The 144,179-nt window shown below is 35.9% G+C and overlaps 12 protein-coding genes, 1 non-coding gene and 1 pseudogene across 18 annotated transcripts in view; 9 read left to right on the forward strand and 5 right to left on the reverse strand.

Moving 5' to 3' along the window:
• LOC113048997 (transient receptor potential cation channel subfamily V member 4-like) overlaps window positions 1-4,246 on the reverse strand; it is a 20,659-nt gene extending 16,413 nt beyond the window's left edge. Inside the window, exons 1-2 of one of the 2 annotated variants that reach the window (XM_026211000.1) lie at window positions 3,855-4,246; window positions 732-831 (exon numbers count right to left, since the gene is read on the reverse strand). In XM_026211000.1, the coding sequence (XP_026066785.1) occupies window positions 732-740 (9 nt within the window). In that variant the 5' untranslated portion in view covers window positions 741-831; window positions 3,855-4,246. The remainder of the gene's footprint in view (window positions 1-731; window positions 832-3,854) is intronic. The other variant, XM_026210999.1, reaches the window with a different exon arrangement.
• Window positions 4,247-7,832: 3,586 nt separating this feature from the next.
• LOC113048998 (glycolipid transfer protein) lies at window positions 7,833-12,882 on the reverse strand. The gene is made up of 5 exons (XM_026211001.1): window positions 12,652-12,882; window positions 10,111-10,169; window positions 9,885-10,018; window positions 8,936-9,086; window positions 7,833-8,813 (listed from the first exon to the last, which is right to left on the reverse strand). The coding sequence occupies exons 1-5, from the start codon at window positions 12,752-12,754 to the stop codon at window positions 8,631-8,633; spliced, it is 630 nt and encodes a 209-aa protein (XP_026066786.1). The 5' UTR covers window positions 12,755-12,882; the 3' UTR covers window positions 7,833-8,630.
• Window positions 12,883-17,790: 4,908 nt separating this feature from the next.
• Window positions 17,791-41,436, reverse strand: LOC113048999 (ARF GTPase-activating protein GIT2-like; annotated as a pseudogene).
• Window positions 41,437-41,819: 383 nt separating this feature from the next.
• Window positions 41,820-51,469, forward strand: LOC113049000 (ankyrin repeat domain-containing protein 13A-like). 2 transcript variants are annotated; one of them, XM_026211003.1, is made up of 15 exons: window positions 41,820-42,434; window positions 43,168-43,303; window positions 43,674-43,798; window positions 44,537-44,582; window positions 44,673-44,816; window positions 45,024-45,213; window positions 45,748-45,814; window positions 45,988-46,069; window positions 46,456-46,517; window positions 47,386-47,516; window positions 47,615-47,772; window positions 48,475-48,615; window positions 48,772-48,947; window positions 49,035-49,096; window positions 49,604-51,469. In XM_026211003.1, the coding sequence occupies exons 1-15, from the start codon at window positions 42,291-42,293 to the stop codon at window positions 49,797-49,799; spliced, it is 1,860 nt and encodes a 619-aa protein (XP_026066788.1). In that variant the 5' UTR covers window positions 41,820-42,290; the 3' UTR covers window positions 49,800-51,469. The 2 variants fall into 2 exon arrangements, with proteins under 2 accessions (XP_026066788.1, XP_026066789.1); XM_026211004.1 differs by having other exon boundaries at window positions 41,824-42,434; window positions 49,035-49,084.
• A 7,503-nt stretch (window positions 51,470-58,972) lies between these two features.
• LOC113050001 (sodium-dependent serotonin transporter-like) lies at window positions 58,973-68,356 on the reverse strand. The gene is made up of 13 exons (XM_026212725.1): window positions 67,958-68,356; window positions 66,569-66,703; window positions 66,142-66,361; window positions 65,305-65,443; window positions 65,099-65,233; window positions 64,265-64,368; window positions 62,883-63,010; window positions 62,679-62,791; window positions 61,921-62,052; window positions 61,231-61,330; window positions 60,832-60,932; window positions 60,019-60,186; window positions 58,973-59,189 (listed from the first exon to the last, which is right to left on the reverse strand). The coding sequence occupies exons 1-13, from the start codon at window positions 68,175-68,177 to the stop codon at window positions 59,109-59,111; spliced, it is 1,776 nt and encodes a 591-aa protein (XP_026068510.1). The 5' UTR covers window positions 68,178-68,356; the 3' UTR covers window positions 58,973-59,108.
• Window positions 68,357-84,396: 16,040 nt separating this feature from the next.
• On the forward strand, window positions 84,397-118,281 carry LOC113049001 (small G protein signaling modulator 1-like). 3 transcript variants are annotated; one of them, XM_026211005.1, is made up of 27 exons: window positions 84,397-84,474; window positions 84,590-84,633; window positions 95,594-95,669; window positions 102,903-103,065; window positions 103,346-103,498; window positions 103,618-103,685; window positions 104,711-104,856; window positions 106,095-106,232; window positions 106,447-106,571; window positions 107,269-107,336; window positions 108,622-108,785; window positions 109,427-109,556; window positions 109,778-109,942; window positions 110,434-110,560; window positions 110,939-111,003; window positions 111,127-111,272; window positions 111,677-111,805; window positions 112,208-112,390; window positions 112,526-112,597; window positions 112,704-113,046; window positions 113,134-114,161; window positions 114,253-114,377; window positions 115,334-115,416; window positions 115,533-115,642; window positions 116,089-116,185; window positions 116,505-116,672; window positions 116,900-118,281. In XM_026211005.1, the coding sequence occupies exons 1-27, from the start codon at window positions 84,456-84,458 to the stop codon at window positions 116,986-116,988; spliced, it is 4,224 nt and encodes a 1,407-aa protein (XP_026066790.1). In that variant the 5' UTR covers window positions 84,397-84,455; the 3' UTR covers window positions 116,989-118,281. The 3 variants fall into 3 exon arrangements, with proteins under 3 accessions (XP_026066790.1, XP_026066791.1, XP_026066792.1); XM_026211006.1 differs by lacking the exon at window positions 109,778-109,942 and having other exon boundaries at window positions 112,704-114,161; XM_026211007.1 differs by lacking the exon at window positions 109,778-109,942 and having other exon boundaries at window positions 112,767-114,161.
• A 2,217-nt stretch (window positions 118,282-120,498) lies between these two features.
• trnak-uuu (transfer RNA lysine (anticodon UUU)) lies at window positions 120,499-120,571 on the reverse strand. The gene has a single exon. It is a non-coding gene; the product is annotated as a tRNA-Lys (tRNA).
• A 44-nt stretch (window positions 120,572-120,615) lies between these two features.
• On the forward strand, window positions 120,616-122,635 carry LOC113049002 (glutamyl-tRNA(Gln) amidotransferase subunit C, mitochondrial-like). Its single transcript, XM_026211008.1, has 5 exons — window positions 120,616-120,965; window positions 121,117-121,167; window positions 121,699-121,868; window positions 122,129-122,232; window positions 122,523-122,635. Exons 1-5 carry the CDS (start codon window positions 120,795-120,797, stop codon window positions 122,582-122,584), a joined length of 558 nt encoding a protein of 185 aa, XP_026066793.1. The 5' UTR covers window positions 120,616-120,794; the 3' UTR covers window positions 122,585-122,635.
• A 132-nt stretch (window positions 122,636-122,767) lies between these two features.
• Window positions 122,768-124,974, forward strand: LOC113049003 (polyubiquitin-like). Its single transcript, XM_026211009.1, has 2 exons — window positions 122,768-123,429; window positions 123,537-124,974. The coding sequence occupies exons 1-2, from the start codon at window positions 123,418-123,420 to the stop codon at window positions 123,996-123,998; spliced, it is 474 nt and encodes a 157-aa protein (XP_026066794.1). The 5' UTR covers window positions 122,768-123,417; the 3' UTR covers window positions 123,999-124,974.
• A 555-nt stretch (window positions 124,975-125,529) lies between these two features.
• LOC113049006 (polyubiquitin 12) lies at window positions 125,530-126,693 on the forward strand. The gene is made up of 2 exons (XM_026211011.1): window positions 125,530-125,653; window positions 125,765-126,693. The coding sequence occupies exon 2, from the start codon at window positions 125,768-125,770 to the stop codon at window positions 126,236-126,238; it is 471 nt and encodes a 156-aa protein (XP_026066796.1). The 5' UTR covers window positions 125,530-125,653; window positions 125,765-125,767; the 3' UTR covers window positions 126,239-126,693.
• A 1,834-nt stretch (window positions 126,694-128,527) lies between these two features.
• On the forward strand, window positions 128,528-133,425 carry LOC113049012 (polyubiquitin 12-like). 2 transcript variants are annotated; one of them, XR_003276561.1, is made up of 3 exons: window positions 128,528-128,628; window positions 128,744-129,412; window positions 133,410-133,425. XR_003276561.1 is itself a non-coding variant. In XM_026211019.1 (2 exons), the coding sequence occupies exon 2, from the start codon at window positions 128,747-128,749 to the stop codon at window positions 129,215-129,217; it is 471 nt and encodes a 156-aa protein (XP_026066804.1). In that variant the 5' UTR covers window positions 128,528-128,628; window positions 128,744-128,746; the 3' UTR covers window positions 129,218-129,703. The 2 variants fall into 2 exon arrangements, 1 of the variants encoding a protein (XP_026066804.1); XM_026211019.1 differs by lacking the exon at window positions 133,410-133,425 and having other exon boundaries at window positions 128,744-129,703.
• LOC113049009 (polyubiquitin 12-like) lies at window positions 132,522-139,730 on the forward strand. Its single transcript, XM_026211016.1, has 3 exons — window positions 132,522-132,623; window positions 132,739-133,234; window positions 139,291-139,730. The coding sequence occupies exon 2, from the start codon at window positions 132,742-132,744 to the stop codon at window positions 133,210-133,212; it is 471 nt and encodes a 156-aa protein (XP_026066801.1). The 5' UTR covers window positions 132,522-132,623; window positions 132,739-132,741; the 3' UTR covers window positions 133,213-133,234; window positions 139,291-139,730.
• On the forward strand, window positions 138,557-139,726 carry LOC113049005 (polyubiquitin 12-like). The gene is made up of 2 exons (XM_026211010.1): window positions 138,557-138,679; window positions 138,795-139,726. Exon 2 carries the CDS (start codon window positions 138,798-138,800, stop codon window positions 139,266-139,268), a length of 471 nt encoding a protein of 156 aa, XP_026066795.1. The 5' UTR covers window positions 138,557-138,679; window positions 138,795-138,797; the 3' UTR covers window positions 139,269-139,726.
• A 2,842-nt stretch (window positions 139,731-142,572) lies between the features above and the next one.
• Window positions 142,573-143,534, forward strand: LOC113049013 (polyubiquitin 12-like). The gene is made up of 2 exons (XM_026211020.1): window positions 142,573-142,700; window positions 142,810-143,534. The coding sequence occupies exon 2, from the start codon at window positions 142,813-142,815 to the stop codon at window positions 143,281-143,283; it is 471 nt and encodes a 156-aa protein (XP_026066805.1). The 5' UTR covers window positions 142,573-142,700; window positions 142,810-142,812; the 3' UTR covers window positions 143,284-143,534.
• The last annotated feature ends 645 nt before the right edge of the window (window positions 143,535-144,179 follow it).

Here is a 144,179-nt window from a genome sequence, read left to right on the forward strand (position 1 = left end):
AACCTTCAACAAATCCACTTCAGCATGAACAAACTAAACGTGAACTAAAGACTGAAAATTCTGCAGGAGAGATGCATTCCAATAAAAAACATTCCTGGAATCTGCACTTGACTGTGAAATCAAGGGAACAAAATGAAGATGCATACCAGAAATAAGGCTCCTGAAGTCATTTTTATCCTGCTGGTACTACTAAACAACCTTATGAACCTGGTTTATTTTTTATTTTTTACTTTCTCTCTTCTAATAGCATTTAATAAGTTAAATAGGGTGTGCTTTTGTCAGGTATCTCTCCCATGTAGCTTCTTTCTCCAGCAGAGTCAAGGATACCTGCTTGTGTCCTGACTTTCATTAGCAGTACTATATTACTGTACTTTGTTGCGGTTTGCTAGTTTACCACTACACATATCTGCTTCCTTTCAGTGTAACCTGATGGAATCATTTTAATAAAATGTTCTATTTTATTAATACATTTTGTGTATGACCACCTTTAAATTGCAGTCAAGTCCGAGTTGGACAACTTTCTTACGTTGTATGTATACATAAAAGTTGGCATTGCCAATGAGGACTCTTTCCAAACATCTGCTGTAACTTTGAGCTGTTAATCAAAAGCAGTTCTTACCTTCTGAAAGCCTTAAAAAATTTTGCGAGACATTCTGCACTGCAATGATGGCTTGAGGACAATTTGAAATCAGGCTTGGACATAATTAAGTAGAAACACATAGGCTACTTACTTCAGTCATTTCTTTGTATGCTATGTGCACTTCCTCTAAGCCAAATTACTCCTCTGGGGAGCTGGAAAGTGTCAGGAGGTCTGCAGGGACACAAACAGTCCTGGAGGGAAAAAAAACAATACCAGTGTTTAAAGAAGACAACTGTCAAACTGTAACGCAGCAAGAAACATGTTTTAAGATCCATGTCTGCTGACCCATGTTCCCACAGCTTCTGAAACCATGGTAAGCACATTGTGAAACCCTGTCAGCCAACATGACATGCAGCTCTCAGAGCTCATTTGTGTACTGTGGGTTTGTCTATCCTAGTTCAAGGTTTTCTGCCCCACCCTCTTATATTCTTGAATTTCAGTTTTAATTTGTTACATGTGTTCTGAAGTGATTTTGAAAGCCTGGTACTGTTGCTGTGAACCTGCATTGTAAATTGGATTGGGTTTGTTTTAAATTATGTGTGTGATTTGCAATCCTAATCCATTAACTGAAAAAACATATGTAAACATATGCAATGTAATTCGACACCATATGATAAGTACCACTACAGACAGGTGAACAAATATTACGTGTGTGAATGCAAGGCCAGGAAAAATAAATAAATAAATAAGAATCATAAATCATGCAAAAGGATTTAAATTTATTAAAACACAAATTTAGCTAATTTTCCCCTCAACGGATACTTTGGTGCCCATGCATTTAAAGTTTTGCATTTAAACCCCTCTATTCCCCCTATATATCCCCTCCATACATCCCACTCCAGTCCCTTTGTCCATGTCACAATCCATCGTGGGATTCATTTCAGTCCTAAATTGATTCTCTCATTTGCCAGAACAGACATGACTCGCACTCCCTCTGTCCTATTCTCTTCACAGTTTGAGGGGAACTTCCTCCATTGCATCCAAGTACAGTTAAGTCTGAATTCCTGAGACACTGGATGATGACAACATAAAAAAAAAAACCTATTGCTGATGTAACATTTAATTACAGTACTGCTAAAAACACTGCATTCAAGTAAGCATTTGTATAATTTTGTTTAGAAACAGAGTTTCTTACTTTTGTGGAATACAAAAGAAGACATTTTACAGAATGTTCACACTGCTCTTTCCAAAACAACCACAGTCTACAGTGGCAAAGGATGGACACAACCACTCTAAATGACAAAAAAAGCACCAGGGTCAATCCATTTCAAGATGTCCAATGGAAGTTGCTCAATCTTATGTTTTTATGTCTAAAGGACAAGAATGTTTGAAATAAAAATGGATAAATAGTATTATATTTATAGGTATGGACTATCTTTTGTTGTGAGACTTAATACAGTTTTTTGTTGTTGTTGGTTTTTTTTAGGTAAAAAAAAAATCCCTGGATGCTATATTTTTTGTATGAACACAGCAGCGTGAATATCTACTTTTGTGTTCCACATATGATAGAAAGTCCATGTTTTGCAATGACATGAGGTTTAGGGTTAGGTGATGATTAAAATCAACCCATAATTTGGCAATATGTGTCAGTGCCATCTTCCAGGTTTCGGTATTTCAGTGATAATAATCACTGGTCCTGTTCAGACATGTCTGAGTCGCTCCACAACTCCTCTGAGAGAAAGTTTAAGAGTAATCTGCAACAATGTTGACTTATTGTAGAATTAAATGCTATTACAAGACAAATTCTCCAATTTTAGGCTGGAATAAATAGGGTTGCAAAAAGGTGGACAATTTCTGGAAACTTACATAACCTTTCCGGAATTTTTGGAAACTTTTTAACATTTTTCCTCCCCTTTGCAACCCTAGAATACACTACAAGACTTTTGCCCAAATTTCGTCACTGATTTACACAAGATGACATTAGTTGTCTCAAGTCAGAGCCAGTCTGTAATTTTTGACCAGTTGGGAGTTGGCAGATTTCAAAGGAAACTGTGTAGTGTGTAATGGGCACATAATCAGATTTTTTTTTTTTTCAGCTTCATACTTTATTCCATTCAATCAGAGGATATCAAACATGTTCGATATTTTGAGCACTTTTTAGAACACATATTATCATTCATCAAGCATCTCCAAAGTGCATGCTTCTCTGTGAGTTTTTTTTTTTTTTTTCGGTTAATTTTTACTTATAAAATAAATAAACCAACTTTACAATTTTTGGACCACTTGAGATGTTACGACCCACCTTGAAACATAGCATATTTCGATGTATGGACTGTCTTTCTGTGTTCAGAAAGATGAGTGATCCTAAGTTGTTTAATGTGTGAGTGTTTCTCTGTAACCACAAAATAGCCATGTATATGATGCCTATATTGCAGGCATTTCAAAAGTAATGCACTGCATTCCAGTCTTAAGACTACAGTTCAGTATGAAAAGTTTTCATCTGCTCCTCGTGTTTGCTTAAGCAGATGATGGAAAATCTAGCACAAGCCCCCACAGTGACTGCCCCTGTCCCGGCAGGCGCTATCCAAATACTGGCTACAGCAGTACCTCTGCCTTGTCCCGACCCCAATACAGTCCATTATTTATCACCACAGAGAGTGAAAGCAGAGCAGTAGACGTTTGGATAAGCTGTGATAACATGGAAGTGCAATGGATTAAGTCATCTTATTGTGTTTTAGGAATTGGAGGGTGCAATGGTAGTGCATCAAAATGCCTATCTACATAGAATAGCATTAGATAACAGCTGGAAATGACAGACTGCATCTCCATGCTCCCAGAGGGAGATCTATGCTTTCTTTTCCATGTCACAAGGATAAGGTCTCCAAAGAGCCAAACAGCTGGGATCTAACTAAAAATGAGGCTGTGGGAAACATTTCAAAAATTTCAGTCAAAGAGCATTGAGTGCTGGTTCTTTTGACAGTTCAACCACAGTTCTGAGCTCATGAAAAACGACAGTAAAACTTGTAACTTTAAGAAGTCAAAAGACAAAAAGCTTGATTAACATCTGTGCATGTCAAACAGGTTCTGCTGATACAGATAACAATATGACTAGGAAATAATCAGGTATAGCGGCAAGAGGAAGTTGTTACTTTTTACATTCTAAATGATTCTAAACTGTTCTAAAACTGTTTCATGATGATTTTAAATCTCCCAACATTCTCACAACACAGTTCTACAACTCTATCACACGTCATGGATTTCAAAAGTTGCTCACCTGTAAAAACAAATGAGCTAGACGTTTCTTCTTAGACGCAGAATGAGTAGTTATTCCGTTTATGAGGTCAGATTCGTCCCTTTATTCTTCAGGTAGGATCCGTGTAGCTTTGGAAACGGATTCATCTTTCCCCCTCGGTGTTTAATATCGACACTGAGACAGAAGGACTGCAGAAGTAGCGTTTTGATTTCCCACCGCCTACTGAATGGAAACCTGTAGAAATGAGCGTTAACTCAGCACAGGGGTGTGGAACTCCTTCAGAGTCATAGACGTAAGAGACTAATGTTATTTTACGTCTCACGCGCAAGCAAACACAATCTTCACAGTCTAACTTATGAACTCGTGCCAATTTACTTGGAAAGTCTTGTAGACATTCACCGTCTATTTCATAAACTACTGATATGCTAGCTGTAATATTAGCAGAAAGTAACTTTCTTTCTTTCTTTTAAAGCCTTTAGAAAATAAAACATAGTATACCGTTATATTATAATATATAATATTGTTCATATTATATTGTATTCACTGTTTCATGCTGTGAAAAATGAGGTGTATCATAACAAGTATGACCGGTTTGGCTAATTTGCATGGCTTGGTCTTTTGTTGTCGAGCGTTTACACGTAAACTGTTGAGAACTGCGCCCTCTTGAGTTCTTTTGAAGAGAAATTGGTCAGCTCATATTTGTTTTCAATATTAGTGACTTTATAAAGACAATATAACTTATTAAACACTATTATTAAAATAAATAATTTACAGTATATTTTTACTTCCCGCTTCTTTGAATTCAGTTCAGATTAATGTGTTAATTGTTACTAAAAGTAGTGTTAATACAGTACATGTATTGATACTTTAAACATCTTTAAAAAATGTTGATTAACACTTCAGATAACCTCAAAATGCATGTGCAACTTTAATGCAAAAACTACATTTCCACAGACTTTTATTAATTTATAAGTAGCTCTTATTTGTTATGTTCATGTGTTTTTGAATTCAGAGATGGATTTCAAGCACACAGTTATATGATGGCTTAATATGCATTTACATATAGAGGAAAAGTATGGTTATACTTGAGGAATAAAAATATAAACGTCTTTTTAGCACAGCCAAAAAAACTACTTACACAAGGTTTTGATTTTAATAATATTTTAAAGAGACTACACATATATGAGTATATCCATAATGTTACCAGCAGACTGCAGACACAGCACCCAAATGCTTTCCTCCTTATCTCTGGTGATTTTAATCATGCCTCCCTGTCCTCTATTCTGCCCACTTTTAAGCAGTATATCACTTGTCATACCAGGGACAATAAAACACTGGACTTATTGTATACAAACACTAAGGATGTATACACTTCTGCTCCTCTTCCCCCCCTGGGAAGATCTGATCACAACCTGGTGCACCTCATGCCTGTGTATAAACCTCTGGCATGCAGGCAGACAGCTGTGACCCACACAGTGAGAAAACGGTCAGAGGAGGCGGAGGAAGCCTTGAGGGACTGTTTAGAAAAGACCATATGGGATGTCCTGATAAATGATCACGGGGAGGATATCAATAGTTTGACAAACTGCATCACAGACTATATTAACTTTTCTGTGGAAAACACTGTACCCAACCAAACCATACGGTGTTTTTCTAATAACAAGCCATGGATTACTCCGGATATAAAAGTGCTCCTGAGGGAGAAGAAGAGGGTTTTTAGGTCGGGAAATAAAGAGGAGCTAAAAATTGTGCAGAGGGAAGTGAGGAAGAAGATCAGGGATGGTAAATGCAGCTACAAGAGGAAAATGGAGGACCAGCTGCAAAATAACGATGTAAGAGATGTCTGGAGGAGCCTGAATACCATCTCTGGGTATAAAGTCACCACACCTCAACCTGAGGTGGACCATCAGTGGCTGAATGACCTGAATATCTTTTTTAACAGATTCTACAAGGCATCTGCGCCTCCCATTTTACAGACACCCCTTACGAGCACACTACCATCGCTGACACTTGATTCAGAGCCCTTTTATATCTCTAGTACACCTACTTCTCCATATCTCATCCCCCCGATTACAACTATTCTAAGCCCTGAGCATCCAACTACTAAACTGTCTCTTACCGTTACCGTTAACCAGGTTAGAGGAGAGCTGAGGAGACTGAAGATGAGGAAGGCAGCAGGACCAGATGGAATCAGTCCAAGGCTCCTTCGGTCCTGTGCTGACCAGCTGTGTGAGACTCTTCAGTACATGTTCAACCTGAGCTTGAGGCTAGGCCAAGTACCACAGCTGTGGAAAACATCATGTCTGTTTCCTGTGCCTAAGACGCCACACCCCAAGGACATGAACAGCTACAGACCGGTGGCTCTGACGGCTCATCTGATGAAAACATTTGAAAGACTTGTTCTAGGATATCTTCGTCCCCTGGTGAACTCGTCAATGGATCCGCTCCAGTTTGCCTACCGGCCTGGTGTTGGGGTGGATGATGCTCTTATCTACCTTCTCCACAGATCACTCTCTCATCTGGAAAAAGCTGAAAGCTCTTTGAGGATCATGTTTTATGATTTCTCCAGTGCCTTTAACACCATCCAACCTGCACTGCTGAGAGACAAGCTGGAGGATGCTGGAGTAGACCTTCACCTCTCAACCTGGATCCTGGACTACCTTATCAGCAGACCACAGTTCGTGAGGATTAAGGACTGTCAGTCTGATACAGTGGTCTGCAACACAGGGGTACCACAAGGAACAGTATTGGCACCATTGCTTTTCACCCTCTACACTGCAGACTTCACCTCCAACACCTCAGACTGCTACCTCCAGAAGTTCTCTGATGACTCTGCTGTCGTTGGTCTTATCTCTGATGGGGATGACAGAGTGTACAGACAACTGAATCAGGACTTTGTGGACTGGTGCAATATAAACCACCTCCTTATCAATGCAGCAAAGACTAAGGAGCTAGTGGTGGACTTTCGCAGGAGAAAGCATGTTTCCATGGTACCTGTGAGTATTCAGGGGGTGGATATTGAGATTGTGGACTCCAATAGGTATCTTGGGTTCCAGGTAAACAATAAATTGGACTGTACAGACACTGTTAGTGCCCTTTATAAGAAGGGCCAGAAGAGACTGTTCCTGCTCAAGAGACTTAGGTCTTTTGGAGTACAGGGTTCACTTCTAAGGACCTTTTATGACTCAGTGGTGGCGTCAGCCATCTTTTTTGGTGTGGTATGCTGGAGTAGAAGCATTACAGTGGCAGACAGGAAGAGGCTAAACAGGCTGATTAGAAGGGCTGGTTCTGTCCTGGGTTGCTCACTTGAGCCAGTGGAGGTGGTGGGAGAAAGGAGGGTGAGAGCTAAGCACTCATCCATGCTGAAGAATTCGTCCCACCCACTTCATGGGACACTAACATCATTGAGCAGCTCCTTCAGTGACAGACTGATACACCCACGCTGTGCGAAGGAGAGATTAAGGAGATCTTTTCTTCCTGCGGCCGTGAGACTTTATAGTCAGCACGGTTAAGTACTAAACAGAAACCACAACTCAGAGACGGAAAGAATGCCATCTATGCATATTCACTTGCACTGTTTTTATATTTGGTACATTTTTTTTACATTTTGTATTGTATTATTTATTGAATGTGACTCATTATTTATTGATTATTTCATGCTATCCACTTTCTGCTGTAAATGTTGAAATTTCTCACCTGTGAGACAAAGGTTGATCTAATCTAATAACTATGATCATTGTAAGACACATTGAGCTAAAAAAAAAAAAAAATACAGTGGAACAGCAAAACATTACTGCTTCATTTTTTAGATATTTAATCTTTAAGACAAAATCATTGAGTTTTATTGGTCAAGTCCAGATCTTCAGAATGCACAGTATGTTGTGCTCTGAAATGCATTAGTGTTGATGTATAGTGGATAATCTGGGGCACAACTGAGATGTGGTTCATAAGAAAAAGCATAAAACCAAGCACAAGGCAGCTGGAATAAAGAACAAATCATTTCCATAAATTAACATTTATTTATGAAAAGCAGTTTGTTTGAATGAAATTAACCTTTGGGAATGACAAATTAAAACCTACAAATCAACAATACTCATCAATTACATTACATACCATACACAAAACATCAGACCAATTACGGCTCTGAAGATTCAGTCATCCATATAATAAGAGTCTTAAGAAGCCTTGTAGAAATAAATTAATTAAAAGACAAATGTTTTAAATGTCTATGACATTTTACTATTCACCGTTTCATCCACTCAATACAGTGGCTCAGTTGTCACTTCTGAGGAAGCGGTTTCTTTATATTTGTCACATTCAAGTATTTTTTCTCATAAAATACAGTAGAATCCAAAAGTAAAAACTTACAGCAGTACAGTCAATGTCAGATATCTGGTTAGAGACTTTTGTTTTGGTATAATTAAAAAAGTTAAATGAAAACCCTCATTTTCAGTATACAGCACATACAGAACCATTCCATACACATCCTTAAAGTGCATGTATCAAACAGAAATGAAACAGAAACTGCCTTTTTCAAGAACACTACTTTTCTAAAGAAAAGCCAAAGCATTCAAATGGTCAACACGAGCAGAACAAACAAGAACAGACATCCCTCCTTCCAAAACCAACAAAGTCTTCAGCAGCTTGGACCCTAATTGTCCCCCAAGAGGAAACACAACAGTATACTGCAGGAGATGCAGGATCCAGTAAGAGAGAAGACCGATCCGATGAGGCAACAGTGATCCAGTGGGACAGCAGTAGATGAGATCTGAAGTCTGCTCGTGTGTGAATGTGAGATCACACAGTGTAGTCCAGCTCTGCATTCTTCTTGGTGTACATTTCATAGATGGCATCAATAGTAGCTGTGAAGTTTACCAGGAACTGCCGCACTTTGTCCAAGCATTCTTCCTCCTTGACCTCTCGCCCTTTAGAAAGAGCTTTGAGAAAATCAGATCTGTATGGAGCGGCATACAGTGCTGCCTGAAAAGAAATGAAGACAGGGCAACCTCATCAGGTTTTTCCAAGCTTCTGCAGTCATCAGAAATGTTTACATTTCATTCATTTTACTTTCAGATTTTAACTTCTGAATATAAGACACTTACTTTAAAGATCTTCTGGACAAACCAGCCATGATACTTCTTCAATGCCATTTCATACGCTTTGGTGACGTTGACTCTGATGAGGTTAGGGTTGTTTTCATCTTTATCCCCATCCACTAGACTCTGGAGAAGAACCTGGATAAAGCGTAGACCCCTAACAGAAAACACAAGGAAAAGAGGTTTCAGTAAAAGGGTTGCAGAATGAAACGCAACAGGAACAAAATGTTGTCAAGTTCCAAAAACGTCATAAATCTTAAATTTAGTTTGTTACTAAACGGCAAGTAAATGATAACCAGATTTACTGTTCCTTAAAGGAACAGTTCATCCAAAAGGAAAAAAGTGCTGAAAATGCACTCATCCTCAGGCCATCAAAGATGTAGGTGAGTTTGTCTCTTCATCAGAACAAATCTAGAGAAATTGAGCACTACATGACTTGCTCACCAGTGGATGCTCTGCAGTGAATGGGTGCCGTCAGAACAAGAGTCCAAACAGCTGATAAAAACATCACAATAATCAACAAGTAATCCTCATGCTTTGGATAGAGCAATGGTTTAAAGTCTAAAAGATAGATTTGTTTATTAGAAACACACAGCATTTCACTTCACAAGATATTAACTGATGGACTGAAGTCATGTGAGTTACTTGTGGATATTTTTAGCACCTGTTTGGACTCTTATTCTGATGGCACCCATTCACTGCAGTGGTCTGAGCAACAGATGCAATGCTAAATCTCTCTGTCAACGAAACAAACTCATCTCCATCTTGGATGGCCTGAGGGTGAGCACATTTTCAGCAAACTTGAATTTTTACTTTAACTTATTTCTTTAACAAAGACAGTTACAGGAAGTCTCAAAGTCCATGTTTTCGTTATGTAGCTTTACATTTTAAAAGCAGCTGTTTTTTTACTTTCACTTCTCTAACATGAAAAAAAGAATTTCAGGCCCAGCCTTGCCTTTTCAGCCACATGAGGGCAAGTGTTGCTCCTACTTTTGGCCACTCGGTTCCATGCATCTCCTTTTCTGCTTCCAAAATGTGCTGCAGAGTTTTAAACCTGGTAGGATTGCTGTCATACACGGCCTTGATTTTCTGTGAAGAAGCAGAGAGGTGGGTGGAGTTATGATTGTAAATGTTATACTGTTCAGTGCTTTCCAACTGTGTATGTCACGTGGTGAACTTACAGTGATGTTACCCGCGATATCAGCTTTGATTGGGGAAAAAACAGCAGAGCCGAGGCAATCTAAGAGTGAAAAAAAATACATGCAAATATTTTAACACTTATGCAATTTGCACGTATTTGAAAGGTTGCCTGGCAATCTACTATTCACATAAAAAGTAGATTATGCTATACACATGTGAGAATGCATCATTCTTTCACACAGCTGTGAGGTAATCCTCTTTTTACATACCAAGATATTTGCAGGAATGTAGCAGACACACGGTAAAAGTACTACCACTTCTGATCCCTTAGAACTTAGAGTGAACTCTGACATTACCGCCTTAAAAAAAGAGCTATGAATAATTAAGTTTGCTTAGAGAGCATGACAGATTTCTGAAAGCACCCATGCGGTTCATTAAAGTTTCAGTACCACCCATTATCACGCTGTGAGACTTCATTGTATTGCACATCTGATAATGAAATAAACACCTGTGCAAATGGAAACACACTGAATCACTGATGTTTCCATCTCTGCAACCAGTATATCCTGTATATGCTCTGTCAGTTTTTGTATTAGAGTTGGTTTGTTTATGATTTACTAAATGTTGTTTGCATGCACACACTGTCTGAAAATGTGGTCCTCTGTCCATTTGTTTGGTTACTCATGAACCGTGCAAACAGAGCAATTGCACCAAAGTTTGTTTGCCCCATTCAATCAAAAAGCCTGAATGAGAAAAGCCTTAGAAAGTGATATACAGTACGGGTTCCTCAAGTGAGAGTAGAATTTCCCAACATAAAAGTGATATGTTCAGCAGTGTAGAGTTCAAGCCAGCACAGCCCACTGGAAAGATCTGGGTCATCAGCATTTTGTACTATTAGCAAAAGGAGCATCTCTGGTTACAGATGACTCTAAACATGCACAAAGTCTGCTTACACTCCAGTTTTTTCACTGTGAATGAATGCCCTATAATTAGAAAACACACACACATTCACCCACATGTCTAACAATGACAGCCCACCCTCCTGTTCTTTCTGGTGTTGGTACTCCACACAGGGCTTTTTGTGTTAAAGTGTGAATGCTAAACAAGAGCTGGGAAGCTTTATTGTCTTTCTGTGGGAGTTAGCGACATCTACAACAACCAGTGTCCCCAGTCACCTTATGACATCACACAATCATAAATACATCTCCAATCACAACCTGTCATACAAAGTTATCTGTATCATTCATGTCATTCAGTTTAACTATGGGTTCACCTGCAGATTCTTATTGAACAAACAACAGGGTTCAAAAGTCACAAGTCTGAGATCACGAGTGAAAATGCTTTTTTTCAAATGATTGTTATTTCGAATTAAATGTTGTTTTTTTACATTAGATAATACTAAAATTTAATTAACATAATTTGAATAATTTATAAAAAATAAAAAAAATACTAAATATCCCCAAAAATTCTAAAATTGTTTTAAATAATATATCATGAGTGGTAACCACAAGATTGCCTTTTTTTTCATCAAGGTACATTTAATCAGTGACCTAAAATAAACCAGAATTGAAAATATTTCATATCCATTTTAGATTTAACATTTATTGAAAATCCTAAAATAGGTTTATTATTATTATTAGATTTTAAATCTTGTGTTTTTTATGTGTTTCAAACTTGTTGACCACCACTTTAGTTCTGTATTGTTACTGTAAGGTTTATTTTGTTCTTCCTTCATCACATCCAATTTGTTTTACAACCACAGCAAGAAAACCTTTTAGTGGCGGCTGGCAAAAATACAAGAGTACATCAAGAGCTAATGTGAACACCTCAGGCTTGGCGTTCCAAGTGGCAGATTCATTTTAAATGCATTTTTCATATTAATACCAAACGAGGTTTCGAACAAAGATGTTCTGATGGTCCATTCCACCAATGAATAGAGCAGGGCAACTTGACACCATGCTAATCAATTTCCTCAACTTCCAAAATCGAGGGCAATAGAATAAATTATGCATGCAATAGGTTTGAGGCCTTCTTTGTGAAAAGAAATTTGAGCCCAAAAAAAAGATTAGTCCTCAAAAGCAAACAATGGCTTCTGCTTGACAGCAAGGCTTTGTCAGTCTTTACTAACAACTTCTGGAGAACACTGAAGATCTTGATCAAGAGTGTAAAATCCAGAGACCCAGAAAATCTGTTAACATCAGACTACTGATTTCTGTAACAACATGTTTGTAATAACGTAATTGAATCAGTTTAAAACTCTTCTTCTATAAACATGCATTGCACTGTTACTTTGTTTCACTTTGTTTACGAATTCAGTCATTTTGAAAATGACAATCTGAAGTGATCTATGAGGAAGGGAATCCAAACTAATAAACACTATATATTTTTTATCATTTCCATATTGAAATAGATAATAAAATAACTTTTTTACGACTTGATAAAGTTACACTGAACACTAAAAACGTTCAAACTTTAAAATATTGTCTTGAGGATCATTTGAAAGGCCGGGCGTTTCATGACAGCAGCTCGGAGTTCAGGCTCAAATCTGGGCTCAAACTATGAGAGATGACGGAAGAACCTACCGAAGAAAGGAGGAAGGTGAGACACCGCCTCGAGAAACGCCCGGGTTTCCACTTGTTTGTCGGCTGGAAGTTGCCGGAACTGGTGCTCCATTAGGAGAGCCATGATTGCCGAAAGTGGGCGAAAGTAATTTTTTTCCCTACAACATAAGACGAGGACAACACAGCAGTAATGAAAACAGAACCCGGAACTGACGCCGGACAGACAGACAGCGTTTACTATTCACTTTTCCTTCTAGCTGTCACATGCTCCGCCCCTTTATGCAAATATATGCATACTCATGAGGAAGAGCCAATCATATTGCACGGTCGGGGCCAAAGCCTTTGATATATAATTTTCTGTGCCCACGCTTCACAATGTAGTTCAAATGTAACTGCACAATAAATTATGAAGAAATTATATAAGTAATTTCTCTTACAGAAAAAAAAGGAAAATATTTTTTTCACCTCCACCATTAATTCAGATGAATAAAAATTAAATTTTAAAGTTAAATAAATTATGTTGTTAAATTGAATAATTATAATTTAATAATTAAGTGAATCTAAAACTACTTTGTCCAGTACCTCTGCCTATTCTGTTATTACAAGTGGTCAAATTGTGAATAAATAAATAAATAAATAAATTAAAATAAAATAAATTAAGGGGGATGGTGAGGCAGGGGATCCTATGATTACAAATTGTTTAAAAAAAAAATATCTTATTTTTAAACATTTTTATTTTACAAAAAAAAATGCTTTATTAAATGAGCTATGGTTAAAAATTAAAAATATTTGTAAACTAAGTTAAAAATATAATAAAATAAACAAGGGAATCTAAAATTACACTGATCATATTATCATGTTATAGGCCTCTGCTCATGACTCTGCTCCACTGAGTTGGATTTTCCCAGGCTTATTTCATTTCTGTGTTTTTCTCAGAAGCAGAAGTTGTGCTGACAGTGACCAGGAGATTACATCAAATATATATATATTTCTGTATTCCCGTTTCCTCAAACAGCAAAAGAGAAACTCCACTAAGTGTTTTCACGAATTTCAAAAAAGAGGAAAAAATTGTGAGAGATTGATAATGGCCTTCGTAAGGTGAGAAGGATGAACGAATTTACCATCACTTCCTTAGCTTAACTTTTTTTTTGTCATCTGATGCAAAGGCTCCATGCAATGAATGGTGTTATAAATGTAGCCTACGTTACCTTTTATAAAAAAAAATTTAAAACTCTGTGGGATTTATGATGCAGATGACCACTGAAACGCATCATCACAGTCTGTAACAGGAGTCCATTTATAATTGTGGTCTGTAAAAATGCTGATTATTAGTAAAGTAAAATGTTGAACAACAAGTTCTCTTTAGATTTTACTTCTCTTATTGAGGTTCATCTTTAGGCAGATTAAAATATCAGTTTGGCTGACCATTTAACACACGACTGATCCATCGTGAAATCATCTAAAAGTGTTTCTCTTCAAAGAAAGTTAAGAATAAAAAGTAATGTGAACATGTTGCTTATTTTCACAATTGCTTCTCTTGAAGGGAATAAAATAATTTTTGATACTCTTTGAAACTTCAACACTATAAAATGTCAAGTGGAGATATTTTGATATTATGGAGATGTAGATGTATAATATGGATGCAAACATATAGTGTCAATCAACTAAGATTAAATCAGCTAGCAGAGTTAAAATTGTTTGTAAGACTGTAGGCCAAAGTGTATTTTATCCAATGCTGATTTGGGTTTTGACAGATATTTACGCTACTTTCTAATTTTGTAAAGCAATCACTCTGGCGTTGTTATTCTGTAAAGAGCATGAAAAAGAGTGAGCATACCTGCATTCCCTTTTTACATTAATAAAAAGTTTTTTTCGTCAAGAAAAGTCTTACATTTAGGCCTGTTCTTGCTTTAAGATTAACTGGTTTATAAAGTAATTATTTGATTTACCAAATTTTGTTCCAAGTACGCTGTCGTTAACAACTTTCCTCTTAACTACACTTTTGTTTTATATTAATTATTTGAATCAGCAGAGCACCTGAAGTTAAACACCTCAGTGTGCTAAATTGACAGCCTTGAATGTACATTTTCAAATGTAGTTAGCAAGCAAATCCTAATTTAATTATCAGGTCTTTAGCATAAAAATAGCAATAAATGTTTTTTGAACAGCAAATCTGAATATTATAATGATTCCTGAAGGATCACGTGACTGGAGTAAGGATGCGAAAAACACAGGCATAAAATTGTAAAATATATTCAAATAGAAAAAAGTTATTTTAAATAAAAATATTTCAAAACGTTACTGTTTTTGCTGTATTTTGGATCAAATAAATTCAAATCAAAACATGCTTGGTGCACAGAAGAGACTTCTTTAAAAAAAAACATAAAAAATCTTAACAGTAGTGAATATGTATATAAATATATAGTTATACTCATATCTCATATATAGAGCTAGTTTAAAGTTTAAAGACAAAATTCTAAAGATGGCTGTGTTTCTCAAATGCATAAGTTCTATGTCAGCTGGCTATTGCATTAAAATTGATGCTGAAGACAATAGATCTATAACAAAGTTACAAACTTTGTTTCATGGCGTTTTAATATGTCAGCATTTCACCGGGAGCGAATAAAGGAGGAGAAACTGCAGGAACACAGGGAGTGACTGAGGATAAGGCTCCAGGAAGAGAGAGACCAGCTGGAGGCCGAGCTCAGAAATGTTCATCCAGACAGAGCCACACTGACCAGACAGCTGCTGGAAAACACAGATGCTCTTCAGTCTGCCAGAGAAGAGAGGAGGAAAAATTTTGAGTATGAAATCCTGTCTTAAAATTACGTTATGGTGCACAGTTGAAAAGTTCTGATTTACTTTTTTTTTTTTTTTTTTAGCTTGCACAGGAGCTGCTGAGGGAAAAGTGGAACTACGGAAGGTCAGTCATAAATCAGTAAAAGAATCTCAAGCAGAAAACTTGACATGCATGTTAATTATTAGTATTATTAAGTGGCTGTATGTAAGTTTTGGGATCAGAAATGCTGTCAATAGTGCTGGAGATTTTTTTTTTTAATCAAGAACCAGACATGACTGTAAGTTAACAGCGCATGTGATGTTTCTTCCATGACTGATCTGGAACTCTGAGCTCGGGATTTGGTTCCGAACACGTGCAAGCTTTGTTTAATCTGACATCTGAGTGTCTCAAATGTTTGTGCACACAGGTGTTATTATCAGTGTTCAAAAGAATCTTGATAAATTGAAAGTTCAAAAGAACAGCGTTTATTTGAAATATTAATCTTCTGACACTTGTGTAATAATCATGTAATTAATACGGTGTACATTTTTAAGAAATGTGGTTAAATAGCTGACAGTTTGGAGCACGTTTGGATGCTTTAATTCTATATTATATATATATATATATATATATATATATATATATATATATATATATATATATATATATATATATATACAGGTCTGTACAGAAAAATACTTGGGTTAAAAATTATGGCTTTTAGATGTCTGCAATTGATGTTTTCGTCCAACAGGTGGAGCAGAGGCGCAGGGAACAGTGGGAGGAGCAGAGATGACAAGAGCAAGCAGAACTACAAGAGAGGGAGGAGCTTAGACATCAGGAGGAGGAGCTTCATTTTGAGACAGAGAGACTGATTCGACACAGGGCTACAGCAGAGAGTGAGTGAAGATTCAAAGACATGGCGTTTCTATGAAATTAGATTTTAAGTGCTTTGTAATATAATAACTGATCTAATTTTTCATCGTGGCAGATTTACAGCAGGCCTCGGTCAGCATGGACATGAGAGCGATTCACAGGAAGAGTCTTTGTGCCACATCCCCTTTTCAGTTTTTCATTCAGAATCGGGGATATCTATGTCCACATTGATCCCAGCCACTTTGTGTTTAAATGAGAACCAGGTTCCCCGTCAGAGATGCTTTGTATATATGTTAATGATTTACATTATGGCTATGCTAGATGATTGTATAGTTAAGTTCTCGATCTTGAATTTCCATTGCACTAGTGCTGAGGTTTGCATATAGGTCTGGTTTTATATGACTGATTTATATGGATGAATTTCAATGCTGACGCCTTTTTTAATATAATTTTTTTTTTATTAAACTGGACAGCAATGTTTGCAAGCAGTAATATATAGAAGGCTCAGTGTTTAAAAATTAAAATAAACACATGCGTGACATACTGCTAGTAGTCAGTGAACAATAAACTGGGTAGGTATAGTGATATTACCAAAATCATATATCACGATATAGTCATTTTATTTCACGGTGACAATATATATCAAAATATAGTTATTTTTGCTTTAAATAAGGTCTTAAAGATTTCAAAAATTGTTATACTGTACCATAGAAGTATTATAAATCTTGTCACCAGTGTCAGTATTACCACAAAAAAACAAAAAACAACAACAACTCAAGCTCAATGAAGACAAGTAAGTAGTCAGGAATAAAATAAGAAACTTGACAACCAATAGGACAAAAAAAAAAAAATACAGAGGAACAAATAAATAAGAAATGCTATTGTATAAGGTAATCAAATGAATACAAATGCTGCATTTTTTTTCACTGTGTAAAATAAATATACATTTCTTCTTATTAAAGTTACAGATGTTATTTAGTCAAGAGTCAATGAGAGATTTTCTCTCTTTTGTTGATTAACATGAATGACAGACAGCAGGAATATTAGACTGCTGTTACTTTAAGAGCTGCCGGATCCAATATGCCGCATGTGTTTTCTTTCTCAGCTGTTTGTCTCCACTTAAAACCTAAATTACTGTATTTGCACGGATACTTAAAAAGATGGGCTTTTTGATTGCATTTGAATGGCTTAAAAACATGTTTTTAAACCATAATGCTTAAAAATGCACACTAACAGAAGTTTTCGTGACCATGCCGCAAAACAACATCACGTGAGTGAATAACCAAGATGGAGACTAAAGGCCAAAATCTCTACCGGTTGACAAACTTCTACTGGTCTACCCACCCCTAGTTAATGCATTTTGGCACACAACATGTTTTAAAAACACGAACATAAAAAGAACAAGAAGAAGAAGAAATAATTTGGGATGAGGTTTCAGGTCTTTTATTTTTCACGTTATTCATATGGCTCAGTTTCTGATATTAACAAAAACACTGGAGCAACAATTGAAGCTCAAAATTATAAATTAAGTTTATTTAAAAAATAAACACATCTTCTTCTTAACAACAGGCAGCAATAACATTAATTAGTGGAAGGCCTGTTCATCTAAAACAACTACAAACACTCAAAACTTTAACACTGAGCTACCACTGCACAAACGGTTTGGTAAGACTAACCGGATCAGGCTAGACTAAAAATATTTAGAAAGGAAATAAAAAAGATCTGCAAAGTTAAGAGCTGCCCAAAACACTTAATTGAATTTACAATATGAGGAACTATCTAAAAAAAAACACACACACATCTAAACCATCACACAGTATCAGTATCTGCTGGTGGAGACTGTTCATCTGCAGCGTATAGAAAAAAATAAAAAAATAAATAAAATGATGATTAAATATCATACTTTGACCTCCAAATAACTGATGAAATATGAGGTTAAGTGTAATTAACTGATAATTTCCTCTTTTTTTTTTTAATGCACACTAGAGGTCGACCGATGTGTTTTTCAGGGCTGATGCCGATATCAATTATTAAAGATCAAGTAGACAGATAATTTTGAACCAATATGTCTGGTGTAAAAATGAAAATGAATGTCAATATTAAGAATAATAAGGGCTCTGACAAACACTCTTTAAATGCTTTTAAATTATTTTATCGGCAAATCAGTTGACCGATATGACCGATAACCATAAAATTGCTTAATATCAACAGCGATAATTGGTTGACCTCTAATGCACACTATAAATCTGAATTATAGCCACCTGATGTATTCAACCGAGATAAAGACATCTAACTTGGGCATGAAAAGAAATATATATTGTTTAATGTATACTTAATTGAACATCTTTATAATTACAAGTTTATTATATCTGTACCTAAACTACGCAGACCTCATTAACTGAATGTTTTGTACAATAGATTTTTTACATTATATAATTTAACTGAGACTTTTTTGATTTTAACATCATTCAAAAACAACACAACCAAAAAACTAAAACAAAAAAACGAAATGTTTGCATATGAAGAGGTAAAAGCAGTTTTCAGAATAGTGCAAAAAGTCAGGCATTTACTGAATATTTAGTACATGATTGGCTGCTCTATTGCAGATTCATTTCTGCTCAAATCCTTCTCAATCCACAACATCTCAACTGCCATCTAGTCAAATACACTTTCACAGGTCCACACATAATTACACAACCCTTGAGAGCACTTCAGGCTTTATCTCATGGCTTCAAGCCAAACAACACTGATAACAGACACCTTAAATTAAAAATAAAAACATGCAAATATATCTTAGATTTTAAAAATTACAAGAAAAACTCATGTGACATACAGTCCCTCATAATTACTGATAAAATAATACCAGGGTTGCATTACAGGTAAAAATGGGTGGAAGCATGATCAGTTGTTGTTCTCTTTGGTGGTTATGGTCACAAGTTGTTTGGCAGCTTTGGCGATGTCATAGGCGCACTGGATGACCTGCTGGGTGACCAGCTGCACGTCGGCTGCAGGGCTGCTCTCCAGAAGAGACGCTTTCTTACACTCGCTCTGCAGCCGGTTTGCACTGGACGTTAACAATCGCAAAGAGCTCCTCACCGTCTCAGAGCGTGGTCTCTGGCGAAATACAGAAACAAATATAAACAAAATACTATTTTATAGTTAAGTATAATCACACTTATTGTTCACACTTCAGTATAAAAGTGTGGAGAGAAAGTGCACACCTTGGGGAATAGGGCAGCCATTTCATTCACAGCCACATATATTCTTTCTGCGCAGGGTATAAAGCTATTGAAGGAGAACATGAGAGATACCGTATTAAAAAGACATCAGAGTTTGAAGAGTGGAAAAAGTTAAGATAAACAGAGCAATCAGAGGGTAAAGCTTAAAAGAACTGTTCAATTTTATTTTATTTTCACACAATTTTTGAGCTGATGAATGATAAAACCACTGATAGCCAATCAGAAGTGCTTTAAGAAACTTGAGCATTTAAAGTAGCAGATAAGAAAAAAAACACACCACAAACTAATATAGTAATCGCTCTTGGTGTGAATGGGCCTTATATGTGGACATTTACACTATCATGGAAAATAAAACATTTCCTTAATATTACCGTATACATATAGTTTTGTGTCTTTGCGTCGAATTGTAGAGATTTTATTCCACTCAGACGTATCACAGTTCACAGAAAACTTACAGATATATTAAGAAAATGTGTCTTTCCTTGATTGATTTACAAGTGTTCTAGTAAATGCTGTAAGTGTTACGATTTTTTCATCGCAAAAATCCACACACAGAAAAACATGCAGATCTGTTTGAAACGTTAGTTGTGCAGCAGACATGATGCATCGCCATATATTTTTAATAGGGTAAAATATCTTTCAACAAATTGAGAAATACCTTTAAAATAACTCATTTTATTTTGCAATGAAATACAAACCAGTGCAAAACAGAAGGGCCAAAAGTTAGATGGATGTCAGTAAAAAGCGTTTTCCTAAAAGAAAAACCAAGTGCACCAATGTGAGTTCCTGCAAATAAAGGTGAGCTTTAGAAGACAACGCAAACTGACACAAGCCTTCAGCATAGTAGTAATCATGCCTATTCCATTCATGTTCAGATGAGTGGGTTATGAGGTTATGAAGAGAGAGGTAGAGGTAGACACTGTGCCTGTGAGGCAGGGACAGAGGCCAGAGTACCAGGAGGCAGGGTTGTTGGGGTTGGCTGGGTGGGGAGCTCTTAGGCCGAGGGACTGCGTGGGAGACGGGGGCTTGTCTGCCCAAGGCACCAGTGTGCTGAAACAACCCAGACTGTGTCTAAGTCTGCGGACACTCTCCCTCTGCTCACATGGTGCACTGGTGGGGAAACACACAGATCGGGACCCAAACAGAGCGTGGGCCCCGACAGGACAGACCCCAATGATGAACACGGACAATTGAGAGTAGACAGAAAATGGAGAAGCTGATTCAACGGATGGGAAAGAAGAGATTTGCATAAAAAGACACTTTCCATGAATACGGTACAAAAAGCCTCACTTGAGTCCTCAGAAACAAGTTTGGGGTCAGTAAGACATTTAAAAAAAAAAAATAACTTTGTTTAGCAAGAACAGTGAATTTATAGTGCATACATGTCGAATTTAACATTTACATTACATTTAGTTCCAAAGAAGCAATCCAACCAACAAAAGAACAACAATACAGCAGTGCTGCGATAAGTCTTAGCTACCATTTAATATATATTTTTTATAATAACTTAAAAGAAAACAAGTAGATAGAATAGAATACAAATAGAGAACGCTAGTGTCAGAGGGTACATTTTTTTAATAATAATAAAAAAAAATTCAGATATAAAATGAAGTGACAATGGTAGCGTTAGATATATGTAGATATAGATTATATGCATGTATTATGTTAGATTTCATCTGAAATATCAAAAAATTCCCACACCTAAAAACATTGATTGGACTCTAATGATTTAAAGACATAGTCCACCAAAATATTGTAAATTGTTTCATCACCTTCATGTCATTCCAAACTCTGTGTGACTATTTCTTTAACAGAACATTTTAAAAAAGAAGAAATTTTCAAAAATGTTGGTGACCAAACAGTTTCGGTTCATCGTAACTTTTGTCCCATTGACTTATAACTGTTTGGTCACCAACAATTTTCTAAATATTTTCTCATGTTCTGTAGAATAAGAAAGTCATAAAGGTCGAGGGTGAGTAAAAGAAGAATGTGAATGTTTTGGTGGACTATCCCTTAATTTGTAACCTACTCATGAAATGTGCCAACAATTTGCATGTGAAATAGTTAAATATGTGGCAGAAGTGAACAAAAGGAAGAAAGCAATGAAATGACATCAGATTTTTGCTGCTATATATGATGATGGATAAACGCTGACACTGACGTCCTCTCACCTCTCATGCTTGTTCTCCTGAGCAGCCCTCAGCAGTTCCTGGATGTTCTTGGTGATCTGCTCAGTTTTACAGATGACGTCTTCAGTGCTGGGCAGACTGGGGTCAGGCTCGCTCTCGTGATCGTCCAGCTCAGGTATAGAGCCGCTCTCTCCCATCCAGCCGATGCTGCGCAGACGACATCTTCGGCCAAAGCTACCAGGAGGAAGGAGGCATGCATCATGCTTGATGTCTTAAGAGCATCATCAGTGTGTTTCCTCACTTTACTTGGCTAAAAGCAGATGACTGGCAGTTCTTATTTACAGAGGGAAACAAGGCCGGTTTTGTTTGCCAGCAGGATTTGAGACACAAGTTATTTCAGGTTATAAAAGGGAAACTGGACACATACCCAGAGTCATCCAGATCAGATTCGCTAACCGTGTTATCATAGTCACCATCAGACACACTGCTCTGCTTGTCAAATCTGGAGGCCTAAAGAGAGAGGAAAGGATCCAGTAAAAGAACAGGTGGCACGCAATGAAATCAGCGATGATCGATATGTCTGCTAGTTCATATTAAACTAATTATCAAATTCAAAAATCTGCATTATTGGAATGGTCAGTCAAGTCTAAGCAAGCTCTTAGCATTTATTAGATATTTCAGGCAATATACCAAACCAAAACATTTAAAATAGTGTGCACTGTTCCTTCAATATACTTTTAAAGTCCAGTGGATAGGTCATCTTTTTTTAAACTATGACCAGTTGATGCAAAAACAAAAGAACAACTTTAAACTGAAAGTAGGTCATGGCTCTGATCAGTGTTTTGCTTCACAGTGCAGTAAAGCGTTTGCAGTGAAGATATTTGACAGTCTCACTGAAGCATGATTCACTGTGCTCAAGGATAATGAGGTAATGGGGTCAGATGCCAGCAGCGCTCAGAGTATTGTATCAATTTGTTATCAGGGCAGCACGGTCATGATGCTTGGAGAACCGCCATATGATGTGGAATAATCTAATTACCGTTCCACTGAACACACTCAACTGTGCATCATCTGTGCATCAGCTCGAAACACATCTCCTTGTAGGGATGTAAAAATGCACCAATGCTTTGTGATGTAATGATCTAACAATAAAAATAAATAAACAATAATAATAATTTATAATAGATTATATTCTCAGCTCTAAAAATCCAGATTCTCAACCGTCTTCAGGTGAGGATATACACATTTGTTTAGCGGGAATTTAAAATTGAAATGTTATAAGATTTCAATTTTAAATGAACGCTGATCTTTTGAAATTCCTATTGATCAAAGAATCCTGAAAAATCAAATGCATCGGTGTCCACAGAAATATTGAGTGCAAATTCTTCCAACAATAATAATAATAATAATAATAATAAGACAACATTATTATTATTAATAGTAATATTGTGAAATATAATTACAATTTAAAATAACTGTTTTCTCTTAGAATATAATTCCATAATTCATTTTACTCCTGTGATGGCAAATGCAAATGCAAATGCTTCCAACAATAATAATTGGGGATGCACGATAATATCGGCACAACATCGGTATCGGCCGATAAAAGCTTAAAATGACCATTATCGGTATCGGCCGATATGAATATTTCTGCCGATGAGCCAAACCGATATTCTCCAAGTGAAATAATTGACCTGTTTTTCAGATGTGAATGTCTGTCTACATTTGTAAAATAATAAATTTATGGTAGAATCAGTACAGAAGAGATACATGGATTTCTCTTCAGTAAAATTAAAGTTTAAATTTATCAGTATATATTTGTATATATATCGGTATCGGCCAAAATTATTTAGAAAATATCGGCATATCGAATATCGGCCAAAATCCAATATCGTGCATCCCTAATAATAATAAGACTTATTATTATTATTATTATATTTCTTGAGCAGCAAATCAGAATATTATAATTAATTCTGAAGGAGGACGTGACAATAATGATGCTGAAAATCCAGCTTAGCATCACAGAAAAAAAAGGCAAATTAAAATAAAAAATACTTATTTTTTATGGTAATATTTCACAATATTACAGCATTTGTGATCAAATAAATGGCCTTAGTGAGCATAATATATATATATATATATATATATATATATATATATATATATATATATATAAATAAATATAATGACAGTTAAATGGTATAGTGTATTTAAAAACAATGTGAAAAGTGCTAAACACCCATAAACAGGACTCAAAATGCTCAAACACACAACACAAACACCAATTTAAAAATGACCGCAATTTGCACGCACACACACACACACACACACACACACACACACGTGTAAACAAGCTAAGCCAGCTAATTTACGTATTAATATTTCACAGTTGCATATTCTTCCCAGAGCATGCAGCTTTACAAGACATCCTGAACAGATGTGTGAGCAGCAGCAGTAGCAGCTGAGCAGTGCACCCTGGGAATGAAGACACAAGCCATGAAATGCATGTGCTATCTATGAGAATGATGGTGATGATGAAGACAGGAATACGTATCAGTTGAAAACAGCAGCCCCTGGAGGGTTGATGGAGGGACTGTTCATGCATGGTGATGCGTGGAGCACAACAGGTGTAAGAGGAGAAGTGATGGATGGGAGTAGAGGAGGAGGAGGAGGTGAAGGAGGGTGGAGAGGAGGAGAAGGGTTCCTGCTGCTTCGCTCTGGTCCCTTGAGGAACGTACTTAAGCCTTTGTGTACTCTCATCCAGCAAATGGGATGGAGAGGATGAGGAGGGGAGGAAGGGGAGGGAAGACAAGGCGGCCACAAACACACCCTTTCTCATCTAAAAAAGGGATGCAAATAAAACTTAAGAATGAAAGACGCAAAAATAACTCAAAATATTTTAAACACTTGGCCATAATGGAGAGCCTGGGCTGGAGAACAAGGTGACTTGTAAGATGGCGTGATGTTGTTAACAGTAACAATCTAACAAAATAACAGTCAGTGAAGAGTAATAATTTAGTAACAGGTTAAATTACTTACCATTAATGTAGAAACATAAACTTACAATGATCTGAGTTAATATTAATTCATATAAACATAAGTTTAAAAGTTTGGAGTTAGCAAGATTTTTTTTACGTTTTTGAAAAAGATGTCTTATGTTCACCAAGGCTGCATTTGCTGCTCAATAAAAATATACGTGTCCCTGGAGAACAAAAGCAGTCTTAACTCGCTGGGGTATATTTGTAGCAATAGACAAAAAAAAAACATTGTGTGTGTCAAAATGATACATTTTTCTTTTATGTCAAAAATCATTAGGATATTACGTAAAGATCCTTATCCATGAATATATTTTATAAATTCCCTACCGTAAATATATCCAAACTGCATTTTTGATTAGTATTATGCATATGCTAAGAATTAATTTGGACAAGGTGATTTTCTCAATATTTAGATTTTTTTTGCATCCTCAGATTCCAGATTTTCAAAGTTGTATCTCAGCAAAATATTGTCAAATCGTAAAATAAAAAATACATCAATGGAAACGGTATTTATTCAGCTTTCAGATGATGCATAACTTTACATTTAGAAAAATTGACAATTAAGACTGGTTTTGTGGTCAAGGGTCACATATTATTATTATCAATGTTAAAATCAGTGGTTATGCTTAATATTTTTGTGGAAACTATAATACATCTGTTTTCAATATTCAATAAATAACAGAAAGTTAAAAAGAACAGCATTTATTTGAAAGATAAATTTTTTGTAACACAAAAAAATGAATGCATCATCTAATTTGTTTAAATGCACTCTTTATAAAGGTATCAATATTATTAACAATTATTAATATTAATAATCACTATTAAGCATTAATTTCTTTAAAAAAAAAGAAACTAATATTAGATATGAATTATGAACAATCATAAAGCAATAGTTTTGTAGAGCCCAGCACAAATCCAGAGTTAAATAATAATGACTGATGAATAAAGTTTGAATAGATGCAACATTTACATGCAGTGAGAAAAAAATCAGTGTCATTCAAATTCAGTAAAAGCGATGCAGAGCCATAGGGTTAAACCATTTTTAATATCAACATTCAAAAGGTCAGTCAAAAAATTAAGGAAGTGAAATAGGAACTTGCACTGTACAAAGACAATAGAAAATAAAATACTGGGCATTTTACATCAAGAACATATTGAATTTTGAGAGCTAGAGTGACATGCACAAAATATATTTTTATGGTTTAAAACAAAAACACAACAACAATGTTTTTTCCACTGTGGAAAGGTTGTCTCCCTAAATACATTTTTAATACTTAAAAATAGGTTTAAAATTAGGTACACTGACTAAAGCATATTCAATTACTCACTTTTTCTCTGGTACAACATTATCGGTCACACTGTAATAAAATTGCTCAGTACACCTTTTTCCTTAGAGCTTGAAATGAAAAATAAAAATCTATGTACAAACCAATTCACATAAAGCAATGAGACTGTGTGACTTATGCACTTAAAGTTGGCCATAAAGACATGTTTTGTAACTCCCAAATGACTCATGAAACTAAAACAGGAAGCAGAAAATATGGTGAAATAGCTGCAATGCGAGTTAACAGGATGCAAAGTGAAGTAATATGTTGTGTAAAAGTGTATTTTGGAAACTCTCATAAAGCACAGAGAATTGGAAACGCATGCTGCAACATTTAAAAAGCAAGGTGAAGAAAAAGAAGGAGAGGAGGCGAGAGGCAGGTTTTTACTTACATAGGTTGGGAAGGGTTGCAGGGTGGGGAAGGTCTCCTCAGGATAAGGGGTCTCTCCCTTGGGGAGAAAGGGCTTCAGAGCAGAGCCGGTTTCACACATAGACATGGGGCGGCTCGTCTGTGCAGAGAGACGGCGTTTCAGGGCAGAGGAGGAGGAAGAGGAGGAAGAGGAGGAGGGGCTGGAGGGATTGGGGTGGTCAGGGCCGCCGGGGGCCTGATAGGGCTGATGAGTGGAGACCTGGCGTCTGAGAGAGCTGTTCTCACTTTGCAGAGACTGCAGCTGAAGAGAAACACGAGTAAGCCAGAGAAACGCAGAGAAAAGCAGAAACTGTAGCAAAGCTTAGCTTACAGGAAATAAATGATGTTCAGTTCGAAAATCCTCACCATGAGTGTTGCCTGCTTCAGGCCTACAGAATTTTATACTAGCCACTAAAAAAAAATGCCTTTTCCATTTAAAAAAGTAATTCACTAATAATTGTGTGGATTACTGTAGAACTTTTCATGAAAAAGGTTCTCCTAATGCATATACGAGTTGTTATTCAAAGAAACCTCACAGCTCCATTGCATATGAAATATATTTAAATGAAATTTTCATCTTAACACTAATGCAAGGCCAACCCAGAGTATGTGCATTTTTGTGTATGTGTGGTTTCAGTTGTTACATACATTTTCTCGTAAATTTAGAATAAATTTTAGTACAAACCATTTTTGCGAATCATGATTAGTTACGGAAATATTTGTATTGAGATTTTATGCACACGTTTATTATTATTATTTATTTTTTTTGGTACTCATAGCTTCTAATACTTAGTTTGATGGAATAGCTTTCAAATCTGGCCTATGAGAAATCAATATAATTAATGCACGTGCTGTCAAACTATTAATCACGATTAATTGCATCCAAAATAAAAGGTTTTGTTTACACAGAATGTGTGTGTGTACGGTGTATATTTATGTTTATTTATAAATACACACATGCATGTATATATTTAAGATAAATATGTTGTGTTTATATATTCAATATATTTATATATAATATAAATTTTATGAACATAAATATATACGTGTAAATACATGTAAGGGTTTTTAAAATATATGATGTATGTGTGTGTGTATTTATATATACATAATATATATATACACACAGTACACACACACATATATTATGTAAACTAAAACTTTTATTTTGGATGCAATTATCGCAATTAATAGTTTGACAGCACTAATTAGCATAATATCAAAGGATTTCTGCTGTATGAAACTGCAGGTGTAATAAAAATCAATTTACAAATTAAAATAAATGTTCAATTATAAATAACACAAAATAAAGTTGTACATATATATTAATACCAGATTAAAATGTTCTATGAAACAATACATTCATTTAGATCTAACTTTTGTAATTAAGAACAATTATGACGAAAGATCATTCTAATCTTATGGGGAACATTGAGAAAACCATTAAATGGAGTTGCTCAATAAAACAAAACTTCTCAACATCAAAAAAAAAAGTCCAGTTTAGCATGCAGGAGCAGGCAGATGCAATGTCTAGACATGCACACAGAACAAGCGCAAGTTAGACGTGACTACGAATCTACAGGGAGAGAGAAAGAGATTCAGAGAGAAGCCAAAGAGCTCAAGCAGACACGCTGGCAAGGATCAGAAAGGAAATGCAGAGCTAACAAAAGAGCCTGAAGATGTCACTCATGATAATATGATTCTGGCCATATCTGTTTTCACCCAGTCAGATGTGCAACGAATGTAAAGCCACACAGTTTTATCCCACAGATGTCACAAAGGTCTAAATTTTCAAATCACAAAATAGTATCCATCTTTTTTTGTGGGGAACACATATAATCCAAAACCACTTTCACCTCATTTTCAATATATTTTATGCAAAAAGTTAAAAAACACAACGAAACTAGTAACATGTTCTTTTATGAGAGGACTGAACAGTCAAAATCATCCATAACCAATTCTTTGAAGTACACTAATCACCACTTTTAACTAGAATTAAATGAGGAATTCTTTAAATGCAGGGCCATTTAGGGACTGCCCTCATTTTAAAATATCACTAAACAGTTACAGTGGATTTATGCATTTCTACTGTATATTAAACACTTGTGAGCAAATTCACTCCCAACTAAATTATAATTGATCATCCTAGATTTGTCAATGTGAAATAGTAGGAAATGATGACAGTAAAGGCTCCAAAATCAATTAATAATCAATTTACATTAAATCAATAATTTTACCTCTGATTTGTATACTGGAAACCCATGCATAATGCACATACATATATAACACAGTTAAATTAAAATGAGTCATGCTGTTGCAAGAGCCAACTTCTAAATAAGGTTTGTGGTTAGGGAGGTTAGCATGCCAACTAATCATCGAATGGCAAACCGTCAGTATGTTTCGGTTTCACGTCTCTAATACTGTACGTCTTTTCCAGTAGTTTAGAGGTAAAGGTCATGCTGGTTATCTGAACACTTGCAGTGGTTACTACAGTTTTATTTTGACATCAGCATTCCAGAGGATTTTAAGAATCGTTATCCTTGTCAATTTTGCCGTCTCGCGTGCGAGAAGAGGTGCGTGTGTAGGGGTTAGAGACCAGGGCCTTCAGTGCTCACGGCTGAGTCTCTGGTACCTTTTTCTGCATCAATCTCAGCTCCTCACTCAGATTACTATTGGCCTTCATCAGTTCCTGAATTTTGGCTTCAGAGGCTGAAAGCGCATTTTTTACCTCCAGGAACTCCTGCACAGAAATCGGTCCATCGGACAGATCAGAGTCCAGACTCTGAGGAGAGAAGTAGAAGAGAGCCGACATGTGCGTATCGACGCTGTGATGGCAAGAACGGCACAAGACTAAGTTCCTCATGCTTTACAGGTCTACCTTAGCTCGGTCTGCTTTGCCCACTCGTAAATCAGTGTCCGTGTCCTCATCAGACGCCACACTGTCATAGTCTGGCTGGTCCATTTCCTGGCTTTCACTTCCATGACGGCTACCTACGCTTTTGAAGAACACCTCAACATTGTCTGTGAAGACGTAGACACAACAACCATGAAACATCAACAAGGGCTTTAAAAGAAATCAACGACTAATGAATGCATGCTCTACCTTTAGGACTTGAGACTGAAGTCCCCTGCTGGCGTCGCTTTGCATCACTTAGAATATCAATCACGAGTGTGGCAAATTCATGAGCGTTAAACCTTGCCAGCTTTTGTCTTCCCTGTAAAAGACATTCAGTGATGATTTTATTGTATTTTAATTATCTGAACAACTAGCTGGTCTTTACATCACTTGGTAACCAGAGATTCAGTGCTGAGAAAAACATTACAGTGATCCAACATGTAAACGACACGAGTCACGACTCCAGTCCAGTTTAATCGAAACCTTCTTGATATTTACACATATAAGCAGCAATAAAAACATACTGCAAGTTTAAAAACTCAAAACTAACTCTCCAGTTTAACATAACCATTCTGAAACGTCCAGGGATCTCATTTATAAACATTGCATACGCACAAAATGGGCATAATATATGCGTACGCAATTTTCCATGCACATATTGTGATTTATAAAAAAAATTATTTGGCATAAATAAGGACACACCGTACAAACATTATAAACCATGCATACAAACTCCTTTTCATAGAGTGAGAAAAGTAATGAAAACAGAGTTTAAAATCGTTGTTTACTTCATGTCGATATACACATTCTTTACATTAAATATTCCACTCGCATTAAAGTAGATTAACACTGACATTTTTATATAATTGTCAATTATATAATTTCATTAACAATAAACATTAAATGTTATTTTTTTAATGACAGCAAGGAGTGCAATAGGTGCACAATAATTAATCTTCCACTAAAATAGCTAGAATGTTTATTTATCAGCAAAACTGCATTCATTTAATATGAAATAATTGAAATTCTATTTGGCCAGTGTAAAAGAATGAGATCATCTAAAATATATCTGAGAACTACTTTAAACAATTTTTTTTCTAAAACATAGCAAGGATACTATTTCCCTACTGTCTCTGTGTTAAACATGTTGTCACGTGCATGGGAATTCGCATGGAAATGATATGCAGATGAGGTTATGCATAGTAAAACAAGGTGTTGTAAGCTCCATATATGGTTATTTCGGGGAGGAGTCGAGGTGGAGATGCACATTCGCACAATCTTCCCCTGACTGGAATTTACATAGAGATTTTTGTGCAGGTTCTGGCGTATGCATGGTTTTATAGATCTAAAAACTTTTGGGTGTACGCAAAATCTAGCTTTTGTGCCTACGTAAAATTTTAGGATGAAATCTATGGAAAGTTTTATAAATGAGACCCCAGATTTTAAACTCTTCGTAAAAAAAAAAAGAAACATAATGACTCCTATAATGATAGCAATCAATCACGCAACTTTTCACTTCACAAGTTGTTAACTGTGATGTGGATTACTTGTGAATTACTGTGATGTTTTTATCAGCTGTTTAAACTCTCATTCTGACGGCACCCATTCACTGCAGAGGATCCACCGGTGAGCAAGTCAAGCAAAGCTAAATTTCTCCAAACCTCAGAAAATGTTTCCTTTTTAGGAGAACTATTTCTTGACTATGCCTTAAAATAACAATGCATGAAGGTTCCCACCTGGATGTAGAAACTACTAAAGTACATTTATAGGAATGTCTTTAATTTTATTGTTGAATGTGGATAGCTTATTACAAAATCGCAGCTTTCCCAGTAAGGTGTCGGTGCGTTAAAAGACAACTCCTCGAAAAAACGAAAAAAAAATGCATTATATGCTAAATCTAACGTTTGTAGTTTGGTTCTAAGCATCAGTGCGTGACAGTTTTGATTAATTTTGTGACTTCTGTTTCCACATTCGTCTGGCACATTTAAGCTTGTCGCTCTTCTAGCTGCAAACACTGCATAAAAGGTGTTATATCAAATGTCACATGTCAAAGTGCAATATCTTTATTTCCTGTTAAAAGGGCTTTAGTGAAAGCATTGCAACTTTCTGTTCAGAACTTGCCTGGTTTCGTGTTGAGGAGTACTCTGGGTTTACAGGAAGGAAAGGCACAAATGTTGTCTCCGTTACCAAGGTGCTGTGGTTCTGAGTGGCCAGCCAAACTGCACCAGATACAAAGAAAGTGCTCATCAAAGCTTGCACTCGTATGACTACATTTCCTGAGTCAGTTCGTTGCATTGTGTTTATTAAATGCACATCATCTGACCTGCATCTGTCTCTCTTCGATCCACTTCATCGTACACATCCATCGCCAGTTCCTCAAACAAATGATCACTGAGCTGCAATGATATTGGAAGGGTTGCATCACTCATCTGTGCCTACAATGGCTGTAAAACTGTATTAAGGCATGGCTGGAGCAAGTAAAGACGCAGTCTTTTGTATTAATGACTGGCAATGATAACATATCAACCGCTTAACATAATAAAGCATGAGTTTATTATTTCACTACAAAAAAGCTACGATGAATGTGGAGGGCCTGATGTATTGCTTAAAGTGAAATAAAAGAAATATAAAGATGACTCACGGACTGCAGCTTTCTTTTTGCAGCTTTTTGCGAACTTGGTTAACTCCAGACTGCTATAAAGGGGAAAAAAATGTAGAATAATATTAGTTTTCTTTAGATAGCATTATTATAAAAGACTGTAATGATCAAAAAAAAAGTGAAATAAAATTCTCAATTGATATTCTCCGTGTAAAATACTTCTTTCTCATCAAAGACAGCAAAAAAAAAAAAAAAAAATGGCAAGATATTAATGTTAAATTATGTGAACCTTAAAAACCTGTTTGGATCACTGTTTGGACAAAACTATTAAAACGGCAACATCAAAGAGGGGCGAATGTTTTCAGCGGTGTCAAAATAAAAGTCTGACGCATCTCCTTGAACAATTTAGCAGAGATTTGAAAAATGCCAAATATTGGCCTTGGCAATATATCAGCCAACCACTAATTCAATGATCAAAACATGATTAAGCACATCCCAAAATACTCCTCTAGAAGAAACTTCTATAAAATTGGCCCCAATTCACACAGGAAAACATCAGAATGCATTAGATTGTTCCTACCTATCCGCCATCTGTGGTATAATGAAATGCTGTCCATTCTTGTGGTCTGAAAAACAGAATGTATTGACATGGTTTAACATTTTCAATTGACAATCCACTGATAAAGATGCACACTAAAGCAATAAAACGCCCCTTTAGCTGACTCCAACATCACTGCGCTAATTCAATTGAGCCTTTTGGCACTCTGAATGCCATAACACATTAAAGTAAGAGTGTGCTATAAATTGGCTTGATCAGCGTCTGCAGCTGGATATCAAAACATCAGTTCTCATCATGATAGCACACCATCGCTCTGTGCTCTGACTCACCAGGCTTCCGCCCACAGAGATAGAAGGCCAGCCTGTCTGTGAGCTCATACTGTATTTCCACCAGTCTGTCTGCCAGGTCCTGATGGCCAGCTTGCCTGAATGAATATAAACAACACAATGACGTTATGACACATGGGGTTTTATTTTTGAACTTTAGGGTACTGTGCCAAATCCTGCCCTCAGTGGTCACGGTCCTTCTCACAGCCTTAATAAAATATGTACCATTAATTAATGACAGAGTTGTTGTTGTTACCTAAAATTAAACTATTAAAATGGTAATTTTTTGGTAATTGAAATAGTACTGAAACAAAGTAAAATATATAGATTTGACTACATTTTATATATATATATATATATATATATATATAGAGAGAGAGAGAGAGAGAGAGAGAGAGAGAGTTTCAGTTGAAGTACTAAAAAATATTAGCACATAAAATAAGCAAAATGATATTTTTCAAATAAAACTGAAAATATAAAATTTAAGATAATTTCAAATACTAATACATTTTATTCTAGTATATAAATAATACTAGAGTAAGACTGCCATGGACTTGAAGCGATCGTTTATTTCTGTCATATTTACCTACCCTAATGTCTTTCCAAACCTGTATTTTTTTTAATTTTTTTATGGCATAAAAAAAACAACATTTAGCAAACTATTGTTTCTTATTGTGTTTTTTTTGTCAATACAGTGGAAGTCACCAACATTCTTCAAAATATCGTTTTCGTGTTCAACAGAAGATAAAAAGCCATACAGTTTTGGAATGAAATATAGCTGAGTAAGTAATGACAGAATTTTATTTGTGGATGGACTATCCCTTTTATCTTGATATTTGTCGGTGAAGGCCACGTGACAAATCCATGACAAGTATTCATTTTAATCACCACATTGACTATATAGGAAAGAGTCAATAAATACAGATTTCAATGCCGAAGTGGGTTTTGATCATTAATGCATTAGGAATTGATTACCTTGCATAGTGGATGGGCGTTTTGCCGCTGGAGTCAGGAGCACCAGGGTCTGCCCCGTAAACACAGAGAAGCTCAGCCTGGCACACTTGGCCTGCTTTAGCTGCGATGTGCAGCGGGGTGTTCCCTTTCTCCTGTTCAAAGGAGTGCAGAACCATTACAAATGAGTAGTATGTTTGGAAAGCATGACTGAATATAATAACATTAAGGTGAGATCAGAGGTTTTTACCGGGTGGAAGTAATTGGCTTGAGCCCCAAGCGACAGTAACCGCAAACAAGTCTCAAGATTGCCGGTTCTAACGCTGGAGTGAAGTTGCTAAAGAATCAAATACAATGTACGTCAATAGAGACATTACAACAAGACTGATAGAAGACAGATGCATCAGATGAGAACAATAATGCATGTCAAGTCTGAAAAAATGTACCATAATGAATGCATCAAATATTTGAAAGGACTGAATAACAGAAATATCAACCATAAATGTGGGGCATGTTCATGTCGGACTGGGATGGGATGGGACACCATACTTGGCCACTCTTAACTTCACTTTCACACTATTATACAGGTAGCTCTTTCCTTACCTTGCTTAGATCAGCAGCTGCTGTACTGTCATCATCTCGACACGGTAAACGATGGACGAAAGCCAGCATTTCATACTTTGATTTGACAAACTCGGTTTTGTTAGGGCTTTTTGGGTGAGAGAAATAATGGAGTTATTAGAAAGAGCAAGTTAAGTTTTTTTGAACTCTCTTATGCTCACCATTGATTCATAAAAAAATACAGTGAAAACCGTAACATTCTGAAACATTTTCACTTAAAATATATGTGTGTTTTATTGTATTTTAAAATAAAATGTATTAATAGAATGGAAAAGCTGAATTTTCAGCATCATTATTCCAGGCTTCAGTTTTCTGCTCAAAAAACATATTGTATTATTATCAAAGTTTAAAACATTTGTGCTGCTTAATATTTTCCAGGTTAATTTTAAGCATTTATTTGAAACTGAAATAATCTATAACATTTAAAATGACTTTACTGTCACTTTTGATCAATTTGATGCATAATTTCTGAATAAAGTATTGATTTCTTTCAAAAATATGGATTTTACTGACCCAAAGTTTTGAATGGAGGTGCATACCAAACAAACACATTTCTATTATGTTTTTTATTACTCACTGGACTTTATCCTGAGGATTGGGTTTGCGTTTCCCGCTGGTGATGGATGACGGGTCCATCAGAGTGTGCTCCCATATTGCATTAGCACCATTGTTGTATAATGTCTGAACCATCTGTGAATGAGAAAGAAATTGAAGACATACATCACAAGACAAAATTCATTATGACAGCATGCTCCTTTAAATATGCTTTGTGAGTCACACTCTGTGTTGGAAGGCCCTCCAGTGAAGTCGCACACCAATAAACCATTCTTTCAACCAAAAAAGGCTCCACTGATGGATAAAAAAACCCAGAACTGTACTAAGTATGTGGAAAAATGCACTACACAAGGACAAATAAAGATGAGACTCCTTCTCAAGTTGTTTCACATCCATGAGACTTTGATTAATCTTCAGAACACAAATTGAGATATTTTTATTAACACCTAAAAGAAGTTTATTTATATCTATTTAATGTTCAGTAGTGTAAGTTGCCATGGTGGCAAAACCCGCTCAAAACCAACCCATCTTCTTGAGGCCAAAAACGTAAGAGTTTGCTTAAACTAAACGCAAACTTACTTGGGTAAAAACATGAGAGCGGTTTCATGCTACAGGCCACTGGAGACCACAACTTACAAGGTCACTGTCAACAGAAGCCTTGGGCAGAGATATGATCGCTTTATATGATAAACAGATTTACTTTAGGCTTTCATTTACATCTAGAGTGTGAGTGTGTGTGTGAGTGTGTGTGTGAATGTGTGAGTGTGAGTGTGAGTGATTAAAAAACTCAATTAAACCTGACGAATTATTATGGGTTTGGACATGAGCAAAGTGAGCAAATGATGACATTTATGTATGTCTTTGAAATTTCATTCAATCAGTTTTCTCTATTTATAGCCTATTTTATTATTTTAATTTTTACTTTGTGATAATGAAATTAATTAGATTTTATTTTATATTTTGGCAAAATGTACTTGGTGGACACTTTTCAATAATAAAATGGATAATCAATTTATCATGTTAATTATCATTTGCTTAAATCAAATTTGGGATATAATTATCTTCTGATCAGTAAACTTAGTTTTAACCATCGATCTAGAGCTGGGACACTTGTTTCCAGCATCAAACAAGTACTCAACTAGTTTTACACCATGTATAGGGCAATTAGTTATACAGCATATATATAAGTGGACCAAAGTTAGAGATTGAGAAAGATTAAAAATCTACCAACAATACTATACACATCAACATCAGCCACAACATCGTTTTATATTAACGATTTAGTTCATGCAACTTACGGTCAAGTAGCAAACCTTTAGTAACATGTGCATTGTTTTATTTACTTGTTTTTGACATATTTGACCAAACTACAAACTTTCCACTGATACATACGAGAAAGGGATATTCACTCGATAAGTTCGTGTATCTGTGCCACCATGCACTCAATCCACTCGTGCACATCAGCTATACAGGTGTTAATACTGAATGTTTAACATTATATTAAAAACTATGTACTTCATCCATAATACTGTAACTCCGTTCTGCTCTCTGTTGTTGGTGTTTTTTAGACTGGACACGACACTGTTCACATGCTGTGTGGTGTTGGCGTTTAACGAGAACGAGTACAAAAGCGCAGTAACCCCTAATTACTCTAATGTTGTGAATTCTCGGATGAAGTAGGGTGTCATTGGTGCACACTTGTCTGAGAGTTGAGCTCACCTGTAGCTGGGTGGGCGGCCAGGGTGTGTTGGACAAATGGCGCACTTGTGAGTTGTGGCGGCCCAGACTGCGATGAACACCGCAGCACTCATCACATATCAGAACTCCTCTGTTCACAGACGCCCAGCGAGGATCTAAGGGATCCCAAGAAAATCAACAGATTCACAGGAAGTAAACAACAGTGTGTCTCAGCAGCGTGTTGTTCCCTAGTCGATACACACAATAACACTAATGGAGCTTTTTGGCTGGTGCATGAGAATGAAAACAGAAACACAATACTTTAAAAAGGCAGATGCAAGGAAGATGCTTGTTACAAGAATGCATTGAAGAAAATTAACTAAAATGCACTTGTCTAATGCCAAACCTAATTCAAATAGTGCGCAATCAAATCAACATGAAATGTGACACATTTATACTTCTGGAATTGGTTATATTTTGAACTTACATTTTTTATAATGTTAAGAATCATCAGAAATGTGAAACTAGAAAACATGTCTTGATCAAGGTTATTACAGTTAACTAGAACCGTAAAAAAATATAGTTACCTGAAATAAAATAAACCATCAATGAAATGAAATAAGATATTACAATATTAAAAACTTATTTTACTTCAGCTAGTTGCCAAAGAAACACGTCTGTTATGTTTTATTTACTTTAACATGATGTACACTGAGATACAAAAAATAATTAACACCATAAAAAAATAAAAAAAACATTATAGTTATATATATATTATATATTAATATAAATAACAAATAAATAAATTATATATATATATATATACATATATACATAATTTATTTATATGTTATTTATATTAATTATATTGTTAATTATTTTTATTTTTTTGTATTTACATATACATATACATATACACACACACAGATTATATATATATATATATATATATATATATATATATATATATATATATATATATATATATATATATATATATATATATATATATATATATATATATATATATATATATATATATATAAAACACTATAATCATAATAGTACCAAAATCCCACTAAAATAACTCTTGATTTCATGGCAGATTCATTTGCATTAAAAATAAATGTTTACTGTAAAATTCACTTTTTTTATTATTTAAAGTATTTATTTATGTTCCACTATAATAGTCTGATTAACCATTACTGGTCACAGAGATGCACAACAAATGTAATCATGAGCGTTTGATGTTAAAAATGTAGTATCAATATGCATGTGATGTAATGTATGACGAAAACAAAATGCGGTGCTGAGTTCTTCCTTATAAGGTCACAGTAGCAAGGGTTGAATGTCATGCTTTTCTGTACAGCTACACACACTAACTTCCTCTTACATATACATGCCTCAAACCACAACAAATGCTAAGCAGCTGAGCTTTACTTCCAGGGTACGAGCAGGTGACTGGGAAACACTGCAAAGCTTTACTTTCACTACCTTATTCGAGATTATTCGAGTAGATCATCTACTGCAGTGCAATTATGTGTAAAAACTGGTTTAACTTCAGATTATACATCAAGTTAAAACCCAATACGGTAACAAAAAACATCTAATCAGTATTGAAAAATGAAATTGAAATTACCTGTACTGCATATAAATAAAATAAAATGCATTGGCTGCATGGCTGAAAATGATTTTTAAAGTATTTTTAAAAGCATAAGCAACAGCAGAAGATGCAGCCTAACACATGCAACAAACACAAGGCTAAATTGCAGTGGTGTTATCACTTACTAAGCACATCATATGGTTAGTTGTAAACTGCAACCCATTTTTAGGATACAGCCCACCAGTTGGCCCAAGCTTTTGATTGCTCAGAGATCGCCCACTAGTACACTAGACAAACTCAACGACCCAGAGACAGAATCACTGCTGATACATTAACACTTGTCACTGGCACTCGTCCTTCATGGGCGCCCCATACCAAGCCAGTTTTTAATAGAATATGTTATGTTCTCATTCCATCACTGAGTCATGATGCCCAATCAGTGAAAGTGGGGCCAACCACACTGGAGCTATGACTAATGTGTCTGAGCAGCCCAAGACGTGTTCATATTTGACACATCATACCCCCCCCCACCCCCCACTTTTCCTAAGGGCAGATTCTGGCCAACTTGTGATTTCACTTCCTTCAGAAACAACGATGTGAGTCAGCGCTCTCGTGTGTCAGAATTCCCCAAGAACAGAGAGTTTTGAGGATTTAATTCCATGCTGATTACAGGCAAATGCTTTTTCTAATTAAATGTTGATTTAAGTTTTTATATTCTTCTTGGGATTATTAAAATTTGAGGCAAAAATGCTGAATTATTAAATTATTATACATTTTTACATTTATTTATTTTGTTGAAACGGTGCAAAACTCTGTGATTTTTGGTGCATTTGCTAAATAAACAAAAACTGTATATTTTTAGAAAAGGATCAATGCTATTAAAAACAGTCACACCTGTGATCTTTGCGATCAAAAAAAAAATCACTGGCATTGAAAATGAATGCAAAATACAAAAAATAAATTTTGTTTTTATTTATTTTTTTGGAGGAGGGGGGGTTACAATCTACAAATCAGCCCTAATAAAGTAGTTATTGATCATGTCTGAACAACAAAATGCCAAACCCAATAAAAGTAAGTAATTATGTCTGAAAATACTCTTAGCAACTAGGAAATACATAAAAGGTATAAATATATTTATACAGAAATATTTATTTCTCCCACCACATGGCCCCAATCTGCCTTCTATGCATTAGATTTTAAATCTAATGCTCTATTGCTCTGTTTCTAACTTAAACAATGTATTAGGCTGTTAGAAAAATTATTTAATTATTTGTATTATTTTAGATAGGAATAATTATATTTATTAACATACCAAATGTTACTAAAAAATAATACATTCATTTGCTTTAAAAAAAGGTTACAATTATTTTCTTCAGTCTATTTTGACCTCAGAGGATTGCAAATCCAATTCTTATTCCCTAACTTAAGTGAGGAAAGCTAGAGGGATAAATCTAGACTAAAACACATAATTTTACTGCGTCAGGTGGGAAGGCTATTAAAGATGCCCACACTTCAGAAGTCAAGAACCAATTAGGGTTTCCACGCCTGCGTGAGGAACATATGATACCACCATTGCATCAGTCTGACAGAAACATAGGCTATCTAAATTAAAAACTGATCCACTGATAAGCAGAGAACAGCCTAGAAGCAAAAGTCACTTCCCTTCAAACACAGGAAGTATCAAACAACAGCTGCAGAGAGGCCAAGGGCTAGAATCAAGCACCTGGCACAATCATCATCATCCTCCCTCCCTCTCCTTTTCTTTCTCTTCAAACCAAGGGTTCCTCTCTTCCCCATCAAGTGCTGCAGAGGCCAAAATGAAACCAAGTGCTGAATGATTCAAAATATTTACCCTAACAACAACTGCCCAATGATACTGACACATCTGGTGACTGAAGCCTATCTAATCAAGGGGAATCAATAGAGAAAACCGAACAATGCAACATAAACAAAACACAGGACAAAAAACTAACAGTGCTTCATAGTTCAAGCACCAAAATAGATCTCTCTTAAATACAGTACATTTCTTAAATTAATATAGATAGACAAAGCAATATAGGGTTTATGAAATTTTTCTCTATTCATGTCTGCAATTAAATAAATGCATGGTTCGTCTCATTTATAGTCTTTGGAGGTCAAAACTCTGACACAGTTTTTCATCGTATATTGAGGACAACAATATTATTTGATGTTTTATTTATTTCTTCAGCCTCTCAGAAGTCAGGGCACTGCATGTGTTGTTTAGGGTCACTTGCTAGTAATAAATAGCATTATGTACATTATGTAAGTGACCCTAACCAAAACATGCACTGCCCTGACTTCTCAAACATAAATAAAATGCCACCATTAAGTAAACTTACATCATCAAGAATCAAGATATTGTAGATGCTTTAACCGGGAATACAGCTTGAGGATCAATAGAGTACATTTACCCAAAATAAAATAGAATATGGTTTGACTGAGCATCATTTGAAGCTGAAAACACCCGTATTGAGTCAACACTGCATGCAGAGAGGCTCTGTCACGAAACCTACTGAGCTGCCAGCGTGCAACATTTCTGGCTATGTGTTTCTGATGTCTAGGTAGACAGCTTAATAGGTTAATGGTAATTTAACCAGTGGCAATGGATCATTATACTCCAAAACACATACATGTATCAATCATTCATATATATATTCAGTTAGCGTCAAAAAATGCGAATCATACATTTGCATTGTTAAATATTATCTTTCAGACACTTAATTCAGTAATATCAATTCTATTTTACCCGGAATATACTCACCAGAACTGCTACAGTCCGCACAAACTTCGCTATTTCGCAGCCGTTTCGACATCCTTGTCTCCGGGAACCTTGGTATTACCATGTAACTTAACGTTATTATCGACCCAGAATCGTCCACGGATCAATTTAAAGCATGTACAGCTTTGACATGATGACGGAATCCTTTTAAAAGTGTTTTATCACTCGTTTCCGAATAACACGCGCATACGGAGGAGTTAAATGTGTGTGCATGCATCTGCACCGCCTGCTCTATGTGAAATAATGTATGTCTGGCTTTAGCTTGAAATTAGGACAGATGAGTCAGGCAGAGGAGCCTCTGTCATGATGCATTAAAAACTACACTACGGAAATGCTTGCCAGCAACCCATCAGATCGCAGAAGAGTGCCATCTGCCCTCCCAGACCACACATTTGAGTTTACACGGACGATAAATCAGCTCTCTAGCGCTGCCTGACAACACAGTGGACAGACGGGTCAATGCGACGCGTAACACATTTGATCCATTTATTTATCTATTCACAGGCCGTGAGGAGATTATATTACCATACATTATATTAAATATTTAATTATTTAAATATAAATCATATGTATGTTTGGAACATAATTCTAAACCCAGACAGTGGGAAATGAAATTGAACGCGATCTTCATAACATGCGGCGATCGTTCGTTTCTGCACATGCGCAGAAGTGATTCATCGCCAGCTGCTCCTGATGAGCTAAAGATCATTTCAAACAACAGAGGCGTCGCGCCTACCCACAGGCGAGCTTATTATTTATAACGATCAGTTACTGATGTTTCATTTGAAAACATTTTCGTTTTTCTTCCTAGATTTTAAAAATTACTTCTCTTTACGCATACGCAAAATCCACTCTTTGGTTTTACACAATTTAGCCATATTTTATAGCACGACCGCCCCTCCTTTTCACGAAATGGTTTAGTCTTGGCGTTGGGCTCGTTCATTTCAACAAGATTTTTTTTTTCAGTTATTGTTTTTTATTATTTGTCATATATAACTAATTAGGCTCTTATCGATCATTTTATATTGAGAACATTGTTTATAAATGTAACTAAATGCAATAGTGTTTGGAGGAAAGAATTGTCGACTGACTGGATACACCCCCCACCCGAATAGTTTCAACCTGCCACTTCCTTGTTTTTCAAAAGTTTATTTTGAAAAAAAAAAAAAGTTGGTTGCGTTTTCGGCGTCCCTTTTCCCAAAACCCACTTGTTTAATAGTCAGAGTCACTGTATTAATTATTAACAATTAATTCAACGCATGCATAGCTTTGATGGTTCATGACAGTAGCGAGCTCGCAGTTTGATCGAGGCAGAATGTTGTCGGCCACCGCTGCCAGCGTCGAGGATTTCAGCCTCAGGTTTCCACTGCATGCCCTAGTGTGGGAGAATGACTACAGGAAGCTGGAAGAAGAGATACAGACGGTACGTGTGTGTGGGAAATCCGTGCATGCTGATGTTGGTGGTGCATCTGGTGTTAGAATCATCACACTGCTGTGATATTTCTGCCTCCAGTGGATTTCATGACATGCTTGACATGCATTTAATAAATCTAAAGAAATTTCAATTGGTATATTATTTGATCTTTTTGCAAAATGCTTCATCAGCTTGCCATCCACTTTTTAACCACAGCACTACCGTGTGTCATTGCATTGGAGAGCTGGTGAGCTCATTCTAACATCAATAAATCTTCATTTTACTGCACCAAGCTGTAGATCACAGGTTTGTTGGGGGGGAAAGCGTAACCTAAAGAAATAAATGATTAAATTGCAATTCAAATAAATAAATAATAATAATAATACATCTAGCAGCAAGTATAATTATTTTCTTAATGATATTTCACACACATTTGCAACATTTATTTAACAATTACATAATGTTTCAGTAAATTGTGTCTTTATTCATGTAAATACAGCTACCTTTTAAGTTTTAGGATGATCTTATTTGACCGTCCATGCCATTTGAATGATTGAATACTGCTGCTACATATGACAGGCATCATCACCAATTCACACAAAGAGTATCCAGTGTTTTGATTAATGACAGTTGCATTGCATATTTCCATTTTCATTTTTTAAGAGCAGTGCTCACGATTTTTGGCATGTCTCCATTTCCTCCCTAAGGTATGTGTTTATGTTAATGTTTACACTCATTTCAGAGTAACATTGAAGAGGTGGATCCCAGGGGCCGGACGCCTCTACACCTGGCCGTCTCTCTAGGACACCTGGAGTCAGTGAGAGTGCTGCTCCGACACGGCGCAGACGTTTCCAAAGAGAACGACAAAAATTGGACAGGTGAGAATAGAGCGTATGAACTGCACATTAGTCTACTTCATAGGTCTTCGACGATGATAAGACATCAGATAGTTTTACAGTATCTTTATGACAGTATCGCCCACTAGAATACCATTAGAGCACTATAATGACCTCTTGCACATCAGTAGATTTCCCAGCCAGTGAAAGCGTTTAATAGTTCTGGTAGGGCTTTTTTTTTTTTTTTTTTCGGGATGCAGTGTCGTTTATTCTCTAATGATCACTTTCTCAAAAACACTTACTGGTCATTTAGCAGATGTGATTTACAGTGCACTGTAGAATAGAAGCTAGTATGTTTACCTTTCCATTACAAGCCCATATTCTTAGATAAAGATGTGTGTTGTCTGCACAGTGCTGCAGGAAGCAGTCAGCACAGGAGATCCAGAGATGGTGCAGCTGGTGCTCCAGAGACGAGATTACCTTAAAGCCTCCACCGCGCTGGGTGGTGTTCCTGAGTTACTGTGCAAGATCCGAGAGGTGCGTCTGCCATTTGATTTTGTGTATTACTTGGAGCAATTTTGACCTATTATTGTATAGTATATAAAAGTAAGATTGTAGCTGCTTTTATTTGATCAAAAGTACAGAAAATGTGAAATATCATTACAATTTGAAAGGGCTGTTTTCTAATGTAATATGTTTTCAGATATAATTTATTCGTGTGATGTCTTCAGTGTCACATGATCCATTTGTATGTGTCTTGGATACATATGCTGCTTAATATTTTTGTTCAGGATTCTTTAATGAAATTGAACGTTCAAAAGAACAGCATTTATTTGAAATAGAAGTCAAATGAATCGGTTTAATCAGTTTAATGCATCTATGCTAAATGAAATTATTTATGTCTTTAAAAAAATTATATCACCAAATTTTATGTCCTATTTTGGCTGTGATTTAGCTGCACAGCCATTAAAAAAAACATCCTTTGTGTTAACATCAAAGGCATTTTGATATTCATAGATGTTTCATTCCTCAAGCAATCAGCATGACTTCTTTCATTCGTCACGAGCCTCTTCTGTTCTAAGGTCAAATATGTTACCTTTTGTTTTACTTTCACTATTCACAGTTTACAGCACATGCTTTCTTACTACCTAACAATTTGCTCTCTGATGCTTTTTGAAAAAAGTTTTATTGGGAAACCAAAGTGCGGCCTGAGGCTTGTGTTGAGAGGTGCGTTGAAGCCCACGTGAAAGTCTAATGAACCTCTTTTTGTCCTAGTCTCCAGATTTCTACATGGAGATGAAGTGGGAGTTCACTAGCTGGAGTAAGTGCACGTTTTCTACTGTACATCAACTCTTATGGCTTTATTAGGCTGTAGAATGATCCTCATCTGCTGCTTTTGCTCTGGATCCAGTTCCTCTCGTATCGCGTGTGTGTCCCAGCGACGTGTGCAGAATCTGGAAGAGTGGGGCCTTTCTGAGGGTGGATATCACCCTGCTGGGCTTTGAAAACATGACCTGGATCAGAGGAAGAAGAAGTTATATCTTTAGAGGAGAAGGTTATTTTCTCTGCCTGTTTGCATGTTTTTTTTTTTCTTTTAAATAGACTAGTCGACTTTTCTGACCATCTGTGGATAATGAATTAATGTGCTGGGGCTGTGAATTCTTCTGAAGCTTACAGGAAATTCACATTTGTATGTTTACTAATGCACTTCGTTTGAGGAAAGGAGAAATGCCTGATGTTTATATCATATGTGTTCTCACAGATAACTCGACTGAGCTGATGGAAGTTAATCACGAGGATGAGGTGGTGGACACTGAGCGCTTCGATCTCTCTCGTGAGATGGAGGACGTCACACTGGACTCCATGCAGCCCGCCGAACAAGAAGTAGCTAAGAGGCTAACAACACCCATTGTCAACACGTATCTGGACACAAAGAACATTGCATTTGAGAGGCATGGCCCCTTATATAAGATTTACATCTAATAAATATACTATCATTCAGAAGTTTATGGCTTTTTGAAAGAAGTCTCTTTCAAGTGTGTAATTAGATGAAAAACATCATCAAAATAGCTGTTTTCTATTTTAAAATGTAATTTAACCTGATTTTTCACCAGCTTTTATTTCATATCTTAAGTTTTACATGAAATCATTCTAATATGCTAATTTTGGTGATCATGAAGTGTTCTTTTATTAATGTTAAAAAGTTATGCTGCTTAATATTTTCTGGAAACAACTTTTTTTTCAGGATTCTTTCATAAATAGATTGTTTAAAAGAACAGCATTTATTTGTAAATTCTGCCAAATTCACACTTCCTTGCTGATTTTTTATTAATTTTTTCTTTAAAAGAAGGCTTTCTGACCACACATTTTTGAATGGAAGCTTCTATGAAAAATGTCTCACATGGAAATCCATGAACATTGTTGCACACTGACTATTTTTTGCTATTGCTAATGAAATGCTAATAAAAAATGCATTTTGTGCTCAGGTCTAAATCCGGTATCTGGGGATGGAGGTCAGACAGAACAGAAGTAGTAAATGGATTTGAAGCCAAGGTAAGCAAAAGACCAGTTGTTTGTGAGCTACAGTACCATTAGGAATGACTGGAAGGACAAAAAAACTCTTATTAGAGTTACAAAAAAGTGTGGCTCTCGTTTTAGAGCAGTGAGTTTCAGAATAAAGCAGTCTTCGACCAGTAGGTGATGATACTGTTTTTGTGCTGATACAGGTTTTTTCAGTGAACAATGTGAACGTTGTGATTCGCACCAGGACGGAGCACCTCACAGACGAGGAGAAGGCCAGGATAAAAAGTAATTAACCCACTTTAAGATTTACGCTATAAATATCATACCCCTTTTCTACCAAAATGGTGCTGGTGCTCGACCGGGAACTGCAAATCTCTCTCAGAACAATCTCTTCCTGTGTTCCCACTTGAGTTATGAACTGTGATCTAATTACAGTACAAAACTAGTATAGTACTAACTCTGAAACTTAATCTGGCAAATTTATCGGTTTCAGACTGTAGGGATCAGTTTGAAGCCAATTTTCTTGCCAATAATAGCAATAAAACACATGAAATAGTTCCAGACAGGACTCCAGCACTCCGTCGGTGGTAAAGGGTCTGTAGTCGGTTCCCTGGAGTTCCTTGTTATGTTAACTGGTTAATATCAATTACTGATGCTTTTGATCTCAACAGGCGAAAGGAATGTTCTGGAGTCTTTACTCGGGACAGTAGAGCAACAGATCGGTGCTCAAGGGGTAGGAACACAAAACAGACACATTGAATTAGTTTTCTTCTGATGGATTTGGATGCTGCAGTCACACTTACAAACAGGGATGCACGATAAATATCGGTCAATAATTAATGCGCATGTCATCATTAGAGATGCACATTAATTATCGGCCGATATTGATCGTGCATCCCTACTTTCAAATTAATGAATGTCAATGATCATGTTCCACCAATGTATGAAAAACACAAAAAATACTATTTTTCAACAGTATTCTATTGATTTATAATTCAAAACCTAACAAATTTGCTTCAATAGTACTACTGTTCTTTTAAATGTGTATATATAATTTTTTTTTTCTAAACGTGTATAATAGTTTGATATTTGTGACCCTGGACCGCAGAACCAGTCTTAAGTGTCACTTTTTCAAAATAGAGATTTAAACATCATCTGAATAAATAAGCTTTCAATTGATGCATGGTTTGTTAGGATAAGATATTATTTGGCTGTGATACAACTATTTGAAAATCTGGAATCTAAGGGTTCAAAAAATGGTAATACTAAGAAAATCACATTTGAAGTCGTCCGAATGAATTCTCAGCAATGCATATTACTAAACAAAAGTTAAGTTTTGATATATTTACGGTAGGAAATTTACAAAATATCTTCAGGAAACATGATCTTTACTTGATATCCTAATGATTTTTGGCATAAAAGAAAAATCTATAATTTTGACCAATACAATGTTTTTGTATATTGCTAAAAATATATCCCAGTGACTTCAGACACATTTTGTTTTCTAGATCAAACACATTTATACATTTTTACGTGTACATTTAAAAAAACATTTTACAAAGTATTGATTCGGTATTGATAATTTCTATGTACGATTACAGGACATGACTATGGAGTATGCCACTGCCACAAACCCCACAGCTATTACTCCAGAGGAGTACTTTAACCCCAACTTTGACCTGCAGGGCAGAGACATCGGTCGGCCCATTGAGCTCACCATCAGAACACAAAAGTGAGGCTGACCATTCACTCCATTCAGTAAATAACTAATATATTACACACATGTTATTGAAGAAATGGTTCAGTTTTTGTGTTTGGACCCCTTCTCAGGTTTAAAGGCACCCTGTGGATGAGTGAAGAGCATCCTCTGTCTCTGGTGGAGCAGGTCACTCCCATCATTGACCTGATGGCTCGCACCAGCACTCACTTTGCCCGACTCAGGGATTTCATCAACCTCAGATTTCCCCCTGGCTTCCCTGTGAAGATCGGTGAGTGAGAAGAACAAACAGCCCTATAAAATTTGCATTTTTAATTTAATGCATCAGATCAAATATTAACCTCTCTAACCTGCAACAAAACTGCCAGTACGTGCTTAAAATTAAACTAAATGTTTGCAAATTGTAGATTGAATTGTTGAAGAGAGTTTAGCATTAACTAATCTAGTTTTTGTGTTTCAAGTCGGTGGTCTTTAAAGAAAACTTCATCCAATTTACATTTGGTAAAAGGAACATGTTCCCTTTGTTTTTCACCTTGTCCAAAAACTCTAGTGAACCAAAGTCAAGTATAGCAAGGCAGGAAAGACTGATACTGATTTTGCATATTTCTTGTGTGAAAATACAAGAATGACCCATGCCTTTTTGCAAAGACCAGACTTTATGCATGTTCTTCATGACCCACTTTCAATTCAACGTATTTTATTACTCAGTCCCAATTTTAATGCAAGAAGAAAACTTTAATGGATTACGCTCACTCTTGGACTTGTTTGCTAAGATTTAACCTAAAAATGAGATTTTTTTCTCATATGTTAAATAAAATTGATCTGCTTTTTTGTTTATTCCAACTCTATGAGGATAGTGTTAGATGCTGACATGGCAATAAAAATAAACTAACCAGTCTTGCGAATGGCTGTAATATGAGTCAGAACATGCAACTAACTAGATCGCAGGTTTGATTCTGTTTCTGTTCTTCAGAAATCCCTCTGTTTCATGTGTTGAATGCCCGCATCACATTTGGAAATGTCAACAAGTGCAGTACAGATGAACCTTTGGAGTCCAACCAATCAGCTTCTACACCCACACCTACAGAAGAGAAGTGTGACAGCCAGGCTTCAGGTTTGAACATATATTGATTCCTCATCTGTTCCAGAATAAATACGCACTGTTAACTGTCATGAAATTAGCCATTAATTCATAGTGGGATTGAGTTACTGGTTTACTGAACCAGCAGGGAATGTTAAATGCAGTATGTTTTACTTCCTGCTCCTGCAGGATCTGCTCCATTCAAGGTATGTCCATCTGTGTTCGTGGCACCTTCACACTATCATCACCGAGGAGGCTACCGCCAATCCAACACACGCCATTACACCCCAGCCAGTCACGATGAAGAGCTGCTCCAGTATGCCATTCACCAGAGTCTGCTCGAGTCCGGCACACTCAATTCACAGGTCAGATAACTTCCTGTTCCTGCATTCTGTGCATTTCTTGATAAAGTATGTCTCTAACATGCAGTCTGGCTGGATGTTTTGTTTTAGGACACTTGGAGTGATTCTGATGGACAGGCAACACAATCCACGATGAATCAGTTGAGCGATGGGTACTTTTCCTGTCAAGGGGCACATACTTTTTTGTTTTTTAAAAAAAATAGACTTTTAAACGGAGTGCATTAAATTGTTATATAAAATAAAGACATTTATAATGTTACAAAACATTTCTATGTAAAAAAATAAATAGTTTAAACTTTCAATTCATCAAAAAAACCTGAAAACAAACTGTTTTCAATGTTGATGGTAATAAGAAACGTTTCTTGAGCACCAGATCATAATATTAGACAAGTAGAAAAAATGATTTTGAAAGAAATTTGTGACACAAAAAAATGGAATAACAGCTGCTTGAAGATTAGCTTTGGCATCACAGCAATTAATGACATTTTAATACTTTTTACGTGTATTTGTATTTTTCATTAAATTAATGCCCATGAAATGTCTTACAAAAACATTTTACAAACTCTCAGCGACCCCAAACAATGGGTAGAGTGATCTTTCAAAATGTAATTTCTTGCATGCATTTTCGTAACCGGTCTCTTTCTGTCACAATACCTCAGGTCTGGGTCTGAAGGAGTTTTAGTAGACCTTAGTGACACCACGCCCTCAAGCCCTGGCTCCACCTCCAGCCCCGACTCTGAGCTGCGATTGGCTCTAGAGCTCTCGACCCGGGCACAGGAGGAGGAGGAAAGGAGAAGGAAGGAGGAAGAAGAGGAATTACAGAGGATTTTACAACTCTCCTTAACAGAAAAGTGACAGTAAGATGAGGGAAGGAAAGAAAAAGGGAGTTCCTGTTATTGCCATAAGCATTAAACCTTTTTATTTATACTCCTCTTCAGATTCAGTGCAGTTCTCTGTCGCCACTGATATACGACTACACATAGTTACATATCACAACATCCGAACGTTTCTGCTGCTTTATCGTTAAACAATAAGCAAACATGCAGTTTCATGATCATTCATACATTTGACAGCATTTTCAGACTTTCTTTTCCTACTTTCAAAAAGGTGATCATGCATGTATTTTACAGGAAACCCAGTGCTGCTTTTTGAAGATTACATGGTAGAAAGGTTGTGACATCCTGACAGTAATGACTAAATAATATCAGCGTTTGTTTTGACGCAAAAGAAGGTTGTTTTGCATTAACTTTAGCTTTAGGTTTATATTAATACTTCGTCTCAGGGTTACACTGATGTTCACCAGTTGTCAGTTCCTTAAACCATTTTATAATCGCAGCCAAGGAAAGTGAAAGAACTTAATGTTTTACACGAAGGCAGAAGGACAGTACCATTTTCAGCCCAATGTGCTTTTGTCATTAAACCGCTTCTGACTGAAGCATCTCTACCGTAAAGGCAATAAATCACACCGCCGTGCCTCGCCGGAGAAAGAGGCACTCAAACAGACTGGGATATTTCTGAAAAGGCCTGTCCGATGTAAGCCGATACGCTTCAAGCTTTTAGTCTGCCTAATCAATAAAACCGCTTAGATCACCATGAGTATGTTGTAATGCAAAGAATGAATGTGGCCGTATTGGGTCACTTTTCTGGCACCAAGCAAACCTCATGCTACACTAAACGCCAAGGGGAATGTGTGATGAAAAGAGAAAAGCAGCTGTTTTTGTCTGAGGGAATGTGTGTGGTTGGACAGCATTGTTTGCTGAATGAGGTTCTGAAGTGGTAAATGTGGGAGAACCTGCCCTGCTCTGTTTGGGAATCTTTAGGGAATCTCACGCTGTTCCTTCCTGTTGTAGCTGCCAGTGCTATTTATTTTGTCAACGTGTTTTTTTTATTTTTTATGTGTTGTCGACTTCTTTCTGTAAGTGTTTCAAGCCTTGTGTGTCTCCAAAGACGTCTGAGTATTGACTTACATCTTGCAGTATCTCTCACTACTTTTTGTATGAAGCTTGAACCGATTTTAACCATATCTCCTGGCACCTCATTATATGTCATAAATGGACATTTATATACTGCTTTACTGTTCTTGTAGCGAACCAGAATCGGAGGATAGGGGCAGCCACAGTCTCAAGGTTATAATCGCAATGTTTTATATTAACAGGACATTGATTTTAGTTTCCTGTATTATTCTCATGCTGCATTTAAATAACGGGAAGTTTATGAAATCGGATGTTCTGGCTACGGTTATCCACATATCATGATTCCTGGACACAGTTCTGTTTCATTCTTTATTTAAATCCTAATTTAAGTCTTCACTCGAACTAATTGCCAAAAGGTTTAATGGTCTCTATCGGATCAGGGTTAGTGTTGCTTTGATTCTCTGTGAATTGTGATGTTGCAAAATGCAAGAGAAAGTATCATTAAGTATAATAAGCATGTTGAAGAAATCCTGAAGGCATTTGTAAACTGTGATGTATATTTGACACACACACAAACATTTTTTTTTTACTTTAATAAAAGCACTTTATTTACTTTTTGGTGTTTCATTAACTGTGTGACAGTTGCATAGCTTCGGCAAATCAAATAAAAAATGTATAAAAGCAGTTAAGGTAGTCAGATCAATATTAGTTCTAAACATTTAATTTTTCTTTTAATTTTAAAAGTGGTTGTTCATGGCACAAATTTATGAAACTTCAAAATTATAAATACGTATCTTGCCATCAAAAACATGAAATTCCCTTTTGATATATTTTTTTAACTCTTAAGATTGATGCCGTTCTTATTCATGTATTCACTTCAAGATTTTAATTCCATTAGTTTATTAGTTATTGTCACATGATCATTTATAATGTCCTGTGCCTCATGAATTTTATTAACAAACCAACAGATGGCACTGTCCTAATGCATACTGTACCTCTGTGTTTTACTTTTTTTTTTTTTTTTTTATTATGTCTTGACTATATTCAAAAGGAATTGACAATTATAATTGTAAATTGTATTTGCAAGTGTGTTTTTTTAATATGTTGACACAACAAATTTGACAATCCAATATCCAAGATGACACCAATTCAAGTAATGCAATTGTAAAAAGCATGTATTAGAGGATGTGGCATGAAGGGCTCTGATCATTTACTGGCCTTATACACTCACATCTCATACAGATGTGCTTGTTGAATATTCATCCAAAGACATACGCTGAAGTAAGATATTATCTGTAAATATGCAAGTATCCATTTGTCCTCTGTTTATCCTGTGTGAGGGAGAGATAACCTGCCCAGCAGATGCTGATCTTATTGTGTGTGACTGGATTAGAAGGATGAGTTGTTTCTCTCCTCTAATGAGAAAAATAAATGCACTCCGTGACTGGTGCAATTGAAAAGAGGACACTTGGGCAGACAAGAATGGAAATACTGAAGCTTAGTGCAAATGTGATGGAAGTGTAAATGTGTTAATTATTCATAATATTATAAAAGCACCATGTTGCTACGATACCAACTACAATTATATTACTTTTAATAGTAGCTTACACTCAGGAAAATGTTATTTGTATCTTACCCCTATTACCATATAGCCTATATATTAGTACTTTAAAATATTAGTTGCATTTAGTTATTTATTTTGAACACAAGCACATTCATACTGATTCATGCATTGACTTTAATTTATTCAAGAGGTCTGACATTCAAAAAAAACTGTCAAATAAACATCTTACAATAAATAATATTTTTAAAAAATAAATACGTTTAAATTCCGACTGTAAACATTTTAGCAGCGTGTAAACCCAAAAAAAACATCAAAATTTAGTATGCATTTGTTTAAGATAGTGTTCAGTTTTAAACACGTAAATTAAGTTTTTAGAGAGATCTGAACTTGATTACAATGACGTTTAATCGGAGTTTAGGACTCGATTTAATTAAAGCGTTTCAGGGAAGACGCTAATGAATTTATCAATATTAATTAGCTCATGCTGACGTTCCTTCGCAACCTTCCAATAGCGAAGGGTTGAATCCTGACGTTGCGTTGTTCTCATCCAATGGCTTGGCTCGGTTCATTAATATTCAAAACAAAGCCTTCTCCATAGTAGTATTCAGTTCCCGGCGTCTTTCATCTTGAGGGGCTTGTCATGCTTGTCACCTGCGTCGAAGGGGTTTGTAGATACACACTGCCATTCCAATCATGACCACCAGCAGTGTGCACAGAACACTTATTAGAAGAACTGAGGGAGGAGATAAAATGAACAGACAATTCAAATAAATCCACTGATGCTCATCTGGTGCAGTGCATTGCGATCATATTTTAACAGAGAGGCCGATTTAGCATGAACAAATAACAAACTGTGCTGTCATCACGTGGTGACAATGGCAGGTTCACCCTTTGTGGATATAACAGGCCTCCTTACAAAGGTTCTATCGCGCGCGCTTGTGTGTGTAAATTAAATTCTTACCCAGATTTTGCCTCAGCAGGACTTCATAAGGTCTATCATGAAATCTAGACTCTCCCAGTTGAGCATTTCCAGAATGGAAAAACATTATACAGGAAGCGATGAGAAAAATCATGCGTGCTCCTGACATTGTAGCGAAACAGCGAGCAGGATGCATCCCAATCCACAGATCCAGCTCGACGCTTCTGGAAGGTCCTAACGCCGTCGGTATAAACCAACATGCCCTTTCAGTGTTTCCCTCGATGCAGTTGTGCAAGTTGTGCCTAATTGATGTAATATGGATATATATATATATATATATATATATATATATATATATATATATATATATATATATATATATATACCAGAGATGGGACCAAGTCACACATGTGCAAGTCTCAAAAAAGGAAATTGTAACTTCCTAAAATTATTTATTTTTCACTTCTGCCAACAGTGTTTGAAATGTTTTACATTTTCAACATTGAGTCCATAAAACTAAACATCCAACAGACTCCTCTCTGAACACCTCTCTCTCTCTCTCTCTCTCTCTCTCAAACACAGTTTACATACAACATTAAACTTTGTTACATTTCTCCTCTCTCTCGCTCTCTCTCTCTCTCTCTCTCTCTCTCTCTCTCACACACACACACACACACTCTCTCTCTCTCCCTCACACACACACACACACACTCTCTCTCTCTCTCTCAGAGTATAGAATATATGACGTATTTTCAGTTGTTTCATACTTTTTTGTTATGTACAGTACAGACCAAAAGTTTGGACACACCTTCTCATTCAAAGAGTTTTCTTTAATTTCATGACTATGAAAATTGTAGATTCACACTGAAGGCATCAAAACTATGAATTAACACATGTGGAATTATATATGGAATTATATACATAACTAAAAAGTGTGAAACAACCGAAAATATGTAATATTCTTGGTTCTTCAAAGTAGCCACCTTTTGCTTTGGTTACTGCTTTGCACACTCTTGGCATTTTCTTGATGAGCTTCAAGAGGTAGTCACCTGAAATGGTCTTCAACAGTCTTGAAGGAGTTCCCCGAGAGATGCTTAGCTCTTGTTGGCTCTTTTGCCTTCTGTCTGTGGTCCAGCTCACCCCTAAACCATCTGGATTGGGTTCAGGTCCGGTGACTGTGGAGGCCAGGTCATCATCACTCTCCTTCTTGCTCAAATAGCCCTTGATGCCTTTAGTGTGACTCTACAATTTTCATAGTCATGAAAATAAAGAAAACTCTGGGAATGAGAAGGTGTGTCCAAACTTTTGGTCTGTACTGTACATAACAAAAAAAGTATGAAACAACTTAAAATACATCATATTTATATTCTGTACTGTGTATATTATATATTAATATATATATTATATTACATACAGCTATTTGTTTTTCTGATTAATTGTTTTGCTCTATGAGAAAGACATGGTAACAAAATATTCGGGGCTTATGCCCCCTTAGCCCAGCCCTAGCGCCGACCCTGGAATGCGTTTTTTTGACGGCCTGCTAGCGGATCATTAGGGGCCGTTCACATCACGTCTTTTGCGCGCGCAAGTTCGTTATTTCCAATGTAGGCGCGCGGTATGCGCGCTCATAATGGAAGCAACGCGCTCACGACGCGCACCGCATCGAGTTAAAAACATCTAAACTTTTCAGAATGCCGCAAGCGCACCGCAGGTCATGTGACAATAACTAACCAATCAGCTTCATACTTTCCCGTATCAACGTTGAAAGCTCAGCTAAGATGAAGAAACAGCTATTTATAGCTGTATATGGATTGCCATTTTGAAATGAATTTAGTAGCAGAGCTACTGCGAGCGATTTATAGTGCTGCAAATCCATTTATACTTTGCTGAAATTTCCGCATCTTCATTGAGAGAGAGCGTGTCATGGATGCTTAGCAACGACAGACGCCCCAGGAGCACTTCTGCCCGAGCGCTTTGGAAAGAAGGAGAAAGCGGCGCGACTAGCGTTTTCCACGCGTTTTTAGGCGCGAACTATTGAAGACAAAAGCGATGACCCTCGGTACCTCTCAGGCTGACATGTTGATGTGATGTGATATCTGATTTAAGTGGGCGTGGTGTGTGTAAGGTAGAGAGGGCATGACTGATGATAGTGTCCTGATCCAGTCACGACGCTATTCTCAGCCTGCGCTCCAGCTGAGTAATCAACTTTATTTTAAAAAATAATTTATATATTTTATATTCAAACTGAAAACATGATGTGATTAACACTCAAGTCATTCAAGTCATCGTGTCTCAAGTCAAGTCAAGTCCCGAGTCTTTAACTTCCAAGTCCGAGTCAAGTCTCAAGTCCTAAAAATAGCGACTCGAGTCGACTCGAGTCCAAGTCACCAAGTCACAAGTCCCCATGTCTGATATATACCATAAATGCAACGATGATGCTCTGTAAATGTATTAATTTATTTATTATGCGCGCAATGCTGGTCACATCCTAAGCAAAAGCTGGATTCTGTTTTTTTTCCAGTATTTTTTATAGGCCTATAATGAAAGGATATCTGACCATTGTCTAAAAACCAACATGCTGGTGCTGTTCATATGTCTTATATTACTTCCATGTCTTTTATATATAACTACTGCAGTCATCTTGAAACTTAAAATTATTTTATAGTAGGCCTATTGCCAAATATTGGTAGACTTCACTATTTTGTGCCCTGAACAAAGAAAAAAAATCTCTGAGTGATTGATTAGGGTACTTTGGTCAAATGAATGAAATGTGTTATATTTGCCAGCTTTTGAAATGGTGTTAAGTATTTATAGTATGCAATTTAATGCCAAGGTAAGAAAACACAAAATGAAAATATTTACTTTGCTATACAATGTTAATAATTGTGGAAATGCGTCATCACAGAAAGTCCATTAATTTTAGATTTTGCCTTGTTAATAGTTTGTTTTCTGTAGAGTATTTATAGGTTTAAAGGGTTAGTTCACCCAAAAATGAAAATAAGCCCATGAATTACTCACCCTCAAGTCATCCTATGTGTATATAACTTTTTAGACGAATCCTGTCGGAGTTATAATAAAAATGGTCTTTGATCTCTCAAGCTGTTTAATGTTGCATGCATCAGTCCAAAAGAGGTTAAATAAAAAGCGCCCATCCATAAAAATAAAAAGAAAGTGTCTCACATGGCTCCAGGGTTCAACAAAGCCTGTTGTAGCGAATCGATGCATTTTTGTAAGAAAAAAATCCATACTCAAAATGAAATAATCACTTTAATCGAGCTTGCACTCACAGTTGGAAAATGAAAGCAGTTCCGGAGGAATGACGTACGAGGTCAGCATTTCGCATGTGCCGGTGTGTCTTGTGAAAACCAACGTTTGTTAATATGTGCCAAGGAAGCAAATATTATTTTCTTTGGCAAAAGAAGACCAGTCTCCACTTGGCTTATATCGAAATCCTCCCACATTCTCATTTTGTTCTTCTAATTAGTGACCATTGTTTTGTTTTTATCTCTCCACTCCATTTCCGCGGCTTCCGTTTGCAACTGTGAGCACAAGCTACAATAAAGTGATTATAACATTTTGAGGAGTTGTGGGGAAGTCATGGCCTAGTGGTTAGGGTTGTGGTTTCGAGTCCCGGGCCGGCAATATCACGACTTAGGTGCCCTTGAGCAAGTCACTGAACCCCCAACTGCTCCCCGGGTGCCACAGCATAAATGGTTGTTCACTGCTCCGGGTGTGTGTTCACGGTGAGTGTGTTCACTGCTGTGTGTGTGCACTTTGGATGGGTTAAATGCAGAGCACAAATTCTGAGTATGGGTCACCATACTTGGCTGAATGTCACGTCACTTAAAGAGGCTTTGTTCACCAACTGGTGCTGTGTAAGACATTTTTGTTTATTATTATGGATGGTTGCTTTTTATTTCACGTCTTTTGGACTGATGCATGTAACACCTGCTGAGTGGCATTAAACATCTTAAAAGATCAAAGACAATTTTTAATCTGACTCCGACTGGATTCATCTGAAAGAAGAAAGTCATATACGCCTAGGATGAGTCATTTATGGGCTAATTAAAATTTTGGGGTGAACTAACCCTTTATTAAAATTAACCAACAAGTATAGATAGTTTAAAATAAAATCTGTATTTTACATTTCCCAATCATTTAAACAAAATAAAATGGTAATCTGTGACCATAGAAATGGCTTACATTTAGAATTGCATTCATGTTAAATTGGTATGTTTCTTATAATAATAGAACTTCTCAATCATAGACCCATAAATAAATGTGATTCACTGAGAATGACTATTTTTGTCAGCTGAACCCATTTGAGTAATCATTTTTATGTTAAAATGTTTCATTTTAAGTCATTGTCAGCTTTTTATTAACTGTTTGCGAACCTTAAGATTTTTCTACAGCCTGAACTTTGCCTCATGAAACACAGTTATTGCAGGTCACATACAGTTTGTCACTCACTAGCCTTTTTCATGCAACTCTTGGTCTTTCAATTTTGGTAATTAACAGAGGAGCACAGAGCCTGCAGCCCTTTTGTTAGGCTTCTCTGTAGTTGAGGTCCACCTCTCCTTCAGTCGCCTGCACTGAAGCCTTTGATCCATTCTGCGGTCTCTGCTAGAAGTGGCTGAATGTGGAATAGCATTATCTTTGCTCTATTCTCTCACCCCATACCTGAAACTGGCTGAACTGAGCTGCGTTTCCCAGAGCTGCGATTGGTGGCGATTGAAGATCTGGTCTTTAATAAAACATCTCATTTAAATGCCTGACACAATGCCGTTCTCTTACCCCTTGTGTGTTTACAGATGCTGGATACTGCAGCTCAATGCAAATCAACATGTTAATTAAAGTGCAAGGCTGTTCACGCTAACAGAATGAAAGTGGGAATCACACATAGCATTGTACATCTGAAATGATAGATTGATAAATAAATAGGAATGTTCAGCACAGCTTTATTAATTTTCCAAACATACACACAAGCAAAACCCTCTGCCACAACCTACAGTGCAGACATAGTACATGTACCTCATTTTGAACTATCCGTAATAAGACATTCATAGCAATTAAATATTTGGTCACGTTCAGTAACATCCTCAGTCCTTTATTTGGAAAAAAAAAATGTGAGAAGAAAATTAAGACATTACACAGGATTGGGGCTCAAATTTTGTTAGATAATGACAATTTCATATAGTGTTAGTTCAGAAGAAACCCTTATTTTTGTCCTTTTCTTGGTGAGGTACTGTACAATACAGGTTTTACAAAGTTTTTACATAAAGTAGATATAGTATTTAGTCAGAGTTAAGGCAGAAAAAAACACCATAATTATTCAATCTTGACAAGTTATTTCTGAAACGTAAGTGAGAAATGTGTATGAAGTTCTTGTTCTCATTGGTTGGATTTCTCACAGTGAGGTAATCTCACTTACATGTATCTCAAAAAACATTTTATGATATTAAGGGTACTTACTAAAAAAAAAAAAACACTGACCTCTTCATCTTATACATAAACCTTAAATGGAAAAAAAGAACATCAATCATTTATAAATTGCACAGATTATTTAATTAACATTTATAATTTACCTTGAATGTTTTCTTTTTTTTCAGATTAAATCTAATATGCGTCACATTTGAATATTTCATTTTCTTCTGGACAAATCCCTAGAGTTATGCAAAAGTTGCTTAGTTGGCCGTGGACATGTGTAACCCAATATTTGTGGGGGGATTTTTGTGTGAGTTGTGATCAGTTGTTTTCCTCTCAGTGGTCTATAGTATAGGACTTAGGCCCATACTGTCTGTGTGGATGTCTGGCAGTGTTCTCTCCGGTCGCAGACATACAGCAAGACGCTGAAATTGAATTGAAAACAACATGTGAGCAACTCATCAACCCATTTTGTGAATTTCAAGGAATGGGAATCACCCTCAGTTTGTTTCTTCGTTAGAACAGATTTGGAGAACTTTAGCTCTACATCACTTGGATCCTCTGGGTGAATGGATTCCTTCAGAATAAGAGTCTAAACGGCGGTTAAAAAACATAACAATAATCCACAACATGACTCCAGTCCATCAAATAATGTCTAAAGAAAGGAAAAGCTGAATATTTGTAAGAAATAAATCCATTGTTGCTTCTAGCCAAAGTCCATAATGCATAATTGCATAATACCGTGAAAAGTCCATCCCCTGTTGTTCTCTCACATCAAAACCTATGCCAACAAATTTGTTCAGAGCTGTTTTGGACTGTTCGCTTGTAAACAGTGCTTGATCTGCACATGTTTCTCTCCTGATTCAAACAAGATTACTTTTTCACTGGAGAAATCAATATAATAGATGGAGGACTCTATCCATAATGATGGTTTCAGGTTAAAGTCATTTTGATGACAGATTTGTTTCTTGCAAACACACAGCTTTTCACTTCACAAGACAGTATATGATGGACTGGAGTTACATGGATTACCTGTGTTTTTTCCACAGACTCTCATTCTGACGGCACCCATTCACTGGATCGGTGAGCAAACTATATTGAGCTAAATTTCTCCGATTCCATTCTGATGAAGAAACAAACTTATCTACATCTTGGATGGCCTGAGAGTGAGTAAATTATTTTGGGTGTAACAAGAATGCTTTTCAAGTGTGAGTAGTTCATTTAGACAACCAGTGGCTCACATGCATGTCTCACCTGTTTAAGAGAGCCTGGGGTCCACACAAGCTTGTACACCATGTAGACGGGGATCCATATGAAAGAGGACGCTCCGATGATGTAACCGACCGTGATGCTCCAGTCTGGGAACTCGTAGTCGAATAGTGAGAGGGTCTGAGGGTTCAACAGTGAGCTGATAATGATGTACTGAAGAAATGAATGGGAAACATATTCAGTGAGTTCAATTAGCACATAAAAATGAATGAAATCAAGAAAAGAAAAATGCAGTTGCTTCAAAAAGTTCCATTTATCAAACATGAATTTTTTTCTTTCAAATGTATTATCTAATTTTAAGAGTGTTAGAACAATTCAGGTTAGAATAATCTGTAGGTCACTGCAGTCTCTGGATGGATTGATCAATTCGTGAGACTCTGATCAGATTATTTTATATTCAAAAGGTCCATATTATCAAGTGACAAATGTCTTCTCTCCAGCATTTCAAATAACCTCTCTAACACCATCTCAGGAGATGAGACAGGCAGCCGTTTATCGTGTTTGTTTTTTTAAATGATGAAAAAATGGTTGTGGGAATGTCAGCCGTGTGTGGCAGCCCTGGCCTGTTGAGATGCATGCAGAAGTATCAGAGGAATATAATGCTATAAGGTTGCATGCGGTTTGACATTTGCAGACTGGGAATTGTGACCGTGTGGACAGGTGAGGGGATGAGATTATGAAGGTGTTAAGGGTGGAAAGGAGGTGGTGGATGCTTAAAGAGTTTTCAGAGCATTATAAAGGACTTCATCATTTCACAAACTTTGCAAGTACTGTTAGGACATCTTTGTTTAAACTTACAGCAAGAAAAGCTGGGCTGATGGCAACCCAACACACTCTCCAGAAGAGTCCTGGAGTATAGCCCAACATTGATTTGATATCATTGCTGAATCTGTTAATACCTGGAGAAATTAGACATGATGTTTATAAAAGAAATAACAGATATATTACAATTTAAAATAAATGTTTTTGAAACTGTTTCAATTAAAAATGGAAAACTGTAATTGATTCCTGTGATGACAAAGATGATGCTTCCATTACTGCAGTGGTCGTTATTATCAAAATTCAAAAGCTTAATATACCTTAATATTTTTATATTTTTACGGAAAACATGATACATACATAACAGAATTTAGTGTGTGTGTGAATATATATATATAATTTTATTAGTTTTTTTTAATATATATATAAAAACCTTACCATAAAACCAGGATACTGCTGTGGCCTCCAGAAAGACTATAGCTATAATTGAAGAACCAACTCCAAATTCTTCTAGTAACTTTACCACATATGCACCACCCTTGCAAAAAAAGAACAAATAAAAATTAATAAAAAAATAATAATTATTATTCAAAATGATGTACAATTATTTCATTATGTCATCCTGGTATCGCGGACTCACTCTCATTTCATTCAAACCCAGCTGCTGGCATTTTGCTATACTTGTTTTGTACATTGTAATGGATTATAAGAGAACTAAAAAAGTGATAAGGTTTTAAAAAAAAAATAATTTTTGTATTGCCTTTTTGTTGTGAAAGGTTGTGTATTAAGTGGTTTTACTGCACTGTTTCCCTTAAATGTCCATCTAGTTTGAATTTGAGGCTTGCTCGCAATTACTGTCTTCACGGAAGCTTTGCGTTCAAATCAATATTTTGCATCAAATTATTTACTAATATGACAAGTTGCTGTGTAATAAGCGGAATAATGTACATCCAGCCAGTTGTTCTCTCAGAATAAACCCCTTCAGGCTGATACAAGATTTGAACAACCGGCTGGATGTACATTATCCCTGACATATTCTATTTCACACACTCTGTTATTATAATATTGTGTTTCCCTGCTGAAAGGTACATTCAACACATTGAGATCCAGAAGTGTACTGAAACTCACTGTAGTAAGGGTGCCGAGAGAGCCCAGAAAGCAAACAACCACCAGTCCAAAAACAAACAGCTCTCTCCGATGGGACAGGGTGTCTGGGTACTCATCCATTACAGCTGTGATTATGGCCTCTAGCCCACCAAACTGAGGCAAGAGAGCACACACACAAAAAAGATGAACACTCAATCATATATATTGCTATTGCAGGACAGAACTGTAGAGATATATCATTCTCTTTTAGTTCTGTCTTTATTCGTAATGTTTTATAATTCAGCTGTTGAATGCACAATCTCCATTCAGGCTTCTTGCAGATCATTTCAGATTTTGACATATTTTTGGCATTTGAAACCTAGAAAAAGATAAAAGTCTCACATTGGCTTACATAAGCAGTGTTATCATTGTAGTAAATTTCATATTGAATTGGAATTGGCATTCTTTCTGAATTATAATCGATATCTTTGTTGTTTCGTCTCTTTAGCCATCAACAGTCATGCATCGATTCTCACGCACAGCCAAAAGAAACAAGATGTGTGCTGCATGCTGACTGTCAAAACAACAAACTTTAAGACGACTCTGATGCCATTTAATTTAAACAGAGCCAAACTAAAAATATGTTGTTGTTTACTTGCTTCCTTTCATCCGTATACTCAAAACTAGTTCTGTATCATGTTTCATATCTGTATTTCTATACATTATATACTTTTGCTGGCTTCACATGCATATTAAGAAATATAGTTTCTGCACATTTACAGGTATAAGTGTATTCATACCGTGCTGTCCAGTCCAAGAGTAATCATCATCACAAAGAAGATGATGGAAAAGAAAGTCGACCCAACCATATTTGCAATGGCTTCAGGATATGTGATGAAGAGCAGACTGGGTCCTAGAGGAGGGGTTGTATGTTATTTTTGGTTGGATGCAGCACATCTACAGTAAAACTCTAAATATTTAAAAAAGCAAAGATGAAAGCTTACCTTTGTCCCTGGCTACATCCTCAACGTTTACATTTCTCTGTTCGGCCATATATCCCAGGACAGTGAAAATAACAAATCCTGACACAAAACTTGTCAGGCAGTTGACCAGACTGGTTACAATCGCGTCTCTGTACAAATCAAAAAAATAGAATGTAATTTACAAACTAAATTAAAAAAATGTGATGGCTGACAGAATTTGCCGTGGGCGGTTGCCAGATCCCATGTCCATATGTAATATTCTCATCTTTAGATATGACTTGATCTGTTAAGATTGCCCATATGGCTCCTGACTATCTTTTAGCACACAATTCAATTTCCTATCACTCAATATATCTCTTCAAATTGGCCGTAATTTGCAGTTCTAATCTTGTTTTTATATCATTAACTCATGTGGCAGGGCATTTGTTTTGATTCATCATATGATTCATCAGAACCCAGTTCGTTTTGATGGCATTTCTCCTTGGTTAGTGGACACAGAGCCGAATGTAAATAAATGGCTCAACTATAGATAGAATCAGAATTAAGAGTGAGTGGGAATCACACTGGCCAGAATTGGCAGGTCTGTTTTGTTACAGCACTGTATAAGTTTGCTTTTCTGTTCATAGACGACTATCGAAACTTTGGGGTCAGTAAGATTTTTTTTTAAAGAAATTAATACATTTATTCAGCAAGGAAGAATTACATTGATCAAACACAACAGTAAAAACATGTATGTTGTTATAGAGTTCAATTTTATTAGAGCCTCGCACATGAAATGCAGTACAAAAAAGTAGGCTAAATCGTGTGCATGATTTACTAATTCATTCCTTCGATTTGCACAATTTAGCAAATCGAGGGAACGCAATAGTAATCGTGTGCATGTTTTAGTACATTGAGGGAACGAATTAGTAAATTGTGGCATAATTTATTTATTTTTTCTTGCATATCATGTGCAGGGCTCCGTAGATTCACATGGTCTTTTGAACTTTCTGTTCATCAAAGAATTAAAAAATAATAATAATTACATGGTTTCTTCAAAATTCTAAAATGTTTTCTGATCAGCATATTAGAATGATTTCTGAAGTATCATGTGACACTGAAGACTGGAGTAATGATGCTGAAAAAAACAATTTAACTTCAAATAAAAAAAGAATAAGTGTAATAGTATTTCACAATATTACTGTTTTTACTGTGTTTTTGATCAAATAAGTGCAGCTTCCATAAACATAAAAAATCATACATACTGTGTGACTCAAGTATTAACTTAAACTAGATATTATTTTAATATCTTTTATAAAAAAAAACATATCAAACAACCATGAACTCAATGCAAATGCTGATAAACAGAGGATGCTGAAAATTCCACTAGATCAGTGTGATGAAAATGAAGGTTTTGTCTGTACCTGTAGCAGTTATTGTTGAAGGGGTTGTAGCTGGACAGGGCGAGCAGAACGCCAAAACCAGGACCGAGAGAGAAGAAGATCTGTGCAGCTGCATCAACCCATACCTAAAAAACAAATCATACTATAAACCAAAGTGTGGCTAGAGCCAAACACATGAAAACGAATCGAATCATAAAGATCATTCATAAAATTCACTATATTTCAGTTCCAATTCAGGAACTTAAATGGTGAGAAAATGCTGAAGACAACGACATCACAGAATACTGGGATTAAGCAGTGCATGATCACATCTGAAGATTTGTGTGTGTCAATAGTATGAGGGCCTTTCATGATGGAAAACCGTTTACGCATATCATTAGTCCCTAGTGCTTTATTTTTGTTCCCATCACGGTTTTCTGCAGTTCTGCATCACCTAGCAAACAGCATCTCATGACTCGAAGTATGAAAATGCAGTTTTTCCTATTGCTTCCATGGACCATTTATATACCTGAGACAATATTTGTTTATTTATCATGGAGTTCTTTATTATTAACTTATCTCAAAATTTATGAAGAAATATCCGCTTTATGAAGTCCATAATTTCCCCAGGTCAGTTCATCTACTAATGATTCAGGACTTTCCTGCCCAAATGCCTCAGATCTTTTTATTACTGCATGAAATAAAAGCACTTTCCTACATACATGCATTTTGCAATCAAAACAGCACATAAATACATTTAAAAGGGTAACAAGAGTAAGTAAAGAATGGCAAGAAACAACACAATGTAATTTAACAATAAATCAATGCTAGACGCAAAGGGAAAAGTCTGAGCGGTGGTAAGAGAAAAGCACTCACGCTGGTCTCCTTCAGTTTCTCCCATTTGGGATTGAGGTAGAACACCACTCCTTTCCACGCTCCTGGCAAAGTTGCACCACGGATCATAAGGATCAACAGCACTGCGTACGGCAGGGTGGCAGTCACCCATACTACCTGAGAGAGACACAGGAGGATGAGAGGATGTAGAAAGAGGTGTTTTTCCTCAAAACACAGGACTCAGTTACCTTTCCTGAAGTCTTGACTCCTTTCCAAAGGCTGAAGTAGACGATGGTGAAGATGAGGAAGAGGCAAAGCGTGAGCTGCCAGCGAATATATCCCACATCCTCAAGCCCGGATGATTCATGGACTACCAAGACATTCCTCCTGTTTTAAGAAGGATTTACAAATACAGTCTGAAACTGACCTGAACTGCAAAGCATATGCATACAATACTTCAGTATACACAAGTTTAGTGGACAAAAAAAAAATCTGAAATATAAGAAAGAAATGTTGATGCAATAAAAAAAATCTGATCTCCACCAATTTAAAAATGTGTTATCAGTCATTTGCAGTTCTTTAGGAATTTAACAAAAAGAATGATGTATTATTTTCGTTGATTGCAATATGCTTTGCATATTTATATATATTCGTGCTGTCAAACAATTAATCACGATTAACTGCATCCAAAATAAATGTTTTTGTTTGTACATAATATATGTGTTTACTGTATATATTTATTATATATATACAAACACACACACATGCAATATATATTTTGAAAATATTTACATGTATATATTTATATTAATATAATTTATTATATATATCTATTTTCTTAAATATATACATGCATGTATTTATATTTATATATAAACATTATACACACACACACACACACACACACACACACATATATATATATATATATATATATATATATATATATATATATATATGCTGTTCCACCTTTCATCCACAATGCTTTTTTTTCCAATTGTTATTTATTTTTACTAAATCTAGCCCTCATTGTCTTTCCTTCACTCTTTTCTTTGCCATATTTGCAGCCACTTACATGCACTTACGTGTAAAACTCCTCGGCAGGTGAACGTGAATAGTTAGTCCAGGTCACATTGTCTTTTCCGAAATAGTTAGTGCAGTTCTCTGTGTTCCATTCATTATCACAGCTGGTCCAGGGCAGAGTGCTACTGAAGGAGGAGTAGAGGTAGAACAGGGCCCAGGCGATGATGGTGTTATAGTAGAAGGACACATACAGTGCAATGATGCAGATGGCAAAACCAATACCTGACAGGGAAGAGAAAGTGATGTCAGATTTTTGATAAAGAAATCTCTCAGTATGACACTGTGTTCGTTTTCTCTGTCCATCTATCTCTGTAAACGTCTATTAGACTTTGAACCAATCCTAAAGTTAGAAGTATAGAAAAGTAAACATTTATAGACCTTTAATGCTCAAACCTTACAATATTGTACATGAGAAAGAATGTATCTCACCTTTAAAAATAGGGCAAATATGTTTCCATATGGATATGGCACCTGTCCTGTGGAACTGTCCCAGAGCTAACTCCATGTAGAAAAGTGGCACTCCACCGAATACAGCCATCAGGACATATGGAATAAGAAATGCACCTGAAGAACACAATAATAACAGATCAAAGTGATTTTCTAATCTCTCAAATCAGTGAGATCAACAAAGGACAATTTGAACACTTACTAGCAGGTTGTTGTTTTTTTTACTAGTACTTATAAAGCACTTATGAATGCCTTGTTCTGCATAAGCATATTATAAATCTCTTAAACCTACCCAATACCAGATCATAACTACTACATCAACTTACTATCAATAAGCTGCAAATTAGGAGTTTATATAGGGAAGACTCTATAATCTAAAGTGTTACCATATCTTCCACTAAGTAAATTTATCTGTATGTTTTAAGTATTTATGTATGTTATTAAATCATGTTTCTTTTCAATAATTTCAATAGGTTACTTTGAAAACATGGGATGAGATTTGTAGTGTGACACATGTTGATCTCAGTTTAAATCATGAATACATGATTGATGACTGCAGCTGGCCATGTCTGCTTCACATGTGCACCGGAGCAGAAGTTTAAATAAACATAATTATAATAAGCATTATTTAATATATTGAGAATACAAACCAAAAATGAAAACATGTTACATTGTTAAATCAGGGCAGTCTGTAAAATATTCTTGGCAGAAGCATGGTTTTCAAGTTTGTTGCACCTATATGTTTGTTTTTTTTAAACTACAAAATTAACAGGTCAAATCTTGTAGCCTTCAGGTAAAAAAAAACACATTGGGTGTTTTTCCCTTTGGTAAATACGTATTAAATACTTATTTAAAATGATACCCTGTAAAATAAATGTCATGATGATGACGGATGGGAATTTTTTATTTATTTATTTTTTTTTATTGCGTATTATCTCTGCGCTATGCTAATATGTTTTCAGACTCGACTCAACATTGTCTTTTTTGTGTGTGTGAGTGAAGAGGTTAAATTGGTCGTGGCGTTCGCATCACTGATTTTGCTTAAAAACTTAAGACACCAATTAAACCTAACATTTTAGTTTTATTGAGTTGGTTTAGTCTAAGATATCCTCAGAAAACACGTTATGTTGCTTATTCAGTTGTTAAGATGTTTTTTTCCAAACAACTAAAACAAAATAATAATTTCAGCACCGTGGACAGCGCATCCGCTCTTGTGCTTTTAAATGTAATAACATTTCAACTGATCAGTTGAAGTAGCAAGAAACTATTTTAAATGTTTTTGTGAATGGATATTATTGTACAGTGTTATTTAAATTTTAAAAAGTAAATATAAGTAAATACATACAGTTCATAAAAGTTTATAACACTTACCACCGCCGTTTTGATAACAAATATATGGAAATCTCCAAACGTTTCCGAGATCTACCGCAAAACCGATGACTGATAAAAGAAAATCCATTTTTTTGCCCCATTCCTCGCGGGACTCTGTCTGAATGATGACGGGCACCGGGTTGCTGTTGTACCCGGGGTTCTTTGGAGGACCTGGGGTGCAGAGGTGCCCGTGAGCCAGCACCTGCTCTTGGTGGGGCATCTTCGATGGTCCCAGTGACTTGGCAAACTGCAGAAGTACTTATAAACTGCCTAAGAACTGCCTTTTGTGAGTTTCTTTCGAATGTAAAAAGTAGTAAGAATATTTGTTTGGATTATGCTCGACGTGCGGTCAAAAGAGGCTGCGCGGGGGACAGCAGCATGCTGCTGTGGTTGATTTCCCTGCTGGTGGGAGGAAAGGTTTGAGGTTTAACCAAGAGTCCCCCACCTGAGCGCGAGAGCTCTGATCAAATGAGATGCGCGCGACTACATCACTCACCCCTGACACCCCATTCAAATGGACTTCTCAAGGAGCGCGCGCGAGAACTCCAGATATATAGCTCGATTTGTCAACATATAATGACAATATTTTGAAGAAGAGGCATAAAAAAGTATGGTCAATGAGTACTTTTTTTATTGTTTAAAAAATACCATGTATGCTTTAAAATTTAATTTAGTACTATATTTAATCTACTGTATTTTATTAATACATTAACAAAACATGTTTTTTACTGGTCTAAACTGGTTACTAGCTGGTTCAGTCTGCTAGAACCAGCAACAAACCATGTACTGGGCATACTTAAGATGGTCAAGATGATCATGATAGATGGTCAGACAGATTTTTAACATCCTATGACCAGTTATTATGCACTGCCCAGGTAAAAAAGAAAAGTACTCTTTCCTTAAAATGTGCACTAATTTTGTACTTAATAGGCCATGCTAAAATAATTCTTTGGTAGCCTACTTCTTAAGATAAACTTAAGATCAACTAAGTGTACTCAACTGTGCTGTTTTGGAACACCATAAATATAAACTAAAATGCACTTTTAACATTATCTCTGTATTTAAAATAAATATTTAGTAAAAACTTGTAGAATGAAAGATGGGTTCAAGTGTACTACAAGTGGTAACTATTTTTCTTTTTTAAATACAGAGAATTAATTAAGTTAATCTAAGGAAGTAATAAAGAATATTTTCTTTAAGTACAAAATAAGAGCACTTTAAGTACATTATGGAAGTGTACTTTATTTAACCTGAGTGTGACTATAGAAAAACATCAACCCACAAAAACAAACAAACTTTCAGGCAAACCCGTAGTAATGTTTGATGAATTTACTAATGTTTTAAGCACACTGACATTATTTGATGAAGATAGTGAATGAAAACTCATCAATTAGGACTGAATGAAATTATTAAACTAAGTTCAACAAAGCAGGTCCTCCATAATGTTTATACATTTTTACCAAACCTCTCATCATCAGCATTCACAAAATCGTATGTGGCATATATATATATATATATATATATATATATATATGCTAAAATAAATAAATAAATAAAATAACTGAATCACCAACAGTATAAAACACATTTATATGATGAATTAGGCAGGAATATTTGTGAAATAGTCTTAATTTTCCAGTTTAAGGTATAAATCTATATTTTTTTAATCCAATAAGTGTGAATTTCAGTTAATCAAAATCAGGTGTCTGACAAGCAAAGTAATAACACTTTATTTTCAGGGTCATTTTATTGTTGAAAGCAAAGGATGTGAATATGTTTTTGTTTATTGTCTCCACCAGTCTCCTACACCTTGCATTAGGCCATTGTATTGGATGACGAATGGATTGTGAGGTTTCAGGCTCATGTTATTTTGACAGCGGAGCAGTGTGAATAACATTTTGAGTTTCCCTGGCTTCCTGAGCTGGCAGATGTAATAGTATTTACTGGAGATCCAGGAGAGAGTATCTGCTCTGTGGTCTAACTGTCCTCGTTAGGTAAACCTAATAAAAAGAGTTTGAAATCAAATCCACCGCTTTTAGCACTGGCTAATCGAAAAAGTCCTAACTAGATATAGAGACTGCAGTAATCGTGTAGGCCAGTGGCCACAGAGTGCAGCAAATAAAGTTAGATTCATAAAATGGAAGGCCTTTGTGAGGTCTGGATCATGCCCAAGTGAAAGAGAAGATGACTTGAGTCCATTAACATAGATTCATGTTTAGATGAGTGCATTTTTTGCAACTCATTCTGATATTAATGTATGTGTGGAAATACACAGCAAATAATTGCAGCTTTGGTAATTATAATGGCAGGGAATAATACCTATTAATGCATTATATGTTGATTTCTGGGTTGGAAGTAGTTCTAAACAGAGGTGTTAATTATAGGACCTAAAAACTCTGTGTAATAACGCTGTCTAAGACTTGATTGCTGCTCTGTCAATTCTTGGTCATCAGTTAGGAACGTAGATTATTACCTTAAAATTATTGTAATGCTTTATTGGGTGGTTGTTCTGCACACTTAGTAAACAAACTACAGCTTGTCCAAAATGAAGTAGCTAGAGTTCTTACTAGAACCAGGAAGTATGACCATATTAACCCGGTCCTGTCTTGAAAAAAATCTTGCTTATTACTTATAAATCTCTGAATGGTTTAGCACCTCAGTATTTGAACAGGCTTTTGTTACATTATAGTCCTCCACGTCCGCTGTGTTTTCAAAACTCAGGCAATCTGATAATACCTAGAATATCAAAATCAACTGCGGGCGGCAGATCCTTTTCCTGTTTAGCACCTAATCTCTGGAATAACCTACCGAACATTGTTTGGGAGACAGAAAAACTCTTGCAGTTTAACTCTAGATTAAAGACCTATCTCTTTATCCTGGCTTACACATAACACGCTAACACATTTCTAAAATTTAAATCCGTTATAGACGGAACTGGGAACACTTCCCATAACACCCAATGTACTTGCTACATCATTAGAAGAATGGCATCTATGCTAATATTAGTCTGTTTCTCTCTTATTCCGAGGCCACCTTAGCCACCAGATCCAGTCTGTATCCAGATCAGATGATGGATCAGCACCTAGAGAGGACCTCTACAGCCCTGAAAGTCAGTGTGTGTGTGTTATATGTGACAACTAGATGAGCCCCAGATCCCCTGTAAAGACCTTGTCTCAGATTGCCACCGGGACAAGACCACAGGGACCAGTCGAGTCCTCTGCAAAATCTGACTTTGCTGCAGCCTGGAATTGAACTGATGACATCACTGAATTCAATGCTGAAATGCCTTTAACTGAAAAATGTGTGTTTACTATTGTCATTTTGCATTATTTTGCATTATTGACACACTATTTTCACTAAATTAATGTTGCACAGTGCTTTGACAAAATCTGTATTGTAAAAAGCGCTATATAAATAAAGGTGACTTGACTTGACTAGTTTCCCTTCCTTTCGGTTCACCTCCATAACACAGCCATCCTGCAAATATGCTAGAATCACTTGATTTGAGAAATTTACACTTGCTGGAGATTTAAAAAAATCATGTCATATTTGTATTTACGTAGTATCATATATTGCATGCATATACTGAGGAGCACACTGTTTATATACTTTTGTCAGTCATCCCGTTCCTGGGTCAGAAATTTCCTAATTATGAATTTTTCATTTTGCTTTAATTATTTGGTGTGTATATTATAACATGGAAACATATGCACCAGCTCGCTCCAGAAGTAGCAACTAATAAGCGGGATAATATACAGTCAGACATTAATATATTCCTATAATTTAAATTTACATTTAGACAGCACTACCATGCACTTAATATAAAAGCAACAATTAACTTCAGCTTAGAATAATCCTTACAGGAACTATTTCCTGTGATCTTTGAGAATTAAATATCCTCTCTAAGTTGAGAAGTTATTTAACTGTAACTTGAACTTGTCATTGGAAAAAAAGACCCTATTTGTCTGCAGTCGTGTAACAAAATCCGACAATGACTTCATTTTTAAGCCTTGCTCTGCTATTTAAAGCATTATCTGTCACTGCCCAGCGCTGAACAAGATTTTTCAGCCTAAGACTTTATGCATTCGCCAAGAAGGTTTGGGCTTAGTGACGTAATGGATAAATATGACTCATACACCAAGAATTGATCATTTGAGTCCATTTTGGGTGGTGTTCAAAACGTAACAATACCTGAATGCTGCATTCCACATGAGTAATGGATTACATGATTGAAGCGGCTTTGGATAAAAAGTATCTGCTAAAAGGCAGCTAATGGCATTAGGTCGGTGTAATAGGAAGAAGAAATTTTGGCACTGTACGTGGGCTTTTACAGCGCAAACTACATCGCCGATAGCTAAAATAAACCAGAACCTTTAGGCTGGCTTGCCAGTTTGCTGAGATTTATTCATAGTCGATATACTCACACTTACTCCAGAGTCATTCAAATAATGAAGTCATGTTTAATGTATGAATTGATCTCTTTCAAAGCAGTGATATAAAGCATTATGGATCATCAGAACCTAAACTGACCCTGATGCAGAGGTTTTAATTCTTGCCAAGCGTGAGCTGATATATATTCACACATAAATGTGACATAACATGTAATCTTTTGTAGCTGATCTGATACCAGTTAAGATGTTTCTGCTGTCTTTAGCAAGAGTAAAACTTAAGAACGGGCAACTGGTTTCAGATCAAGTTAATCCCGGAGCACAATAGACCCCTGTGATGAAGCTCAGGCAAGTTGCAGGGTGCTGCTGTCAGGGGAAGGTGATGTGTGCGGTTAAAAGAACATCAGGCTGACAGGGACTCCACCCAACATGCCTTGCTGCCCATCAGTGAATATCTACTCGGATCACACAGGGCCGTAAGCAGAAAGCTGCTGACTGACAGCTGCTTACAGTGTGAATACAAGTCCAGAACCAGCTGTTGCTTGCTACGGCATGTTATATATTAGCTCATGTCTTTTGCCTTATGGCTTTCCTGTATGAAGATAATTTGCATGACGAGGTAATGAGACTCTCTCTTTCTGTGATTAACTGAGCAAGCGATAGTGATTTGTGAAGTCATGCCGAAGTCCTTGTCGAGTCTGTCAGCGAGTCCTATCCACCCACTGTTTAAATCCTTTTTTTTAGCACCACTACACACACAGAGGCTCCTGATAACTCCATATCTTCAAAAGAGCCTTTCATCTGCATTTTGTGCATTGCCCTATTTATTCAGCTTTGATTTGGTCTTGTTTGGATACGGTACACGCTTAAAAAATGGTTCTAAACAGTACCAGAAAAGGGTTCTTCGGCTTGTAATAACAGCAGAACCTTTTTTAGTCCTAAATAGAACCCTTTTCATAAGGTTCCATCTGCCTGGTATTACAATATCCTGCAGTCTCTGTTAGGGTTTAACATATAAACAACAACAACAACAATGTGTCAGTTATGTACTTTTATATAACATTAATAAATGACAATTGACATTGAACTTAAATAAATATTTAAAGGGATACTCCACCCCAAAATGAAGTTTTTTATTCATGAATCACTTATCCCCATGTCATTCTAAATCCATAAAAGCTTCATTCATCTTCGGCGCACAATTTAAGATATTTTGGATGCAAACCGGGAGGCTTGTGACTGCTCCATAGACTGCCAAGTAACTTACACTGTCGAGGTCCAGAAAAGTGTGACAAGCATCGTCAGAATGCCTGCCTGCATACTCCTCAGATTCTCCAAAATGACACTACGGCGAGAGACAGAGGAGAGGAATTGATAAATAAAGTCGTGCAAGTCCATCATTATGTGTATTTTGGTATGACTGAGTGTCTGTTTCTCTATGCAGATGAAAAGAGGTTGTAGAATGTGACATCATCTAAAATACACAATTGAGTTCAGAGTTACAATGTGTCTCCTTACATTTGTTTTTGTAAAAAAAAACAAAAAAGGACAATAAATTGAATATTTTTGTTACTGGTGAAGAAGAGTGAAGTAACCTTAACTGAACAGGGCTGGTCACACTTACAAGTTATCTTTTAGTGAAAAGATAAACATATTTTCATATCAAACATTATTTGTAAGAAACCAGTTACATTTTGAGAGTTGACAGTGTTGACAGTCTGTGTAGTTGGATAGTTGAACTCCAGAAAATCAGTAGGTCTAATGAGCCATCTTTTTTTAGAATGTAGCCTCTGTTAGTAATAAATAAATAATTATAAATAAAAAAAATAATTCTAACAATATGGATTATAAATTCAATGTCTCTGTTACTTAGTGGAGAAAAGAAGCATCCTCAGCCAGAGCTGCTCACACTTAAATATAATCAATAAAGAGCAGAAAAGAACTTGTTTGTTTGAAAACAGATACAATTTTAAAGTTACATTTGTATTTGTATTTATATTTAAGTATGAAGTAATTTACATGTTGAGAGTGTGTTGACAGTCTGTGTAACATTATCTGGATCAACTCCAGAAACTCAGTAATGAGGTGCTTTGACAGTTACAGATTTGAAAAACAAAAGGGCGGGAATAAAGAACCCTAAATTCTGACACAAAGAACCATTTCATTATTAAAGGGGTTCTTCAGGATGCTGTGGTTCTAAAGAGAACTGGTTGTACATGTAAAGAACCATCTTTTTTTTTTTTTAAGAGTGTACCATACTGTCCTAAAAAAAACTTTTATGCTGAATTCTGTCCAAAAAAAAATTCAAAGCCAAATCATAATTGATTTTCTGGAGCTCAATCCACCTACACACTGTCAACATACACTTAACAGGTACTTGATATCCTGCTTAAACTTTTAACTGGAACTTCTATTCTCTTCTACACATGTTGATAGAGAAATGTAAATTATTTTACATATTGTTAGGGTTTCCAATAATTACTTGGGTTTTTTTATGAACATATTCAGCCAAATCACTTCACATTTTGTTTGTAACACTGTGAAGTGCTCACATACCATCCATTCACAATGGCTACTTTTGACCTTTAATAATTGCTTTTACTTAAACAAATTGAAGAGACACAGTGTAACTCTAAACTCAACAGTGTCTATCTACCCAGACAATAGCCCAGACAGATGATGTCACTCGTCTACAGAGAGAAACTGACACTTGATTATACAAAAATACACTGGAAGTAAAGCCTGAGAAGATATTTCACTGGAACTTTGCTGTCATATATTTAGTTTTTTGTTTTTGAATGCATTTATTTATGTTCAGTGTCAATTATAATTTACAGGTGCATCTCAATAAATTAGAATGCCATTGAAAATTTCATTTATTTCAATAATTCAACTCATATTTTTATTTTTAAACTCATGTATTAAATAAATTCAGTGCACACAGACTGAAGTAGTTTAAGTCTTTGGTTCTTTTAATTGTGATGATTTTGGCTCACATTTAACAAAAACCCACCAATTCACTATCTCAACAAATTAGAATATGGTGACATGCTAATCAGCTAATCAACTGAAAACACCTGCAAATGTTTATTGAACCTTCAAAATGGTCTCTCAGTTTGGTTCACTAGGCTACACAATCATGAGGAAGACTGCTGATCTGACAGTTGTACAGAAGACGATCATTGACACCCTTCACAAGGAGAGTAAGCCACAAACATTCATTGCCAAAGAAGTTGGCTGTTCACAGAGTGCTGTATCCAAGCATGTTAACAGACAGTTGAGTGGAAGGAAAAAGTGTGGAAGAAAAAGATGCACAACCAACCGAGAGAACCGCAGCCTTATGAGGATTGTCAAGCAAAATCGATTGAAGAATTTGAGTGAACTTCACAAGGAATGGACTGAGGCTGGGGTCAAGGCATCAAGAGCACCCACACACAGACGTGTCAAGGGACAAGGAGAAGAAGAACTGGACTGTTGCCCAGTGGTCCAAGTTTCACAATTTGATTTGAATTACTGAAATAAATTAACTTTTCCACAACATTCTAATGTATTGAAATGCACCTGTTGAATTCAGCTAATAGCTATAGTTAGAACACTGTAATTTTAGCTACAATGTCAATAAAAATAAATTCACGAGTTCACCCTTACATCTAATCTGAAGGCAAATAGTAGGCATATTTTGGCGTGCTGTCCTGGGGGAGGGGTCCGGGCCCGGAGCATAGCCCGAACCCAAATAACTCCCCCTATCCCTAATTTGGGATAAATAGATTAGAAGTGAGGAGTTGGGGTGGAGGAGGGTTGCCAAAAAACTGTCGTGGGACAGGAGGTAGGAAGACTGGATATATATATATATATGCTTGCGTGCTATTTAAGATGATTAGCTAAACGAGATGCACCTGTGCTAAATTGGATGATTATCTGATCGTGCTTCTCCCGAACTTTGTTAATAAAACCACATAATAAAATAAAAATACTTAATTGACTTCTTCTCAGTTTTTTTAATCTAAAATCCTGATAGAAGTATTATGAGACCAGTCATGGGAGTAAAAACATAAAACATAATATTAATAAATAATATGAACGAAATATCAAATCAATTATTCTTAAAAAGGTTCTTTGTAACACCATGTTCTATAGCACTTTATTCTTTATGGAACCTTATAGAAAAAATTGAATCTGGTACTGTTTGAACCATTTATCTTAAGGATGTATATAATATACAAACACATTTTTATTAAATGTAATATTAATTTACTTCAGTGGGTAAACGATTGGCAAGCTTAGCTGTTAATGCTTTTTTTATTCTGGGGATCGAGAGTAGGACAGTATCACAGATCTTCATCAGCCAAATGAAAAGCAGCTTGGCATTACCGGAAAAAAGCCATTCCGGATAAACTTCCTTTTTTTTTTTTTTTTTGAAAGGTAAATGTGTACTGTACAGCAGAGTATACATAACTGTGGTTTATTATTGTGTATTTCAGAATTGCTGACATAAGCGATATGCCATTGCTTTTTATTTTTACAGCCAGGGTTGCAAGGGTTTCACAACAAAACCCACCCAATTGCTACTCAAAACCCAATTCTGCGGGAAAAAAGCAGATTTGGCAACAATGTTTACAGATTCAGGTTGCCAGCTGTTGGTTTCTGTGATATCAATTTCACTTGGAAATGACATGTGTTGTCTGTACACAGTGTGTTGTCATTTATAATTCTACACCATGCTGATGCAATTGATTTACATCATTCTGAAGAAATCAGCAAGAAGTTATAATACTGTAAAAACCCTCTGAAACGTTGTTCTTTTTGAAATGGGGTCAATGACAGGAGCTGAGCTGCAATGCACAAATCCAGGACAAAATTTTTTATCTGACCTGGGTCATGGCTCTCTTGCCACATTTCTCACCTCAACTTTCCACTCTTCTATAAAATAAAGGCACAAAAATTCAGCCCATTTTGCTTATATAACTATTATAACATCATGTAAGAGTTATGTAAGAGATACGAGTTCTGCATGATAGCTCTTCTCTGCCAAATGCATTTGTCAATGCAGACAATGCAATTATGTTTTCATTCGGAGACTGTGTAGGCCCCTGGAGAAGGAAATACACACTACTAGTAGAAAATGTTTACCAGTTAAAATCATGTGATCTGTGGTCTGTCAAGTGAAGCGTGTGCCGTCTCCATTCAGATCTGCATGATAAAGCTTTATTGAACTAACTTTAAATACGTTTAATCACACTGCATCAAAGCATCCATGTGATAAAATGTTATGACTAAGAAAATTTATTTTGGAAAAATAATAGTTACAGGTCTCTACTCAGAAGATGCCTGTTATAATGTTATGATCGAGGTTCTGAACTCTGAGCATAACTTGCTTTTCTATAACAAACTATAGAATATTTTATATAAAAACGTTACTGACAAAAAGCTTGTTTTATATTTAATTTAATTACATGAATGTTTTAAGTAAATTGTTATAATATACATATTCCAACTGCTTCTATGTGAAAGGAATAGTGCTGTAAAAAAACACCTTATTTGTCGAAAATATTTGCAAACCGAATGTAATTGCACTTTTGTTCATATAGCAGTAGTTTTGAAAAATGTACACAATACACTACTTTTAAAAGCATTATTAGTTTATTAATTGCGATTAATTGCACACAGTCATGTAATTAATTGCATTTTTTTTTTTTATCATTGTCCAGCACTAGTTATTATGGACTAGTTATTATCAACATCTTGGATGGCCTGACAGTTACTTTAATGGAGTACTGAGCTTTTTTCTTTTTTCTTTTTTGTAGAGATGCGCTTTCATTTAATAATGATTAATTTTTCATGAACTTCTTGGCTGGTGATTTTGCTCTTCCAGTTCATAAGACATGGGCACTGGGCTGAACACTAGATTTTGCATGGTGGAGGATTCGCCTTGCCTCCTGTCCACTTGAATTGACCATATCTCCTCTCGCCAGCTCAATCTAGATGACAGCTTTCTCCTTTAGGTCTGCCCTCACCTGTGCGATCATCATCACTGTGTCGTCCAACCTGTCTGGTATACAATATCAGCCTGTGGAAATTTAGCAGCATGATATTCCTTCTTGCTTTTTCTGGAATCTGTCAATGTTTTGTCACAGGAAGTAATCTCTCATTTTTTATCTTTCTACATACTTGGGTGCAATACTTCATATTTTTATGATTACTGTGATTACTGTTAATTATGTTTTTTAGCAGCTGGTGCTATTTTGTGGCATACAAGACATGCTGTGTTAAATCTGCTCTCCTCTTGGTGTTTTAAAGTCACCACCTAGTGGAAATTGACATCAATTGCAAGTTATTTTTCTTTGTGCTAAACATCTTTAATTAAAAAAATTCTAAAATACAATAGATTTTTTTTTCAAATAATTCCATCGGCGCCATTTCCCTAAGTAAACTCTAAAACTCTAAAACTTCAAAATCATAGCATTGCAAAAATAGTATTACGATATCATGTAATCTGTGCTTTTTATTCTAACACACAGTGGAATAAAAAGTTATTCGTTTTAAACTTAAAGACTAAAATGAATATGTTCTTTAGATCAGTAAAAAATAATCAGTCTAAAATCTTCAGCAATCAAAATGATGTACTATTATATGTGATTAGATATTACTACAATGTGTGGCAGTAATGATTCACACTTTTCATCTCTTCACCTCAGCTATGCACCTTAATTGATATGCTGTTTTTATTTTATTTTTTATTATGTTAATTAGAATATCGACACTGTTTGTTCATCCCTAGAGGGGAAGATATTGTCTGTGTTGTAAAGTATGTCTGTTTAATATTGTGTGCAGCACAGGGTGTCAGATTCCAGAAGTTTTAGATATTGCTTTATTAACCAGCTATTTCAACTAATTCCTATACCTAATTAATAATTTCAGCTTCTCTCTCTGCTGTCAACATCCATTCAGTAGCACTTTACACAAAGGTTTTATTTGTTAATATAAGTTAACTAGTTTGGTTAACATGAATTGCACCACCTGCGAAGTGTAGGTGTTGATTCACTCATCCATGTCATATTTGCCGAGACACTGAGATTCTTGTTAGTATACTATACATCATATACAGTAGAAACTTGGGAAAGGTATATGTTTGCTGCTGTTAGAATTGTGCTATCTCAGACCATGTTATGCTATTGAGCAAATCTGGGGAAAAAAAAGGTTTTGTTGGGGCTTCCCTCATAAAGCCCACACAATCAGCATAAGTGCTGTCATGCACAAGAGCCTTGAATTAATTAATTACAGATTCAATGACTCAGTGTTTGAATAATGACCAATAGCAGGCCTGTTGGTATCCGGTGGCTTTTTCTCTTTTTTTACATCACAGGCAAGGCTGTTACCAAGGCAAGGCCCAGAATATACATAATCAGATACTGTTTGCTCATTATAGGTCTCTATCTTAGTAACTAGCCCTTTGCACAATAAAAACTCATTCAGCATGACCTTTCCTACCAAATCTAAAGCTAAATGCGTTTACAGTGAACCACTGACCACAATATAAAATCTTCTATATATTTTAGGATATGCTGTTAAATGTGGTTTGTATATATATTTGTCCTATATATGTCTTTAAATTCATGACTGAGAGAACAAACTGTTATATACTATTGGATGTTTCTATACTGCCATTTTTAAAGCAACTGTAAATTTGAAAAATATTCCGATGTTACACTGAGTCCCGACAAGCGAATGGCTTGGGTTTTTTTTCCCGCGCTCCCGTTCAAACGTCAAGCAGGAATGAAATTCCGCGAAAATGGCGGATTGCTTTACAAAACCAACACATGCAAGCGTAGAGCTCCACTTATGACGTTTTTTTTCCCGACATAATTTCACTCACTTAACTGAAGGGGGCTCCAGAGTCACAGAACTACACAAAACTACATACAGTATGTAAATTATCTGTCTTTTAGATAACACAGGGCAATTAATCTAATAAAACGAGAAACATTAAAAAATAATGTTTAATGCAAGCACGTTTGGTGTCACTTTCTACCTCAATCTCCATTGTTTTATATGACAGTCTCTATACATTTGTAATCAAAAGTCCAGAGCTCTCAATTAAGCACTCAAATTAGCATGAAGCTCGTTTGAATTACGTTACTATTAAAAAAGAGTGAAACTGTTTGTAGCTACACCATCATCTCAATTTATAATTTTATTTTAACCTGCACCATGTATGGGTTGTCTTAATAAAATGTAATTATACTAAAGTCTTACTTCAACAATGAGGTGGCATATCCCCCAAAGAGCTCAAGGTTTCCTCAGACTTTACTCAATTAGCAATGTTAATGGGGCACTGTATTGTTGCTTAGCAACACATGTAGCTGCTGAGGGTTTGGTCCTGTAAGCTTGTTTTAAAATTTTCTCTGACCTGTTTCTCAATTAAACCTTATTCCAAAGTGGGAACACAGCATCTATGTGCAGCAAGAGAGAGAAAGGGGGGGAAAGCAGACTTTTCAGGGAACCCTAGGGAGCAGGATGCATTTTCAACAGGGATTTAAAATGCAAACTCGTTTTTTCCCAGCTTTTCTTCCTTGCATCAGAGAGCATTGTAGCATGATAAAACTGTCAATATGTCAATAGGATTTTGGAACCTTTCTATCCTTTGTTTGGAACTGAGGCAGCACCAGAAAATGTTTGGAAGCTACACAAACAATTCAGTTTCATCCATTTACAGAGTACATTAAAGATGCTACAGCTGGGTTTAGATGTGTTGATAACATTTGTCATTTTCTGAATTACAAAACCCTGTTGAAGACATCCACAAACCTGAAGTCTCTGATTGGCTAAAAATGAGGTTGGGTTGAAGATGTAGATTAGAGATGCTTTGGATTTCTGAAGATTATTTCAGTGTTATTTTTTTAGTTTCCAAAGACAGCTCTAATGGCTTGTGTCAAGGAGGCAGCAGGTGCAGCCTAATCATGTGATCTGTCAGGCAAAGGCTGTTCAAGCTTTTCTACGAGCAGCAGGAGATCAAAATTAGTTTGTTTCGCCTTTGACGGCAGATGTTATAATTACATGGTTAAGCAGGCAAAAAGCATTTTTTTCTATTGACAGCCATTCAAAAGTATGCATCTGCAGGTTTGGTTTGAATTAGATTTTAGGTTCATATTCACTTAATCCAATGCTTTTCTTGTTCTCTGTGTTGTCCAGAATCCCATCAGTGTTTTATGAAAAAAGAGAAGTCGCTCATCGGCTGAGAGACTAGTTTGAATCTCTCAGACTGAATCACAAATCAATTCAGGCTACTCTATTAAAAGGTTAGTTCACCCAAAACGTGAAAATTATGTCATTAATTACTCACCCTCAAGTTGTTTCGAACCCTTAAGACTTTTGTTCATCTTTGGAACACAAATTAAGATATTTCTGATGAAATCAGAGAGCTTTCTGACCTTCCATAGACAGCAATGCAACTAAAATGTTCCCAGGCCAAGAAATGTAGGACACCATTAAAATAGTCCACGTGACATCAGTGGTTTAACTGTAATATTTCTATGATAATACTTTTTGAGCACAAAGGAAACAAAATAACAACTTTATTCAACAATTCACCATCATGATGCAAAAGTATTTTTTCAGAAAGTCCGAAATCTCTCGGATTTCATCAAAAATATAATTTGTGTTCCGAAGATGAACAGAGGTCTTGGAAAGACATGAGGGTGCAGGGGCGATTCTAAGATTTTAATTTTAGGGGGGCTCAGCCCCCAATAAGGGTATGATTAAAAAATTATATTTGACTATTAGGGTAGGGTTGTATACTACTACCCTTATTGCAATCCACTATTCCATTGTATTCCCTGTATTTCATATATGGGAGTAGGAGTACTGACTGAGCCATATACAACACTGTAAAAAAAAACTAATACAGTTTTTTAGATGTGACCAGTCACTGGAAAATTTTGAATTGGGAATGTAGATTTTTACAATAAAGACTTCCTGATTCAGTATTAGGACATTCATGTTTATCCTTTGATGATACCACAGCTTTTTCTTATGAAATGTATGTGGAAATTGGCAGAAAATTAAAACAACATAAGGGTTCAATGACTGCAATGAATCTTGGGAACACAGTGGTATTGTGTGTGTGAGGCTGTCTGTTCTATTCTCACCTGACTGTTGCTCATTTGCAGACCTACTCCTGCACGACAAAAAAAATGTTGTATATCCATCTACAATGAAAAATAAATTATTATATTTTATTATTATTATTAATTTTTAGCTTTTTAGCCTTTATAATCAACAATACGGTTGGTTATACATCAAGTCAGCCCCTGGAAATTTATTTCATTTCAAATCATTTAACTAACCAGCTAATATTCATTAAGAATATAGACAAAACATGTATTAATGTAATTGTCTATTGGCAATATGTTTAATCTGTTCTATATTTATTTCTATTTATTAAAAATAACACCATTATCAATTTGCCACTTCTATAAATCAATTACTTAAAAAATACACTAATGATTCATTATTACTTAATACAAAATCATATTTAATAATACAAAACAAAATAACTCCACATGATATTTCTCTCTCTGTGACATTTAGTGCTTTCAGACAATGATGTGTGTCTTTAATCATTTCTGTGAATGGCTGCATAATGTAACGCCGAAATACACAATAATATGTTTTGAATTTTGAAAAGTAAATTAAAATAAATCATGATCGTTTTCTAAAGTATGTTTTCATGGGTGTTAATCGCTTCATTTTTGTTGGAAGAAAAAACAACTGTCACACCGTGATAAAGGCTGAAGGTGAACGCAGCGAAGACGTATTGGTATTGGATGCAAGAACACACACACACACACACACCTTGTACTCTCTGATGTTCGCTCTGCTCGGCGCCCCTGTGGATTGAAAAACGCGCTGAATCCGTGCAGACTCAGATCAGGGGAGGAGCCGGTGTCCTGACATTTTATCCTACCCCGTCAGATTTTCCTACGCAGGTTTACTGCGCACGCGCACATCAATATCGCGTCCTTTGTCTCATGCTAAACAACGATATTTAATGTATCTGCATTACTGTAAGGGTAGGTTTAGGGCTGGGGTAGTTGTAGACTTTAATAAAAACGCAATCTAATTGGTAGAAAATAATATTTATTGTTGGTTTCCTGTAACTGTATCCATTTTAGCTACAACCGCGAATATAACACATAATTACTGTATTTGCAGTACTGTAAGGGTATGATTAGGGTTGTGGTAGGTGTAGACGTTAATAAACCATAACTTTACAGTAGAATTTTTCGTTGTGGAATTGTACTACCCACTGTTTTGGTGGGAGGTAGGAAAATCTGACAGCGTAGGACAAATCGACAGAACACCGGAACTTGATGCAGCTTGCCACCGTTTCAAATTAGTTTTTAAAGGGGACAGAAGCGATCACTAATTAATTAATCAAATAATTTTTTAGGGGGGCTGGGCATAAGTTTAGGGGGGCTGAAGACCCCCTAAAAAGGGCCTAGCGACGCCCCTGGGGTGAGTAATTAATGACAGAATTTTAATTTTTAGGTCTGGCCCTTTAAAATTGTAAAGAACTGATTCACAAGAGTGATTCATTCGTGAATCATGAATCGATAGTTCGAAGCGCCTAACAGAAAAAAACAAAGAAATATTATTATCAAGGGAAACAGAGAAAGATGCGGTTTTTTTTAGTCGCATAAACTTGAGGTCGTTTGTTTGAGGCATTTCTATTTGGTTGGAGGCGATGAATAAATAGGCTACACTCTTCACAGAACAAGTCGCTGTTGGAACACTGTAGGCTCTATTTCAAAGTCTATGCTCAAATGCTATTTATTAATTAATTTACTATTAAATTAAATTATTAAATTAAATTAGTTTACGAACGAATCACTACTATATCAAAACAGCAGCCACTTAGATTAACATAAATTCTAGAGGAGAGCTCACTCCAGGAATATTATAATTCCTCGGTAAAAGGAGATTGCTATCTCCACATCTCTAGCAACCTCTCTGGCAGATCACGTGATCTCGCCTTTAAACTGCTCTGGCTTCATCCAGTCGAGTGTTGAGCGTCAGTGGAGCGAGGAGCGCACGAGCTCAAAACCACAATAATGGCAACCACAACCGCAGGTGCGACAAAATTCTGCTTTCTTTTTTCGAAACACTTCTAAACCACACTATCGCACGTTTGACCTGTACTTGTTCATGTTTAATAATTAATTCTCTACATTTATTTGTTTCCCAGAAGCCGAGACCCGTCAAAGACTGCTGCGAAACGTGAAGAAGGAGGTAAGTGACAGTAAAAACAAATAAAGCCAAGTGAACACAAGGCTGAAACGCCCTTTAAAATGTGAGTCATCATTCAAACATGTCTACAAAATGTGTAGTGTTAAGTTAATCGAACACTGGAGCTAACATTATACGTGAAAGAAAGCTGCCAGAGCAAAATAAACATTTTAATGCTGTTAAATTGTTGGTATAGTTTTAAAATCATAGACAGCTGTGCGATCTCAGTGTACAGTATTTAATGAATAATATATTTGGTTTTACATATCTATTTTTTTCCCTGAATATGCTGCATCTGTTTGTCTTTTTCCCCATCAAGCATCTGTCACTGACTTTAATGCCAGCTTTATCACACTTGCATCATATCTGCATTATTAAAATAGTGAGTGTGACGTTTTATTCAAATCTGATGTTGTTACAGTCAGATTGGCAGGTTGTTGTTATATTATTATATTTAATGCATTTTATTTTGAAATATTTCTCTATGGATTCAGAATATCAGACACATTTAATACACGTTTCCTTAAAATGTACGAAAACATTGAAATGTATTTATATATCATCAACATCTATGGTTAATGATCCATAAACATTCTGTAAGCACTTTCTATATGTTACAACTGCCCATATCACCCCTCAGATTGCATTGTGACTTCAAGTCCTTAAAATACTTGTTTGTTCATAGATTTTCTTGTTGAAATTTAAAATACAGTTTAAGGCTCAGTGCATCTATTGATTGATTTGTGGTATTGACTTAAGGCCAGTCCTATCTCTTTAGGCAGCACTGAATGCATTGTGTGGTCTTTGACTTTCCATCATTTCATTTGATTAATAGGTTTTAGTAATCCTTTTGGGTTAAGCAAGCACTCTCTCTGTGTATTTGCACGAGAGTATGTTTAAGCAGTTGCTCAGTGGATGAGGTTTTGTAAGACTTTGGGTGTGAATTTGTATGATTTCCTCACAGCACTTGCTCTATACTGACTCTGTTTTAATTTTTGGCTCACTATTATGAGCTGTGATTGCAATCGCTGATATCCTTATCTGTCCTGTGTGTCAGTGATTCATCCAGACATATGTACATACAGCTGACCGCATTCTAGTGGTTATGTTACTGTTTTTAAATGTAAAACTCAAAGCTTTGTGCCGAATGGTCAATGCACCATCTTTTCTGAACCCCATCTTGCTGCAGTCATGTGGTGCAAAGTATAAATAATGAGAAATTATAGAAACGCAATAAAAAAGTTGCATTTATAAGAATGAACATGGGGGAGACATGGTAAGATACCTCCTAGGGCAAGATGACGGCACAAAATATAATCTCAACACTTTTAGTAAATTATTATGCTAGTTTTAATGTTGTCATTTCATGTCAATATTTGTGAAATTTAGTCAGTTGAAATTTGTGAACACACTAATGTTTTTAGATTTGTGGAGAAAATATATAATTTTTATTTTGAAGTAAAAAGATAAATTAGATACTTGGGGTAAGATAACTATTATGACCCCCCCCCCACCCCCCCCCCCCCACCCCCAGAACTGGCACATATTATTCTGTTTAATTTACTGCTTATTGTAATTAAAATGGGTTATTATTCACTACATGAGTAAGATGAACATTTAAGAACATCTCCACTTTTCATTAAAACTAATTGAATGAAATAATTTAATATATATTCATAGTGTTCCAATTATGACACATCTGCAATTAAAATATGGGCAGTTAAATATGTAAATAGTCATAGAATAAATGTAGCTTTCAGATGAATCTCTTGGGATTCTGCTTAGTTTGTCATCAGTTATTCATTATTCTACAAAATTTTCTACATACAATTTAATATGAATAGCTGGTTAAGTATTTTACATTAATGGTACTTTTAAAATATATCCATATTAATAAGATTAATTAATTAATTAATTTATGCACTCTGTAGAAGTTTAAGCAGTAGTGGGGTAAGATGCCCTCTTGGAATAATTTTACATTTTGTTCTGTTACAACTAAATTATTAAATGTTTCTATTTAACTTACCTTAATAACACATTAGCTGATGCATTCATTATTATCTTGCACATGCTAAACATATTAGTTAAAATTTTTAAATAAATTCACATAAAGAGGGCTTCTTCCCACATTACTATCAGGCACATTTAACATAAATCTGTGATGACTCTTTTTTTTTCTAGTCAGGCATCTCAGCTTGAGGTGTTTGGCAATCAGAGCCTGGTCTATAATGTTTCACTGCACTGTGTCTCAGAGCATCCCAGTAGATGCATAAAAAATGATATTTCAGTGCTTGAAACACATTATTATGATGACTGAAACAGCTAATCAAGAAGAGTGGAGGCAGGTGAACTCTCACCCTCCGCTGTATGGTGCTCATAATGACAATGTATTCTTGATCCATGCTGTGTTTACTGCCTGGAACCTGGAGTCATTTGGCATTTGCAGTGCATATTTACCCTTTTGCAGCTGTTAACTAAAATTATGAAAGATTATTATTACAGATATTACATTGGTGATACAATGAGCACCGGCAACGTGACAAAAAGGCTCATTCTGTGTCTGTTACTATCAGTCTGTGATCTCTCTCTCTCTCTCTCTCTCTCTCTCTTTATTTCTCACACCAGTATTGACACAAGGAGAGGGCCATGCGCAGAAAGCCTCTCCACACTCTACCCAGCAGCCCACCATTTGTTTATCTTTCCCTTTTACACAGCTAGTGTAATCTATAGCTTATCAGTGTGCCCTTAAAGAACCTCTTACTTTATTTTAAACTAAGCGTGGATTTTTCCTTTTTTTTTTTAATTGCTCTGGAATTAGTTTTTAACAGAAACATTGTTAAATTGGTTGGTTTGACTTAAACTATACAGTAGTAAACACTAGAGTTTGTGATAAATCATGAAAAGTCGTGATAGGTCACACGTTAATTTTCTGCTCTGGATTTGGAGAGTTTTTAATAAATAAATAAAAACTGGTAAGATGTGTTCTGCGGTAAAGATTTCTTTCTCTTTGTCACTTTTTGTGAAATCCTACACCCAGTCAATATTGGTTTTGTGCTTAAAACAATAGAGTCAAATAACATTTCATAACTAATTCAAGAGATATCAACCATTTCTGGTTGAATAAATGGTGCCTTTTAAAGGGGTCACTGAAGATTATTCAGCATTAATTAAATTGTGAAATGTGTTGTTTTAGTAACCTCCATAGACAGCATCTTAGACAAACATAGTAAAGAGAATCAAATCTTCCTCCTTTTTTCCCCTGGTTATACATTTCTAATGGAAAAAACCATCTGTTACGAGTCCATGAGCCAATTAATCACCATGTTCTGTGTGCAGAGACCAGTCTGTGAATGTGTTACAAAACAACTCTGCAAGATGTTGTTTCAGTGTGTGCAAGAAACACTTAAACCTCAAGCCAAATAGCAGCAAACCTCAGCTACTATCGCAAAAGCTTGTTAAAGTCAAACCACTGAGACTCATTTAAACTTAATGGGTTTGTATGTGACAAAACACAAGACACATTACAATGATGTCTAGGTCTAGTGTCTCTTAACACCAACTCCATTTCAGTCATACTTTGGTTTACATATAGATTGATTTAATATTTTTATAAATTTGTTCTAAAGAAACAATATATATAATCTAACCATTTCAACCTTTTTTAGACTCAGGCTTCTTTATTTATTGTAGTTTATGTAATAATGGACAGGTGAAAATGGCATAAATGTTTTTTTAAGTGGATCATACATAGGTGAAGTAGATTTAGGTTGTGATCATGATGGAGTCTGATTGATGAGTCATATGTCTGCAGACATCTGTGCTCAGTGATACCCAGTCCACTGTACAGTCATTGCTTTTGAGATCATTTCAGGATAATATGTTATGCAAGATAAATAAAGTTCTTCAGCAGTTATTAGTTACATTATTATTTTTATTAAAATATATATATTTTTAATTATTTAAATTAGAGCATTATATTATATTATATTGTTATTAGAAATATTTTTAATCCTGGTTCTGGGGTCTCATTTATTTTCAACACCTTATTCAGATCATCAGGTTGTTAGGAGAGAGGTCTATTAACTGAGCTCAGTGTGTCTGATAAGAAAGACATACAAGATGTTCAGTGCTGTGGGTCCCATGTGCTTTTTTTGCTAAACAAACCTACAAAGATAATAACTGTCTGAGTTGAATGCATTTGTAAGAAGAAAGAGACCCCAGAGTGCTGTAAAAGACATGATGCTTAGGAAACCGGTGTTGCCTTGGTCAACACAGTTATAGAGTTTTTGCGGTCATTATGCAAATATGTTTGGCTGCAGAATGTCACAAATGACCAATAAGAGCCATAAGGCATTACAGGGGCCTAGCTGTTTTTAAAGGGGTCATATGACGTTGCTACAAAGTACATTATTTTGTGTATTTGGTGTAATGCAATGTGTTTATGAGGTTTAAGGTTCAGAAAACACATTATTTTCCACACAGTGTGCATTATTGTTGCTGCTCTATACCCCGGCTTTCTGAAACTGGTAAATTTTTACAAAACTCATCGTTCTGAAAACTGAGGAGTGCTCTGATTGGTTACGCCCCTTTTCATACTGTGATGCCATTTCCCATCACAATGAGACAAAACAAATAAAACCCATTACAAACAAGACATATGTTGCATCCAGTGGGATAATAATGATTTATACTGTCTTTTTACGCGTTGTGTTGCGTATCGTGCTGCATAAACAAGCGCTACTCTACACTGCTCAAAACCCACGTTTAATTCGTCAGTGGCAAATCCTTTACATATGAAAACGTACTTACAGGCTGTGAGTCAGAAGCACCAGACTATACTTGCAAAGATGGAATTACCCCACTTTATGGAAACAGATACTGGCGGTGTTAGGTACATTTTTTTACATCGTGACGTAGACATCTGGGGCCATGTTGACTCTTCACGTTTATAAAGAGTATCTCTTTGGATTTGAGACTTTAGTCTTTGCAACTTTACAGATCTTCTTTATGCACTAAGAGCTTGTAACACTCCATTATATGACCCCTTTAATGAAGAACATAAAAGGATAGATCAGTTGGACTGACAGTCTAGCTTCAAGATATAGGCAATGTGACACTTCTGCTGTGCATTAACACCATGCATGTATGTGTCATGGGAAATGTGTTTTCCCAAGGAATGTGAAGCCTGTTCCTGTAGAGCCATATGGACCGGGGGACTGATTTAGATCCACACCACCCACAGAGCATCTCAAATGGTGTGAAACTACACATTTTATATGTGAGACAATATATTTTATATATTCCAAGCAAATCCAGATGCCAGTTCATTTTTTTCTCCTCAAACTCTACTTTCCTATTACAGTATGTTGATGTTTTTGTCACTTGTTTGTGTACTATGAACATAACTATAATTCAAGACTATGTTAAGACTAAAGCAGTGCATTTTGCCATGTACACAAATCATTTGCATTCTTAATATGATTAATAGAGCATCGTTTGGCAGTATTGTTTATTTAAAATGTTCACACCTTCCAGGAGGTTGTGGTGTTACAGCATGTAGATAGCACATGAAAATGGATATAATAAGAATAAAAAAGTAGGCTATAATTAAAGTGCTAAAATATATACTGCATAATACATAAAATAGAAACTATATGGAAAGGAAATGCATCTTTAAACAAATGTGACACAAAATGTTTGTAGTAGAACTCTAGCTCAAGGTTTATTAATTAGGATGGACCTTTGTGCAATTTTGATGAACTACATTATGAGTGACCACTTTTTAGTGATTGTATAGTGATTGATTGGGAGTATTGTTGATTAGTTTGGATATTTTCATGCTTTCTAGGCTATAATTAATTCAGAATTGGAATAAATTCACTGGTGGATTCAATCTGAAACCATTTATCTAGTATTGTCACTTGTGATTGCGTAGCGTTTACCACTTCAATTAGCTGAGTGAATGGAGCTTGTGTGATAAGTGAGCAAACAAATGACATGTAGAAATTGTGTAAGCCATTTTAAGACATTAGGGATTTTTTTTGCATGGGGTGAGGGCATTGAAATAAATCATTTTCATTATCAAAGATGGTTTTATGGGATAAAATTAGTGACTTTAATATTAAACAAGACCAAATGAGAGTTGTGTGGATTTGCTGTCCATTGTAGGCTCATGACTGCTCTACAAGTACATAAATTGCTCTCATTGTGAATTTGCTTGTTTTTTCTAAGTAGTGTCCACTCAACCTCTTAGCCTTTAAATTTGTATTACGCGGTAATATGTGGCAAATCATTTTTGTGATGGTGGCATGAATCATGTCAAATGCCATTTCCATTCACAGCCGGAATTGTTCATTGGTTTTGCTCCGAGTTGAAGCAACAGTTTAATGTGGTGCCAACACATTTGGGAAGTAACTTGGCAACCCAAGCTGTGAGACTTTCCATGCCATCTCCATGGAAACCTTTGTCATGCTGCTGAGACATCAGGGACAGCCGAGCTCCAAATAGACCCCTAGAGTCTCTCTCTCTCTCTCTCTCTCTCACACACACTCACACACACACACACACACACACACACACACACACACACACACACACACAGAGCTTGATACAATCTCTACTTATCAATGCACACTACAGTTTAATTGAGGCTGATCAATAAGAGTTTAGACGCCACTAGTAAACATTTATAGGTGAATTTATTTGCTCTTATCGCATCAGTGATCCTTAATTCAGACCTTGCAATGCTCTCTCTCAATGATGAAGGTGGTTGTTTTGCTTGTTTTAATGTGGAATTTATTGATAGTCTTACAATATTAGGTGCATTCCAACATTTATGTACTTCTGCGGTATTCAGTGTCTTTTTTTAGGGTATATACTTTGATTAATTCAGTGATCTTTAACAGTGATAACTATGTTAAAAATGTACATTTATATGACTAAGACGATGCCTGATCTGTTTAAAAATGTCAGTATCAGTGCAGGTATTGGATTTGTGAATTTGATTTGAGAGGTCTTTCTATCTGTGCATTGAGTCAGCCACGGAGTAAGAGCTTTCATGAACTTATAACCTCTGAAAGATGCACTCAAGGGTTCATCAGCAAGGCAACCTGGAATGCTGTCCTTCAGTTCAACTCATCGGTTCATGGATTTTTTTCCCCTCATTCTAGTGGATGCAGACTTCAATTTGCTGTATTGATTGAATATGCATGAAGCATGACGCTTTACTATCAGTATCATTCAGGTCCATAGCACTTAGCAAGAACCACTAATGATAATAACAACTAAAATATATCTTTTAGACATAAGATTAAGTGTCTTACAAACAGTGTTAATTTCGTTGACTAAATATTTTCGTCATTATTTTCGTCACGAATATATTTTTGCCGACGAAAACGAAACGAAAACTAAAATAGAAGGCACTGATGGAGACTAAAACTATGACTAAATTGATTGACATTATCGTCAACGAATAAAGGACGAGACGAAAATAGACTGTGACGAAAATCAAATCAGCAGACGGGAGAGATGCGAGGAATGAACAAAGAACCAGCAAAACAGAACAGACTGCATGAGAGAAGAGAACCAATCCGAGCCTGACTTATTGAGATGTGAAGCGAAGGTTTTCAGTTTTTATGAGCTCCCGGGAAGTCGGCATTCGAAGAGGTGATAGGGACTTTAAGCAACAGCCTCTGGTGGAACGGCAACGCCATTCTGGCGTTGTATTGCGCCTGCGCGAATTTAACTGCTACTTTGTGACGTTCTAATTTAACGGTCTACTACGGGAGAACAGCTGATTTGCCAGAGTCGCTACAACGTGAGAGGTTAGGTAAATAAATGTTATGTTTTTAGACTTATTTACATCATACAATATTAAAAACTCCTCTTCTGACAAAAGATTGTCATTTAACGCCAAAAGCAATCCTTCTCCTGCTTTTTTAAATTATATATTTTTTTGGATCTCAATAAATGAATTAATGCTGCGTTGCGCTGTTCTGTTTTACCGTTGCTTAGTGACTTTTACGTTCTTGGCTACAGCGGTGTGACGGCAAACTTCCGGTCGCTGTAGCCGTTCCATTCGCAGCTGTTGCTTAAAGTCCCTACTGTCTAAAAGAGCGACAAAATGTCCACAGCTCACTTCACGTTTGACGACGAACAAAACAAAACAAAGTGTAAAGCACGCAGAGCGCTCATTCGTGGCAAGAACACAACCAATTTGAAAAGACATTAACAGACGAGCCACCCGGACATTTTCTGAAATGTAATTTTACAACGATGTTCTTTTGTTTATTGAGCTAAGCAAAATTGGAATAGTGCAGTGCGTAGATGTTGTAGCATTAAATATTACGAACTGAAAAGTACTGTAAAATAGCCCCTTCTTCAAATTAGATGCGAGCACAATACTAATACGTAATATCATGATAAATACATTTGATTAATACTAATGTTTAGTATATTTTATAATGTTCTACTTGTTGACAATATCACAAATATTTCTATATTAGTCATGTGAAACATGAATGTTCACATCCTATCATTATACATACAAATCTAGCAATAATGTAGTATTTAAAACATACAATATTGCTAGACAAATGAATACCTTATAAAATCTTGTTACTTTTTTTATCCACCTAGCTGCCAACTTATTAAATATTTACTTTAAATGTATGCACTTATTGTTCAGCTCAGCTGAAAGCTTTAAGGTCCTGGACCTAACGTTATTTTTCTTTTATTGATGGTCAATTGGCAGCTAGTTATTGTTTACATTATCATGACAGTGTTTGTTGCTGCATAAAAGCTTTTGAATCGAAATAAAGACACAGTTGTGTTGAAATAAAGTTGAATTTGTGTTTTATATATTTTGGTTAAGTTTGTTTCCTATACCAGCTGTAAAAAATTGTCTAGTAAATCTGTTATTGATTTTAGTCTTATTTTAGTCGACTAAAATACCAAGCAATTTTAGTCGACTAAAATACCAAGCAATTTTAGTCGACTAAAATAAGACTAAAATTAAAACAAATCAGATGACTAAAACTTGACTAAAACTAAAAAGAATTATAGTCAAAAGACTAAGACTAAAACTAAATTAAAATTTCGTGTCAAAATTAACACTGCTTACAAAGGACAATAAAAGCTAGTGAAAGGGACACTGCAAAGATTTTCTAAAATCTATAAAATAACGAAAACAGCATTTACAAACTGTTCAGTTAATTTTGTACTTTGGTGGTATCATAAAGCTTGTCTCTGTTCCCAAGGATAACAGGCATTTGTTTTATGGTTGTGCTTCTGATCTGTACCTTTGTGAATCATACCGTTGTGTTCAAGTGTGTGTGATTCTTTTGGTCCCTGAGCGAAGGAGTTTCCTTTGCGTCCTCGTTTCTCTCTCTGGAGGTTTGGATAGGTGTGAATCTGTAGTATGGAGGAGGAGATAAGTATATGTCCAGAGTTATTTATAGCATCAGGTGAGTCATAAATGGTGTTTAAACTCTTAAGGTTAAGTTGATTGAAACAGAGTTTTGCTGCCATGTTAGAATCATGAATAAAATAGTGAGAAGAAATCAATACAGAATGGCCATTTTCAAAAATCAAGCATTTAATCTCAAACCAAAAGAGTAATGTTGACTATTCTGATAAAGCAATGCATTCTTAGGTTTCTTTTGTTGTTGTTGGTTTTTTTTAAGCTGGGATTTTTGTAAATGCCAGATTCTTAGAAGAAAAAGGCTGTGACTTGTTCTCAGGGCACACCAAATCCACAGGTTTTGCTCTGAAGAGCTTGTGTTGTCCTGCTGCATTAGTTATGGGTAAATGAAAGAGAAGGTCAGGGTGTAAGTATCTGAATCAGAGTACATCCACAGTCTGAATGCTAAAGAAGATGAGCACAGTAACAGGCTTTTACATTTAAGGTTAAACCAGTGTCATTTAAAACTCTGTAATAATTGATTCTGGATCATCAGGTTTTAAGACTTAAAACGGAACATTGAAATGTAATTTATTCCTGTGATGGCAAAGCTGATTATTATATCTTATTATTATCAATCCTGAAAACAGTTGCACTGCTTAATATTTTTGGCGAGACCATAATACATTTATTTCATTCTTTTTTAAAGAAGCGATTCGAAAGTGTAAAAGAATGGCATTTATTTAAATTAAAAGTCTTTTGTAAATTATAAATGACTTAAATTTTTCTACTTATGTGATGTGTCCTTATTGAATAAAAAAACAGCTAAGAGCTAAGAAAGGGCATCCTTTGAGCAATAAATTTTGCCTTAGGGTGGAAATGTCATCACGTAAATGCACTCTGGTTGTTTGAAGAGAAATAAATACTAAGACAAAAAAGGAGAAAAAACAAAGGAGCATGATAATCTGTATATATCTGTATTTCTTTGTGCGTGTGTGTGTGTATATGGGTATATATATATATATATATATATATATATAAATGTAAAATTAAATTACATTTAAAATTAAAATTAAATTAAAATTTAAAATTAAATTTATGCATTTAGCAGATGCTTTTATCCAAAGCGACTTACCTGCATTTAGGCTATCAATTTTTACATATCATGTGTTCCCGGGGAATCGTACCCCCAACCTTGCGCTTGATAAGGCAGTGCTCTACCAGTTGAGCTACAGGAACATATATCTGCCCTTGGATGTGTGTGCAGTGCAGTCTAGTGAATACATTATGAAGACTGCTGTTTCATTTAAATGATTTCACCATCTACAGTCACGATGAGGAAGCGTTTTGTGCATAAATCACTCATGCCAACTCTCAATTTCTCTCAGCTTCGAGTGTTTGATGGTGGCAAATGAGAGTACTTGTGAGAGAGAATATATTCATGAGACCTGCACCGTTTGACAGACTCATCAATCATGGGAACATCCACAATGTGTAAATTAAGCTGTAGAACAGAGTTTACTTTAGTTCATCATAACTCTGTTGTGTCTCCATGTGTCACAGGTCAAGCAGATCATGGAGGAAGCAGTCACAAGGAAGTTTGTTCATGAAGACAGCAGCCATATTGTTTCCTTCTGTGGTAAGTCATTGAACATTTTCATAAAACGGAGAGTTCAGTTCCTTGATTCTAATTGGTTGGAAGCTGTTGTAAATTACACTACAAACATACACCTTTTTTTATTTCTGTTTGTTGCTTGGCAAACACTTCATTGGAACAACAACAGTTTCTAAGGGACTACATTGTTTGCTGGAAGAATACTGTTTTTATTAATGTCATTACACTTTATTTGCTCAGTTTTATTTTGTGAAATCTTACTACATATATGTAATAACCGTTCCGCTTGAAAAGGATTTGTTTATTTTATACTTATAACTAATGTAATTGGATTAAAATCATCACAAATATTTGCACATTGGGTTGACAGTGCTTAGCAAAACTATTAAATTTTAGACTTTTATGCTCACCAAGGCATTTATTTGATCAAAGATACAGTAAAAGACAAAAAAGAATTGCTTTCTATTTTAATATATACAGTATATAAAAAAAAGTCATTTACTTCAGTGATGGCAAAGAATTTCCATCAATTTACTCTCAATTTCTCAAGCATGTAATTATTTCAAGGACAAACAATTGAAATATAAGGGATATCCATGGGAGACTCTGGGGATCAGCTGTGTTTCAGTGCCTGCCAAATGTTGTGCAGCATGATGGTTTGATGAACATTTCGGCATTTAACAGGGCTTGGGAAGCGTCAAAGCGTGTAAATGTCGTGAAGTGTCATGTTTATAAAGTCTAGATGAACATAGAGTGATCATTTTAACGTAAATGAACCAGTAAATGAATGTGTAATTGATCGTGTTGCAGTAAGTGCTGCCCGCTGTTTGTCAGCAGAAAATCTGTCCACGTAATAAAGTAATCACTCAGTTGTGCATCTTCTCTGTCACTGTGTGCAAATTCACATCAAGTTAGCGTGACATGATAATAAAGAATAAATGAGTTGTCATTAATAATCCAGTTTCTGCCAGGTCATATTTCAGCCTGTTAGGTGAAGGGTTTATATGCCTGTTCAGCTTTCCTTTTTCTTTTGTTTATTCTCTTTTACATTTCACTAAACAGATTTGTTTGCTCCAGGATGCTGGCAACCATACCACCTTCCCTAGAATTTCATCAGCACAGCTCTGTGAGGGGTCAAACGCTTTTGGCAGGTTTGCATTGTGTGTAAATTAGACTCTGCATCCTAGCGATTATTGTTTTCAAAAGTGTCTCGTCGAGGTAGAACAGAATCAACAAAACCTTGCAGTTCGAGCTCACAGAAACAGCTAGTGGATGATATTTCTTTATCCACACTGAGGTGTTTCTGAATAACACCAATCAAAGTAGCTTGAAAAATATATTTTGATTAATGGCCTTGTTAACTCATTTTATTATGTTCCTGCGGTGGGATTGGGTAGATGATTATAGGGCCTGTGTGCATTGCTGGTTTCTGGTTTCAGCCGGTTGTTTATTCTCCTGTAATTCATTGACTTCTGATTCATTGTGACTCTGCTCTCCTCTGCCCTGCTCTGTCTCTATCTCAAGTCCTCTCAACTGTCTCCTGCCACATCGCTGAACCTCTGCTGGATGAAATGCAAGAGCTCGTAGAAGAGGCAACTATAGGAAAAAAATCCCAGATTAGATCTTTTTAATATTTCATCAGACGTGGGATTAAATGGAGAGCCTTTTAGTGAAGTCTCAGATGTTTCTCCTAAAGAAAGACTCCAGTGATCTCACATACATCTCTAGTGTTTCATATTAACACAATTTTATGTATTTTCCGTTTTCATTTTAAGTTTTAGTCATGCATTTGGTTGTTTTTGTGTATATATAGTTTTTATTACATTTTAGTTTTATTACTTTAACTTAATCTGAAGAAAAATGATGAATGCTGTCTTGGCAATAGCTGAAATAAAATTTCAGAATGTTTTTTTTTTTTCAGTTATTTTTTATTTTATCTTATTTTTTGATGGTTTGGGTTTTGTTTAACAATAATAACGCTGGTGCAGATGTGCCAAGGTACCAAAGTATTCACCATTTCAAAATAAACACATCTCAAAGTTTCTCTGAAATCCCTCAAATACAAAACACAAACTTCTTGTGTGTCAATAGTTGTTTCATTTGTGTCTTTCATTTCTTCTAAGCTATCTGAGACAAAAGTGATGATTCCCCCAAAAATTTATGTAAATTCTATTATTTTCTCTCCCTCATTGTTTCAAATCAGGATGCACTTTTTTCTTCTGTGGATTTCATCCATAGTCATTCAGTCAGTTGGGTCAAAAACGGCTTATTTATCTTCTTATTTAAAGAAATTGTAATCCAAAGGAGAAAGAAATGGTTACGACAGCATGAAGATGAGTAAATGATGATCATCGTTTACAGCAACCTTTCACTTTTCAAGAGAATCAAGACAAAAGCAAGGATACTGGAAGAGAAAAGAAAGAACGCTTAATCATTATGCCCTAATGGATGAACTGCATTAGTGTGTATGTTAACACTGTAATGGTTTAATATTGCTGCTGCTTCTAGTGAAGCACTGGCAGATAATAGGAGATGAATGGAGGGTAGCCAGACTCTGCTGGCTGCCCGTGGGGGAGTAATTAGCCATCGTGATTATAGCGATGTTTACACACCACAGATGGAAGTGTCAACACTGACATTTCTCATCATTGTAGATATGGGACACTGTGTGCAGTACTGTGATGTTTTAAGACATCTCTTAATTTTGTCTCCAATCTACGTGTGGCTTTAAAAGCATGTTGTTCGCCACGCAGACGCTTTTACGTCATTATGTTGCAGAGTAAAGTGCTGGTCAGTGGGAGTGGAAGGGATCGTATATATCCAGGTTTCATTTCGTTCACACTGTGACAGTGTGATTACAAACCATTAGGGCTGGTGGTGGTATGATTCGATTTTTAATGAGCGTTTGAGATCAGGGTCAGGGGGCCGCCTGCTCCCCGTGCCATTTTGTGTCGTGGGGCTTATTTGTTGCTCTGGATATTGCTTTGGAAATGTATTTGGCTGGAATATATTTTTCTTTCTCATGCAGTCTCTCGGTCTCTGCATGTTCACTTTCATTTTACTTTGCATACTGATTTCTCATTTCACTCTCACAGTAAAATGACTGAATTGAGAATCAGTTTGAATAAAAATAATTGAGGCCTGGTTTGCATCCAGGCCATTGTGCATCTAAAGTGAGCTGTAGTCACGAATCATTCTGTAGAAGGTCAAACAAAACAGAAAAGGAAGTTAGAGAACATAAGCATAAAGGAAAAGTTTGGCTGAGATAATGGCCAAAACAATTATCTTTCAAGTTTAAAGTTAGATTTCCTCTCCTGAGTTAAAGATGTATAAAGCAGATATTTAAAGCTGCAGTAGGGAACTTTTGACGCTCTAGCGGTTAATAAACAGAACTCCTTGCGTCTTGCGGAAGAACATCGTAGCCGGAACTACTTCTCTCTGTTTATGTCTATGAAGAATCACAAAGGTACTGGGTTACTCCGCCGCGGTACCCCCGAAGCAATCTAAAATAGTGCGAATATAAACACTTATTATAGGTGCACCCTAGTGATTCAGGACAAGCTAAAAACACGGTTTGGAAAATGGATTCATGCTGTACTAGCTTATTACATACATTTTTCTACATTTTGAACACAAACAAAGTTACGGACTGCAGCTCTGATTGGTTGTTTCTTACCGGGAGCGGATGGCTTTCTGCAAATGGCAATAGGACACTGGGAGGAGCCAGAGGAGCTTGATTTTTTCACAGATTATCGGTCTCATATTCTACTGTCAGGACATAATGACAGGTTTAATAAATATGTAAAAAATATATTTTTACAAAAGTTCCCTACTGCAGCTTTAATTGTGGTTGTTTTTTTGTCAGAGCATGACAGACGCTTACCAATCCGGTGAACATTTTCAGAAATCTGTGTTGCAAGAGTTTTTCAGTCTGTTCTCCTAAACAAGATATATTAGAGAAAATATTTTTATTTTAGTTTTATTTGCATGTTCTAATGTGTGATAATGCTTCAAAACTGTACTTTGATAGCATGATGCAGATGTCAATTTGAGTTCATTAACAAAAAAGAGTAACATCTGTAAAAGCTGTAGTGTAAAATCTATGGGTAAAATGTTAATATTGGGACTCTACTTTTATTAAAATTAATGAAATACAGTATCACACAATTAGATAATGATAAGCAGGTAAAACCATGTATAGCATTTAGTATTAAGACGTATGCATAAATGCTGCAACTTATTTAACTATTACGTTTTAATACATATTAATAATATAATAAAACATCATTTATAGATCCCACATTTCTGCCAGAATACCATGAGGCAGTTAGTGTAACTACTGTAAATTTATGGGGAAATCTTTCTAAAGGGATTTTTCATGGCATTTTTATATATAAAAATATATTGTGATATTAATAATTATCATTTTATTACCCAGCCCCGAAGTTTGACCAAACATTTCTGTCATTTATCTTTCCAAAGCCTTTTTTCTTTCTTTCCTTCTTTCCCTGTTTCTAGGTTGCACTTTTGGAAAGTAGTCTGCTCTACTCTTCTGAAGCCGTACAATCACTTTATAAGAGGAACTGACTCATATTTAGATTGTTATTCACTGAAGAGCTCTCCTTTATGGTTCATTTTTTAATTTTGAATTTGCAACAGGGTCATTAAGTTTCCACAAAATAAGTTTGATATTAGTAAGAAAAGTTTCTTAAGCACCTAATCAGCATATTACAATGATATCTGAAGGATCGAGTGGGACTGTAGACTGCAGGTATGATGCTGAAAATTCAGCTTTGATCACAAAAAATGGCATTTTAAAATATAATGAAAAACATTATTTCAAATTGTGATAATATTTCCCAATATAACTGCATTTTTGATTAACGATAGAGTGCAATCCAAACCATTCATTCTTGATCAGTCACTAGACATATGGAAACCTGTGATATTAAATGCAAATCATCATTATCCCCGTTACATCATATCTTGAGACATCTTGATTAAAGGTGCCCTAACATTTAAGAGATTTGAAGGGACAATTTTCAGTGAATAACAACTTTAAATTAGTTTAAAGTTTCATAAGCAAAGCTATTGTATTGTCACTTTAATTAAGCATGTTTTCCTTTTTGATAAATAGAGGCTTCTGGAAACAACTTATTTTTGTAGAAACAGTCGTAATAAGAGTTCTGAATGACATGACGGTGAGTTGAAAGTAGATTATGTTATTTTAAATGAACTAAAGATCCTCTCAGTAGTTAGTGTGTCTTTAGAAACATGTTAAAGACCTTTTGAACCTGTTTGATGGTCCGTGCATCCACTCATTCATTTCACCCGCTCTTTTTAATCTGTGTTTTCTCTTTGGTCTGAATCCATTTAGGCCGGTCAAAGAGAAGCGATGAATACAGTATCAGATGAAAGCGGCTGCTGTGTTTGTATGGATGTGCATCATCTCTCTGAATTGTTAAGAGATTTTAACCTGAGCTGTAGACTGGTTTATCTCTCGGGCATTTCCGTCTGACTTGGACACGAATAATGATAAAACAGCTGATGTTGTTCCAGAGCCCTGCCCAGCTCTCAATGAGCGCAAGTGCTCCATCAGTGACGGTTTCCATGGCTACACAGGCTTTCCCCCGACCCCATCCTCGCAGATTCATAAGATTAGTCCTGAGAGAGCTTCAGTATGAGGTCTGCAGTTACTGCCACGTAGTGCAGTGTGTCTCAGTCCACGACGTATCTGTGGTCCTTCTGGTGTTTTAGTTTGACTACATATTTGTATTACATTTATTCATTTAGCAGATGCTTTTAATCCAAAGCAATTTACAAAAGAGGACAATAAGCAATCAAAACCAACAAAGGAGCAATGATATGTAAGTGCTGGGACAAGTCTAGGTTAGCCTAAGGCACAGTACATGTAGCAAGATTTTTTATAATAGATAAAAATAAAAATTGTAGAATGGATTAGAAATAGAAAGTGCAAGTGTTAGAGGGTTAAGTTGTTTTTTATTTCAATAAAAATAATAGACAATGAAGGTAATTTTTTTGTAATAAATAACAAGAAAACAAGTAGATATAATAGAAAAAAATAGAAGATAATGCTATTGTCAGGGGCTTTTTTCAAGAAAACAAGTAGTTAGAATAGAAATGGAATGGAGAGTGCAAGTGTTAGAGGGTCAAATTGTTAAAAAACAAATACAATAAAATTAGAATGAAGGGTGCTAGAGTTAGGGTCAAATTGACGTTTTTAGTTATGTATTAAAGCATTTTCTAGATTTTTTTTTTAATTGTAGATGTTTCGATTTTCACTGGTCAGTTGCTGTATTCTCCATTCTCCAAGTGTATTTGCATAATTAAAGCTTAACTGTATAATTGACACTTCATGTACACTTTTCATGCTTTACTCTTCACATAATTTAAATAATTGATGCTTAGAATTTTTTTTTTTCTGTTAGCTCATGTGTTCAACAGTAGACAAAAACAAGAGTTATAATGTACAATCAGCCGGGTTTTATCACAAAATAAACCGTCCGTTTCACATCTGGGTCTCAGGGATTGTGTTGCAGTAATGCCCAGCCGACTGTACATTATCCCCTACTAATAATACAGTATGCTTGAATATGTACACTTTTTTTTAAGTTTCTGAAAGCAGTCTCATATGCTCACCAAAGCTGAATTCTTTAGTAAAAAGTACTGTAGAATTTTGCAATATAATTTTTATTTTTTTTTAATAATTTTTTTAAATGTAATTTATTCCTGTGTCGGCAAAGTTTTCCTCAGCCATTGCTTCATTCTTCAGTGTCCCATGTTTGTTTAGGAATCATTGTAATATGTTGATTTAGCGCTCAATGGGAAAATGGGAATCAATGGGAAAAACATTTCACTGCTTAAAGTTTCAGTATAAATCATGATGCAGTTTTTTTTGGATTTCTCAGAATTCTTTGATGAATAGAGATTTCAGAAGAACAGCATTTATTTGAAATAGGAACATTTTTGTAACATTATAAATGTTTTCACTGTTACTTTTAATACATTTAGTACATCCTTGGCTGAGTGTTTGTATTAATTCCTTAAATGAAGTCTTTCTGACCTAAAACATTTTAAACAGTAGTATAATTTCCGGATGAGCACATTAACGTGTTTTCACTATTTTTGTTTCTCTGATACACAAAAAGCCTTTCATGGACATGGACAAATATACTAACATGTTCTTTCTTCTTTATGTAAAATGGTCTATTTATGTGTAAATGTATGTGTGTTTAGCTGCTGTTGAAGCCTGTGTGCTTCATGGGTTGAAGCGGAGAGCTGCTGGTTTCTTGCGAAGCAACAAGATAGCTGCGCTCTTCACCAAAGTGGGCAAAAGCTTCCCTCCAGCTGAAGAGCTGTGCAGAAAAGCCCAGGAGCTGGAACTGGTCTTTGAGAGCAAGTGAGAACAGACTTTGTGATCTCCTCCAATAAAACACACAACTCAGACTTGTTTAAAAATACAATAAAGCAATAGTACAAACCTGCAGTGTGCTTGCTTTCTGCAGCTCATAAATACCACCAACATATGTCCTCAGGCAAATTGGCAGTAAATATTATTCATGAGAAGAGTAATACTGTATGCTCAGTAGTACCAACCCAGTGGACAAAAATGTATTTAAATGCATGGGAATTGATTTTGACAGTTTAAAAATGTTTTATTGATTTGTTCTTCTCTTCAGACGAAGTCAGTCTCTCTCATACAGCGAAAGCACCCGTAAGATGCCCAAAGTCCTAAACTTCTCACCTCAGGCCGTCAGACATGTGTGGATCCACACCGCACTCATTGAGAAAGTGTTAGACAAGATCGTGCTGTACCTGGTGGAAAACAGCAGGTGAGAAAGGTGGCATAGAGAGATGAAGAGAAAGCAAGCTTGACTAGTTTCTTTTAGGTACACTTAAACTTGCCAGCTTGCATTATATTAAATTAAAGTGACTTTTAATGTTGTTTCAGTAAGTTTTATGAGAAGGAAGCTATCCTAATGGACCCTGTGGATGGCCCTATCCTTGCCTCTTTGTTAGGTAGGCATGCTTTTTATACATCATTCTCAATCTTCATGCAATCTTGTGCCATGCACTGTTTTAAATCGTAGTGAAGTCCGTAGCTATGTTTCCATCCAAAGAGGCAAATTTAACTTGTGCGCAAAACTGGAATATCACATTTGCATCAACATTTGCAAATAAAGCACCATTTCCATCCAGCGAGTCAAAGAGAACAAAATCGGCACTTCCTGATAATAAAATGACTCTAAATTGTCATGTAAGACATTAATTATACAGGAATACTTTTATGACAGACTTTCCTCAGGCATCTCAGAAAGGCCAAAACCACATTTAGATGCTGTGAGCGAGATTGGTCCACTGGTTAGTCAAGTTATCCCATCTCATCGCGCAAAGTCACATGACTTTTTCAATGCGCATGGTAGAATATATTCAGTAAATGTGTTTCCATCATAGTTTATGTGCATTTGTTCTTATAAGAATAAAAAGTTTATCCTACTCAGTTGTGCGCATACATTTTGCACATTTTTAGAATTTATGCGCATCTTGATTTCCATCCAGCGTTTTTTTGTCATGCGATCAAAATGTGCATAAAAATAAGTGGATGGAAACATAGCTAGTGATCAGCTCATTTTTTCACACGCTGAATGGAAAACTAAACCTGGTGGACAAGAGAAATATTTTATACTGAAAAGGGTGTATTAGTAAAGTAATAGATTGCTATATTACTTTAAATGATCCACTAGTTAAGTTTATTATTTTACCCAATATCTGTGTTCTACATATTTTTGTTATTATAGTTTCATCCCGTTAGCTTTGCAACATGCCAACATCAAATTCTATTGAAATCAGTTGTGAGTCTTCCATGCAGAGCACTAATTATGTGGAACATTTGAAATCATTCACTAATGAAAGGATGCTGCAGCTGCCTATTGAGGGAGGCAGCTCACTAGGTTTTAGATGGGGCTATTTTGTGTCTTATTGTTTCTTTTGTATTCCTGGCTAATTGTGCAGATAATGTGTGTTCAACTTCATTTCTTCTTTAGTGGGCCCATGTGCATTGGAGTACACTAAAATGAAGACGGCAGATCATTTCTGGACGGATCCTTCAGCTGACGAGTTGGTGCAAAGGCATCGTATTCACAGTGGCCATTGCCGACAAGACTCTCCTACAAAGAGACCTGCCCTCTGTGTGAGTGACCTGTGATTGCATAAATGGGATTAACACAGTTTTTTTGAGTTTAAATACTTATCCCAGTTGATTGTGCAACTATAAGTAAATGTGTAGTTCTGTTTAGTGCAGATGCTGCAGAAACGTCATCACAATTGAATTATGTGCAGGGTGATATATTGATCTTAGCATTCTGGGTTATGGCACTTTACACAATATTTAAGATGGTACATTCTTAAATAAAAAAGGTCAAGAATAAGAGCTAATTTTTTAATGCACTGATATTCTCAGTCTGTTTGCACTTAAAAAAAATTAGCAAAATTGAAAGCTCTTGTGCATTTGAATGAGATGGAAGTGCCATTTCAAACTAAATGTTCAGGCCATTTGAGATTCACTTGATGTATCCAACCGTGCCTCAAGGAAATGTCAGGGATCAAAAACAGTTTATAGTCAGTCAATTGCAGGTAACATTGACGTCATAATACATAGTGACGTTGAGTTTTTAAGCATTACGCACCAGTACTTTCAACATCTTAAAGCTGGTTATCAGTTTTGGATGTTTTCTTACACAACAGTCTGCGCAACATAGATAAGGCAAAATAAATGCCATTTCAATATTTCATAACAAGACCTTTTAGTTTGTGTATTTGCTCTTGTTGGGTGAGGTTCTAGCCTTCAGTGCGGTACACTTCATCTCAGGCTTCTGAAGAGGGTTGTGGTCCATAAGAGTCATGCAGTGGTCTGTGTGTTTGAGTGTACGGAGTATGAACCTCCACTCAAGAGATACGTTTCACATCATTACCCAGCTCCATTACCAAACACAGCCGTCAGATTCCTGACTGATCACCCTCTCTGGTCATCGCCAACACCCACACAACAGCAGGACACACAACACTTGTTTTTCAACTCTGATAGATCTGACTGCACTGCACTCCGGGCTTGTTTTCTAATGTACTTTTATTACAAAAAACCTGCTAGTGAGCTGTAAAAGCCCAGTTTTTGGTGCTGAGTGCCTTTTTGATATATGAAAGAGGAGATGCAAGTATACATCTAATGACTCACCAGCGGCCACACATTTATCCACCTTGACAGATAGATGTAGTGGTGTATTGTTAGGAAAACAAGATTAATAGCTCCTATAACACTTTAACTGTGAATGTTGTCTGGTTACATTAGTTGCTGATGTAATGTTTTGCTAGAAACACATTAGGTTAACGATTGCCCTCAGTTCTTAATAATGTGTGCATGTGTGTGTTCAGATTCAGAAAAGACACTCCAGTAGTAGTATGGATGAAAGGCCATCTCCCTCCCCCTCTGCCAGAGACTACGTGGAGTCTCTTCATCAGAATTCCAGAGCGACCCTCCTGTTCGGCAAGAACAACGTTCTGGTGCAGCCGGTGAATAATGCATTAAACAGCTGTCAATTATGACAGATCTTTAGGGGATTATTTCTGACTGCATATTTTATGTAAAAATTTAATTATAGTTTGCTTTATTGTAATTGCATAGAAAATATGTAATAAACTAGCAGAAAACATTTCACAAGCAGCATTTCTTATTGATTATAGTGCAGTTGCCTCATAATGTGGGCTTCTGTTGTGGTGCTTTCAGAGGGATGATATGGAAGCAATCCCAGGGTACCTCTCTCTCCACCAGACGGCTGACTGCATGACTCTGAAATGGACGCCAAATCAGCTTATGAACGGCTCCATGGGAGATCTCGACTATGAGAAGAGGTGGGACTCTTGAATAAGCAGAACAGTTTGTTCTTTTAAGAAAATGTAATGTATCAATGATCTTGATGAAGAATCAGAGTATCACAGGATATGATAGGATGTAATATATTACAGGATTTTTCTCATTCCACCATAATACAAGGATGCAATCTCGACACATCTCAGTGAAACGTTCCATTCTTAATCTTATAAGTAATGAGAATCATTTTTAAATCTGTTGTTAACAAAAGTGAATTAATATTTAAAAATCTTTAAACATGCAGATTTCCTGCGAAACAAAAGCTCTGTGGTTTAAGGTTTAACATTTGAAGCCAAAGTAATGCATTTATTGATTTGTTAAATGTTTATAATATGATATTGTATAATGTTGTTTTATGTATATATTTTTAACTACAGTATATAGACAGAGTGGCATTTTTCACTTTATACTAATGCAAATATTGACTGTAAATGCATATTGTGAAGCTGGTAGAAAAAAAAAATTCTTATTTTTATTTATTTTATTTATACAAAAAGTTACCCCTGATGAGTGATTTCTAATTTCATGCAGAAATTGAAACAAAGCATGATTTATTTTTTCTCTCTTAAATTAAAAACTTTTTGAATCCCTGAAATGTAAGTATTTGTATGATTTTATGTTGGTTTCTATTATTCGTAGTAATGTTGTTCACGCAAGCAAGTCTCTGTTTTCCTGCAGTGTTTACTGGGACTATGCCATGACCATCCGCCTGGAGGAGATTGTGTACTTGCACTGTCATCAGCAGGGTAGGCCACATTGTGCCAGGTTGAAAAACATCCAGCTGGCACCCAAAATCACACATCCTGCAGTTCTTACCTGTCCATAATTCTGACAGATTAGTTTGAATAATTCATATATAATAGGAGTGGGCAGTCTTCCCTAAATATATAATATCACAATTGAATAACACAAAATCACGATACATGATCTAAATCACAATCTTCCCTATTTTGAATTGCACTATTGAGAATATCCAGACTGGAACTGGAAGGCTATTAATAAAAACACAGTATTGCATTAAAAAAACTATTTCAGTTAAGAGCAGTGAGTGATTTTCTGTCTTTTGTTCATTGATTAACGTTAATGACAGACAGCAGTAGGTTTATTATGCTGTTTCTTATATTATGGTATGCACTGATCTAAAATACCTGATTTCTTTTGCAGTTGTTTATATTCACTTAAGACATAACTGACTGTCATTATTTAAAATATTAACTAATATGCACAGAACGTGCCGATGAAATAGTATCTTTCGCAGCGTTTATTAACTCTTTTTTAAAATAAAGCATGTTCCTCAGCAGACTGCATTTTATGACATGCACATTACATGATTGAACTGATTTGGGCGTTAGCGCACCAAAACACATCGCTTTAAAGGAATGGAACATCACATGGCACAAAACAAAAACTGAAACTAAAATTAGATTCTTCACATTAATGCTGCTAGCTCACATTGAGTGGTTTTTTAAATACTTAACATATAATATGACTGTAATGTGATAGTACAAAATTCTCCAACATTCATGGACCCTACAGAGTTTCTGAAGGCTAAAAGCATATCTAACGTTAATCAGTATCTAGTCTCTTTTGGTGAAGTAAATCTACTTGGTTGTACTCAAATATTCAGCCAGTGTCCTCAGTTGTACTTGTCCTTTTCAAATTCATCCAAGCACAAGACCAGCGAACCGATGAGAGAGAGTAGAATTAATCAGAACATAATTGTTTCTGGAGAAAGATGAGAATTTAAAGTGAGGCTTTACTCAGATTCTGAAGCAATGTAATTCTGTTAACAATGCCAATGAATGATTCCTTATTGTACAGGCTGTGTAATGGCTTCAATATTAAGAATATTATGATGATTCAGATATTAGATACAGTTAAGAGAGGAAATGTTTTGCATGCTACAGAAGAGTTCACTTCAAGTATTTAACCTAGTAATATGTGATAGCGAGAGACCGTGTCCTTTAAATGTCAATGAACATGTCACTTTATTTCATATTAATTCCATTGTGTATGTATTTTTGTTTGCAGTGGACTGTGGGGGAACAGTGGTTCTGGTTAGTCAGGATGGGATTCAAAGGCCACCGCTTCGTTTTCCCCGCGGTGGTCACCTCCTACAGTTCCTCTCCTGTCTGGAAAATGGGCTGCTGCCTCACGGACAGTTAGACCCGCCGCTTTGGTCCCAGAGAGGAAAGGTGAGGAAGTGATCTGACACGATACACTTTTCTCCAGTATGCACACTTACTCTAAATTCAGAATATGGACTTCCATTAGGATTATAACTTTTCAGCATTTTACGATGCTGTGTGAAAAATATTTTCATTATTTGACCAAGTATTTTTTATTAGTGTCCTCTGTAAGAGAGTAAGAGTTTCTTTATGAAAGAAATCAGTGCTTTTATTTAGCAAGGATGCCTCAAATTAATCAAAATAACAGTAAAGAGATTTGTTCCAAAACATCTTTTTTTGTTGTTTTTTTATTCAAATAATCCAAAACATTTCATGGTTTCCACTTAAATATTAAATTGCATAAAAAGTGTTTTTTTTTTTTTTTTACATTCATAGCAATAAGAAATGTTTCTTGAGCACCAAATCTGCATGTTTGAATGATTTCTCAAGAATCATGTGACACTGGAGTAATGTAATTTCTACGGTATTATTTAGATCAAGTACAATCTCTTGTATGCATTGATTGATTAATCTGTCAATTGCAATTCATTTTGTGTGTTACAAATTAATTCTAAATGGAAAAAATTATTTGTTCCACTATAGATTGCATATTACTAACCATCTGCAGTCATGTATATTGAACTGATGCTTCACTTTTCGTTTTCCAGGGTAAAATATTTCCTAAGCTAAAGAAGAGATGTCCACAGGGATCCTCAGACTCTGTCTCAGACAAAGAAGAGGAAGAAGCAACCGATTATGTCTTCCGCATTGTTTTCCCAAACAGCCAGTCAGAGTTTGGTAAGAGACTGAATCATGGTATCAAACAAGCTTTTGAGCCAGTAAATGTTTCCCGATTATGGTACGGTTATTTTAATATCAGCTTTTAGAAGTGGATAGTAGGAAAAAAGGACCTCTTGTATCCATCTAGGTATTGTTTGTCATTTTGGTTTTTAACCATTCATATGTCATCCGTCACAAACATTCCTTTGGTTTTACAGAGATGTTTTGACTCATTACAGTGACTTTTACCCAGTCCTCCCATCTCTCACTGGGTACTGTCCTCCTGGCCCGGTCTCTCTCCCTGAACTCGAGAGGGCTGTGTCTTCCTAAACGGCAGACGCTGGTGATGCCAAAGCGCCACTGCAGCTCCCCGGGAGAGTCTCCATCCTCCCCTGAGCTCAGCTGTAATTCTCCCTGTCACCACTCATTTATGTGTTCATGTATCTGTCTGATGCGCCAACTTCTTGCTGGTTTATGCTTGCTTTTATGGTCTCTGCGTCTGCAAGCAATCGCTTAGTTGCCAGTGTGAGTTTTCTGTTTTGTTCAGGAGTCCTCCTCCAGTGAAATTTAGTCACCCTTGGTTAATTGTGGGGTAATGGTTGAGTGTTTTCCGGGAGACTTGAAATTTATGTTTACTATATAATGAGCATAAGCGTTTGTAACGGTAATAGTGGCTTTTAAATCTGACATGGACTGTGATCCTGTTCATTTTGAGTGTCACGGCAGCCATTATTACTTCATTAAATCCATGCAGTCTGATATTATTGCAATAATTTTTTTTTAAGCTGGGTGTAATAGTGGGTTCTCGTTGCTCTGCTTTTAGCTACATAAGTTCCTTTTTGTATCGAGATTTTCAATGAATAATCAGATTTCTCTGTGTGTGTTTGTCTGTTAGTGGCACCAGAATTGATAGATCAGGGAGCAAACATGTGGCACCCAACACCAAGGAAATCATCTTGCTCTTCCTGCTCACAGAGTAGTTTCTCTGATGGAGCACCGCCCAATGGATGCAATCATGAAAGGTACAGTGACAGAATGATTGTAATTGTAAAGTCCATTTTGATTCATTTGATTAGAATTGAAAGGAAACCTGCAGATGAATAAGAATAAGCGTCTGAGGTACAAAGTAGAATTTACATTTAATTTGGGTAGAAATGTAAACTTTATAACAACTACTACTACTGCAATGACTATTTTTATTATTGTTGTTGTTGTTGTTGTTGTATTTTTTTACATTTAAATTTACTACCCAAAAATCACAATTGTGTATTACTTCATACTCAAGTAACATCTTGTTGTTTATATGTAAAACCTATATGTTACGTGCACAAAAGTAAAATAAACCTAAATTATGTAACTGTTAAACATATATTTAAGGGTAAAAAATTTCTTATTTGCAGGGCCCCTCTGAAGTTGCTGTGTGACAACATGAAGAACCAAATCATCTCTCGGGCTTTCTATGGATGTTTGTATCCGTTACTCATAAATTTATCGTCTTACAACACCATCTTTTTCCATCAAATGTGACCTTCACATTCTCAAATTTCTTTCTTATTCAATCAATCACACACATATTTTGCCCTCTCAGGGCTGGCGTACTGCCGTCACCTGTCCACGGTACGCACTCACCTGTCTGGCCTTGTCAATCACTCTATTGTGGAGCCAGATGTGCCCAGTGATGCCTATGGAGGCCTCACGACAGAAGTGTGGCAGAAGTTTATTCAAGATTGCAGTGTAAGCATGCACAAGCACACAACAAACCTGTCTGCAGTCCAAAACAGACATATTTAAATGAGCATCTTCGCCAGACACTCATTAATATTCATTTGTCCCTAATCAGAGTTCTCTCAGTTCTATCACATAAACAGTATGTTTGGATGACTAATGCTGAGAGCTTGAGTGCCAGAGTGGTGGCTCTAAATGTTGCAAATCAATATCAAATCGATACAGAAGTAGCTAGTGTGCTTATATGCAAACCAGTGTGTATGTGTGTATATATATTGGTTTGACTGATAAACAGTAAAAAAAGGTGGAAAAATATAAATACAAATAAATGAATTAAAATACCATTTGTACCATTTTGTGCATGGAAGTCAGTTTACCCATTTTGGCGTCAGCGTGTACCTGCTCTTCTGCAGACTATTGAGGAGAAGGAGTTGCTGCGGCTAGTTTATTTCGGTGGAGTTGAGCCTACTTTGCGAAAGGAGGTCTGGCCTTTCCTGCTGGGTCATTACCAATTTGGGATGTCTGAGGCTGACAGAAAAGAGGTAAGTGTATTTTTTTGGTAAAACCATCCACTCAAACAGTATTAAGGTACAGTCATGTTTACATTGCCAGGCCTAAATTCTCCAGGGAAAATCCCTATGCAGATTGGAAACTCAGTGTTTTTCATGCAACAACCTTTAACTGCAAAAAAAATGTGAGCATGACTTCAGTCTTTATTCTCTTTAAGATTTCCAGTGATTGTCCTGGAATAGGCAAATATGTCATCCAGTCAGTTGATTCCCTTACCTCTGATAAATGCATCAAACATTTCGTTTTTGTCAACTTCTTTCCAAAGCCAGATTAATTGGATTTCAGATAGTTTGTGAGTCAAAGCACTTGTTACGTTGTTACTGAGTGGATTTCATTGTAAGATGTTGCCGTCTCTTATACTCTGAACTCTGCAGGTGGATGAGCAGATGCGGGCAAGCTACGAGCAGACAATGAGCGAATGGCTGCGGTGTGAGGCCATTGTTAGACAGAGAGAAAAAGAACAGCACGCTGTGGCGTTAGCCAAGTGTTCGTCTGGGGCGAGTATAGACAGCGTCACACAGAGAATAATGCACCGTGACTCCACCGTCAGTAATGAGGTCAGTGTCTCCGAGTGAACTTCTAAGACCAAAATGCATTGTTGGCAGGCACTGAAGACTTCAAGTCCAGACTGAAAGGTTTGCTTTAGATTTTTTGTAGTATTTACTCAAGGATGTGTTGTGTTTGTCATTCAGTCCTCGCAGAGCTGTAGTTCAGGCAGGCAAAGAGATTCCAGGCTGCAGAGTGACTCCAGCAGCAGTACTCAAGTAAGATTAAGACTTGATTACATGAATGTTTGACATTTCCTTAAAACTTGCATGCGATTACAAATGGTGCACCCCTTGACTGATGTTCCTCATTCTTTCCCGGTAGTTCTTCACTTCCCAAAACCCCTTCCCCTGGAGTAGCTTTCTTCCGTTTGGTTTGTTTTTCCAGGTGTTTGAGTCTGTAGAAGAAGTCGACCAGATCGAGTCCGAACCCAAGAGTGAAGACGCCAAACAGGTTTCCAAAATCTCAAATGGAACACCGCAAAATGGCACAAGTTCTCCAGACTCCGGTCTACCCTCTTCCAGAAACTTCTCCATTACTTCTGGTCAGTCAGACTCTTTGAGCACAGAGGACAGTGGGATACATGACCCAAGCCTTAAAGCTCAACCACAGCTAGCAGTATCAAAGGAGAGATTTGCGAGTTCATCTGGTGAGGTGACTGAGGAAGGTGAGACCGAATCGATTGAGAAACTGTGTGTGAGAGATTATAGTAGAATTGAGGTTAACAAAGTGTTGTCTCTGGTTGCAATATCAGAGAAAAGCAAGAAGGCCACAGAGAGCCTTTCCGATAAAATGTCAGAGGTGGAGACTGAGGGGCTGAGGATGGCTCGAGATGCCTTTGAGGCTCCTGCAGCAGTTCGCAGCCACATGACCAAAATGGAAGCGGGCGACTCTCCAGAGAGGACTTTGACATCAGAAAATGAAGCACTGGCAGAAATTCCCAAAGTGACAGAGGTCGAGGAATCCACTCCTTCAGAGCAGAAGATGAATGAGAATCCGGTAAGTGTGGACACTGAAAGGTCCCACATGGGAATTAAAGATATCATAGCAATCCCAGAGGAACCTTTGGCAACAAAAGATCATAAGGTATCAGATGCACTTGAGCATAAGGTTATAGCTGACATACTGGTGTCTCTTTCAAAGGACGATGATACAGAGAAAGAAACCAATCAATTAAGCAAAGCTAAAGACCACAAGACATACATAGATGACGCCAATGATTTTAGTGGCACACAAAGAGCTTTAAAACCAAGTGATGAGAAAGAAAACAAGACCAGTGATTTACCCAGTGGAGCTGGAACAACAGTAAAGAGGAAAGCAACATCATTTCTCCCAAAAACCATTGGTACAGAGCTAAGAGAAAGAACGGATGATTCAAAGAAGAGCACACATAAAGAAATGCAGAGGAAAGCTCCAGTAATTGAAGAGACGGTGGTCCCATTGGTGCATGAAGCTTTTAGCACAAGAGAGATGGGTGAAGCCCAAGATGCAACTGAGTCAGACGAGTCTCCCTCTGCAATTCAAATGGAAGAGATTCCTACAGCTAAAGTGTCCATGGTTTGGGAAAGGAAGAGTTCACCTAAAAGGAAGGCTAGTGAGCGGACAGCTGTAGCTGTGTTGGAGCTCAGGCTGGAGGAAGCTCATGGAAAGCCCAGCTCTGAAGGAATGGACTCTGAGGAGCCAGAGATGGAGAGTCTTTGCCCACAGCTGGATTCACTGGCTGTAAACGCTGAGAAGAATGAAGCTACCGCTCCAGTTGCCTATATAGGCACCACTTATTCTGTAAGCATGTGTTTCATAGAGGTATTTTTATATAAGAACATAGTTAACTATATTATCTATATAAATATATTCACCTTTGTGGTAATTGCAGCAAGAGCTTTTGGACCTGTACACTCTAAATCTGCATCGCATTGATAAAGACGTTCAGCGCTGTGACCGAAATTACTGGTATTTTACTCCTGCTAACTTGGAAAAATTGCGCAACATCATGTGCAGGTAATAAAATCATTCCTTTATGAGCATTCACTATTTGTGCTCTGCTTCCAATTTTGTTTTTGATCAAAAATACAGTAAAACCTATTGTTAAATACTATTACAATTTTAATTAACTCGATTTTAATATGTTATTTATTCCTTTGATGAAAAGCTGTGATATTTCAGCATTGTTACTTCAGTCTTCAGTGTTACATGATCTTACAGAAATCATTCTAATATGCTGGTTTGGTACTCCATACATTTTTTGTATTAATTTTTTTTATTGATGTTAAAAACACTTGCGCTGCCTAATATGTTTGTGGAAATATTTTTTCAGCTCTATTTTCAGGATTATTTTATGAATAAAAAGTTCAGAAGAGAATAAATAGAAATAAAATGCTTTAAATAGAATTTATAAGTCTTCACTGTTGCTTTTGATTACATTAAAGCATTAATTTTTAATATTTAATTTCACATGTTAATTTACTGCATTTTACATTTTAGATTACCTTTGCCATCATCTAGTGCTCACTTTAAATTAAACTTGGCTAACATCAATAATTAAATGCATGATCAAATGTAATCCTTAGTAAATTAAAAAAAATTTGTATCCATTTTTTGTTACTGTATATTCTAATGTTGTGATTACCTAAAAAAAAACAAAAAAACAACAACAACTAGTTTTAGTTTTTAATGAAGACTATAGGATACAATTTTAACACTGGCCATTTATGAAAAGAATAGTAGTTTTAATACCAGTGCATCAATATTTCTAAGTAATCAGATGGCAGATGGTAAAACGTGCATTAAACTACATTAAGTCATATCTTGAGCCCATACTATTATAGAGACTTGGAAGTGAGCTCTTTGACTGCAACTGCGTGTCAAAGCACATTAAACTCCTCAGAACATCTGGTGTTGTGATGTAGCTCAAATATCCCTGACCAGCGCATATAATGGCTTGTCCATTTCTGCAGTTATATCTGGCAGCACCTGGAAATTGGATATGTCCAGGGCATGTGTGACCTGCTCGCTCCCTTGCTAGTTATTCTAGATGATGGTGAGTCTGTCTTTGTGTGAACTGCTGTTCTTCATCTGTTTGCGAGTTCATGCCACTGTTTAAATAATAACAAGTAAGCGTAACTTTTCTTGTCTGTTTTTTATTGAATCTTTCAGAGGCCATGGCTTTTAGTTGTTTCACTGAACTAATGAAAAGGATGAATCAAAATTTTCCTCATGGAGGTGCGATGGACAAACACTTTGCCAATATGAGATCTCTCATCCAGGTCAAACGTCTAGATATTTTTCTCTCATGCTTGTTTGAAAACCGGTCTTTAAATGTGACCCTGGACCACAAAACCAGTCTTAAGTCTCTGGGCTATATTTGTAGAATTAGCCAAAAAATACATTGTATGGGTCAAAATTATAGATTTCATGTTTCATCATGTTCCATGAAGATAATTTTGTAATTTCCTTCCATAAATATATCAAAACTTAATTTTTGATTGGTAATAAGCATTGATAAGAACTTCATTTCAACAACTTTAAAGATGATTTTCTTTAAAGTTCTGATTTTCAAATAGTTGTATCTCAGCCAAATAGTGTCCGATCCTAATAAACCATGCATCAATGGAAAGCTTCTCAATTTTGACACTTAGACTGGGTTTGAGACTGGTTTTGTGGTCCACAAATGTGGATGTGGATCTTTTGACTCTTCACTGTATGCAATTAGATTCTAGACGCAGAGCTGTTTGAGCTAATGCATCAGAACGGAGACTACACACACTTCTACTTCTGCTATCGCTGGTTTCTTCTTGACTTTAAAAGAGGTAATAATGTCTTTCAAATAAGATATAATATGAGAATAAAGATGGTTTAAGCTGCCTTTGAAGCTGCCTTGCATGCAATGCGTTTACAAGTGACACTGAAGAAGAAATGTCTTCTGTTAGTTCTCATCTGCAATGAAATGAAGCCATATTTTGCTTAGAAATGACAGCTCCCCCTGCTGTCCATGCAGACTGGTTAAGTTATGACTGAAACAGGAATTTCTCCAGCTTTGACTCCCTTATTTATTTACATTTGAACAGTTTGCCTAATAAAAAGTTACTATCGCCATCTTTGCCTAACATACATATTTCATTTCCTCAGAGTTGGTGTATGATGATGTGTTTGCTGTTTGGGAGGTCATCTGGGCGGCTAAGTGTGTCTCCTCCAGTCATTTTGGGCTCTTCATTGCACTTTCATTGGTGGAGATATACAGAGACATCATTCTAGAAAACAATATGGACTTCACAGACATCATCAAGTTTTTCAATGGTAATTATATATTCATTATTCACCCTGGTATGGTAACATAAATCTCAATGTCATAAACCACTTAAAAATATATATAAAGACATCAGCAACAAGCATATAATGTAGCTATATAACCTGTCCTTCACAAACATTTGAAATCTAAAGAAAAGAGGATTGTGTAACCAAAAAAATCCACCACCATAGTCAATATTAAGTAGATGCATTCTCATATCACCTTTGTTTTTCAGAAATGGCTGAGCATCACAATATCAAGCAAATTCTGACTCTGGCTCGAGACCTGGTTTGCAAAGTGCAGACGCTTATAGAGAACAAGTAACTCTGAAACCTCTCACCTCTGTTGTTTAAATCATGTTCACAGTGTAACCCATCAGCCCTTGCTACAAAACAACAGGGAATATTTGGCCAAAGCTTAATGAGATTCATGGTAACATTGCCAATGCCAAACTTCTTGATCTGCCTGCAATCGGTCAGTGTGCGATTTTAATAGACTGCTCTGGTTCTTTAATCAGGTTTTCCTGAACATCTTAGTACATCAAATTTTATAAGCAGATGCTGCTAATGAGTGGTCATTCACTGTTTGACATGGATTTTCCTCCTGTGTCTAAAATGCAGTTAGGATTACCAGTCACTAGTGACTCATGGGCTCTGTTCCAAAACCTAGTGAGCTGCCTTGCTGTCTACTGCCTACATAAACTGAAGCTGAACATCACAAGTGACTGATTTGTTTCCAACTTGATTCAAGTAGAATTTGGTGTTAGTATGTTTTTTTTTCAAGCTAATATAATGACACATACTGTACATAGCACTCACACACATTCTGGGTAGAACAGTCAGTTAAAATCAGATTTAAAGGCACAATGTGTGAGTTTTCACCACTAGAGGGTGCATATTCAAAAACAAACAAAGGCGAAGTTTGATGACACTGTGAGTGAGTGTGGAATTATGGGAGTTGTCGTCTTCAACCCTGTCTAATAAAACACATAACATATTAAAGCATCTTCATGTTTTCTAAAAAAACAAAACCAGGAATCAGAATATATTGCGTCATTTGGCAGGTGACAAAATGTCACTATGGACACGGTCTGTGTCTCTAGTTAAAATTGCTTATTTCTCTGGATTTAAACATTTTTCTAAAATTTGGGATTATGTTAGTATACATATATATCACTGTTCTAGTGGTTTTTGCATATTTTAAAAAATCTTACATATTGTGCCTTTAGAACTTTATTAAAATACATGCCAATGAAAACAAGTATTTTTAAACATTTCCTTCATTCATGTCATGCTGCCTTAATATTTGACCAGTAGAACATATCTTAGAAAGCAGCATCATGTTGCAGAAATGTGCCTATGATGCCTTAAAATGCTGCCTTTGTAGGCAGCTCACTAGGTTTTTAGACAGAGCAATAGTTCAGAAGTTCAGGTCAGATGAATTTTATTGCTAAGAGACGCTCACACTAGATTTCATGCTGCATTTGCTTTCACATATATGGAGTGCACATGTACACTGCTGTTCAAAAGTTTGGGATCAGTCTGGTTTTTTTTTTTACGTTTTTGGAAGTCCCATGCACACCAAGGCAGCATTTATTTGATTAAAAAATGCAGTAACAACAGGACTGTAAAAATAATATTAAAAAACTTTTCTATTTTAATTTATTCAAGAATGTAATTTATTCTTGTGATGGCAAAACTTAATTTTTGCTTAATATATTTGTGGAGAATGCTAATGAACATAATTTATTTTTTTCATATAAATCTTTTGTAACATTATAAATGTATTTACTGTCAATTTTGATGCATCAAATTATTCCTTTGTGAATAACAGTATTTTTTTTTTATTTATTTTTTTTAAAAAGCTGACCTTAAAACCTTTTGAACAGTAGTGTATTCATAGATTGTACTTTATACAAATTTACATTAAAAAGACGTTTGATTTGTAATGCCATGGAAAACTGTAGTAGATTTATGTAGCAGATAATATATGTATTATATTTAAACATTTCATTTTATTTATAATTTATTAAAAAACAGAAGCCAGAGAGTACGATACGTTGTTACAGATATAAAGGATGATTTTTCTTGCCTAAAATCTAGTGTGACCGCCTTCTTAAAGCTTCTGTATGACTTTACTAGTATTCTGATGTGCCACTTTTAATATTATATGGATTTTCTTGTGCTTTTAGTCGTTTCTGAAACCTGCTTATTTCCGAGTCAGTGTTTACTGTGAGTTGTTTCATTCAATCAGATCAGGTTATCATATCACACAGTAAATTATTAGACAATACCAAGGAATGCCTCTAGGTATTAGATTTAGAACAGAGAAAAAATTGTGCGTAAGTTTCTTCTCTTTGTGTTACAGAACTGAATAATAATTTGGGGGTTTTCATGGGTTTATGTCATGTTTGAGTCAGTACTGTGTTCCAGTGCATTGGTGTCATGTTTTCAGTCAGCCTATGAATACCTGACATTAGGATTTGATGTTTGTTTGTTTGTTTGTGTGTGTGTGTGTGTGTGTGTGTGTGTGTGTGTGGGTGTGTGTGTGTGTGTGTGTGTGTGTGTGTGTGTGTGTGTGTGTGTGTGTGTGTGTGTGTGTGTGTGTGTGTGTGTGTGTGTGTGTGTGTGTGTGTGTGGACCGGGACAGCTCACAATCACTACCACAAGGCCTTGTCTGCTTGATGTATTCTTGCTGTTTGTGGACTGTACAGAAAATATGTTACATGCTATATTTATTATATAGAGAGAATCTATATTATTAACTTTGGTGTCGTTGCCTACATGGTTTTCAGAATGGACACTAATATTCACACGAAATGAAACTCATCAGTGCTCTTATTTATTTTTCTTTATGAAATTGTTGTATAAAATGTACATTGCGTTTCTTCTTCCACACTAACCACACTCCTCTGGTATGGATCTAATATTATAACATGTTGTAATCACAATGAATTGTTGATCCTATGATCAAACCAGTACAGCTACGGGTCAGAAACCACAATGAGGTGCAATCAGAAAGTGTATCGAATCACAAGTATAATTATTCACGTTTGATCTTTAACACAAGGCTACAAATGACCATTTAAGCAAGAATAGTAAAGCAGATCAAAATCAAAGTGTATTCCAAACTTCTGTGAACACATGAATTTGCATCTAATCTGCAGAATCTATGTGATCCTGAAATGAGCAGGTGTTAATAATTCTGCTGCTTCGAATCTTGTTGATTTCTTCATGTGCAAAATATATTCTGAAATAGAAGAAAAAAAACAAATTTATATAATTTGTATGTGTTGTTCCGTATTTATTTATATCTGAATGTATGCATTTTGTCTGTTTTTATTGTGAATGTTCTTGCTACACTGTGGTCAATCACTACAAAGTGTTAAAATCTAAATATATATTAAATGGTAAATGTACTTATTTAAAAAAACTAAATAAAATGGAATTGTTCTTATTTTTCCAACAAATATTATCATCATATTACTGCTTCTGTGGGCTATGATTAAGTGTCTGTGTGTGTGTGTGCATAGCCTATGTGTGTATATATATACCAATTTTTTATTGGTTATTAGAATTCTAATGAATTATACGTTATTAGAATTCTGTGTTTTATATATAAAAAATGAATTTTTTTTTTTTTTTTTATTATCATGTGTATAACTAGGTTAATAGCAAATATGACAAATATATATATATATATATATATATATATATATATATATATATATATATATATATATATATATATATATATTTATATTTATTTTATTTTTTTATTTTTTTGCATTGTCTGTGCCTGCGTACTTCTCAAAAAGGCAGATTAAAAATGTTCCGCCCGAACAGGGACTTGAACCCTGGACCCTCAGATTAAAAGTCTGATGCTCTACCGACTGAGCTATCCGGGCTCTTGCAGTGCAATGCTGCAACGTCTCTATCAGAAGATACTGACTTCTGTAGAGAAAAAAAGCGACAACTTCCGGTAAAGTACTGTTTTTTTCCCATCTTTATTTTTTGGTAGGATGTCTGTGGTTGTGTCCTTCGCAATAGAGAAATCCTTATAGCTTTTGCTTTGTTAATTCGACTCGGCGCACACAGCAACGTGACAAACTTTTGAACGTCATTATTAACATGTTTTGTAAATGTGCAGCGAAAGCGTCAAGTGCGCTGCGGCCTTTGCATCCTCGGTGTGGAATATTAACGTTGCCCGCTCTAAACAATACTGCATCGGGCAGCGGAACGTTCTGGTCACGGACATGCAAACGGGAATCAAGTAACGTTAACTCCGCATGGAATTCCAAGGTAAAGTGTTCTTAATTCGCGGTCTATTGTGTTGGGATTAATAAATGTATACAAGATGTGAATTAACCCATCAATAGGGGAGAAAATGTTTTATGTTGAACATATTATCCAACGTTAAAATAAATATTTCGCACATTGTTTAATTCTTCAGGTTCCTCAGGCGCCCACATGGGAGCCCATAGCAGAAAATCAACTTCCATCGGTAAGGCCTCTTTCTGCACGCACATTTACGCAGCTCACGCTGTAGGCTACTCGTGAAATACTGAAATACAGGTGTGGGTTGTTATTGATGTAGAAACCACTAGAGGGAGCGAGAGGAACACTGATGTACCAGTGAGTTTTATACATGCAAAGTTGTTTCAGGGTTTTCAGAAGAAGCACGCAAATACAGTTATTTACAAGACACGACAGTATGGGGCAGGTGGGCAAAATGTGCAAAATTTTGTCACCACATGTTTCTCCTTACCTAGTTGACAACCTCAGCAAAAAGTGGCATGACTGGAGCATTAGTAACAGATGCCCTCATAAAGATAAAGCTTTACTTTGACATTATTTACAATGTTTCTTCAACCTTGCAGTAGATGGCTGCAGAAAAACATAGTCCAGAAACTGAGCTGCTCTACACTGTGATGATGAGAGTACTTGGCAATCAATCTCATTCAGATATAAAAATGAAGAATTTATGCTTTCCTAAAAGACATAACAATATAACCATGTTTAATTTTATTTGCAGCCAACAAGAGTCTCCCCAGATTTAGTGGACAAATTGGAGAGATTAGCCCTCGTTGACTTTGGCAGTAAAGAAGGGGTGGACTGTCTGGAGAAAGCCATTCGATTCGCTGATCAGCTTCATGTCATTAATACTGATGGCGTGGAGCCGATGGATTCAGTTCTAGAGGACAGGTACTTAAGAATCCTGCTGATGCTCACATCAACTCTTACAAGTGTGACAGTGTGCTAGTCTTACCACTCAGTTTAGGGGCATCCACTGAAATAAGACCTTTTTTGATGGTGTTTTCATTTGTTGACTGTAAATATTGTTCAAAACCATATTTATGTTTGCTATATTTTCTCAATGGAAAATGGTGGTTGCTCTTCCCAGACACTCAAAGTAGGTTTGCTCAAAGTACAGTGTTTTCCCTTGAACTTGCTGTTGTGTGCAGAGAGCTGTATTTGAGAGATGATTTGGTAACAGAGGGTGAATGTGCGGAGGAGCTGCTCCAGCTGGCCAAACACACTGTAGAGGAGTACTTTGTTGCACCTCCAGGTAAAAAAAAACTAAACATGTTACTAAAAAGACAAGATGTTCTTTGAGAACTTAAGAACAAATCTATCTCCATTCTAACATTTAGTATTGAGGTTTTTATATAAATTATTGATTTAACCAGAGAAGGCCTGAACTAGAATTCACTGTTTAAATTCTACTGCCTGCCAGATTAGAACAGAGGTGTCTTGGTTAAATTTTCTTTGTGCTTTTTTTTATTAAATATATGTATATATAACTAATTGATTATGTGTACTGCTTATGAATAATCAATATTTCTTTTTTTAATGCAGGGAACATCCCACTGCCTAAGAGAGAAGAGAGATCTGCTATGCTTAAAGACTCTGAATTTTGACTGAAATGTAACATTAGATCTGACTTGCATTATAATAAATATTTATTTTTATCTTGTGTACTATGTCTTGAAATGTTCCAAACATATTTAAGGAAATGGATGATGCCTTTCTATCACTCATGGTCTCTTTATTTTGATTTGCTTAACCCTCTCAGGCTCAAATTAAGTTTTAGTAAATTAGTAACTTTAGTAACCTTTAGTAGTTTTTAGTACTCCAGATACATAAAATATGTATCTGGAGTAATAAGGTTTTTCGTTTTTAACTGTTGCAAATCTGCAACACCTGCCTTGAGAGGGTTAAATAAAGCAAACACAAATAAAAACACAGTTAAATAAACAAATCTAAGAAATAGACAACAAGAAGGACATGTTACAGAACGTCAAATAATCAGAATTTCATTCACAAAACAAATGTGAATGAACAGAATAATCCAAACATTTTTTGTTCTGACACACTTTTTTTTATTTGTCTAATATACATAAAAACAATCAGAATTCTGTATATATAGGCTATGCACATAATAATTCAGATTGTCTTCTATATCTATAGATAGATAGATAGATAATGATGAATGTTTCTGGGTTTGGTTCTGATGTAACTGAATAAGCATGCATTGTTGCTAAACAATAAACTGCTGAACAATGACAGGCCTTCACCCGTGCTCAGGTGGAATGGAAACAGAAAGTGACGTTGTGAAGTTTTCAGAAACGAAACATCATTGTTTATGGGCGGGACTTCAGTTGAGGCTTTAAATGTTCACCTCCATCCAGAGACTCATTATTTAACGCTGGAGTGATTTACCTGACTTCAAATAGATTATTCAGCAGAAGATATGAACAGCTCGGTAAGTCGCAAGAAAATATTAACAGAAACAGCATCTATGTAAACGGATTTTAAATACGCCGCCGATGCTTTGATAGTTTTTAATGCTTGTAATTCATATTTTGACAGGTAATGGAACTGAAAATCAAAGTGATGGGAGGAGATGAGAGGAGTCTGGAAGTGAGAAGTGATGCCACGGTTGGAGACCTCAAGCAGCTCATTTCTGAGCTCTTCAGAGAGCCTCCTTCCAAACTGAGGCTTTCTGACGAGAACCGTTCCATTTTCAACCTTGATTCCAGGAAACTCAGCGAATACGGTTTGCGTTCAGGCTCAGTTATGATCCTGGTCATCAACAGACCTTTCCAGGTGTTTGTTCAAAATGAAAAAGGCATTATAGGAACGTATGATGTTGCTGTCAATGAGACCGTAGTTCAGCTCCAGACTAAGGTCTACAACAAAGAGGGAGTCCCAAAGGATCAGCAGATACTGATTTACCAAGGCAAACAGCTGGAGGCTGACAAGAAGTTGCAAGACTACAACATCAAGTCAGGAGACACCATTTACATGACTCTCCGGCTCCGAGGAGGTTAATAGAGATCAGCGCGACCAGGATTAAGAAATGATCCAATTCATTAATAAATATATAAATATTCCAAAATAGAAATGTCATGTATTTATGCCTGTTTATCACCTATTCTATTTAATATCTAGTGTCAGAATATTAATTTTATTTCAATTTGATTTAATGTAGTTATGTAATTTATTAAGCTGATACAATCTGGAATAAGTGTAACTTTACTCATAGAGTTCCAGTTTAAGATTTCTACATATGTGCTGCTGGCCAACATTTGTTGTTAAATAAAATGTAAATTCTTAAACTAGTCCTGTGTATTTTGTTTGTTTTATTGGCTTGTTATGCCACTGCCTCACACCATAACTCAAAACAGAAAATAAGTTATGTTAAAAAAAAAATCACATTTTGGTGAGTTGTTATGTGACTTTCTTTTAATATTATTTTAAGTAACTGCTAATATTGTCTGTCACGACCATGAACTGTCAACTCATTTACACAAATTGTAAATAAATATTTGGAACACCGTTATTTGACTGTGGGGGATAATTCAGTCTCAGTTTGAAGTCAGACGTCTCGGTTCATTTATTGATTGATGTGAATGCTAAATTTGTCAATATTTATATTAAATATTTGACAGATTATTGTTGTTTTAACTGACCCAGCAAACACACATTTTGTGACAAAACTGACAAAGAAGCAGCTTGCACCCAAACATATATTAATTGCCTTTCATGTTCATAATAAATACTTTTTGAATTTCATAATTTAAACTTATTTCAATTTTGTAGCCATATAAGCTGCTTTAACTTCAAAAGTGTCTTCAGAATATTTAGTGAAGGATAAGCTCATCCTGGACAGTAAACACAAACACTGTTCATACTATAATTAGTCCAGAAACGAGATTGCCACGTCTCAGGTGGAACTGATTAGACTTTATCATATAATGGATGGACAGCAGGCATAACTGACACCAGAACAGAAAACAAAACTGTGACCTTGAACTGCAGTGTCGTCACAAATGGAGGTGTATTCACTCTGTATGACGTGCTTCACTTTACCTGGATTTCCCCAATCAGCAGGTGGAACATTCTCACATTCCAAAGATCTCTGATTCCCTGTTATGTGTGAATGAAAGGTGACTAATTCATTTTTTTTTTGTTACATTTATTTAAGTAATTTGTAATGTTTATGAGGTAGATTAAGGAAAGAAAGGAAAGGACTAAACTATTAGTCATCTAAGAATGTAGGCCTTCAACTTGTAAAATGTACAGCACTTATTTCTATTTTTAGTTTCCCAAATAGACCCACAAATAGTTGGCTGAGTTAATATATAAACAAGATTTATAAATAAATAAATGGATGAATAATTGAATTGAATTGAATGAATATTTCATATCTGAATTGTTGTTGAGTTCGTTTTTTTTTTATTTTTTTTTATTTTTTATTTTTTTGCGCTGAACATCCTGTGGATTTGCTGAGAATGGAAACCGAAAGTGACTGAGCAAGTTTATGGAAACGAAACATTGTTTGGAGGCGGGGCTTGAGCTGACGCTTTATAAAGGCTGTTCACGCCTTTGCGCACTGTAACCAGAAGCGGTGCGACTTACAAGACTTATTGAAGATAACATTCAGCGAAAGCCATATTAAGCAAAGCATTTAAACAACCAGACAGGTAAGCCACATACCCATGAAAATATTGAGCATTAACATTAACTCCAGTTTTAAGTAAATGGTGCTGTAGTTGTCAGTTTTTAATTCTTTTATATTTAATCTCATCTGAAAGGTGATGGAGCTGATAATAAGACTGCTGAGTGGAGATGTGAAGCGTCTGGAAGTGAGCGGTGGAGCCACAGTTGGTGAACTGAAGAAACTCATCTCTCAGATCATCGGAGAACCTTCTTACAAACAGAAGCTGTCTGCCGATAACGGTTCGCGTATCAGCCTTGAGGATGAGTCTCGAACCCTCAGCAGTTACGGTCTGCACTCTGGATCAGTGGTCAGTCTGCTCATCACCAACCCCGGACCTTTCCAAGTGTTCGTCAGGAATGAGAAGGGCCAGACCGGGACGTATGAAGTGGATATCAATGAGACCGTAGATCAGCTCCAGGCTAAGATCTACCGCAAAGAGAGAGTCCCCGTGGACCAGCAGAGACTGATTTTCAACGGAAGACAGCTGGAGTCCGGCAGAAAGTTGCAGGAATACGACATCAGCTCAGGAAGCAGCATTCACATGACTCTCCGTCTGCGAGGAGGGTGATCGGGCGAATGTGTGCAAAAAGGACCAAAAAGTGTTCTCTTTAGATTTGTTAATGATGTATACGAAACTCGCTGTTAAAATTTTATTTTTTTGCTTCATAATGTCTTAAGAACTCATGCAATTCCATTGTTGGCTATTTATCTGCACTTGTCTTCAGGGGAACACATTCAGGTGTCCTTGTTACATGTACTGACTATTATAATAACAGTAAATGCTGCATAATTACATGCAAGTATCCCCAAGTCAACCCTAATCCTAACCTTAACCATATGTACATGTAGTTAATCAATATTACTCAGTACACAAGTGTAAAAAGGACACCTTAAAATAAAGTGTAGCCCAACCCTCTTCAGAACTCATGAGGATAATTCCATTGTATATAACTGTATCTTTGATCATGATGAATGATCTTTCACTGTGACTATAATAATAAAAACTCAAATCATTTGAAGAAAGTTCCAGTTTTTTTGTTCTGTGGTTCTCATGTTTTTGTGAATTACTGAATAAGTTTTCCCAAAAAGCCTGACATAACTATAGTAAATGCTATTAATACTTGAATTACTAATCTTGCAATTTAAGGAAAACATAGCTCTATGTAAACAAATATTTCATCACAATTTTCACACATAGTCATATGGGTACCACGTCTCCAGAAAGCAAACACATAACGTGGTATAAGACACATGATAATGAATGGAAAGTGTTGAGTCTTCTCAGACTGATACGCTGCATAAGTTCAGCTCTAGAGGGTGTGTGTCTCTCTGTAGGGTGTGTCTGGATCACCTGGGTTTCCCTCGTCATGTGATCATGGGGAAAACCCTCTTACCAATGATTCACTCAAGAGCAGAATGAAAAATAAAGGTTGTGTAAGCAGCTGTCAATGAAACACCTTTTCGTTTTCGTTGCCAACTAATCTAAAGTCAGCGTGATTCATTATTATAAAATAAATATTTTATGATCTGTTCACCGAGAGGTTCTTTGGGGAATCAAAAATGGTTGTTTTCTATGGCATCACTGTGAAAACACACACTTGGAACCTTTATTATTGAGTGTTGCATATTACTGCAGTTAATGGACGTTACACAAATAACTAAATAAAAATAGTAAAAGTAATAATAATAGAAGCATTAGGGAACAAAGTACAAAATTTCACATTAAATCTCACTATGACGTAATTCTTGTCCATGAGATTTCAAGCTCTGTACACTACTGCATGTTTGTATCTTGCATCATGTTTATGGCCTGTTATACTCACTGCTTTTCTGAAGTATGGAAACAGAAAGTTGCTGAATAATCACTGGAAAGGAAACCAAGCCTGGGGGTGTGTTTAAAACAATCATGAATATTTAAAACTGATTGTGTGTTTTGTGAAAAAGGAAAACTTCATTTTTACAACAAATAAAAAGTAATAAGTATATTTTATTTCTTACCATTAAAGCTGCTATAAATGCAGAGTGAAATGTGCCCTTCACATTTTAAATACAACAAAATAACCCTCTTTAAAACACTGGCAAACAGTAAAGAGCCTTTAAATCAGGGGCGTCAGACTGGGGGTAGGTAAAACCAGTACTGATTACCAGGGCCCCAAAGGAAGAGAGGGCCCTTGAAAAGTCTGGAAATATATATTTTCAAGGGATGGGGGGGGGGGGGGGACATTAGGACTGCCTATGCATAGGGCCCAGGATCTTGTGCAGCGCCCCTGTTTTAAATCATAATATTAAGTGATTTAGTAACAAATACACATTTTGTGACAAAACTGACAAAGAAGTAGATTGCACCCAAACATATATTAATTGCCTCTTTATGTTAAATAATTCAGAATAGTTCATTGCTAAATTAACTTTTATTTTAACTTTATAGCCATATATGCTGCTTTAACTTCAAAAGTGTGTGAATGAAATTATCAAGAAGATGGCTAGTTAATATTTTTGTGTTTTATTTTATGAGGTTGATTTTGATGTTTATGAGGTAGCCTACATGAAGAAAGGAAAGGACTAAACTGTTATAACCTATAGCAGTATAACTACATAACACCATTCAAACTAAATGCTTATTTTAATGTGTACAGAAAACAAATATGGTAAAGCTATAAGTTACAAAAACAGAACGTTTAATAAATGAATGAATGAATATTTCACTTTTTTTGCACTGAACATCCTGTTGATCAATGATTTCTCAGGACTTACATCAGCGATTTGGTGAGAATGGAAACCGAAAGTGACTGAGCAAGTTTTTGAAAAGGAAACATTGTTTTGTTTGGAGGCGGGGCTTGAGCTGACGCTTTATATATTCATACCTTTGCTCACCAGAGGCACATTATCTTAAAAGACTTATTGAAGATAATATTCAGCGAAAGCCATATTCAGCGAAGCATTTAAACAACCAGACAGGTGAGCCGCATACCTATGAAAATATTGAGCATTAACATTAACTCCAGTTTTAAGTAACTAAATGGTGCTGTAGTTGTCAGTTTTTAATTCTTTTATATTTAATCTCATCTGAAAGGTGATGGAGCTGATAATAAGACTGCTGAGTGGAGATGTGAAGCGTCTGGAAGTGAGCGGTGGAGCCACAGTTGGTGAACTGAAGAAACTCATCTCTCAGATCATCGGAGAACCTTCTTACAAACAGAAGCTGTCTGCCGATAACGGTTCGCGTATCAGCCTTGAGGATGAGTCTCGAACCCTCAGCAGTTACGGTCTGCACTCTGGATCAGTGGTCAGTCTGCTCATCACCAACCCCGGACCTTTCCAAGTGTTCGTCAGGAATGAGAAGGGCCAGACCGGGACGTATGAAGTGGATATCAATGAGACCGTAGATCAGCTCCAGGCTAAGATCTACCGCAAAGAGAGAGTCCCCGTGGACCAGCAGAGACTGATTTTCAACGGAAGACAGCTGGAGTCCGGCAGAAAGTTGCAGGAATACGACATCAGCTCAGGAAGCAGCATTCACATGACTCTCCGTCTGCGAGGAGGATGATCGGGTGAATGTGTGCAAAAAGGACTAAAAACTGTTCTCGAAAAGGACTAAAAGTTTTTCTCTTTAGATTTGTTAATGATGTATACGAAACTCGCTGTTAAAATTTTATTTTTTTTGCTTCATAATGTCTTAAGAACTCATGCAATTCCATTGTTGGCTATTTATCTGCACTTGTCTTCAGGGGAACACATTCAGGTGTCCTTGTTACATGTTACATGTACTGACTATTATAATAACAGTAAATTCTGCATAATTACATGCAAGTATACCCAAGTCAACCCTAATCCTAACCTTAACCATATGTACATGTAGTTAATCAATATTACTCAGTATAACAGTGTAAAAAGGACACCTTAAAATAAAGTGTAGCCCAACTCTCTTCAGAACTCATGAGGATAATTCCATTGTATATAACTGTATCTTTGATCATGATGAATGATCTTTCACTGTGACTATAATAATAAAAACTCAAATCATTTGAAGAAAGTTCCAGTTTTTTTGTTCTGTGGTTCTCATGTTTTTGTGAATTACTGAATAAGTTTTCCCAAAAAGCCTGATATAACTATAGTAAATGCTATTAAAACTTGAATTACTAATCTTGCAATTTAAGGAAAACATAGCTCTATGTAAACAAATATTTCATCACAATTTTCACACATAGTCATATGGGTACCATGTCTCCAGAAAGCAAACACATAACGTGGTATAAGACACATGATAATGAATGGAAAGTGTTGAGTCTTCTCAGACTGATACGCTGCATAAGTTCAGCTCTAGAGGGTGTGTGTCTCTCTGTAGGGTGTGTCTGGATCACCTGGGTTTCCCTCGTCATGTGATCATGGGGAAAACCCTCCTACCAATGATTCACTCAAGAGCAGAATGAAAAATGAAAGCTGTGTAAGCAGCTGTCAATGAAACACCTTTTTGTTTTTCGTTGCCAACTAATCTAAAGTCAACGTGAATCAGGATTATTATAAAATAATTATTTAATGATCTGTTCACCGAGAGGTTGTTTGGGGAAGCAAATATGGTTCTTTTCTATGGCATCACTGTGAAAAGGGAAGTAGTGGCCTAATGGTTAGAGAGTCGGACTTGCAATCGAAGAGTTGTGAGTTTGAGTCTCGGGCCGGCAGGAATTGTGGGTGGAGTGCATGTACAGTGTTCTCTCCACCTTCAATACCACGACTGAGGTGCCCTTGAGCAAGGCACTGAACCCCCAACTGTTGCCCACTGCTCCGGCTGTGTGTTCACTGTGTGTGTGTGTTCACTGTGTGTGTGTGTGCACTTTGGATGGGTTAAAAGCAGAGCATGAATCCTGGCCGAATGTCACTTCACTTCAAAACTCATGCTTAGAACCTTTATTATTGAGTATAATTGCAATGGACATTACACAAATAAAACACACCAAGTTTGTATCTTGCATCATGTTTATAATCGCTGCTTTTCTGAAGTATGGAAACAGGAAGTTGCTGAATAATCCCTGGAAAGGAAACTCAGCGAAGGGGTGAGTTCAAAACAATAATGAATATTTAAAAGTGATTGTGTGTTTGTGAAAGAGACAACTTCATTTTTATAACAAAAAAAGTAATAAGTATATTTTATTTCTTAACATTAAAGCTGCTATAAATGCAGTGTGAAATGTGCCCTTCACATTTTAAATAGAATAATATAACACTCTTTAAAACACTGGCAAACAGTAAAGAGCCTTTAAATCATAATATTATATAAATGTTATTTTATTTTATACATGTTTTATTGGTGTGTGTGTGCTGGTAATTATTTTAAACCAAGCGTCATAAAAACAACATTGTATGCATTTATCGGGCTATGAAATTATACAAAATAATCACCAAGACCATTGCTTTATATACATCACCTCACAGTGAAGATAACAGCAGTAGTATTAGCAACCGCTAAAATTATTTTGTGCTCAATATATTTTAATTAATCAAATACAGCAATCAAAACCCTGACATGATTGTCAGGAACTTCTGCAAGCGAACGAAATAGTTTTAGTAACAAATACACATTTTGTGACAAAACTGACAAAGATTGCACCCAAACATATATTAATTGCCTCTTATGTTAAATAATTCAGAATAGTTCCTTGGTAAAGGAAGTTTTATTTTATTTTTGTAGCCATATATACTTCTTTAACTTCAAAAGTGTCTTCAGAATATTTAGTGAAGGATAAGCTCATCCTGGACAGTAAACACAAACACTGTTCATACTATAATTAGTCCAGAAACGAGATTGCCACGTCTCAGGTGGAACTGATTAGACTTTATCATATAATGGATGGACAGCAGGCATAACTGACACCAGAACAGAAAACAAAACTGTGGCCTTGAACTGCAGTGTCGTCACAAACGGAGGTGTATTCACTCTGTATGACGTGCTTCACTTTACCTGGATTTCCCCAATCTGCAGGTGGAACATTCTCACATTCCAAAGATCTCTGATTCCCTGTTATGTGTGAATGAAACTCTCAAGAAGGTGACTGATTAATTTATTTTTTGTTACATTTATTTTTTAATGTTAATTTGAATGTTTATGAGGTTGATGAAGGAAGGAAAGGACTAAACCATACGCAGTTATAAACTGACTATAGGCTAACTATAAACAGCGTATAAACTATAGGCCTATGCTGATTTTAATGTAGATTAAAGAAAACAAATATGGGATAGCTATAAGATACAAAACAGAACGTTCCCCAAGCGTTCATATGGTTCCTACAGGTTATTTATTTATTAATAATTTTTGGTTTTATTGTTTGTTATATTTAGCATTTTTGTTTGTTTTGCATCCAAGTTAGAAAATTATCTGCGGGTAAACAGAACATTGCAAGAAGGTTTTATTTTTTTATTTTATTTATTTATTATTAATTACCTGCAGGGAACCAATAGGCCTACTGAACGTTCTTTAAAGGTTATTTCTATTTTTAGAATGTTTTGGGACCGACAGATGGCTGGCTGCGTAAATTCAGCTAAAGGAGATTTATAAATAAATAAATAAAAGAATGAATTAATGGATAAATTAATATATCATATTTGATTTTATTATATATATATATATATATATATATATATATATATATATATATATATATATATATATATATATATATATATATATTTTTTTTTTTTTTTTTTTTTTTTTTTGCACTGAACATCCTGTTGATCAATGATTTCTCAGGACTTACATCAGCGATTTGGTGAGAATGGAAACCGAAAGTGACTGAGCAAGTTTTTGAAAAGGAAACATTGTTTTGTTTGGAGGCGGGGCTTGAGCTGACGCTTTATATATTCATACCTTTGCTCACCAGAGGCACATTATCTTACAAGACTTATTGAAGATAACTTTCAGCGAAAGCCATATTCAGCGAAGCATTTAAACAACCAGACAGGTGAGCTGCATACCTATGAAAATATTGAGCATTAACATTAACTCCAGTTTTAAGTAACTAAATGGTGCTGTAGTTGTCAGTTTTTAATTCTTTTATATTTAATCTCATCTGAAAGGTGATGGAGCTGATAATAAGACTGCTGAGTGGAGATGTGAAGCGTCTGGAAGTGAGCGGTGGAGCCACAGTTGGTGAACTGAAGAAACTCATCTCTCAGATCATCGGAGAACCTTCTTACAAACAGAAGCTGTCTGCCGATAACGGTTCGCGTATCAACCTTGAGGATGAGTCTCGAACCCTCAGCAGTTACGGTCTGCACTCTGGATCAGTGGTCAGTCTGCTCATCACCAACCCCGGACCTTTCCAAGTGTTCGTCAGGAATGAGAAGGGCCAGACCGGGACGTATGAAGTGGATATCAATGAGACCGTAGATCAGCTCCAGGCTAAGATCTACCGCAAAGAGAGAGTCCCCGTGGACCAGCAGAGACTGATTTTCAACGGAAGACAGCTGGAGTCCGGCAGAAAGTTGCAGGAATACGACATCAGCTCAGGAAGCAGCATTCACATGACTCTCCGTCTGCGAGGAGGATGATCGGGCGAATGTGTGCAAAAAGGACTAAAAACTGTTCTCGAAAAGGACTAAAAATTGTTCTCTTTAGATTTGTTAATGATGTAGCTAAATATGATACTCGCTGTTAAAATTGTGAGTTTTTTCTTCATGTCTTAAGAACTCATGCAATTCCATTGTTGGCTATTTATCTGCACTTGTCTTCAGGGGAACACATTCAGGTGTCCTTGTTACATGTACTGACTATTATAATAACAGTAAATGCTGCATAATTACATGCAAGTATCCCCAAGTCAACCCTAATCCTAACCTTAACCATATGTACATGTAGTTAATCAATATTACTCAGTATAACAGTGTAAAAAGGACACCTTAAAATAAAGTGTAGCCCAACCCTCTTCAGAACTTATGAGGATAATTCCATTGTATATAACTGTATCTTTGATCATGATGAATGATCTTTCACTGTGACTATAATAATAAAAACTAAAAAGTTTTTTGTTCTGTGGTTCTCACGTTTTTGTGAATTACTGAATAAGTTTTTCCAAAAAGCCTGACATAACTATAGTAAATGCTAATTCTTTATGAAAAAAAGAAAGTAGACATTAATTACTGTAATTTACATGACATCCAGGTCTGTAAATCACTTTCATACTTAGAATACCTCATATATCCAGGTTTTCCAAAATGGATCCCTGATTCTTCAAAGAAAAAACATTAAATAAGATAAGAAATATCTATAGCTCATATTAATACTTGAATTACTGATCTTGCAATTTGAGGAAAACATATTTCATCACAATTTTCATACATAGTCATATGGGTAACGTCTCCAGAAACCAAACACATAACGTGGTATAATGAATGGAAAGTGTTGAGTCTTCTCAGACTGATACCCTGCATAAGTTCAGCTCTAGAGGGTGTGTGTCTCTCTGTAGGGTGTGTCTGGATCACCTGGGTTTCCCTCGTCATGTGATCATGGGGAAAACCCTCTTACCAATGATTCACTCAAGAGCAGAATGAAAAATAAAGGTTGTGTAACCTGTAAATGAAACACCTTTTTCGTTTTCGTTGCCAACTACTCTAAAGTCAAGGTGAATCAGGATTATTATAAAAATAAATATTTTATGATCTGTTCACCAAAAGGTTCTTAGGGGAACCAAAAATGGTTGTTTTCTATGGCATCACTGTGAAAACACACACTTGGAACCTTTATTATTGAGTGTTGAGTATAATTGCATAGTTAATGGACGTTACACAAATAACTAAATAAAAAATAGTAAAAGTAATAATAATAGAAGCATTAGGGAACACAGTAAAAAAAATTCACATTAAATCTCACTATGACATAATTCTTGTAAATGAGATTTCAAGCTCTGTACACACCTGTATGTTTGTATCTTGCATCATTCTGTTATACTCACTGCTTTTCTGAAGTATGGAAACAGAAAGTTGCTGAATAATCACTGGAAAGGAAACCAAGCTTAGGGGTGAGTTTAAAACAATCATGAATATTTAAAACTGATTGTGTGTTTGTGAAAGATGCAACTTCATTATTATGAAAAAAAAAAAAGATTTTTACTGAAACCGCTTTAATTAGGGTCGTAAAAGATCTTCTTATCACGGCGGATTCAGGTGCATGCAGTATTTTGGTCTTGTTAGACCTCAGTGCTGCTTTTGACACTATATGCCACTCTCTTCTGCTTGACAGGCTGGAAAATTGGTTGGGTCTTTCTGGAGTTGTCCTCAATTGGTTTCGGTCTTATTTAACAAATCGTGCCCAGTTTGTTGGCTCGGGTAACTACAAATCAGATACCGTGCCTGTTCGACAGGGAGTTCCTCAGGGTTCAGTATTGGGTCCAATATTATTTAATATTTATATGCTTCCACTTGGGCAGATCATTAGGAAACATTGTCTTGGGTATCACTGCTATGTGGATGATACGCAGATTTACATCACCACTAGTCCTGATGTCCATTGCTCATTAATAGCTTTGCGTGGTTGTTTAGCAGAGATTAGTATCTGGATGCATAACAACTTCCTGAAGCTGAATGGCTCCAATACTGAACTGATGCAGATTGGTACAGTGGCAGCTACTCGTAAGGCCGAGCATATCAGTTTGATTGTTGATTCCTGTACGGTAATCCCCACTTCACAGGTGCAAAATCTTGGTGTCATTTTTTTTTAATTGTGATCCACAATTATCATTTGAAGCACACATAAAACACATCTCTAAAACTACATTTTTCCACCTGAGAAACATAGCTCGACTTAGACCTTTTCTCTCTTTTGCAGACACAGAAAGGCTTTTACATGCCTTCATAACAACTAGGTTAGATTATTGTAATGCCTTGTTCTCAGGCCTTCCAGCTAAATCGTTGAGCAAGCTTTAGTATATACAAAATTCTGCCGCTCGTGTGCTCACTTGTACTTCTCCTCGTGAACACATTACACCTGTTCGTTCACAATTACACTGGCTTCCCGTAAATGCGAGAATTGATTTTAAAATTCTTATTTTAACATACAAGGCACTTCATGGGAGTGCACCTGAGTATCTTTGTGAACTCATCAGTCCTTATATTCCATCACGCTCTCTTCAATCTACTAACTCTATTTCAATTCACCAGCCATCATGTAAGCTAAAGACCATGGGGGAAAGAGCCTTTTCATATAAAGCCCCTAACCTATGGAATGTACTTCCTCTGCACGTCAGAAATTTACCAACGTTGGGTCATTTTAAAAAGTTGATTAAGTCACATTTATTCAAGACTGTCTTTAATTAATTGTTGTATTGCTTTTGATGTTTTGTTCTATTTTATTTATTACTTTATTGCTGTAGCGCTTTGGGTTTAAGAAAAGAGCATTACAAATAAAATGTATTATTATTATTGTATTATTAGTAGTTCTTTCTAGCTCAAGCAAATCCACAAACTAATAAAAGGATTTATTATTAAGGTCGCCTGTTGACTGCTGTATATAAAAGCCCTTCAATATAGTTGTTGTTACCTCAGGGGATGAGGGAGTCATCAAAAAAAACAAAACAGAAAATATTTTTTTTTGTGGCTATAATAGAGTACCGGCACCTCTTTTGGGCCACTTAAAGCACTGCAGTAAAGTACATGTAGTTCAAGTTCAAGTTCAAGTTCGTTTATTTATAAAGCACCACTTAACACAGTCACCCGACTGACCAAAGTGCTGTACAAAATAAAATGCATGACATATAGAGATAAAATAAAGCAGATAGAATTGACAACACTAGAACATGTTACATGCCAGTGCAAGTTAAAAGAGTGTATAGCTTCCCTTGAGCATTTGATGGTACATAATAATTAAAAACACCAAGTGTGAAAATTTACAATCCAGTATGTCTAGCACTTTATCACAAATATTATGTTTTTACACACGACTACCTGAAACTAATGAAACAAATTTTCACATTAAATCTCACTATGACGTAATTCTTGTCCATGAGATTTCAAGCTCTGTACACACCTGTATGTTTGTATCTTGCATCATTCTGTTATACTCACTGCTTTTCTGAAGTATGGAAACAGAAAGTTGCTGAATAATCACTGGAAAGGAAACCAAGCCTGGGGGTGAGTTTAAAACAATCATGAATATTTAAAACTGATTGTGTGTTTGTGAAAGATGCAACTTCATTTTTACAACAAAAAAAGTAATAAGCATATTTTATTTCTTAACATTAAAGCTGCTATAAATGGAAATGTGCCATTCACATTTTAAATACAGCAATATAACCCTCTTTACAACACTAGCATACAGTAAAGAGGCTTTAAATCATAATATTAAGTGAATTATATATATATATATATATATATATATATATATATATATATATATATATATCTTTTTTTTTTTTTTTTTTTGGTGTGTGTGCTGGTAATTATTTTAAACAAAGCGTAATAAAACAACATTGTATGCATTTATCGGGCTATGAAATTATACAAAATATATTAGCAAGCCCATTGCTATTTATGTACATCAACTCACAGTGAAGATAACAGCAGTAGTATTAGTAACCGCTAAAATAATTTTGTGCTCAATATATTTTAATTAATCAAATACAGCAATCAAAACCCTGACATCATTGTCAGGAACTCCTACAAGCGAACGAAATAGTTTTAGTAACAAATACACATTTTGTGACAAAACTGACGAAGAAGTAGATTGCACCCAAACATATATTAATTGCCTGTTATGTTAAATAATTCAGAATAGTTCCTTGGTAAAGGAACTTTTATTTTAACTTTGTAGCCATATATACTTCTTTAACTTCAAAAGTGTCTTCAGAATATTTAGTGAAGGATAAGCTCATCCTGGACAGTAAACACAAACACTGTTCATACTATAATTAGTCCAGAAACGAGATTGCCACGTCTCAGGTGGAACTGATTAGACTTTATCATATAATGGATGGACAGCAGGCATAACTGACACCAGAACAGAAAACAAAACTGTGACCTTGAACTGCAGTGTAGACACAAATGGAGGTGTATTCACTCTGTATGACGTGCTTCACTTTACCTGGATTTCCCCAATCAGCAGGTGGAACATTCTCACATTCCAAAGATCTCTGATTTCCTGTTATGTGTGAATGAAACTCTCAAGAAGGTGACTGATTCATTTATTTTTTGTTACATTTATTTTTTAATGTTAATTTGAATGTTTATGAGGTTGATGAAGGAATGAAAGGACTAAACCATACGCAGTTATAAATTGACTATAGGCTAACTATAAACAGCGTATAAACTATAGGCCTATGCTGATTTTAATGTAGATTACAGAAAACAAATATGGGTTAGCGATAAGATACAAAACAGAACGTTCCCCAAGCGTTCATATGGTTCCTACAGGTTATTTATTTATTAATCATTTTTGGTTTTATTGTTTGTTATATTTAGCATGTTTGTTTGTTTTGCATCCAAGTTAGAAAATTATCTGCGGGTAAACAGAACATTACAAGAAGGTTTTATTTATTTATTTATTTATTATTATTATTATTATTATTATTTGTAATTACCTGCAGGGAACCAATAGGCCTACTGAACGTTCTTTAAAGGTTTTTTGTATTTTTACAATGTTTTGGGACCCACAGATGGCTGGCTGCGTAAATTCAGCTAAAGGAGATTTATAAATAAACAAATAAAAGAATGAATTAATGGATAAATTAATATTTAATATTTGATTTTATTATTATTATTATTTATTTTATTTTTTATTTTTTGCACTGAACATCCTGTTGATCAATGATTTCTCAGGACTTACATCAGCGATTTGCTGAGAATGGAAACCGAAAGTGACTGAGCAAGTTTTTGAAAAGGAAACATTGTTTTGTTTGGAGGCGGGGCTTGAGATGACGCTTTATATATTCATACCTTTGCTCACCAGAGGCACATTATCTTACAAGACTTATTGAAGATAACATTCAGCGAAAGCCATATTCAGCGAAGCATTTAAACAACCAGACAGGTGAGCCGCATACCTATGAAAATATTGAGCATTAACATTAACTCCAGTTTTAAGTAACTAAATGGTGCTGTAGTTGTCAGTTTTTAATTCTTTTATATTTAATCTCATCTGAAAGGTGATGGAGCTGATAATAAGACTGCTGAGTGGAGATGTGAAGCGTCTGGAAGTGAGCGGTGGAGCCACAGTTGGTGAACTGAAGAAACTCATCTCTCAGATCATCGGAGAACCTTCTTACAAACAGAAGCTGTCTGCCGATAACGGTTCGCGTATCAGCCTTGAGGATGAGTCTCGAACCCTCAGCAGTTACGGTCTGCACTCTGGATCAGTGGTCAGTCTGCTCATCACCAACCCCGGACCTTTCCAAGTGTTCGTCAGGAATGAGAAGGGCCAGACCGGGACGTATGAAGTGGATATCAATGAGACCGTAGATCAGCTCCAGGCTAAGATCTACCGCAAAGAGAGAGTCCCCGTGGACCAGCAGAGACTGATTTTCAACGGAAGACAGCTGGAGTCCGGCAGAAAGTTGCAGGAATACGACATCAGCTCAGGAAGCAGCATTCACATGACTCTCCGTCTGCGAGGAGGGTGATCGGGCGAATGTGTGCAAAAAGGACCAAAAAGTGTTCTCTTTAGATTTGTTAATGATGTATACGAAACTCGCTGTTAAAATTTTATTTTTTTGCTTCATAATGTCTTAAGAACTCATGCAATTCCATTGTTGGCTATTTATCTGCACTTGTCTTCAGGGGAACACATTCAGGTGTCCTTGTTACATGTTACATGTACTGACTATTATAATAACAGTAAATTCTGCATAATTACATGCAAGTATCCCCAAGTCAACCCTAATCCTAACCTTAACCATATGTACATGTAGTTAATCAATATTACTCAGTACACCAGTGTAAAAAGGACACCTTAAAATAAAGTGTAGCCCAACCCTCTTCAGAACTCATGAGGATAATTCCATTGTATATAACTGTATCTTTGATCATGATGAATGATCTTTCACTGTGACTATAATAATAAAAACTCAAATCATTTGAAGAAAGTTCCAGTTTTTTTGTTCTGTGGTTCTCATGTTTTTGTGAATTACTGAATAAGTTTTCCCAAAAAGCCTGACATAACTATAGTAAATGCTATTAATACTTGAATTACTAATCTTGCAATTTAAGGAAAACATAGCTCTATGTAAACAAATATTTCATCACAATTTTCACACATAGTCATATGGGTACCATGTCTCCAGAAAGCAAACACATAACGTGGTATAAGACACATGATAATGAATGGAAAGTGTTGAGTCTTCTCAGACTGATACGCTGCATAAGTTCAGCTCTAGAGGGTGTGTGTCTCTCTGTAGGGTGTGTCTGGATCACCTGGGTTTCCCTCGTCATGTGATCATGGGGAAAACCCTCTTACCAATTATCCACTCAAGAGCAGAATGAAAAATGAAAGCTGTGTAAGCAGCTGTCAATGAAACACCTTTTTGTTTTTCGTTGCCAACTAATCTAAAGTCAACGTGATTCAGGATTATTATAAAATAAATATTTAATGATCTGTTCACCGAAAGGTTGTTTGGGGAAGCAAATATGGTTCTTTTCTATGGCATCACTGTGAAAAGGGAAGTAGTGGCCTAATGGTTAGAGAGTCGGACTTGCAATCGAAGAGTTGTGAGTTTGAGTCTCGGGCCGGCAGGAATTGTGGGTGGAGTGCATGTACAGTGTTCTCTCCACCTTCAATACCACGACTGAGGTGCCCTTGAGCAAGGCACTGAACCCCCAACTGTTGCCCACTGCTCCGGCTGTGTGTTCACTGTGTGTGTGTGTGTGTGTGTGTGTGTGTGTGTGTGTGTGTGTGTGTGTGTGTGTTCACTGCTGTGTGTGTGTGCACTTTGGATGGGTTAAAAGCAGAGCATGAATCCTGGCCGAATGTCACTTCACTTCAAAACTCATGCTTAGAACCTTTATTATTGAGTATAATTGTAATGGACATTACACAAATAAAACACACCAAGTTTGTATCTTGCATCATGTTTATAATCGCTGCTTTTCTGAAGTATGGAAACAGGAAGTTGCTGAATAATCCCTGGAAAGGAAACTCAGCGAAGGGGTGAGTTCAAAACAATCATGAATATTTAAAACTGATTGTGTGTTTGTGAAAGAGACAACTTCATTTTTATAACAAAAAAAGTAATAAGTATATTTTATTTCTTAACATTAAAGCTGCTATAAATGCAGTGTGAAATGTGCCCTTCACATATTAAATAGAATAATATAACGCTCTTTAAAACACTGGCATACAGTAAAGAGCCTTTAAATCATAATATTATATAAATGTTATTTTATTTTATACATGTTTTATTGGTGTGTGTGTGCTGGTAATTATTTTAAACCCAGCGTCATAAAAACAACATTGTATGCATTTATCGGGCTATGAAATTATACAAAATAATCACCAAGACCATTGCTTTATATACATCACCTCACAGTGAAGATAACAGCAGTAGTATTAGCAACCGCTAAAATTATTTTGTGCTCAATATATTTTAATTAATCAAATACAGCAATCAAAACCCTGACATCATTGTCAGGAACTTCTGCAAGCGAACGAAATAGTTTTAGTAACAAATACACATTTTGTGACAAAACTGACAAAGATTGCACCCAAACATATATTAATTGCCTCTTATGTTAAATAATTCAGAATAGTTCCTTGGTAAAGGAAGTTTTATTTTATTTTTGTAGCGATATATGCTGCTTTAACGTCAAAACTCAAAAGTGTCTTCAGAATATTTAGTGAAGGATAAGCTCATCCAGGACAGTAAACACAAACACTGTTCATACTATAATTAGTACAGAAACGAGATTGCCACGTCTCAGGTGGAACTGATTAGACTTTATCATATAATGGATGGACAGCAGGCATAACTGACACCAGAACAGAAAACAAAACTGTGACCTTGAACTGCAGTGTAGACACAAATGGAGGTGTATTCACTCTGTATGACGTGCTTCACTTTACCTGGATTTCCCCAATCTGCAGGTGGAACATTCTCACATTCCAAAGATCTCTGATTCCCTGTTATGTGTGAATGAAACTCTCAAGAAGGTTACTGATTAATTTATTTTTTTGTTACATTTATTTTTAATGTTAATTTGAATGTTTATGAGGTTGATGAAGGAAGGAAAGGACTAAACCATACGCAGTTATAAATTGACTATAGGCTAACTATAAACAGCGTATAAACTATAGGCCTATGCTGATTTTAATGTAGATTACAGAAAACAAATATGGGATAGCGATAAGATACAAAACAGAACGTTCCCCAAGCGTTCATATGGTTCCTGCAGGTTATTTATTTATTAATCATTTTTGGTTTTATTGTTTGTTATATTTAGCATGTTTGTTTGTTTTGCATCCAAGTTAGAAAATTATCTGTGGGTAAACAGAACATTGCAAGAAGGTTTTATTTTTTTATTTATTTTTTTTATTATTAATTACCTGCAGGGAACCAATAGGCCTACTGAACGTTCTTTAAAGGTTATTTCTATTTTTACAATGTTTTGGGACCCACAGATGGCTGGCTACGTAAATTCAGCTAAAGGAGATTTATAAATAAATAAATAAAAGAATGAATTAATGGATAAATTAATATTTCATATTTGATTTTATTATTATTATTAGCCTATTATTATTATTATTATTATTATTATATATATATATTTATATATATATATATATATATATATATATATATATATATTGTTTTTTTATTTTATTTTTTTGCACTGAACATCCTGTTGATCAATGATTTCTCAGGACTTACATCAGCGATTTGCTGAGAATGGAAACCGAAAGTGACTGAGCAAGTTTTTGAAAAGGAAACATTGTTTTGTTTGGAGGCGGGGCTTGAGATGACGCTTTATATATTCATACCTTTGCTCACCAGAGGCACATTATCTTACAAGACTTATTGAAGATAACATTTAGCGAAAGCCATATTTAAACAACCAGACAGGTAAGCCGCATACCTATGAAAATATTGAGCATTAACTCCAGTTTTAAGTAACTAAATGGTTCTGTAGTTGTCAGTTTTTAATTCTTTTATATTTAATCTCATCTGAAAGGTGATGGAGCTGATAATAAGACTGCTGAGTGGAGATGTGAAGCGTCTGGAAGTGAGCGGTGGAGCCACAGTTGGTGAACTGAAGAAACTCATCTCTCAGATCATCGGAGAACCTTCTTACAAACAGAAGCTGTCTGCCGATAACGGTTCGCGTATCAGCCTTGAGGATGAGTCTCGAACCCTCAGCAGTTACGGTCTGCACTCTGGATCAGTGGTCAGTCTGCTCATCACCAACCCCGGACCTTTCCAAGTGTTCGTCAGGAATGAGAAGGGCCAGACCGGGACGTATGAAGTGGATATCAATGAGACCGTAGATCAGCTCCAGGCTAAGATCTACCGCAAAGAGAGAGTCCCCGTGGACCAGCAGAGACTGATTTTCAACGGAAGACAGCTGGAGTCCGGCAGAAAGTTGCAGGAATACGACATCAGCTCAGGAAGCAGCATTCACATGACTCTCCGTCTGCGAGGAGGGTGATCGGGCGAATGTGTGCAAAAAGGACTAAAAACTGTTCTCGAAAAGGACTAAAAGTTTTTCTCTTTAGATTTGTTAATGATGTAGCTAAATACGATAGGCCTGTTATGCTCGCTGTTAAAATGTGAGTGTCTTAAGAACTCATGCAATTCCATTGTTGGCTATTTATCTGCAGATGTCTTCAGGGGAACACATTCAGGTGTCCTTGTTACATGTACTGACTATTATAATAACAGTAAATTCTGCATAATTACATGCAAGTAACCTTAAGACAGACCGCAATTCTAAATTTAACCATACAGTAAAGTGCATTTAGTTAATCAATATTACTCAGTACATAAATATATAATTGCACTGTAAAAAGAACACCTTAAAATAAAGTGTAGCCCAACCCTCTTCAGAACTCATGAGGATAATTCCATTGTATATAACTGTATCTTTGATCATGATGAATGATCCTTCATTGTGACTATAATAATAAAAACTCAAATCATTTGAAGAAAGTTCCAGTTTTTTGTTCTGTGGTTCTCACGTTTTTGTGAATTACTGAATAAGTTTTTCCAAAAAGCCTGACATAACTATAGTAAATGCTAATTCTTTATGAAAAAAAAAAGAAAGAAGACATTAATTACTGTAATTTACATGACATCCAGGTCTGTAAATCACTTTCATACTTAGAATACCTCATATATCCAGGTTTTCCAAAATGGATCTCTGATTCTTCAAAGAAAAAACATAAAATAAGATAAGAAATATCTATAGCTCATATTAATACTTGAATTACTGATCTTGCAATTTGAGGAAAACATATTTCATCACAATTTTCATACATAGTCATATGGGTAACGTCTCCAGAAAGCAAACACATAACGTGGTATAAGACACATGATAATGAATGG

The sequence above is a fragment of the Carassius auratus genome, chromosome 30 (genome assembly GCF_003368295.1).
Source record: "Carassius auratus strain Wakin chromosome 30, ASM336829v1, whole genome shotgun sequence".
Classification (NCBI taxonomy): Eukaryota; Metazoa; Chordata; class Actinopteri; order Cypriniformes; family Cyprinidae; genus Carassius; species Carassius auratus.

Bases quoted from the DNA above. Each gene is read 5' to 3' on its own strand.
- LOC113048998 (XM_026211001.1), bottom strand. From the start codon at position 12,754: ATGGCTCTCCTAATGGAGCACCAGTTCCGGCAACTTCCAGCCGACAAA. The intron at 9,087-9,884 runs GCAAGGCTGGGC...GTTTTCTGTTAG, and splicing joins GCCCTCATGTGGCTGAAAAG to GGGTCTACGCTTTATCCAGG. The intron at 8,814-8,935 runs GTAAGTGTCTTA...ATTTCTTTTCAG, and splicing joins TTGTCCAGAAGATCTTTAAA to GCAGCACTGTATGCCGCTCC.
- LOC113049000 (XM_026211003.1), top strand. From the start codon at position 42,291: ATGACAGTAGCGAGCTCGCAGTTTGATCGAGGCAGAATGTTGTCGGCC. The intron at 47,517-47,614 runs GTGAGGCTGACC...ACCCCTTCTCAG, and splicing joins CTCACCATCAGAACACAAAA to GTTTAAAGGCACCCTGTGGA. The intron at 48,948-49,034 runs GTCAGATAACTT...GTTTTGTTTTAG, and splicing joins CCGGCACACTCAATTCACAG to GACACTTGGAGTGATTCTGA.
- LOC113050001 (XM_026212725.1), bottom strand. From the start codon at position 68,177: ATGCCCCACCAAGAGCAGGTGCTGGCTCACGGGCACCTCTGCACCCCA. The intron at 65,444-66,141 runs GTAAGTGCATGT...TTCTTAAAACAG, and splicing joins CCTGCCGAGGAGTTTTACAC to GAGGAATGTCTTGGTAGTCC. The intron at 61,331-61,920 runs GTGAGTTTCAGT...TTTTTTTGCAAG, and splicing joins CTCTCGGCACCCTTACTACA to GGTGGTGCATATGTGGTAAA.
- LOC113049001 (XM_026211005.1), top strand. The intron at 109,943-110,433 runs GTAATTCTCCCT...TTTGTCTGTTAG, and splicing joins ATCCTCCCCTGAGCTCAGCT to TGGCACCAGAATTGATAGAT. The intron at 114,378-115,333 runs GTAATAAAATCA...CCATTTCTGCAG, and splicing joins TTGCGCAACATCATGTGCAG to TTATATCTGGCAGCACCTGG.
- LOC113049002 (XM_026211008.1), top strand. From the start codon at position 120,795: ATGTTTTGTAAATGTGCAGCGAAAGCGTCAAGTGCGCTGCGGCCTTTG. The intron at 121,168-121,698 runs GTAAGGCCTCTT...TTTTATTTGCAG, and splicing joins CAGAAAATCAACTTCCATCG to CCAACAAGAGTCTCCCCAGA. The intron at 121,869-122,128 runs GTACTTAAGAAT...TGTTGTGTGCAG, and splicing joins GATTCAGTTCTAGAGGACAG to AGAGCTGTATTTGAGAGATG.
- LOC113049006 (XM_026211011.1), top strand. From the start codon at position 125,768: ATGGAGCTGATAATAAGACTGCTGAGTGGAGATGTGAAGCGTCTGGAA.
- LOC113049012 (XM_026211019.1), top strand. From the start codon at position 128,747: ATGGAGCTGATAATAAGACTGCTGAGTGGAGATGTGAAGCGTCTGGAA.
- LOC113049009 (XM_026211016.1), top strand. From the start codon at position 132,742: ATGGAGCTGATAATAAGACTGCTGAGTGGAGATGTGAAGCGTCTGGAA.
- LOC113049005 (XM_026211010.1), top strand. From the start codon at position 138,798: ATGGAGCTGATAATAAGACTGCTGAGTGGAGATGTGAAGCGTCTGGAA.
- LOC113049013 (XM_026211020.1), top strand. From the start codon at position 142,813: ATGGAGCTGATAATAAGACTGCTGAGTGGAGATGTGAAGCGTCTGGAA.